General features: G+C 41.1%; 1 protein-coding gene and 1 long non-coding RNA gene across 2 annotated transcripts; one reads left to right on the top strand and one right to left on the bottom strand.

Annotated features, from left to right (window-relative positions):
* The first annotated feature begins 26,688 nt into the window (after positions 1 to 26,688).
* On the top strand, positions 26,689 to 30,331 carry LOC115307676. Its single transcript, XR_003916024.1, has 3 exons — positions 26,689 to 26,809; positions 27,996 to 28,100; positions 30,219 to 30,331. It is a non-coding gene; the product is annotated as an uncharacterized LOC115307676 (long non-coding RNA).
* Positions 30,332 to 64,723: 34,392 nt separating this feature from the next.
* Positions 64,724 to 136,978, bottom strand: ATE1 (arginyltransferase 1). Its single transcript, XM_029962017.1, is given in 12 exon segments — positions 64,724 to 67,863; positions 84,387 to 84,507; positions 110,065 to 110,164; positions 114,407 to 114,588; positions 120,429 to 120,461; positions 128,552 to 128,680; positions 131,542 to 131,756; positions 131,759 to 131,767; positions 134,870 to 135,142; positions 135,903 to 136,006; positions 136,498 to 136,560; positions 136,917 to 136,978. Coding segments are annotated over 12 exon segments (1,470 nt in total). The 3' UTR covers positions 64,724 to 67,684.
* Between the last annotated feature and the right edge of the window lie 385 nt (positions 136,979 to 137,363).

Here is a 137,363-nt window from a genome sequence, read left to right as displayed (position 1 = left end):
GGACCGAGGAGGGGAGGGGCAGGAGGGGAGCAGGGAACCCCCCGCTCCGGCCGCTGCCTCCCCCGGGGAGCGGGGCAGCGCATCCCGCAGGGACCGCGGGGCTGGAGGGGAGCGCGGCTCCCGCAGGGTCTGTCCACTCAGGAGTTTTCCAATGGGTTGGAAAGAAAAGACGGGGAGCGCGGCACGTCCCGCCGGAGTGGTTGAGCCCGGGCTGTGGCACCGACAGTCCGGCGCTGGGCAGCGTCTGCATCCTCACACTAAAATGGTACCAGCTCAACAGCCTTCCCCGAAACCTCTCCTAGAGTGTTTCTGGCTGGCCTGTGGCCGGTTCCAGCTCTGGAGGATGGCTGGATAACGTCCACTCCAAAAATCACCCTCAGGAGCCTCTCAGTCCAAAGCCCAATTCAAACTGCCCTGTGAATTTATCTGACAGTGCACCTTTAATACCTGTCTGTGTGGTGCCCAAACGGGAAAAGTTGTCGAAAAGTTAGGTAAACATCATTTACCTGGACACACAGATTCAGAACGGCATAATACGTGTATTCAAAACTCAATATAGCTTAGCCTGATCCTTGCTTAATAAAACATTTGCTTTAGATACCATCAGCTAAAAGGTTTTGAATATGGAGTCTGCGTAATGCTTGCTGTGTAGAATCAACTTGACAACAAAATCAATAAGTGGTGGTGCCTCAAATTAAATCAGTGTTGATCAATTTAATGTTACTTTCTTTAAGCATAGCTCTACTGTACATTTTATAAATTGTGTGCAATATTGATCAAGGGGATTTTCAAGGACTGTGGCCACACAGCATAATGTAACTCTATTTACACACTCCCAGACACCAAAAACTTGAAAACAAGTTTTCTGTAGAATATGTACTTACCTCCCAGAAAGTATTTTCCCACCAGTACTTCAGGCTTTATGAGGGACAGCAAACAAATTTGTAATTGATTAGAGACACAGGTTTAATATTTTTTTTGTTCCTTAAGCGACAGACATCTGAATGTTCTAATTGAGAAGCTGAGATGTCACAGTCAAGATCCAATTTTCCCAGCTCTGGGCATGTCCATCGCCCATTGAAAACATTGTTAACACATTCTCACATAAATTATTGTCCGGCACAGGAAGCTGCAATACCTTTCCCCATTCATCGATATCTTTGCATACTCTGAAAGAAAAGGAAGCATTCCACTAAAAATGACAAAATCAGAACACCTATTTCCAAGGTCTGGAAGCACTTGTCAGAATTTATTCTTTTTGGGGATGAAAAGATAGCAGTCTATCAATAGCAGCCTTTTCTCTTAAATGAGCCACATTCTCCTAAAGTGGCCCACAACAGCCCAGCTCCTCAATCTGAGAAAAGCAGAAGCATGTTTGGAATTAAAGGGGAGGGGGGGGATCAATTCTGTCATCATATTTAGGCTTCAAGAGATCTCAGTGGGCCCAGGGAGCCTTTCATAGCAGTTAGGCTGCTGAATGAGAGCATAATCTCTTTACAGTTTTTTCCTCCTCCTCTCAAAGTGGCTGGGATCTTTTCTGTGAGCCCTCCTGCACGTGAATGGTGTGGCTAATAAGCCTATTAATGAGGTTCCACAGCAGAGTGTGAATAGGTAAATAAGCCCCAATCTGTTGAGGTTCAGGAGCAAGGGCAGTAAAGCCATCATGAACTAAAGGTGACAGTTTGAACTGAAATAGGAACAACAGCTCCAGGTTTCAAGCGAAAGAATAGACAGACAAGGCACACATTCAGGCTCCTTCTACCCCCTACCGAGTCCTATTTTCTTTCCCATTCTTCCTCCTTTATAAAATGTCTTGAGTAGTCACCCATTTTTTCAAAAGCTCTTGAGACGTCCTTTTTCATCCTGGCAATGATACATCAATAGGGAGGAAGGAAAATGAGGACACCAATGCTCCTTTGCCCCGCAAGTTTCAAAAGCAGGAACAGTGCTGTGTCCCCCCGCATATGGAAGCGGGGGAGGAGAAAGAAAGTTAAATTGAATCTTTCAGCCCTGCCAGCTCTTTGTCGTCGCTGTCAGCTGAACCCTGGTCCTCCCTCCGCACGCAGGCAGGGATACAGTTAATGTTCAACAGGGGCAGGGTACAAGCCAGGGGCTCCAGCTGCAGGGAAGGCACAGCTGGGCTCGGCCAAATCCCCGGCGAGGAGCAGGCAGAGGTGGGGAGATGAATTAGTTTCCTCCCGACATCTCTTTCGTCCGGCAGGGCACGGTGAAGATGTGCCTGACTTCAGGCTGTTCCTGGGCTGGACCCACAAGAGCCCAACTCATCCCTAGAAAGCTCAACTTTTAGGGATGAAGGTAGAAGGTTAAGCAGGTGACAAAGAACTTGTGTTTGCAGAGAGATGAGGTAAGATGGGCCACCAATGCCTCCGAGTAATGTGGGAAAAGTCACCTCAGAAAAAAACACGACACAGAGCTTCTGAACACTCCTCAGTTCTAATCCTTACAGAATCTCTGACATTTCTTTTAAGTGCAGGAGATATCAGTGCAGCCAGGGCTCCACAGGAACTGGCTCTTCCATGGAAACCCAGTGAGGAACAAGCTGCAGCTCCTGCCACATTGCAGACAGATGGCAAGGGAGGCCACGGGTACCACGGGGAAGCAAGTTCTGCAGTACTGATCTATTCTCCAGGTGCAGGACCTGCTAACCTGTCACAGTTCTATCTGGTGAAAATAGGAATATAATAGAAAGCTAAATTAGGGAAAAAAAAAAAAAGAAAGAAAATGAAAAGTCACACATTCAAGTTTTAGAGATCTGTGGGGAGAAACTCTCTAGATTCTAATTCAGCCATGCACATCACTGAGGGTTTACCTTCTCCCTGGAAGACAGTGGGAAGCAACAATTTTCCCCTGTTACTCAAACTGTCGCATCCAAAAATATCTCATCATGATGATGGATAAATTAAAAGCTTGTCCCAAATTTCTTTTTTTTTTTTTTTTTAAAGTTCTTCTAAAACTAAATGCCTAAACCCAAACTCTGCCAGCTAAAATATTTACCTGGTTTCCAAAGTGTTTATGGCTTCCTTTCCTGGCAGCTTTGAACTTTTTTTTAGGGTACCCAAGAAGCAAATCATAGGAACCCACTTCCGAAAATCATTTTCTTTTCAAAGATAGGCAAAGTTGCTCAATATATTTCTCAGTGTCTTAGGAAAAAGTCATTTCATATAAACACAAAACCTTTCTAACATAAAAACTACTGGTGAGAGACTTCCAACACTAGTCCTCACCAGGTATTACTTCAAGGTGCTGCTAAACTGAAAAACTGAGATAAAAGTTAATTTATTTTAATACCAAGAGATCCAACAATAATTATCCATCAAACTGTGAAGCAGATGGGCTATCAAGTTATTTTGCAGCAAAATGTATACAGGAAGGGGGTCTGCAGTTCCTGGCCCGTAAAGGGATGGTTTTACTGGGTGTTTATCAACAAAAAAAACCCTCATTTTGGTTAAGCTAGAGAGAGTGGCAAATTAATTACTTTTGTCTATCAATTTTTTATTTTTCTCTGCATTATGCACAGCAGAATCTTCTAAGAGATACTTCTTCAGGCAGTAAGGCCAAGTAGTTGGGAAAAAAAGGTTATTTTCACTGCTGTTGTGTCAATGTCTTGCAATGGCATTTGAGTGTCAGCACTCCCTTTGGATTGTTATGCCTTGTAGCCATGTAACCTTTCTGCTGCTCCTCTCATTTTGTGGAAATATTTGGTGGGAAATACTGCTGAATATTAAGGAAAATATTCAAAAAAATGTTTGTTGTTTTTATGACACTGATGCAAGATATGTCTAAACGGGAAATGTGGTGTGTTATGAGCAGAGTATTACGCTGGGATCCTGGACATTCAATGCTTTCTGCCCTTCTACACTGGCTTTCCTACACAGTCCTGGGAAAGGCACTTAATTTGTCTGTGTCCAAGCTCTCCAGCTATGAAATGAGAATAATAGATGCTTCCTGTCTCCCAGCCTTTATCCAGTTCATCTATTTAGATGGTAAGCTCCTCATCTCTGACCATGTTTTTATGCATGGCTTAGAACAATAGGACACTGATCTCAGCTGGAACCTCCAGGCACTTCCATAATGCAAATATTGAATACTAAATAACCAAAATAAAAGAAAATCCTCAATTTATTATGTATTCTCTCATAAAGAATTTGTCACACGCTGTCCTGGTAGAGCACCTCTGGCTCTTGGGGAATGGTGTCTTTTCTAAAAGAGTGGAAAGCAGCATGCATTGGAGAAGATCTTTTAACAGCAACCTCAGAGAAGCCATATGAATAAACTCCTTCTCAGTGCCAAGCAGGGCACAGACAGACAGAGCCAGACTTATAAAACTGAGGAGACAAAGGCTGCGAAGACAATTTGTCCTTCTGTTACAGATCTTGGATATATTTTGCTTGTTGGCCCGTGCACCTCTTATTTCTGTTTGCAGTTGATCGATACACGCTGGTTTGTTTTACTGGAGCTCTGTTGTCTAACGAGACCAACTGGTGGTTGTGGCAGCTTCCCCTGCCACAGTTACATCAGATCAGATTCTTCTCTGGTGACACCACAGGGTTCAACAAGGGTGCTCTCACTTTCAGGCACAACCTCGGAGCAGAAGGTGTGAAGTCAGGCTCGCAGCAGGGTTCATGTTACAGCTCAAATCCTGGAAGGAGCAGAAAACTCAACGGCAGGGACCCACAGTGTAGGCATTCTGTTCTTTGATCCAGCCATCCCACACCACTGAATCCCAACAGATCCCTCCTGCTTCCCACATCCTTCGCTGCAGTGCCAAGCTCTGTGTTTCCAGTTCACCCTTTCAGAGGCCCAGCTGCAGACACAAGCAGGCACAGTCACTCTGTAGCAGTTCGAAAAAATAAAAATAAACCTTTTACTTTCCACAACCCTGGGTAATAAAGCCCTAAATGCCTACAACTATTCCCTGCCTCATTCTACTCAACCTTCAAACATCTTTTAAGTCAGTTAATATTCTTTCTTCTCTCCCCTTCCTTTGCACGTAATTTCCCCTTCCTATCTCCTACCACAGTTTTCACAGGAATTTGCTTTTTCCTCTATCTTCCTCTGTGAAAGCCATGTCTTTTATCAGCTCCAGTCCCCACTGTAAGATGACCTCCTCCTCCACTTTGCCAGGTGATTAAGGTACCCACGATTTCACTTGAGAAACTGGATGGCCTTGGAGAGAAGCCAGTGACCTGCCCAAGAAAGTCTCCACATAAACGGAGATGCATCAAGGTTTAACAGCCCTCATTTGTTCACTCTGTAACCAAGTTCACAAGCTGCAGTCCCAAAAACAGGCTGAAAAAGGCAATGGTCAGGCAGATAAAGCCCAAAGGCAAATAGGGATTTGCTATTTTATACAGGCATGGGGAGTTCCTTAAACAAAAGTCATGGGTTTTACCATAGAGAGGTTTCCCAGGTCACCACACAGACTCAGAGTGTCCTTCCCTGCTTACACAAACCCAGAGACACACTTTCCTCCTTCGTTCCTTCCTGTTGCAGGGAAACTTGCTTTGCATGAAATCTAGACTTGCATTACTGAATATTCATATGCATAGCAATGACTATTCATATATGTATAAACATAGAGCGATATTTCAGAGCTTGAAGAGCAGGCCTGCTTTTGATTTAGATAGCCAAGTTGAGGTTGTAAGGATCCATTCCATCTCTGAAGGGATAGCAAAGGTCGTATCAGTGATTGCTGGATGAGAAAAACCCAACAATGATCTTGCTGCTCTTCTGCCAACTGAGCAGAGACACAGATCCTGCCAGAGCCTCCCAGGGCTGGGGAACTCAGTGGGCCAGGAAGTGTTTTGCACTGTGGAGACAAGTAAGGAGGCCAGAAAGTTGATTACAGGGGAGACTTAGTTAAATATTCACTGGGATTCATTATGTGAAAACCACTAGAAAGGAACATGTTTCTACAGGAAGGGTAGGGCTGTTTTATTCTTGCTTCTGTTGTAAAACGCTACTGGTGGCTGTGCACACTGGCTACCGTCCTCTAGTGGGAGGAATACAGCAGGTCTGCATGGATGGGCAGGAATGCTTTCGCTGGTTGGTAATGTTAGTGCCCCTTTAATCTGCCAAAGAGAGCCTTGTAGAGCCAGCAGCACCTGGTTATCTGACCACCTTGCATTTGATGAGCAGGTAATGGGGCCGTTTGAGGCAAGAGGACGGTAATCATCTTGTAAATAAGGTTTGTAAAGTCTCAGAGCTGTTGCTCATTCAGCTGAAGTAATCCCGAGTGCAAAGACTGGGAACAAGCTGCACAAAAGCTTGGAGACTGGGAAAGCTGCACAGTGTTCCCAGCTGAGCCCTGCCATGGATGGGGATGGCTGGGTCCCAGGTCACACATCCCAGCCAGCAGGGATGTGACCAGATGCTGGTGAGGCTGGCACACTGATGTCCCACCTTGCAGCACATGTTCCCTTGGCTGGGAGGAGCACCAGGCACTCAGGGACCTCGCTTGCTGTTGCAGTGCTTCTTGGCCCCAGCCCTCAGCTGTTCGGGAAGATCAGGTCCTAAGAGCATAAACACAGGCTGAAAAAAATCCCCAAACATCCCAGCAGATCCCCCACGATGCTTCCTGTGAGGAAGCAGTGTGTGTGTGGGAGGGCAGGGGTGACCTGCCGTGCTGTCCCCAGTGGTCCTCGCTCTGGGCACAGACAGGCAGCCCTGGCTCCTGGCTGGGGACCCCACAGGACCCTGTCCCACACGTGTCCCCCACAGGGGGCTCACAAGAGATGGCCTCTCCCCACCTTCCCAGGCTGGACAGGTCCCAAAATGTTGCATGTCCTTCGAAAAGGACCCTAACGTGGATCAGTGACAGATGATAAATCTCAAAAATCTCTCAAAAAAGCAGCTTTTTAAATGGGGCTCCAAATATTTACTGTCGTGTTCAGCCTCATGACATGCAAATAAGAGCAACTCAGTGATGCATCTGAAAGCAGCGAACTTCATTTTTGCCACAGAGGAAAGGAAAGAGTAGTAAGGAGTCAGGAACTGGAGAAACACCAATTCCTGGGTTTCAGAAAGTTTTAGCACTAATACCAGTTTTTCATGGCAGGTAAAGGGTAAAATTCTGTGTTGGCCAGCGAGGTAGCTCTGTGCTAAAAACATGCAAGGCAATTTCTCTCCTGTAAATTTTATTCCCTGGAGCTTTACATTCAGCAATCTACTTTCTGATGGGTAAAAAAAAAAAAAGGAATCAGCAGTCCCACCCTACTCAGCGTGTAGCAACAGGCTCCCAGTTAATTCTGGAAAACAGAGAAACTGAAACATTTTAGACAGAAACTACTGTGATTACCAGAGTGCAGCCAAGAGGTGTGGGGGGGGTGGAAAGCAAGTGGTGAAAAATTGAGCTAAAAGCAAAGGAGCTGCATTTGTAATTGTGCTCAACCGGGAAAACATCAGTTACAGATAAGACATAACACAGGGTTTAACGTAACACAGGGTTTAACCCTGTCTCTGCAAACAAACAGGCAGCAGTAACTAGAAGTGATGGGTCTCTCTTCATGCCACGGGATGCCTGGGGGTCAGGAGCAGGGACAAAAGGGAAAAGAAGCTGCAGGAGTAAAGTAAGGAGCTCATAGGGTGCTTCTACTAAAACTGTTGTGAAGCCAAGACATGATGTGGAAATACAAGGTTTCTCTGCACATACCCTGCCTCGAATACCCAGGTTTCTGATGGTTTAAGGGGTAAGGAGCAGACCAAGAGCATTTTCCAGAGGCGTGTGAAAAATGGGATTAACCCCCACCTTCGTCAGGGAATGACTTGCAAAAGATCCCAGAGGAAAATCACACTATGATTCCATCTGCTTAGAGACATCCAGTTGCTTTGTACTTCAGGGAAATCTGATATGTCACATGCCAGATTTAGTACCGAGGCTTCCTGTTTTTGGATGCTGAGAAGATCACCAAGCAGGTCCAGGAGAAAATTCCTCCTTATGCCTTTCATCCAAAATTCTGACAATGTGCCACCCAGCTGGGTGGGACATCTGGGGCTCTTCCCTTAATAGAGAGAATGGTGAGAGAAGGGGATTAACTTCAGCAGTGGGGAAAAAAATCTTCCAAAATCTTTGTGTCCACGTTAGAATCATAGAATGGTTTGAGTTGGAAGGGACCTTTAAAAGTCATCCAGTCCAACTCCCCCTGCTGTGGGCAGGGACACCTTCCACCACACCAGGTTGCTCAGAGACCCATCCAACCCAGCCTTGAACACTTCCAAGGCTGGAGCACCCACAGAGGGTGTTTTACTCCCCTCTCACAGTGAGCAGCCCAGGATCCCCTTGGCTCGTTGGGCTGTGAGTGCCCAGGTCATGCCAGGTCATGCCCAATTTTTCACCCACTTCTCAGGCTGCTGCACAGAGCTCCAGCTCCAAAAAGGGATAAGGCCAAGGGTGTGAGAGCTGCTGGAGAAGAGGCAGCAGCCTCCAGGCCATGCAGACCCCATTTCCCAGGGGGGCTGTGCTGCCTCTCCCTGCCGGATCGGGTGGTCTGCTGGGCTGGGAGCTGAGTCGCGCCAGCAGAGCAGTGAGGAGAAGCAGCCCACAGCTGTTTGCATGATACATATCTTGTGAATAAATAAACCTCATCTCCAGTGCTGCTGCTCTCTAAACATCTACAGAGATGTGCATTCTCTCAAAGCATTCAGAAAATAAACAGAGAAAGTGCTGCTCAGTGAACTCTCTTCTAGCCAAAGCCCAGCACTGGGAAAGTGTCTCCTCTCAGCAGAGTCTCATCAGAATCCAAAATTTCTCTTTTTAATAAATGCTCTGTTTCCATTTTCTGATGCAGAGACACCTCACAGGGCATAGGTTTGGGTTTCCTTAGCCTTATGTATGTTTTTCCACATATACTGGGAGGCAGAAGGAGGTAAAGAATAGTTAAATGCAGCACAATTGAAAATTAGCTCAAAATGCCACAAGCTGCAATTCAGATGGATTACAAGATAACCTCAGTACTTTCAAGAATGTAACAAGAACAGCCTTAAATCAACATAAATACTTGCTCAGCCATTTTCATCTCAGGATTAATGTCAGACTTGTTGGGTTTTTTTTCTCTTGTGGCAGTAAAACCATTTTCCAGCTTTTTTTAGGGAAGGCATTTGTGGTTACTAGAAAGGGGGTGAGAATGGTGATGGATGTGGGACCCTGGGGTAGGGACAGGGGGAGCAGGGTCTGGATGCCCTCTGGAGAATGGGAGTGGAGCTGGGCAGGGAAAAGTTGATGCTGGTGGGTGCCCATGGAGGGTTACAGTGCTCTGATACACCAGGATTTGCCTGAGATTGGAGGGGAGACAGGGAGATGCCTCTTGCCAGCCCTACATTGTCTCTGCCTGCTCAATTGTACCAAAATGCCCCCGTGACCATTTTCAGTGATTTCTTGAAGGTTTTTTTTTAAGCTCTGGTGGACCACGCTCGGAAGACACTGTGATGTGTCCCACACTACATTCCCACTCACACTCAGCAGCACTTTAGCACAAAACAGCCTCAGAAGGCAGCCCTTTTTTCTGGGGTAACTTCTGGAGATTTCTTGATACTCAGGGGAAAAAATCCCCAGAGAGGCACCTGTGGCCTCTGGGATAAATTTCTGCTTTAGGGTCTCCTGCAAGCCGGCCGGGAGACACACCCGTGCTTGCTGGAGTACAGATAAGCTTCCAAGGACTTCAAAGGGATTGCTGAACCAGACTGCAATGAATCTCTGCAGAAATGTAATGCACAGCATGTGTCTGAGGGGATGGAGGAGAGCTGGGGTGGTTTAGATTAGATAGCACTATTTGGCTTTCGAGGGACTCGAGGAAGTGAAAGACACGTAATTGTCTTTTAAAAGGTAATATTTGACTTCAGGTCACCCAGCACTGCAAAGGGGCCTGGAGATAAGCCATGGAAATTATTTCTGTGTGAGGGCTGGGTACCACTTCCATACAGCTAATCTTCCTGAGAGCAGCTTTCCATCCAGAGTGTGCTGGGCTAGGGCTTGGTTACACACACTTGGTTGTGTCCACTTTGTTGGGTGGACCATGTTGCTAGAGAGCACCTCAGGGTCACATCTCCCTTTATGCTTCACAGAATAATTTGGGATGGAAGGGACATTACAGATCATTCTGTTCCAATCCCCTGCCATGGGCAGGGACACCTTCCACCAGCCCAGGTTGCTCCAAGCCTTGTCCAGCCTGGCCTTGGACACTTCCAGGGATGGAGCAGCCACAGCTTCTCTGGGCAACCTGTGCCAGTGTTTCACCACACTCACTGAAAAAAAAACCTCTTCCTTATGTCAAGGAATCCTTTAATCAGAAGACCAGCAGAAGGAAGAGATGTTTGCATGCTAATGACACTTTAAATTAATGTTAGTGCATACAGGAAAAATGCTTCAGACAGTCTGGAACCCTTTTTCTAAGCAGGCAAAAATGTCTGGGCATGGCTTGAGGTCTCATGCCAGTTCTGTTGCTTTCTGTCCTGGTGACACTCCTCTGAGATAGGGCAGTCTCTTACAGTGTTTCCCTGCATCCACCAGGCCAGGCCCTTTACATCTTACAATATCATCCAAAAAAAGGTATAAGCAGCTAGTTGGCAATACCATCTAGTTCCTGACCATTGCAGGCTGCCTCATCTACTGGAAGTTTACTGATGGTCTTTATTCATTGGTTGGTTCCAGCTCTGCTCTGGGAATACAAATGGACAGGATTTTACATGTTTGTCAAGAGATTATGATGTTTTCTCTTTCCTGCTAACAACATATTTTTTCTTTCTGTTTAAAGTCAGTAAAGCCTTCCAAGAGTTAAACTGAAGGATGAGTTCCTTCTCCTGATGGAAGGTACACCCAAATAGCTGGTAACCAGCCTTTATTCGTTCCTCCTGAGGTGAATATTCCCTAATTGATATCAAGACTTATTTTCCGTGCAGAAATGTGCCAGACCATGCCAACAACATGAAAAATCACTGTCAATTTGTCAGCAGAAACATTTGCTCTGGAGTAAGTATGAGCTTGAAGAGCAGAGCCAGAGTCAAGGCTAGGACACTGGAGATTGTTTGTTCCATTAAATAATTTACTGGCCAAACACAGAGCATTTTAAAGTGTGTGTCTGAGGCCAATAAAGAAACATCTGCCCAGCAAAAGTTACCTGCATGTAGTACTGAATTGCAAGCTCTGCAATTCCTCATATAAATCTCGTTGCCTTGCTTGTCCAGAGGGTGTGATTCCCAAATTAACACACAGTCTCCTGGTGAGCTACAATCTTAAAATGCCACCCTGCACATCTCTGCTGATGAAAGCAGAACATAGGAACTTTCCCAGCTGCCAGCTCACAAGCCAGCAGAGCTTTTCAGGTCTGTACCTCATTGCCAGTAAAGGGAACCTCTGTAAGAAAGATTTTTCTGTCTATTTTCAGTAAATACAGGGAGATGAACTCATGCAGTTTTCCCCAAATCCATAAAGTTTTTTTTTGCTTCAGAAATTAAAGTTCTTGTAGGTAAATACATTTGTTTCCCTGAAGTGAGACACTTTTAAAATTAAAGTATGAATTTTTTTGTTCATTCCAACAGTTACTGAGTAATAAGGTTGAAAAAGTAATAAAAATTTGTGATGCTGCATTATACACAATAAAGAATAATTTAGCATTGGGAAAAGGATGGATCCTGGCTTTAGCATGATAACAAATGAAAGATTCATTTTCCAGTATTTTATCCCTTGGACATTATCTGCTTTTCCCAAGACCTTCACATGTAGTAAATTGGTATTTCAGTTCTCCCCTATCCCTGTTCCACTCACAGGTTAAAAAAAACTAGCAACATTTATTATAATGATCTCCTAAAGAATAAGAGAGGGAGTCTGACTGATGTAACTGGGGAGACATGGTCTGAGGACTAATCAAACCAGCTCACTGAATAAATTTAAATGTAAAATCATGGGAAATACTGGAAACACTACATCTATTTCCCCCAAAAGCACTTTCTTGTTTACCTACTAATTCCAGAGTATTAAGAGAAGACTCATTATTCACAGACAACACAATTAAGTTTGGCATTCCCTGTAGACACTCATTCACCACTATCATAGCAACAGAGAAAAGTCAAGTAGACCTCATATATAGGCTTTTATCTTCATTTTCCTTCAAGGCCCTTCTACAGAAAGAGTTGAAATAAGTACAAGGGTTCATGCAAGTCATCAATACTGGATTAATTTAGTAGATCTACACAATGCTGGAAGGGTATGTCGGGTACTCTGGGTTGTGGGGGTTGCTTCTATGGCACTGTGTCAAACAAAGGTCCTCTTCTTACTGGCCTTTTTAATTCCTTCTCATCAAAAACCTGTCACTGACTGGTCAGCACTGACGTGGTAGCAGCCCTGTTAGCTCCTGCCAGCCCAGGTGGCTCCAGGGATGCAGCAAACATTTCCATGCCCATACTCTCCCCAGCTCATCTGCAGCAGATGGTGGAGTCAGGAGCCATCTGGGCAGGTAGCAGTGGCTTGGATGTCACTGCACTTCAGCCACAGCTCTTCTAAAAGGAGGAGGAGGAGAAGGAGCAGTCCCACTCCAGCCAGGGAGGTCTGTGCCCTGCCCAATACAGGGGCTTTTGTAAAACTCCCCTCGATGCCAAGGGGACAGTAGGAAAATGTACTTAATAGCTCAAAGTCACTACCACCATTTTATTTTGCATTCCTTAAATATCTAAGCACATGGATTGTTTTTGCAGGAAAATGAGTAGAAAGAGGGTTGCTGTAGTGTGCAGTTCTTTACTTGGCCTGGGGTATTTCCTGGTGAATTATCCCTTAGCACTGGTATTCTAGCAGGCAAGTAGTAACCAATTCCCCAGGACAACAAAAGGGATCAGGAGGCTCTATAAAAGTGAGCTGATTCCCTTTAGGTCAAGCACATTTAATTGCAGTGAGAAATTATTGAAGGAATAGCTAAAGAAATAATGATCCATCACAGAAGAAACAATTCAGAAAATGTCATTTGTTCTCACTTTTTCCCCCTAACTCCAGATTGAGTTAAGATTTAAAGCACGAAGGTAAGCAGTGGTTTAGTACACCATTCTAAACATTTTATTTCACCCAAGTGGAGACTTGCAGCTTCTAGTCTGAACTCTTGCATCTCCTGGGTCATATACTTGCTCCCAGAACCTCCAGCATCAAGACCATAACTTCTGGTTGAACCAGATGGTTTAGAAAAAAAGAACCCCATCTTAATTTAAGTTTTCAAAGAGAGAATTCGTCATATCCCTAGGCAAATTGTTTCAGATATTAAATTCTCCAGTGGCCAAGAATGCACACCTTATTACAGGTCGGAATTCTTCAGCTTCAGCTTTCAGCCGCAAAACCTCATTATAATTTTGCTTCATTAAGGAGCCCTTTCCCCACACCAGTACCCTTTTGCATTAATGGTTTGTCCACACAGAGCATGGTGGGGTGAGGCACACGCTGTGAGAGATAGACCTGGCATGGAATAGCCAGTAAACTCAGTGTAAATTTACTACGTTTACAGGAGTTTCCTCAGTAACCTAAATTAAGTTGGGTTACCCAATCTTTTTTGTTTAGAACAATTTAACATTTGAAAGAAAATAAAGCCTGGTCATTTGTGCTTCCAGCACACACCAGCTGCAGTGTATGACCGACAGCAGGGACAGCACATCCCAGGTTTGCTGGTGGCCCCAGGCAGGAAAGTGCCTTTGGAGTCACACGTCATCTCTGCTCCAGTATTTCCCTCCCTGATCCCCACCATTCCAGCCAAGAGCAGTTCCCAGGGCCAGACACAGCCCTGAGCATACCCACCACACAGAGAAGTGCTCATGGGGGGCTCATTCCTACCACCAAGTGCTCCTTGTGCTGTCCTTGTTCTTGGAGCTTATCCTCATATGTTTTGTTATTGTCAAACATCATTAAATTTATATATATATATATATGTATGTTATAAAGATTTAAGTCAGATATCAGGAAGAGGCTTTTCACCCAGAGAGTGGTTGGGCACTGAACAGGCTCCCCAGGGCAGTGGTCACAGCACCAAGCCTGAGTTCAAGAAGCATTTGGACAACGCTCTCAGGCACAGGGTGTGACTCTTGGGGTGCCCTGTGCAGGGCCAGGAGTTGGACTCGATGATTCTGATGGGTCCCTTCCGACCTCAGCACATTCTGTGATTCTATGAAATAGCAATACTAACACAAAACTGAAGCACATGCAGGGCTGTGGCTGCTGTTGTCACCACAAGCCCAGAATGCAAGAAGCTTTAGACGTGCAGAGTCACAAACCCGCAGGACACTGCGAGCGGGCTGCTCCTGTGCCTGTCTACACCTCACAGCGCAGGGAATGCTTACTGTCCTTGGCACAGGGGATTTGAAAACAAACAATGCAGTACCTGGTTGTTATTTTCCATAGGAATCTGGAGGCTGAGGCGAGGAGCAGCGAGGGGGAGCAGAGGCACCATTCCGATGGGTGTGGCGCGGTGGCTCCGGCGTGTTGCGGCTTGACAGCTCTCCCTGATGCGTGGGCAGTGTTCGTGCCCAGAGGCTGGCTTGTAACTCCAAGCTGCAGCAGAGCACAAATTTAAATCACTGCCTGCCTCATGAAACACTGTGTAGAGTAGTACAGTGACCAGCACATCGACAGCGCTTCGCTTCACCCTCGCTCCTTGTTCGGGCTGTGAGGCTCAAACCCCCCTCAGTGGGCTGGTGTTCATGGGTGTGCAAGAGCTGGTCACTTGGCTGGGTGCAGGAGGACAGAGGGGAAAGAGCAAATCCTCTGCCCACAGCGCTGCCTGGGAGCAGGCAGTGAGTTTGGAGCTGATGGTTTCTGCTGTGGTCAGTGGTGGTTGCCTGGCAGCTGCTGGGGCAGCACAGTTGGCATCCCCAGAAGGAAGCTCTGCTCCAGAGGAGGGGAGCCTTCCCTGTGCAGAGGACACATTTACAAGGAAATAAGCTGTGCTGGTAAACAGCAGCTGTGTGACAATATACCAGATCTGTACCTTCATGGACAGCAAGGCTGAGCTTTAATCAAAGCAATGAACTACTGGTGATAAACATCCCATTACATGTAATTCTTATAAACCCAGCCATTTTGCAGGAGAGGCGACACATTTTCACACTCAGCCTTTTATTATTAAGATGTGTTTTGGCTCTAAGACAGCTCCAGCTTCAAGAGTTCTGCCTTTTTTTTTTTTTTTTTTGCTTCTTACAAGGGCATGTATTGACAGGACAAGGAGGAATGGCTTCAGACTGACAGAGGGCAGGGTTAGATCAGATATTAGGAAGAAATTATTTACTGTGAGGGTGGGGAGGCCCTGGCACAGGTTGCCCAGAGAAGCTGTGGCTGCCCCATCCCTGGAAGTGTCCAAGGCCAGGTTGGACAGGGCTTGGAGCAACCTGGGACAGTGGAAGGTGCCCCTGTCCATGGCAGGGGTTGGAACAAGATGATCTTTAAGGTCCCTTCCAACCAAAAACATTCTATGATTCTATGACTGGTACATTATAAAAAGTTGTACTTCTTGGCCTTGTCATTACAAAATGAGACTGTTGCTTGCCTGTCAAAGGGTGGAGGACAATTACAGCACTTTTCGGCCACCTCAGGAGACTATAAAATGCAAAAAAATTGCAAAGCTTCACTTCCCTGAATTATCTCCCCATCGACTCCCTCCTTCACCTGTTTCCACACTGCCTTCAGGTTTTTTTAGGCATAGCCTCTGAAATCAACAGTTGGCTATTTTTCTCATACCACAGGAGTACTCACTATGGAAACAATGAATTTGTAGGGCTTCTTTACATTCTTACGGTATTTTGTCCAGCAAAATTATTGAAACACAAATCAAACCCTTGGCCATTTTAGTCCTGGTGACCCACCATCAGCACCTTTCAGTGGGCTGCTCAGTAACTAGCAGGGTACAAGGGCAGAGGGAACTTCTTAGGAAAGCTGGTGGTATCATCTCAAACTGAAGGGATGGCCATCAGCATAGAGGGAATCAAAGAGGAGAGTTCCCAGAAGCTGGATCTTGGAGCTGAATATATGAGATATTCTCATTAATATTCTTGGCACAGGAAATAGAAGCATGTTCATGAATTTTGCTGATAGCCTAAGACCGGGAGAGACTGTCAAATAGAGGAAGGTGGGAATGTCCATTCTGGGAGAAGAGGATCAGAACAGACCAGAATAAAAAAAAGTAGGCTGAATTCACTGGTACAATGAATAGAGTTGTGCAGCTCAGGATTAACAAGGACAACTTATGCCAGGCTTACCAGCTGGCAATGACAGGAGAACTTAGAACACGTGGAAGTTAGCAAGTTTCTACCTACAGAGAGAGATTCTGAAATAATTTTCTATATGGCAGGGAGGGAAAATTCCTACCTAACCTTAGCCTGGATATGCAGAGGAGTACACTAGGTGATGAAGGGAGAGCTGATTATGGGGTTCAGAGCTTTGAATTGCAGCTGCTCAAAAATTCTACAAATCAGGGGGTGATTTTACTAATTAGACCCTTTCTAGGATGACTATCTCCACTACCATTTTTCAGGGTTGCCACTACAGTCAAACTGAACGTCACGTTTCCATATACACATTTATTTGCAAAATATTTATTCAGCAATGTTCAAAGCAGACCTTGCTCCAGACTGAGGCATCTTCCTACCTGACAACAGAGATCTTCCTCACCCTCACCAACCGACTGAAGAGATATTTCTCCACAAACAGATAATTTGGGGCAGCCTTTGATAGCCTTTGTGTATATGAAACACTGTTACACTAAACACATCACATACTTCAGAGGGAAAAGGCAAGATACATCAGTAGCTTCTGAAGTTTCTGCAGTGTGGCTGGATGAAAGTAAAAGCCACCCATAGCAGGGTGAGCAATACAAAGGAAGAACACCAAGAGTAAAGCTGGAGTATGAGTAAAGGCAGGAATATGCTTTAGTACACACTCACTTCTAAGCAAGTTGTTACACTCAGTACACAAAGGCTCTATTTCTCCTCTGGGTAGTAAGATGTTTCCAGCAAAACCTGGGTTAGAAATAGAGATATTTGCAATGCTTTTATTACCATTATAGTTCATCCAAGATGATGTGTCTGGTTTGAAAGTCGCAAAAAAACATATTCTTGTTAAAAATGCTGCCAAAAAGCTAAATGAAAACAGCCCACTGCCGAATCCTGTGTTTGCAGCATTACCAGTGGGTTTTTTCAAGGGTGTTTATATAGACCAAGTTTCATTTAACAAGGCAAAAGCCGGAGCTCTCACATACTCCATTATTTCTCTGCAGGTCCTTCTCACCAGGGTTAAGTCTTTACACTACTTCCAAGCAAAGCAGCCAAGAAAAAGAAGAAACAAATGCTACTACTACTGAGCACAGAGGCCTCCTTTGCAAGAAATGTGATTTACGGAACGAAGTTCCTGGCAGGTCTGCCGCGGGCTGTCACAACGTGTGCCTAAAATCCGAGGCTGAAATACGATCCCAGCTCCTTCCAAGATGCACTGTGGCTTCTAGCAAGTTCTTCTGAAAGCACAAGCAGCCCTTTGCTCGGGAGCTGGGCTTTTCCTGCCTGTTTGCCGTGTCTTAGTCGGGCTTTGCCTCTCTGAGTGCTGTTTGGGGGTGAGGACCCTCCTAATTCCCTACAAAGGTGGTGTTAGCGAGCCCTGCTTTGTTGGAAGTTCTGGAAGCTTTTTCATGTAGTTTGGAGAACTGATGCACTTGGAGAGACACAGCACAGAGCTCATCCTGGCACCCAGGATGAGGCTTTGTGGGTTTACTGCCTTTTAGCTCCCTGCTGCCCACACTTGTGCATCAGACACCTGATTGCTGGGAACTGAACCGTGGTGGAGATATCTTTCCATAATTTCATAAAGTGGCAAGGAAGCAACAGCAGCTTGAGGGCTTTCTGGCCCTTGCTGGCCCTGAACTGTCGATGTGGAAGGTATTTTCACTCCCTTTCTGCAGTCCTTTGGGTGTTCTTTTTTTCCCCTCTATGTGAAGCAAATGCCTTTTCACCGTTAAGCCTTTCCTCAGCTGCATTTCAAACCCAGAAAATATTTGACCTCCAGGGAACATTCCTCCTCATTTTTTTGCTGCTGTCTTCCAAACCAGCAGGACAGCAGCATTTGTACAGCACCCTGGTCTACCTCAGCTGGCAGTAACAGGGACCCCATCACTGTGAGAGCCCCATTCCTCAGACTGCAGGATGACCCAGTCTGTGCCCACAGGTCTCACATCACCTGCAGGGAAGGGAACTGCCCGAGAGTGGAGGTCACCAGCTCCTGATGCACTTCATTAGTGAGGAGTGAAAACACACCAATAACCTCTCTCCTGAGATTTTGGATAAAATCCAGTACATCATTCAAAAAAGGAGTTGCTAATGCACATTATCTGCTCGGGAAACTGATATTTTCTAAGAGCAGGAGCTGACCAACTGACAAAATTTTCTGCACAACAAAAGGACAGACAGAAGGAGTCAAACAGAGCCAGCCTGACCGTTGACTTTGTGTTTGCTTTAGCAGGTTTTGGCCCTGGCCCCACTCGAGCCACAAAGTTTTGAAATCCATGCGTTTCTTCATTCTCATCTTTCAGTTTTACAGAAGACTTTTTTTTCCCCCCACAAACGTCTCTGAGGCCGTGTGGGACGTGGTCCAGTTCCCATTAAGGTCAGTGGGAGTGCTGCCACTGCTTCCCTGTGGGTCTCAGCCCTATCCCATTGTATTACATTTCCAACTGCAATTGGAGACAGCTTATTTCAATTTTTTCCTCTCCTAGTGCCCACAATGGGCAAAGTATTTTCCAAACAGAAAAGAAGGTCCCACTGAATGTCCCTAAATCTCTAGAGATACTGGAAAAATTCTTCTAATTAAATACATTTGACATGCAAGATCACAACTGTTCTCTAATAATTTTTTTAAAGCTTCTCTCTCATGTAGCTTTTCTTTACTGTACAATAGCAGGGATTAAATCCTGATTCTGCTGCAGTTCATGGGAGTTTTTCCAATTAGCTTCATTGGATCCATATTGTCTTCCTTCATCTCCATCTTTAACACTAGTGGACCACTACTGAAACTGTCCTGACAGGAACCAATGATGACACAAGGGTCATTTCATCACTGCCAGTCACACACTTGTTTGACAGATTATCTTAATTAAAATGCACCCCCCCCCAAAAAAAAATCTATAAAAGGAATGGATATACATGCAAAAAACAGAAGCCTTGTGGAAAAACTCATTGCACTCCTGCAGAGGTGAACACAGATTAACAGCTGACAGTAGATATGGCAGGGGCAGTAGCTCTCTGCTCTTGCACAGAGACTAAAAACATCCCACCATCAAAAACTGTTAGGAAGTCCATAGTGAGGATTTAAGAAATGCAACAGTGCCAAGAATCATTTGGAAGGGGGACCATTAGCATAATTCTGTTTACAGAAGACTTCATCCTCTGTTTTGGATGTCCAGGTTAACCTTCAGAAAAAAAAAAAATCAGTAAAGTTTCCCCCAAACAAAACAATAAATAGTAAAATGTTAGTTGCACTGTCTGATGTGAAGTGTTAAGGGAAACTACTACGAACAGCTGCTAACCTTGACTTTTATGGGAAGATTTGGAGACAGACAGCTTAAAGACTTCGTGGGCATTCCAAAGGAGGGATTTCATGAAGGAAACACAAATTCACAGCATTTGTGCATGAAGAGCTTTATCTCCTCTCCATAACGAACTGACTAAGGTGCAGTTTGGAACTATTTGGGACTCAAACTAGTTAGTTAGGAAGATTCAAGCGATAGCTGCCAGCCAGCAGGACAAAAGTGACAGTGGCTAATTTGGGGAAAGGTGTGGATGTGATGTTATTGTGCACACATGACAGTAGCACAGATTAGTTACATCATACAGCAGTGTTTTGTCATCAGCATACTCCTCACCTGGAGTTTTTATTGATTATCCCTATTATTTGGAATATTAGTACTTAGCCTTCAGCAGCCTGGAAGGCCTCCTACTGAGAGGTTGCCTGTGCCTGGAGGATCCCACATCACACCAGTGATGACTTGCTGAGACATTTGTGTTAGAGAGCCTGGCCTAAGTGCCTCATTTAGATCAGAGGAGGGAAGTGGTTAGAAAATAGAATGGGAATAGGATGTTTCAGTGGAAGGGACCTAGAATGATCAGATAATGCAACTGCCCAAAAGAATAAACCCAAAGCAGGTAAGACCCTTTGGATCCCTAACCAGGATGCTCTCCCAGGGGGGATGCTGGGAGGATGCATTTCTGCTCGTCCAGGCATCTTCATGCACTGTTGTGCACAAAAACATTTCTTTTTTACTTCATTTAGAAATGGATCCCACAGATAACTAGACTTTTTGCCTTTGGTCCATCATCATCTTCCCTGCACTGATCTCTGCTGTGGTGGTAGTGCTGCTCCTCCAGCCCTGCTGGTGTGAACACTGCCTGCTTTGCTGGCAAAGGCTGAAGCCCTGAAGCAGGCTGTGACTGGTGGCAGCTCCCTGGCTGCCAGACCAGCCTCTCAAAGTCACCAGCTCTGTGCTGGCCTTGAGTTTACACACACGCTCATGCTGTATTTACCAAGGTCAAGTAAGCTGCACACATTCTTTATTTACCAAAAAAATATCCATGTTTGGGTGGCGTGAACCCAAAGGAGGAACTCTGAAACTGCTTCCTGCTGCTGGAAAAGGGCAGTGCCTGGATGCCTCCCATCACATCAGCCTGGACTGAACTTGTAGCCACTGGGTGAGAATCAGACCATCTCTCCAGCCATTCCAACCCAGCTTGTGGGAAGGAGCCTTGACAGGGCTCCAGCAGAGCCAGCAGTAAAGGTGTGTGATAGAGGCCACCTCTGCACACTGATTTCTGGTCTTACTCATTCCCATTTTTATCAGCCTTTAGGCTGGTTAAGTAATTGATGTGGCCAAAAAAGAAAAGAAAAAAAAATTTGGGCATAGTTAAAGATCCATAAATAATGCCATTAAGTAAAAGGGATCCACAGCTTGCACAGTAATATCTAAAGCAACAGATATCATCAGGGATCCCTGTCTTCTCTCAAGTAACAAGTGATAAAACAAGAGCAAATAGCCTCAGGTTGTGCCAGAGGAGGTTTAGATTGGATATTAGGATAACTTACTTGATTGAAAGGATGGGCAAGCATTGTAACAGGCTGTCCTGGGAAACTGGTGGAGTCACCAACCCTGGGGGGATGTAAAAGACATACAGATGTGGCACCTGGGGACGTGGTTTGATGGTGAACACTTAGAGGTCTTTTCCAACCTTAATGATTCTGTGATTCTCTCCTAGCCCCAACTCAAAAGCCATATTAAGTTCTTGTCAGGGTTTAGGTTTTGCTAATCACCTAGCAAAGGATTTGGAGGGTGTATCAGGTTTCCTCCCTCTTTATCTCCCTTGTCTCTCCTCTGCATATGAATGAATAGGGACTGAAGAAACAAAGGGCAAATGCTCCAGGTGGAGCTCCCCGTGTTTCCCTGCCCCAGCAGCAACCTGCCAAGCCCTCATGGCTGAGCTACAGAAGCCCCAAAAAGATTGAAATAGCTGCCCTGGTCTTGGGGCTCTGCTGTTTTTTGATGCTTCTCTCTTTGCTGATTTCCCAGGATATAAGTGAGAGAGAGAGAGAGAAAGAGAGATCACGTTTCTAGGGTGACATCAGTCCACTCCCATTTTAGGCAGCTGGTGGCTTGTGAGCAACCTCAGTGAAATGCCACTTGCTCCTGGAGCTTGGACAGAGAGCTGGACATGCAGCATCCTTGGTGTGAAGGTGCAAAAGAGAAGCCAAGTTGGGGATCTTTTAGGTAGCACTATACTCCAGTTTGATGTGCTCAGATACACCAGAAAGGATGGCAAGCCATCAGTCAAATAAGACAGACATCTCCAGGGAATCTGAGAGGGAGAAATACACTTTGTCTACTTCTTTAACATTTTTAAGCATGGAGAATATACTTTGAACACAAGGAGTGCTTTTATCTGTAACTATCAGGGCAAGCTGGACAAACACCATTATCCATGACCTGAAAAGCAAACCTGGAGCCCCAGTTCAGCAGAGCTTTTATTATACATAGTTATTGAACACATGTGTAAGCCCCATTTAAACTTATAAAACTTAAAGATGCACTCACATTATTTGTTCAACAAGGATCAGCTCAGGGATGTACTTAGAGTACTTCCAGGGTTCAATCAAGTTGTTCCTCATCTGCCTTCTATTCTCATTAGTTATATACTCACTAAGAAAGTTCTTCACTTTTTCTGCATCTTCTTTTATAGTAAAGGCTCCCCACAACAGCTGTGGACAAGATTCCTCTCCTGTTTGAGGGCATATAATCCTTAGCATGGGCAATATAAACAGGCTCAGCTGCATAAAACAAACTGGATTTTGCTGGTACTTTTCCCATATCTAAGAAAACCTACGCTAGTGGGTTTTTTTTAAACATCAAAAACATTTGGCTGCATAAACAGCCAGAAGTGGTTATATACTTTGTAGGGTTATTGGAAGTTAGAATACTTGCTCATGAACATACTGAATGGATTTTACTGGTTTCCCATAATGGAGCCCAGGCTGGCATTGCTTTAGACATTTGAGTGCAGAAGAAATGTCAAGCATGCACTCATCCCCCTGACTGCAGTTCAAATCAAACAAACTGGGCTAGACAAGCTAATAACAAGCTCTGTTCACTCCAGAAAGGCAGCTATGGAAATATGCCTCATTTTATATGCTATTACATGCATGATCTGAAAAGGCCACTGAAAAAGGAACAAGCACTGTTCTTTCTCTTTTTTTCAAAATGACCAGTTTCAAGCTACTTATTGAACAAAAAAACCCAAACCAACACATTGTACTTTCAGCGTGGATGTGTTCATAATGCAGTTTTCCCTGTCATAAACTATGATTCATGTAACTAGAATTTCCTTACTAATATAAATTGGGAACATATACAGAAACCAATGTTACCAAAACTTGAAAGTAAATTAGAGCTAATTTTTGGGGGTTAACTTATGAAGGCAATAGGACATGTCTTGTTGTTTGAAGCTCTAGTGTCAAAATATAGAACAAGCACAATTTATAGTTTGCTTCTTATATAAAAATTAACATTTAAACTTTAATTTTTTGTAGCTATATTTAAGAGATGGCACGAAGACAGAAGAACACTGTGAGGTCTGGTGCTGCTCTGTCTTCAGGGTGGTTTGCCATTTCCCTTTTTAGAAACCAAAAGCCCCTTTTCAGTTGGCATCTGAACAGCTTTATGGGGTTTCTCAGTGAAGATGGGAGGAAGGCACATTCCCTTCCATATACATCTCTCTGTGCTATAGGAAATCACCTTGAAGCAGTCCTGGCATGGCTGGAGATGCCTCCAGAACTGAACTCCCAAAATCAGCAGCCTGGTGCCTTGAGTGAGTACATACTTACATATGTACCTCTTTCTTTCTAAATTCCTACACCTACATTCTAAATATTTACCCTAGCAAACATTACCCAGCCTATGGATTCCAGCTGCAACCAGCATGTGCCTCCCTCTGCATGGATGGCCTTTCCAAAGGCTCCTGAGTGCCCAAAGCATCAGACTCTGCTTCCCTCCAAAACAGCTTCTTGTCACAGAAACATAAAAGGTCACGGGAGCAGTTTGCAGCCTCTCTCAGCAAAGGGAATAAATGTGCAAACAAAGCCATTAGCAGTTTCCAAAATAAACCCCTATTCCTGGTCGCCAGGACCGCAGAGTGCCACATATGCACTGCACAGAAATGCCTGCTCACGTGTCAGCTGAGCAGCTGGGGAGAGCTGGGAGCCAAAGGAACGCTCTCCCTTCCACCACAGAAATGCCACCTTAATTAATTATTTTGATTCTGTGAGCTTTAAAGCATTAAAGATAAGCACGGGGTGATCAAGAGAAGGGTTTTCACCTATCAGCCGACTTTACTGCTGTCTCCAATTAATACTCACATACAGCAGGTGTCACTTCAAAAAAAAATTAAAAAAAATAATTAAAAAGCTGTCCTGGAGTAGCATATTCCTGAAAGGACACACACACAGAAATTACTGGGGAGCCATCTGTGCCACAAAACTTTCAGCAGAGATGCAGCGGCCAGGAAAAAGTCAACAGCAGTGAAGGCAAACATTCTGAGGTGAGATATGGCAAAAATGTTTGAGTCAGCACTAATAAAGATTTTTCCTGATTATTGCTCTCCTTATCAGGCTGGCAGGGACAATTCACCCCTCTTGCACTTCCCCAGTGCTCCAGGGCAGGCGCCCCTCTCTCCCCTCTGGCATCCCCGTTGGAATCGCTCCCGCTCCCCGAGGCTGTCTCGTTTGTCTGTCGTCTCTCCCAAAGTTTGTTTTCCTGCTGCTATGGTTCTCCCGTTGCTGGTATAAACACCAGCAGAAGTCTCCTGCGTGACTCAGGCTGTTTGCTTTGGTAGGAACTCCTTGTCGCATCTGCAAGACCCAAGCCAGGTCCTCCAAACATCAACCTTCTCAAACCTGGTCTTGCCCTCTCCCTAAAAATTCCACATGGATTTTGTAGCACCAAACCAAAGATTTATCAGGAGACCATCCTCATTGTCTTTCTCAAGTCTCCCACTAAACCTCTTACCTTCAGATTACAGAGCTCCTGGAGCAGAAAACACATCTTCTGGTTTAAAAGGCTCCTGCTATCTTCTGGCCAGAAACAAATAAACAAATCCATGTGAAGCCCGGTTTGAAACAAGCATTCAAACAGCTGAGGAGGAATTAAATAATTGATAGTGACAGGTATTAATGGGGCAAACAAATTTACGGAGGCTGCAATTATACCCAGGTTGTACTTGTTTGAAATGTTAACTGTCTGATGAGACTTAACACCCAGCTAATGAGCTTTTAAAAGTAATTCCCACAAGCCACCACCTTCCTTTGCTCACAGAAGGGAAGCAGAGTGTCTGGCAATTGCCATGGCCATCAATCCAGGACTAGCAGCTAATCCCGTTTTATTACCATCATTAGCCAAATACATCGACCATCCACACAGCAGCTGTCTGCTCTTCCTCTTTCTCCCACTCTTCCTCTCCCTTCCTGCTCTCCAACCTCGGCGTCTCCACATATTAGATAACGCTGTCGGTCCACCCAGGTTACTCTCTCTGAGTGTTCCTTTTCTCCCTGATATCCAGCCCACTGGAAAGGTGTTCAGGTCATGCAGCTGCCTTGTGATCCTGCACGTACACCTCCTCCACCTGGAGCTCCAGGAGCTTCCCTACAGCTCCATGAAGTTCTGAAAATTAAACTCCCTTTCTTGAGGCTGGATGTGGCCAGTCTTCCCCAAAACCAGTTCCTCTGTAGCCAGCAGCTCCTACCTGGGCTCTGCTCAGCCATCCTCACCACTGCTCTTACACTTTGCCCTCTCTGTGAAGACATCATTAAACTCACACAAAAAGGGTCTAAGATCAAAAAGTGTGTATGAAAAAAAATCCTTACAATTTGATATGGCCAAAAAATACGTTTAAAATACGAAAGACTACACACTTTCTTCTTGCTTCTATTAAAGAGTCTGCACTGGGGAGGGGCTGTGGAGATTTGCAACACCTGGGAGGTGAAAATGTGCAAAGACCTACGCTAGGAAACAAAACTGGAGAGAGTAATCCATGAACATTCAGTTTATGTTGTTTCAGAGAGAGGTGAGCAGAGTAAATGAAAACCATTGTTAGAGCCACACGTGAAACACTTTGCAGGCTTTATTTGTTTAACTTCAGGTGGTCCACGGACTTCTTTTTTTTTTTTTTTCCCCGAAAGGCTTTTCATTAAAAAAAGGTGGCTAAAGAGTACTGGAGTTATTTTACCTGCACGGCAAGGAGCAGGCAGCCTTCCTTCAGCCCGCAGAAAGAAACAAAGAACAAACTCACACCTGTGTCTCAAGCCAAAGTAAGTAAACAAATGCAGTGAGTTATGGGACCATTCTCTCAGCTGCCTTTGCTTGTTTGCTCGCCCAGCTCCTTTTCTTCATGGCAAGGGGCCATTTTAAAAAATCCTTTGTCTGCTACTATTTACATTACAAAGTGTGTCACGGAGAGTACAAACCAACATCTTCAAGCCCAGGTGTCCAGTGCTGGGTTTCTGGGTGAGTGCTGTGCAGAGCTATCCAGAGTTCTCAGAGGGAAAACTTTATCAGACCATTTTTTCCTCAGGTGTGAGTTACCTTTCCTCCATTATGAATGCCCCAGGCCAGATACCCAGTTTTTGATCCATTGAAAGCCTGCCCAGACACCTGGTGAACCACCCCAAAAATTTCTGAGTGTATCAATCCCTGCTGGGTCAGCACTGATGATGCTATGCCAGGAATCCTGTGATCCTGCTGCTGCCTGAAAACCAGGAATATCACCTGATGAGAGGAGAAGAGTAATGACTCGGGGGGACAGAAAAATACCATAAAATAACCTTACCAACATCATATGCTAACTTAGCTGATTAAAAGCACTTTATTCCTGCATTCTTCACCTGGCATCAAATGACAGAACCAATAATGTTATCATGTGCCAGCCTGCACAAGCCAAGCCTTGCTAATCTCTCCTCACTCGTTCTCCCCGCGCTGTGCCGCAGTGTGCCGCAGTCCCAAGGAGCTGAATTGCCCCTTTGTTATGTCAGGTACAGTTCCCAGCCCTGGTACAACCCCATTCCTCCTCCCCAGAGTGCCCATTGTCCCTGGTTGTTTACTGCGGGCGCTCTCGCTCTCCGCAGCGCCGGGACATCTGGTGACTGGCAGCACTGGGCATTGCCCCGCTGCCCAGCATCCTCAGCAGGGCAGTGAAACAAAGCCCATCAGTGTCTCTTGGTACACCAGCATCTCAGATGAGCAGGGACAAGACAAATGAGGTTGCTGAAGCAGTGTCTTATCCTTCATTTCCTTCGTGGTATCGCAGCCCTGGATGGGAAACCGCCGTCTCCGTGCAAGAAATTCGGCTGGCTGCATCCTGCACTGGCCTAGTCACAGCACAGAAAGAGATGCTCAGGCAACCCAGGGCCACAGAACAGCTTTGTGCTCTGTTTGCAATATATATTCTCACGTCAAGCCGTGTGATGCAGCGATCCCAGGCCAAAACCATAATTCAAAACAACCGGCTGGGGGGGTTTCAAAGTGAAATGGAGTGGTGGCAAGAGTTTTCAGATACTCAGCACTGGCCTCGGTGCTTGTTGAACCCCAGCTTCACCACAAGGGTCTGTGACAAGAGGCAAAGCACTTTGGAAAGGTCCAGCCAATTTTCCTGCTTGATGGAAAGGGTTTGTGCAGCATTTATTGTCCTCTGTGTAGAGAGGAGGAGACTGAGGAGCAAGGAGAACCGTAGGATGTGGGGTTGTCAGGGAATGGGGGAAAGTAAAACTGAATGAATAAACTGCTGTACTTATTTTAGTTGCATGAGACAACCTTACAGACAGAAAGCCACAGGCATAGCCCTGAGGAGCAGCCAAACAAAACTCATCATGGCAGAGCAGGAGAAAGACATTATTAGGCAGAAAGGAGGAAACAGAGAGATGAAAAAGTTAAAGAACTGGGTCATTTCATCAGCAAGGTGATCCCTTTCCTTAAATTAACTGCATTTATACGGTCTGTAACAGTTTGTAATTATGTTTGTAATTGTTTTATTCCTTATGGGTGGCATGATTGAAAAGCACGTGGGAGTGGCTGAGTCAGATCCATCCCCCTTCCCACGGGAGCAGCAGTGGATGCCTGGTCCTCACAGCTCCTACCAACTTCCTGGGCGCTTTCTCAGCGGCCTTTTTCATCTGAGTCACTGCATTTCATAACTAGTGATGAATTCAGCCTTCGTTCATTTTCTTAGTTAATTTTTAAAAGTGATTTCTAATTCTGTCCCACACAATATCCTGTGGCAATGAGTCCCACCATTAATTTTGTGGTGGACAAAAATACTTTTTCCTTTACTAGTCTTACCTGCTGCTTGATCTTTTTACTGCTTATGTTTGGTTTTATTGTAACAATCAATAACTGTGCTCTAATTACATCTGCCTTATAGACCTGACCAGGTTTCCCTCTCTCCTCCAGATCAGTAGGAGGATTGTTCAGCAGGCAGTTTTGGAGAGAGGATATTTCCTCAAGGAGTAGGCAGCAAGGAAGAAAGCAAAAAAAAAAGGAGACATTAAGACTAAGGTAACGGAAAGACCAAGGCTGTGGGAATTGAAAAGGTGTGAGGCACAGCTTGGGGTTGAGTGATTGATGTGAGGTCTTTAAGCAAAGCCCAGAATGTGATGAGTTTCATTTTCATAAAAAACACTGCAGTCATTATGTGGTGGCCAGAAGGCTGTACAGCACTAAATATTGCTGATGTTGAAGACCTTCTTTTTAAGAGCTTGGATCTTAAAATATCATGTGTGGGCACCAGCAAGCAGTTATTTGTGGTGAGTGGTTACCAACGGACAGAGAGCCCAGCTGCCATAAACATTGCAACTTTATTTTCTTCCTTTGTACTGCTATCCCAGAAATGTGCCAAATAAAACACGTTCCTCCGAACAGACCCACTATTATTTTATGGTCTCGCCATGCTGGGTTAGAAAATTGCAGTGTCATGAAAACATCCTTTAAATAAATAATAAAACACGATATTCCTAAGACAGGGTCTTTCATCTTGAGGGAGCCTGCACAGCCTCACCACCCCCCCAGCCCTTCCACTGCCGGGACAGGTACCAGCCCTCACCAATATCGCTCAGCGCTCCAGGCAGCAAATGTGGAGTGAATAACGTGTGGCATTTAACAAGCAGTGCAAAGGCAAGGAGAAAAATTAAAAAAAAAAAAATAAAAATCCAATTATCCTTACTGGGAAGTGGGCCAAGAGGCTGGAGTGAGAACCTCAGTGGGTCGAGAGCAATCAGGGTCCTGTTGCGACAGCTCCCCGGGGAGGGGGGTGACTCCAGCTCCTCCTTGCTCCAATCAAATTGATGAACGTTATGTTTAACATCATCAACACCCAAATTCTGGAGGTTTTGTGAGTGGTTTTCCTCCCAGCTACTGCCTACGTGGTATCTGACATTGTCCTGGTCCTCCAGAGAGTTCAAACATGAGAAAGGGCACAGCATTACTGAGCTCTGTGAGCTTATAAGTGGCACTTGGGACGTGGTTTAGTGGTGGACTTGGCAGTGGTAAATTTATAGTTGGGCTTAATGATCTTAAAGGTCTTTTCCAACCTAAATGATTCTATGAAATTCAAATTCCACTTGACTTCCATCCTCTTCGTTCATCTGCAAAAAAAGAACTTTTTCCTGTTAACAAACCCATGAAAATACACACTGTGCCTTCTGCATCATGGTTTACATACCACTGTGGGGCTGTTTCTGTAGAAGTAAAATTTTTACCCCTTAGATTTTACAATCTGAATTGCAACAAAGCAAGGTAATGGACGTAAAGGAATGGAAAGAATAAAACAAAACTGCAGGCATAGAAAGAAACATGTGCTTATAACAAATGTACACAACTTTGCCTGACACATTCAAATGAGTCAGCAAAAAAACAGATAGAGAAAACAAATTCAATGCCCAGTTATTTAAAAAAAAAATCTAAATTTTTAGACTGGACACAGCTTTATTCGTGATCCAGACTGAGAAAGGCAGCTGAGAGCAGAGCCTCAGAGCAAAATGCAGCTCCCCTCCAGTGACTTACTGCAAGTGATGTTTTCTTGGCATGGCCTGCCTTCTCTGGGGAATTGTCCAGCCCCTGTCCCTGGTTAGTGTGTTTGGGCATTGGGAACACCCCCAGATAACATTCCCTTCCAGCTGGAAATCTGTCAGATCTCTGAGATCATAGTCCCACAGGGGAGGTGAGAGGACATCCAAACCCTGATGAAGCATCAGTTGCTTCTGTGCAAAGACTTAATTTTTTTCTTAATAAAATAATAGAGAACTTGTGAGGATCACCTATTTCAGAGTACAACCAATCATTTTGCTCCACTGGACTTCATTCTAGGAGTTAAATACATCATTCTGTGAGTGAAGTAGTTTAAATATTATGTGATCCAACAATAAACATAAATTTCAGTGATTACTTCAATTTTAGTGTCCCAGCAAAAATATACCTTCACCTTTCATACTTATTACACACACTTAGGAAAGAAAGGGAAAAAACCATGTTTCTTTTTTCCATTTTACTCACCTTACTTTTTCTCTCAGGTCTGGAGTGACATTTCAGCTAAGGAAGCAGACCAGAGGACCATTTCCCCCATCATTATGCAGAGAACAGAGGCTGCAGTTTTAAAATTTATCTGTTTTTTTGCACCAGTGACAACGAGAACAAGAAGACCATGCCATAAAGCTCCTCCATGCCCTCTTTCCAAATTCTGCTGCAGCAGGAATGCCAGTAAAAATATCAGTTTTCTGTTGGGTTGTGTGTAGCAGTGTTCCCCTGGAAGCAGTGTGGAGGCTCCAGCTGCCCACAGGCACAGCCCCGAGCCATGAATGCTGCATGGGCTGCATACAAAATTCTCCTTACCTTTGGATCTGGAAAATTAAATAAAATAAATATGTTTTAAAGAATTCCCACTAAGTGAATTCTCACTTTGGGAAGTATATGGAATCGGGGCTTTTGTATAACAATAATAACAGCAATAATAGTAATAATAATTGCATTTGGAGCAGTATGTCAGAGGGCTTCTCTTAGGAAAGCAGCCTGAGATTAATGGGAATGATACAGGAAGCACTTACAGATACAGAATGAATGACCAGGAGATAAGGAGGACAGGAATCTGCTTATCCAGGGTTTGTGCAGAGGACCCAGTGCATTTTAATGCCCTGTTCATAACTGGTGGTGGGAAAAGCTAAATACACTCAGACCTTTAATTACCTAACTGTTCTTTTGGATTAGGCAGGCAGCATGCAAGAGGTGGTGTTAATGCTGCAGCAGATGAGATCTGCAGATCCAAGCTCACATCTGATTATAGGTTCAAATCTGTGGGTGCAAAATTAAAGGCTGAATTCCAACCAACTTTTAAAAGTTGCCTTTCAAGTGGTGAAACAAGAGCCTCCACCCATTCCCCAGCTGCCTGTGATTTATCTGGGCTGTAAGCTTGCCCAGCATCATTGGCAGGTAAAGAGGCCCTCAAGCCTGGTATTCAGGACTAGAGAGAGTTAAGGGTACTTTTCCATGTAAAGTGAGTTTGGAAGAGGAATGCCTTGAATTTTGATGATATTGGCCTGGTTCTCAGCTCCAGGGCGGTAATGCAAAGCAGTGCTACTGCATTCCACTTGCCAGGCTGAGGAGCAAGTATGAGCCACAAGTGAGCAGTAAAGGCAAGTGATTAAACAGCAGGGCTGCCCTCCACCTCCCTCCCAAAGGAGGGTGAGGAATGATGCAGCAAATAATATGATGCTTGCAACAGTCAGGCAGAAGCTGAAACGTTTTTAAAAAAAAACTTACAGAGTCTTTTTTTGTTTCTGGTCTGTGAGACTCAGGCAAAAGCTGTTTCCTTCATGTTAGATGAGCTCTGCAGGATCATCTCCATTAGCAGACACTTTCAGTGGTGTACTCCTATCAACCAGCTTTACCAGAACTGGACCAGGACAATACCCACCTATTCTAAACCTAATTTTGAGCTCCTTGCAAGTAGGAGCAGAAAGTAGGATGGTTTTGCAGGACGTTCTGGGAGAGCTGGGCACGGCTGAGAGTTGGCGCAGGAGACACAGCTTCTGGGCAGAAAGCTCTGAGGAGCTTTGCTCAGTGGTGTGCAGAGCTCAGTCTTTCCATTCAGAGGTCCAGGGCTGAACAAAATGCCCAAATCCTCTCTCACCCTGCAGAGAGCCACGTGCTTGTTTTCCTGGGGTGGGGGGAATAACACCAGAGGCACTGGGATGACAATAGTCCCTTCAAGTCTGCAGCTCAGATTTTGTCTCATGGGCAGGGCTGGAGCTGGAGGAAGGTAGAAGCTCTCTCTAATCAAACCCAAGGCTACATTCCAGGTTTTAAAGCACAGGTAAGACCCAGAGGGAAGCCTGCCCCCGTCCCATATAATTTCCTTGTGACTCTCAGCAGTTCTGCTGCTCCACTCCCCTTCCCTGCTGGCACACACACCAGACAAGTGCTGTTTTTCCCAGCTTGTTCACCATGCTGGCACATCAGGGGAAAACAAAACAGATGAAACTATTCATGATGCCAAGGGGAGAGAGACATCTCTCATCTCTCTGCCAGCATCCAGCCATGCAGCTCCAGCTGACTTCTCCCACCAGCAGTCTTTACTGCAGCAAATCCAGCTCTGCTTCATCCCTGTAACCTGGCTCCACTCCATGGGAATATGGCCTCTGCCTTGTTTGCTCTCCCAGGGAGAAACAGAAGTCCCTGCAGTCCCCCCCCAAAGGGGACAGTGGCCTTGGGAATGTCTATTCCATTTGATGACTTCCACTTCTTTACCGAGGACTGTCTGAGGTGCTGCTGAAAACCCCAAGGTAGCTTTTGGCTCCACAGACTTGAAACAGAACAACAAAAACTGAGCTCCATAGACCCAGGACAGTCAATAAGTGCCTTATGTTTGGGGAGCAAAGGACTGGACCATTCACTGTCTTCCTTGTGGAGAGATTCACCTGTTCATCCCAAAAATGCTTTTCAACCCTCTGCCATCACCAAGTAATCCTTCAGAAAAACACAGAACCACAGAGTGGTTTGGGTTGGAAGGGACCTTAAAGATCATCTCTTTCCACCCCCCTACCATGAGCAGGGACACCTTCCACTAGCCCAGGTTGCTCCAAGCCCCGTCCAACCTGGCCTTGGACACTTCCAGGGATGGGGCAGCCACAGCTTCTCTGGGTAACCTGTGCCAGGGCCTCCCCACCCTCACAGAAAATAATTTCTTCCCTATATCCAATGTTAGACTCCTGGAAACACAGAAGTTGGGCTAAGATTCCCCAGCTCTTAGATCTGCAGGTTTATGTGCTTTGAAACCCACTCAACACAATTAGTTCTAGAATCAAAATCTTTCACCTGATGTGAATTTGGAGGCACTGGTAGCCAGGTGAAGGTGAGGTCCAGCATTTGCCACAGGAGGAGTATCTCTAGCAATTATTTCTAGTTTACATAAAGCAGCTTGATGTGATTCAAATTGAAGGAGCCACATGAGCTCACTCAGCTATTTTTATCTCTAAATGATGTATACCAGGAGGATAGATTTTTCCCTTTTCTCTTTCTTCTGTTGACATTACCACTGCAGATTAAGGCAAAGGTCTTTTAGGAACTACCTCCTTTTTGGAACTTGATTCTGATGACTCTTCAGTCCTGAATAGCTTGAGATAGTCACTGGAAAGCCTCATCCTCAAATCCTATATTTTGATAATATTATTCTCTTATGTCAATGCTCCTTCAGTTTTCCGGGTAGACACCTATTCCAGGCTGCCAGCAGGCAGGTTAGGAATGCATCAACAGAGCTGAGGAGGAGAATCACAGAATCACAGAATCTGCCAAGTTAGAAGGGATGAGTGAGGCTGTAGGGAAAAAACCCACACCGTGACAGGAATCAGGAGGAGGAGTGGTCCCTCTGAGTCTTTCATTGGCCATTTCCTTGATACCCATTATGGCTTTGGTGACATGTCTAATTTCAAATCCCGATTTTAATTACATTTAATGACACGTTTCTTTCCTCTGCCCGTTTTCTGCCTGATTACTCAAGATGAGCCGAAGAGCCAAACTTCAAAATTACCTCCAGTTTCCAAACCACCTTTCACACTTGCTGTTAATACCATCAGTATTTTACGTTATTCCCATAGATACATCACCAGGCAAACATACACAGTCCCTGCCCTGCAGAAATTTTGGTACAGGCTTGGGATGTGACGAGGAACAAGCCCTAACAGCACTGGGGCTGGAGAGAGTGAGGTAACGATGTGCAGGCACGTGCACAGCTCGGCTGATTTCTGCTCAGAGATTAAATCATTTTTTGGTTGTTGTTGTTTATTTAATTATTGAACTCAGAAGAATTTCTAGCAATCCTCATGGGATCTGGGACCCATTCGTGTCTATTGCTCATGTCTAAATTAAAAATGGAAAACAGATGGTGGGTTATTAGATGGCTGCAACAGAAGCTGACAATCTGTTCTGTCCCCACGTCGGCAGGGGAGTGAGTGCTACAATATGTGGAATCCAGTCCTAGCTGTGTGTCACAGGTGTTGATCCAGTGTCTCTGCACAGAAATGAAGCAGCCAGATTTATGTCCTCCAGCTCAGCTTCGTGGGCTTGCTCTGAAGGTTACTCACAAAGCAAGAGGAAGAAGATCAAAGGCTTCAGTTAATGTGAATCTTGAAGCTTCACCAAATTGAAAATCCCTCGTTGCAGACAGAATCAAACCCTGCTTTGTCTGTAGGAAATGGAAGTTGAGATAGTTAATGTTTAAAATTCCAATATATTAAAATATTACCAAATCCTTTGTTTTGCTGTAGCTGTGTTATCAGCAGAACCAAAGAGAATGCTGGTGACAAAAGACACAGGCTGAGTGAAGAAATCAGCCTTTCAGGTAGTAAGAAATAAATCAGATTAACACCCAGGGAAGGGCAGCATTGGACAGTGCTTGTGGGAGGAGGTGGATACAACTCGGGTGTGTTTCTGCAGTGAAGGACAAGGAAAGGCTGAGCTACAAGGTTTTTTTTTAATGGGTATGCAGTGTCTCCTTAAACAGCTTAGGGAACAAGATGTAGTGCCAAAATAATTTGTGAAATCATCCAGGTGATAGATAATCAATATTATATGCTCCTGTCAGATACATGTGGTACACACAACTCACCTTGGCAGCATTCATGCCTTGGGCTCCCTTGCAGACCAGTCACTCTTTTTGCAGTCTCCGTGTCCCAAGTTGTCTTGTTGAGCATCTGACATGTGCTTCAGATGTGAGATAAATCCCTACCCAGCACTGCAGGGACACCAATCATTTGGGAAACCTTTCCCAACCTCACCCAACCAGTCAGGAGCATTTTCTGGGCCAAGCAAAAGCGACTCCAGACCCTCAGGGTAATGCTGTCCATTGGGGCTTATTTAGCAGAGACCTTTGGAACAGTGGGAAGGAATTATGATGCTGGTGAGGGTCTTGTGAAGCCAACATTTAGAATTCACCTCTGCCCCACTGAGACACTGCACAAGCTGTTTAATTCTGCTTTTCGGGTCTTCTCTGTGAAATGGGAGCAGTGTGATTCTTCCTCCCAAATGGAGGGAGATGCAACAGCAAGAGCATCACCACACAGCAGATGCTGCACAAGTGGGGACAGTTTGCTATAGAGAAGTGCTTTAAGTTGTAAAGTTCAGTGATCAGAAGATGAAGCCCTTTAAAGCTTTTTTCCTCACTACCCTGTGGCTGATGGGCCATGAGAAGCAGGTGGAGCATCCCACAACCTGGGGCTCTGCTGCTGCTGGAGGTCAAATGTTCATAGATGGTCTTTCTTAGCAAATGGAGGCTGAAATACAGCCTGAAAAGACATTTATTGCAATTCAGGAATCATGAACTTCAGCAGGCACTCCCTGCACTCTCAGCCTATTGAATACCTGCCAAGGAAGGAAACCTGCCATTTCTGTAGCAGCATGCATCTTTTGTTTGCCATGGTATTTTTCAGGGGGAACATTAGATCTGCCTTAGCAAAAAAATTAACATCTGGAGATTCTCAGTTTGGAAATAGCAGGTGATGGGTTTTGGCAAAGGACAAACCCATGACAAAGAATTTAATATAAGACGGGATAGCTCATGGGACCAGGACTTTAAACTTCCAACTGGGGTGTGAAATGGTGCTTACCAATAGTAAATGGTGGAGTATTGCTAAATGTTAATAATCTTTGCATCACACCACCATCTTCCTATTTACATATATATTAAAATGACCACGACTTTCCTGTTTGTATTTCCTCACTGGAAACATCCTGGGAAACAAGATTATTAATGAAAAATTCATAAAATTAAAGAATCATGTGGAAACATTGGAGAGCATTTTTAAAATGTGAGTTCCTGGTTTGCAACCATTCCCATTTTCTCAGGGAATCTGCTTCCAAGAGCTGTGTTTGTGACCTGTGTTGGGTGTTCACAAAAATACACACACTATATCCACAATGATCCATTGCCTGGCAGCAGCCCCCAGAAGCCTGTAGGGATGGGGAGTTTGAAAGTGTAAGATAGCTTTAATATATCCATATCCAGGCACCCTGGGGATTTTTTTTCCTTAACATATTCTTGCACTTCTTGCAATGACGTATTTCATTTGGTGTGGATAACACACATAGCAAATGAAAAATTAAGTTTTGCATTTCTGTTTTATACTTGCTTTGGACAACTAAGAACCCTGGCCTTTATAAGCCACAGATTGTTTGGGACAGCCCAAGAATCAGATCAGGGAAAAGGAAAAGGTGAGAACTACATCTCTCTCTCCCCTTTAACTGGCTTAAGGGAGGAACAAATTAAACTGGGCTAGAAAATTGCTCCTAAGCCTTGAAGACCATGGGGCAAGAGAAGGAACATGTTCTGTCGTCTGAAAAACCAAATTATGTGAAATGCTAAAACCACAGGATTTGTTTACTACAGGAAGCACTTACATTTCCAGACTTGAGAGCGCTTTCTTCACAACCCTGATTAAAATTACTCATCAAAACATTGCACAGAATTAACTTCATTTCATATGGTGAACAATTATGCAGCTTGGGTGGAGTGGAAAATATCCAGTGCGTTATTAGTTGTGTTTAGCAGAGGCATGTGGCAGAATGTCTCCATTTTCCTGTCTTGGAGCTGTGTGCCAGTGCAGACTTTTACCAAGAAAAGCAAAGGTGAGCTGGAAAAGCTCAGACTTTGAAACATCAACACAGGAGTGAGCAGCTGCAAAACAAGGATTTTTTCAAAGATTTTGTTCTTCACATAAACTCACTGCAGAAGCAAACTAGAGAAAATAGGCTGTGTAGTGCATGATGCAAGTAGTTTGTTAGAGGACAAACAGCTAGTTTTTCAACAGCTATCTTGGATGTTACAGAGCTGGGACAGGGTGTAGATGAACCCTTCAGTTCTCAGCTCCTGCCCATGTGATGATGCACTCACATGTGACAACCACATTTGAAAGGAAAACTGGTTTTTTTGACTTTGATTAAGCTGATTAAGGTGTTCTCCTCTAGCACCTTTTCCATGCTTAACAAAGTCACAGGATTAGACTCCTCATGATGCCTTTTAGCATTTTGGTGCTGAAGAAAGCTTGACAGGCTTGCTTAGGGAAGAGAGATATAGAAAATAGAGCAAACTCAGCCATGGCTGGGACCTGAGTTCTGGTGCTGCTTGTTTTAGTAGCACAGCTTGGGCTAGGGCACTATTTTTCAAGTAACACTAATCCAGAGTGGATTAATATTTCACCTAAAGCATAATGGCTTATTGTCATAAATTCATCACAAAATTACTGCAATTATAAGTGAGAAATGCACTCCCAGAAAATAGACTTACTGGGGGGGCACGGGGGGGGGAATATTCACTAGGGCACGCAGCTAAAAGAACCTCATGCTGACAAAGCATGTTAAAGATTTCATGTAGAACTCTTATCATGGCCAGCCTGTGTTTGCACAGCCTTTCAGTCAAATGGGTTTTACCAAAGGATATTTGAACAAGAAAAGAACCCTTGAATCAGGCAGACACCACGGATGAAAGACTCACAATTTTGACAAAGCTCCTACAACGCAAGCTTAAAACAAAAGCATGAAACCCCTCCAGATTTGTAGCCAACTTTATTCCTTTCATAGCTCTGGCTTTCAAATACTTTGTGAAAAAAAAACGTTGTCATAACAATAAAGCGTGAATAGTCAAATCCATGTATTCCCAGTTGTTGTCCCAAGCAAACAAGAAAAACATTTCACACTTCACTATTAATACAATGTCCCTTTGTCCCAACACATGAAAGAGCTATTTAAAACAAATAAATGAAGAGATAGCTACATTTTCGTGGAAGTCTGGAATTTTTTAAAAATATTCAATGTATTTTCACGTTTTTGTTTTGCAACTGAATTTTTTCCACCAGCTCTGACTGGACAATACCACCAGAAAATGCCAGAAGATATATAGAAGGGCAATACATTGTGTGTTTCAGTTGCCTGTCATCAACTGAGAATATATTAAGGTAATTAAGAGCCCTGCTAGTAAACCCTGGGGCCTCTGCCCTCGGGTGGTGAAGACTGGTGCCAATGCATTGACTGAAACATTTGAAGTCCAGAATTTGTCCCAGGGTGCCAATCTGTAAATAGTTATTGATAGGTGGCAGTTGGGCAAAACCAAAGATCCCAGGGCCAACAAGGAGAAAGAGTTTGACTGGTTTCACCAGTGTTACGTTTTTCTTCTTCCTGTAGACATTTGTATACAAGTTTTGGTGTTCATTTCATAAATGCACACTTGTTCTTTTGTCATTAATTGCACTATAGCTAAGCCAAACATTGGAAGGTGGATTAAAAGAAAGGGATTCTGCATTTTTCTCCTACCTCTCCCTTTCTTTTGTGTCTTTGCAAAGTCTATAGCACTTCATACATAGACATAATATAGATCAACTGAGTCACAACCAGTACAGCCAGCTCTGTGTACAGAACCTATCTCAATGCAGGATGTGTACTCTGCTCTGAATGGTGTGTGGTTTGCTGATTTTTAACATCTTAAGTATTCAGATTTTCTCTCAGGCTCCCTCAGAATTTTGTAGTAAAGATGATCTCTGAGTACTGAGAAAAAAAGTCTGCTTGATTTATTCATCATTCTCACTATTTGCTCTCGTGGTCCTTATTATTATTCTCTGCTCTCACACTTTATGCTGCCCAAAGTAGCCAAAAACTACCATTCTGAAACTACATAAGCAGGCAAAGTTCAGTGTTAATAAAAGTTTGGCCTGCCTGTACCAATTCTTCGTTTCTCATCCATTTTTGCTTGCTCAATACAACCATTTCTTCCTGGCATGTTAGTCTTACTTTATTATGTGGTTAATGTCACATTAAGGCTTAGAAGAACCCAGACTTTTATCTTCCCTGTGTTCCTCAATAACATAACAAAACATATAACATATAGCATCACATCACATCATGTAACACAACATCACATCACATAATATAACATAACACTTGAGGGGGCCTACAACAAAGCTGGGGATGGGCTTTAGGCAAAGACACATATTCATAGGATGAGGGGAATGGCTTCAAACTGACAGAGGGTTGATTTATATTAGAGATTAGGAAGAAGTTTTGCACAATGAGGGTGGTGAGGCCCTGGCACAGGTTGCCCAGAGAAGCTGTGGCTGCCCCATCCCTGGAAGTGTCCAAGGCCAGGTTGGATGGGGCTTGGAGCAACCTGGGCTGGTGGAAGGTGTCCCTGCCCATGGCTGGGGGTGGGAGTGGGTGACCTTTGAAAGGTCCCTTCCTGCCCAAACCATTTTAGGATTCCATGTTAAAATAACTCCATGAAGCAGTGGGGCTTATGCTACAAGCATGATGCTCCTTCCAGAAGCCAGCAGCAGCTGGAGGCTACAGCTTTTGGGGTCATAAGACTTTATTATTATTCAACACAGATTTCCCCCCACACCAATTCCAAACACCATTCTACTTTCCCATAACATTCAGCTTTCCAGAGCTGCCTTAGGAGACTGACATTTGCATTGGAAAAAGCATAGGCTGGATTTTGAGCCTAGAGCCTGGGGTCTGAGCCAGGGGACTCTGCAGGATGCAAAGTACAGGTGAAATGCCTGTGAAAGCTCAGGTGTGCCCAGGTGGAGGAGCTTAGTGCGAACATCCCTGTAGCTGGAATGATCTGGCACTTTCTGCCCTGCTTGTGGCAGGTCTAAGGGCTTTTCTGTTTCTCCTATTTGAGACAGAAAGAGTGTGAATTCCTAATTGTCTCCCCCTGCCCCTCAATAAGCTGTTTATAGGATTACAGGCTCTTCCTCCAGACCCAGTATCATGGGCTCCTGCCTGGGCTGAAGCAAGTGGCAGGGATGGGTTAGCAGCAGACGTGCCTCTATGTGTTAATTAAGCCTCAGCTCAGGGTGAGGTGGAGCAGCAGCCACCAGAGCCCTAGCACCCCACAGCCCCGGCCCCCAGACAGGCAGTGGTGAAAGCCCAGCTCTCAATGAAGACACTGGGAGCTCTTAAGACATCTTTTGAAAGAGATTAAACAGCCCCCACGTTGGATTAGAAAGATGATGCCTGACACATTTAGTTTCCGTTACCTTTTGTGGGCACAGACCTGTCCCAAACAGTGCATTATGATGCAAATCTCCCTGAATCCCCCCCGGGATTTCACAGAATCCATAAGACCTTCACAGCAGGAAACTCTATTCTTACTCCCTCTGCACACATCCTGCATAAGCTGTGCCTAAGGGCCATCTAGAGGATGCTGAGCTACCAGAAAGCAAAGGGGTCAGGGGTTTGTGGTGAGAAAAAGAGGAACTTTAATCTTGGGATGCCAGTAAGTGGGGATGAGCAAAAGGGCCTCAGCATTCCTCGGATTTTCCCTACTGAAGTATGTTGTGGAGTAAATTAGAAAAATTCCCAGGCTGGATTGTGTGATTAGGAAAAACCATTTGCTGCCAGAGGAATCACTTCATCTAAAAGTGACAAAGAATAGATAAGACTGAGCAAAATAGCCCGTTAAAATACTGCAATGAAGTTCCATTCAGTGAAAATATTTTAATACGCTTCTTTTCTCCAGTGCAAAGAAAAAGAGGGCTCCGGTGATATTTCCAAGAGAAATATGTATTTAATAGCTCTCATACACTTCCTTGAAGGAAAGTGCTCAAAAATATGAGCCCACTTTTTAAAAGAGGGGCAGGGGAAAGAAATAATCCCGCGAATCATTTATCTCGCATGTGCTGCGGGGAAGGAACAATTTCTGCCCTCAGCTCATGACCGCAGAGTTATTTTGAGGGAGGTCTGCTATTCAAGCCATGCCGTTCTCTTATTTTTACTGGCACTGGGGAAGCAGGAGGTTGTGTGTGGAAAGGGAAAAGGCTTTTTTGCCTCTGCTGGAAGTGCCAGCGCAGCTCGGCCGGCGGAGCAGAGGCGAGTCCGCCACGCAGGCTCCAGTCCCCGCTCCCACCCAGCCAGACCAAAACCCAGGCTTGGCCCGAGAAGCTGATCAAACTCCATTTTCTTCAACAAATAAATGAAGAAAAAAAAAAACCAAACCAACCCAAAAAGTCAACCAGCTGGCTGAATCCCAGTTCACCCCCAGCCCCTTCAACCCTTTCCCCCCCAAGCCCCCATCGCTAGAGGAAGCCCAAGCCCGATGGCAGATGCTCAATAGCTTTGCTGCTGGACGTGCCAAAGCAAACAGGGGGAACTTTCAGAGCCCTCCCCACAAGCTTTGCAAACAGAAACAGGTCTTTCTACACACCTAAAATGTTTAAAAATAAAAGGCTTGCTTTTCAGAGTTTCTACTATTCTCTCTTGCCCTCGATTCAGCTTCACACTCCAAGAGGCTCTGGCAGGCAGAAATGTTAGTTTAGCTGTCGCACCCCACAAAAAAAAAAAAAAAAGAAAAAAAAAAGGCAGAATGGTTCATTTTCTCCACTCAAGATGCAGAGAGACTTTGCCACAGACAAAGCTTCAAAAGTAAAGGAGTGGAGAATGCTTTATTCAAGTACTCACATTTATTCAAGTATTCACATTTATTCACCGCCATTAATTGAATTCAATGAGAAGGAGAGAAGTTCATTTTTTAGTGCAAACCTTTCAAAGCCTAGGCCAAATCTGACAGGACAAAACAATCACAGATTTCAGTAGCTTTGTAAGGGACTCTCAGTGCATCTTCATTCCAGTTTATTGATCCTACTCCTTCAGTACACCTTTGTATGCCCATTCTGTCTTCCTCCGTGGCCACTTGGATTTGGAGGCTCTTAATCTACTGAAACCTCAAATAATATGAACAAAATTTAGGTGCAGTCTACAAGATAAGCAAATCTCTTAGATAAGCTGAGGTTTGCATGCTAAGAAACAAAACATGCTGCTTCTCATGCTTCTTGGCTGCCTTTAATAGGATGCAAATCAAAAATAAAAAGGTAGGAGGCAGAGAATTGAAGGTATTTCTTCTGAGCCAAAGAGAGACCAGAGGACAGAAGACATCCATTACTGTATCCATAACCTCATGATCTAGACCACTGCTGGAAGGAGGTTTAACCACTGCAGTTAGTTATACTGCCTTACCATGCCATCACAAAGTTCATGAAGTTTCCTTGATAATAAAGCATCATGCATTCATTTTATAATTGTTGGTAGCATAGGTCCTGTGTAAAGGTTTCCCTTTGATGTGTGTTTTTTTCTGGGTGACTGATCTTTGTGAATAACTCTTCAGTAACGTTGCCCTCCAAATGGGGATTTTGTTTTTTAAGCCATAGTACGTTGCAAATTAACCCAGGGGAGTTCACAAGGGGCTTACGGGAGGTGTCAAAAAGAGAGCTTGTATTGTATCTGGGTTGATTTATGACCATCTTTAAGACTCCACCTTGGCTGCACTTTGCTCAGGGAAACCTGCTGGAGCAGGGAATCAGATGAGGATTTTAGCAGAAACCAAAAAATGCAGGGTTGAAGATCTAACCTCGTTTGGTACATTTTACTCCCTGCAAAATCAAATAACACACTGTGCATATGTGGGGGCTCATTTTACTTGTAATTGACTTGCAGGTACAGCAACACCATCTGGGACTGATAGAGAGTAGGTAGCTTTGGGGGATAGCAAATCTTGCACAAAGCAGACACTGCCAAAAGACACAAGAATTGGTATTTCATCCCCTTGAAGTGCTCAGTAGGATGGGCAAATTACCCACATGACAGTAATACCCGAACCCTAAGTCACTTTTTCCATCAATATCCACAAGACCTTTCCAAAAGAAATCAAAATAATCATCCATCTGTGGATGATGAAAGACCGTCCAGCAAACCAAAAGCAGAGGAGGGTGGAGGACTCAGAAAGTGGATCCTAATTCCCTGTGAAAGTCAACAACACCACATCTCCCTTCCCACATTCAATTGAATCAGGAAATTTTTTTTTTTTCCTATAAAATGTTTCATACTGACAGACTTGATATGGGAGTCTCCTCTCCTGAGGAGTCCAGTGCTGTGCTGGCAATCCGTGCTCCGAGGCATTGTGGAGCTGTGCCAGGAGAGAGCAGAAGAGAGAGGTAAAATGAACAATGCCTTCCTGGGAGAAAGTCCAAGATTTGTTTCTTACCTTGGCCAAAAGGCAGGAAGAAAACTTGCTGTTACCCAGGTGGGCAGTTCTCTGGGGAAATGGGACTTCTGCTTTTGGAGTGGAACAAATGGAACAAAAATAAGGATACCACAATGTTCAACATGAATTCCAGTCTGTTTGTTCAGTGATACACATAAGTGCTGGTCAGTTCATAAAGTTTACTGTTTTCTCTTAAAAATAATACACTGACATCCATCTGAGTCCTATTTTAATTTTTTAAATCCAACAACATAGTTGGGAGAACAAAGGGTATTTTCATGGTCCAAGTACTGGGCAAACTCTCCCAGCCCAGTGGTTTAAGGAAGAATTTATTTCTTTTCTCTAACTATATCCTCATAGAATATACCTACAGAAGCTCAAATTGGAGGGAAATGTTGCACAGTCTTTCTCTTGGAAAGGCACATTTGCTTTCTGCCATGGGGTTCCTATAAGGCACCGTGGACAAAAGGAATACAAAGAAAGCTTTAGTCCAAATGGACTCTCAAGTTCACAAAATATGTCATATGCACATTACTATTTTAGGGTACTTTTAAATTTAAAAAAAAAATAATAAAATACCCTGTGGGAAAAGCTGGCAGCATGTCAGCACCACAGAAACCTAATTTTAACTCCAATGAATACAACTATTTACAAGGCCCCCTTTCTGCAGAGGAAAAGCCCTGCCATTGCTGGCAGTTTTGATGTGATATGAACACATATTTCTAAGACATTCAAACGGACTGGCTTAACAAAATACTCTGTTTTTACTCATGCATCTTTAATGTTCAAACTGTTCTTGGCAGCTCCCAGTCAGGAGCACTGTCATTCAAAAGAAGAGAATGACAGACATTAATATGGAAACATTCAGGCTTTTAACTGAGCTGGAACAATAATTATGCCATCCAATTTTGTTTTGAAGAGTATTGACCTTGGTCTCCACAAGCAGACGAGATCCAAAAGACAAAAATATGCAGAGCATCAAAACCCTCATTGGAAACTAAAAATATCATCTCAGGGGCTGTGTGGGGGGATTCATGGTATGACACAACAGTGAATCAAGGCTTTACTATGGGAAACAGTAATGTTCTGAAAACACTGTGCTGACACATGGAGGAAACAGCCTCGGAGAGGGGAATTCAGCGTGGCCCAACCTGCACAGAGCTTTCCCTGAATATAAATAAATTATAGGAACATATGCTCCCTGCACCACTCCCAGGTGCTGGAAGTGCAAGGAACAATAATGAAAACCGAGGCTAGCAGGGAAAAATCTGTTGTCAAACACCACGCTCGGGGAGCCAGGAGGGGGAACAGCTTTTAATGAAACGGGTCATGATGGTTTGAGAGGAGCCGACAGCAACAGGGGATGGTGGAGCTGATGTCTCCAAGTCTTCTCAGCCATGGGTAGAAGTGAGGGTTGTAACCCCTTGCAGACAGTGAAATTGTGGTTTATTACACCTATAAAAGCATGCAGGTTTTTTTTCTGAGACAGTAAACAGGTGGTTGTCTTGTGCTCAGAAGCAAAAGGGAACAGATTCCTTAGTGTAGATATTAGATACTGATAATATGATAAATTATAAAGTATCTGTGTGAGTGTTTGGCCAGTTAGGGTTGTATCCCTGTGAAGTACAACCTTCTGCAGTGGCATTCACTGTCCATCATGCTCTCCTTCTCAAGAGGAGGAGGAGGAGGAGGGAGAAGGGGTAGGAGGACCCAACATTCAAAAGTAGCAACGAAAAAAATTTTTAAAAACCCCAGATAGATCACTGAAATTTTACTTTGATCATCCTTTTTATGAAGATGATCTCCAGCTACACTTGCCTGTTCACACAGTCCAGTGGGGTGATATCTCATCTCACCCCCTGCTTGTCTGCAATCCAGCCCTCAATGACAGCTAGTGGGTTTTTTAGCTGGTGCCAAGGAGAAAAAAAAGGCTTTCCACTACCCTGAATTGGGCATTTGCAAACATCCTGCTATGTTTGTGTCCCTAGTGACCGACAGTCACTTTACAAACCATGGGGATAAATCCACAAGGTAAACCAAATGGAATTTTCCCTCTGCATGTGCATATGCTACTGCATATGTGTGTGTACTTATACTAATGCAACAGAAATCTCTGTCAAAATCTGAATTATGTTTCCAAGTTGCAGCCCACATTAATTTTTCAGGATTTGGAAACAGGCACTAGTCTTGTCTAGACTAGACTATCGTAATTCTCTGACAAATGGCATTTTTTCCAGCTGCCTAAACAGCCTTCACAAAAGTCCTGTCTCCTCGTGCCTTCCTCCATCCGGGAGAAACTTGAAAACACTTCTGTCTCTCTCCATTTTCTTCGCTTTTAATCTCCTAATTTATAGACAGACACTTGAAATTGCCACACATACATGTACAAGAAAATCCCCAGAAGCCCTAATATCTTTGTGCCTGGGCTTAACCTGCAGCACACAAACAGCAGCATCTCCCTGAAGGATGCTATTCATGCACTTCCCATGATTAAGGATTTCCAGGATCAAAGCCTGAAGATGCAGCTTGTGCACAGGCTGTTTTTTATCCACACACCCCCAAAAATTTAGGAACTGTTAGTCAGAGAGGCTGTAGCAGCAGTGCTGTTGTGGCAAGGCAAGGCGGGGTGAGAAGAACCATGGAATCAAAAAATCAAGGGAGATGGGACACAGGTCAAGACTGAGTCTTACTTGGGCTGGCCTTAAATTTTTGGGAGCCCCAGCCATGACATGGTGCAAATTACCACTTTTTGCATCTACTCAGCTACCCCTGCTCTTTGCCAGTTCCCTGGAGAGCTGGTGGCATCCACCAGGCAAAGCATTTCCGAGGCATCCTGGAAAGGCTTTGGATGCAGGATGTGAGCAGAAGTCGATTTTCATGTCTGGAAGTCTCTCTGGAAAGGTTTCAAGTCACTGCCAATTTTTTCCCCAGACTGTCCTATCTAGGCAACCTCTAGGGAGTTTGAATAATTTCTTCATCACTGAGTAATCCAAACACATTCTTTACCTTGATGTGCAGCTCCAGTGAAGTCTTCCTTAAATTCCCAGTTTCCTTTGAAGGCATATCTCTATCATCAGCTTAGAAAGTTTCCTGACTCCTGTATGAGACAACAAACTTTTTAAACCAGCACTTCTAGCTGAGATCTCCATTGCAGCCAAGCTGAAAGGGAAAGTCTTTGCAAACACCCCGGGAGCTTCCCATACTGTAGGAATGCAGTCACCCTTATTTTATTGGAATTTGTATTACAAAACCCCTACCAGTGACACACAAAACAGAGCTTTATCTTCCACTAGGTGTGTAAAACAGGCACAAAAGAAATCCAGGCAGAAAGGGGTGAAGAGGGAGAAGCAGCATAGAATTTTGGGAGTTTGAATTTTCAGGGTAGGTGGAATTAAGTGCCTTTTGGTGAAAAAAATTAGGTTTATTTGTCTGTAAGATGTCTGTTGTACTTAACAACCCTACAGCAACCTGAAAGCTAGTGTTTCACAAAAATCCCAGTTCTTGACATAGTTTGGATTTGACCTGATTTCTTCATCAAATAATTCTTTACAACTAACAAATAGCTCAAGCTGCAGGAGGTGGACAGAAGCTATATTTTTAAGGCAAGGGCATCCAGTACCTTTCAAAAAAAAAAACCCTACTAAAGCACTATTTAAGTTGTAACTAATACCGTGCAGAGCATCATAGAATGGTTTGGTTGGAAGGGACCTTAAAGATCCCTCAGTTTTCCAGGGATGGAAGGGCACAAGCCCTGCCAGTTGTCAGAGGCAGCTGTGTATCTGTCTTTTTTTCTGCTAAAAAGCACCGTGCTCCAGGAGATGGAATATTCTGCAGACATTCACAGATGGAGGTGCACAGAAAAAAAAATAAAAAAGGTGCTTTAACACCTGCCCGTCTGTGCCAGTTTCTTTTTTTCCCCTTGGCTCCTCTGGCTTGTGTTTGGACACTTCCATTCTCCTCCTGGCACACATCCCGAGATAGGCAGTTGGGCTTTTTTCTAGGGAGGAGGATGGTAATTGGGGGACATTCCGCTTTTGATGTGCAGGGCAATTAAATCCTCCATGAATAGAGGGGAAAATGAGCCATTCGGTGTCACTTGAAAGCGGGGATGTGTAGTGCCATTCCTAGGCACCCGTGTGAAATACAGAGGGGCAGAAGGGCAGCCCCGAGCCCTTTATGCGGCAGCCAGAGCCGCCCGCAGATGCAACGGCACAACAGCCCATTCAGAGGGGAGGCTATACAATAGGTCATGAGAAAAACCTGTTGCTCCTGATTAAGTTTGCAAATACTGTATCTGCGGGGATTCAGAGACCTCGTGAAAAGTCCCAACTGGAATTGGGATGAGCGGCGATTCCGCACCGCCATCGGGTCTTATTCACCCAGCATTCACCCAGCAGCTCACCCAGCAGCTCTCTTACTCCTTTGAAAGCATTGTTGAATTACCATTTTGACAGGTTTTGGCTTCCTTTTAAAGTAGCAGTTAAGAATACACCCTGGAACAATGGGTTTGATTAATTAAAAGAACACGTTCACCCTAATACTCACATTTTTGCATCCGATCTTATGAACATTTCCAAGAAGGAAACAAACTGCTTGGGGTTCATTCTACCTTCAAAAAAGCTAATACAAAGGTTTAGGGGAATGTTAGCAAATCCTGATACTTTCTTAAGGGCCACAGAAATGTTTGCAAAGTGGCATTGAAGGAAGATGTAGAGGAAACTTCCACGTTAAATAGCAAGGAAAATGGGAGGAAAATGCATAGGATTGTTAGCCAGTTTCTACAGTGTGTTCAAGGCTTCTCAAGCCATGAGTAGTGTGGCTTGATCCCATGGCAGATGAGGCCTTATGTAGGAAGTCAAACTATGAAAGTCAGCATTATGCCACCTACAAAGACAAAGAGGCCAAATTCAGGCTTGGGGTAAGCACAGTCTTTGGAAGGAAAAACAAGACAGGTGAGGAGTTTTCTGATTTGAATCTGATTAGAAAAAGAAAAAAAGAAAGAAAAAAATGGAAGGAAAATATTTCAAGTGTCTGACTGATTCAGGAGTGCAAACCCCATTTCTTTCCAACCACTGGGTGCTTTCACAAATCCTGCTCTGAACCATCAGGACTGCAGAGTGTAAGATCAGATTCATACTCAGACATGCATAGTTCCTGCTACCCAGGTACACAGAGTTAAGTGAACCTGCATGTGGAGTAGGATGCCATGAAACACCTGATGCTGTAGCTCTCCTTTCTACAACACTCCTCTAACAAAGTCAGTTCTCACTGAATGACTTGTGCAGGGTCTAGCTAACTTTATTTTTTTTTAAAGCTGCTTCCATCTGCGGCTGTTGGCCTTTAAAAAGCACCTGAATCCATTTACAAAGCACAACAGAAAATCAGACTGTGACCATCACCTCACTGCAGTGAAAGCATCCTCATGATCAGCTGTTGGGCAGGAGCAGAAGACAATCAACTGCATAAAAATACCTCTGGGAATCAGCTTCACAGCCCTGTAAGTGTTAAGAAACTCATGAGGGTCATTTTAAAGCGATGACTTTGGGACACAACAGTTGTGAAGGGTAAGGAAAGCCAGGCTAAGGTGGGAAATGACAGAGCTGGAGCCCATCCTGCTGCTCTCCCAGTGGAATGCTGCTCACTGAGGGCCCATGGAAACCCAGGCAGCCAGGGCAGAGTCAAGGGTGCCAAGCTCATGAGGTGCCTTTAAGTCAACACTGAGCAAAACTGTTTATACAGAAAGAGGCAATTCACTCAGAAGGGGGAAAAAAAAAGGTATTTGTTCAATTCTATAAGGATTCCAGAGTCTGGGCTTTTAAAGGTGCATTAGCACTCCTATATGAACAAGTGTTTAGTTTTCCTGTCTACCTCATTTTCTTCATCATTGAAGATCCCCAGGGCCTTATCTAGATCCAAGTGGGTTTATACTTTAACTTTCAACATACCATTTTAAAGCAGAGTGTTAAGAAGCCTCTCCTGCTCTCCACTCCTCATACAGCAGACCCAGGACCACGAAGAAATGCATGTCTATAACTGTGAAAAAAGATTGCTTCAGAAAGACAACTTGCCTATGAATTAGAATAAAATCCCATGTTGCATTTTGCTACAATAATCCACAATTCTTTAATGGCCCCTTGGGAAAAGGACCATTTTCTTTGAAGTGTTGTTTTTCCAATGCAGCCCAGGTTGTTTCAGTCAAAAATAATCAAGTGCTATTTTCCAAAGCAGCTGCAATGCAAACTTTATGTTATGACTGTCATTCAGGAGCAGCACAACCTAAATCAAAATGAATGCAATCAGACTACTTGATTCATATGCTATTGCATATGAAATTGCATATTGCACATGAAATGTAACATTCAAAAATTTCATGTACATACCATGGTATTCAAGTACAGTACATTGTCTATTAAAACAGTGCCCAGAAAAAGCACTGCAAACCCAGTATTTGGTAACATATTCTCCTCATTTCATATTTCCTTCCTTCCCTTAAATCATTCATGAGTGTTTCAATGTTCAATAAACAGAAAATACAGATTACAAAACCCACTTGCTATTTTGCATAATATTTAATCCATCAATCTGTTTAAAAACAGCAGGGAAAAAAAAAATTCCTTATGACCTCATTTTCTACATCCAAAGTGACAAGATTGTTGGCCTATGCACTACAACCTACCTAAATTTTTCCTCTCAAGTGTTGCCAAGGAGGTATTCATACTTTTCCAAAAGAGCACATCTCGGGCCTCTGGCTGTAAGGCTTCATGCAGTGGTTAAATAAAATTAGAAATCCAGCCTAAAAGAAATCAAACATGTCACAGACATCTAGACATGATATTCCATTACAGATATTCCATTGCAGAAATTACTTGGAAATGCTACAGTTTGATGCTATGGTTTCCTTCATTTAATTTAAAATTACCTCAAGAATGTTAATCATCTCACAGCAGTAAATCCCCCTGTGTGCCAAGCATTTCCCAGAAAACCTAGAACTCTTTGTTCCCACTGATTGGGATCTCCAGGGGATTAGGTGGTCTGCCCATAGAAAGGCAAAGGAGGGAGAATAATTCAAACCAGTCTTTGAAGATCACAGTGTCTGGTAATCCATGGTAACCACTGGCTTGAGTGGGAATCAACAGCAAGGATTCACCTGGGCCATAATTTAGGCTGGGTTACCTGAATACAGGTATTGTAGTTACTGACTCAAAGTATCACCTGAGAGCTACAGCTGAGCCTGCAACCCTCAGGGTGCTGCACAAACCTCTAGTAAGGCAGAGTCCCTGCCCTTCAGGGGGGTCAACCAACTCCTGGTACAACAGAGAGTTGACCACAGTGGTCATGGAGCAACCAACCTCCTCAGCTGCTGCTCGTGGTAAGCCTGGCTGGAGCAGGACATCTCACAGGACTGCTGCAGTAGGACATCTGCCTGGATTCATGGAGCAAGACATCCCTCAGGACTGATGGGGCAGGACATCTCCCTGGATTCATGGAGCAGGACATCCCTCAGGACTGATGGAGCAGGACATCTCACTGTACTTCGGTGTACAATCAGCCCCTACCCATCAGCTGAGGTACTGCAGCTCATTCCACACATACTTTTAGCCCACAGCAAAGGCAAAGTCATAAGAATTGGCAAGACACTCTCCCACTGCAGAACTGCGCCGTTTCTGCAGGTCAGGAGCAGACACGAGGCTTGTTCTCAAATCTCTGCTGACACAGGGAAATTGGATTGTGTACTGGAGCCCTGGTTCTCATGTGAGCCAGCATGGATGGGCTGTGAGCACAGACTTCTCTCACACACATCTGTCACACATCTGGGGGGTCACAGACACACAAGGATAGCAAAGGCTCCAACTACTGCATCTCACATAGGAAAACAAGTTTGGACTCAGCCATGTGTGGACTCAGGCTGCCAAGTAACTTGAGTTTCCAGAGTAAAAACACTTGTGCAAGTAATGGAAGCAAGAACTGAGTCTGACTCCAGAGCTTACCAGGAGGGAAATAAAGAGGAGAAAAGGAAAGTAAAATTTCTTTCTATTGCATGAGGGAAAAGAGACGAGAAGTGGATGATGTGCCACTGCCAGGATTAATGGGCTCTAGGACACCTAATAAAAGTGTTCAGGGACTTCTGCAATCTCAGAAAGAAAGAGGTTGTGGAGAGATATCACTCTTTTCACACATCCTACAGAAAAAAACAGGGAGAAAAAGAAGGGAAACATACTTGCAGTGCAGAGCAAAACACTCTGGGCTCTGTGTTTAATTAGGAATACAAACCAGTTTGCCAAATAGGGATGGGAGCATTTCTAGGACACAGAAATAAACTTTCTTCAACAGAAGATATTTTCAAGAGAAACTGTTCTGGGCTTACAGAAATGCCTCCAGACTGCAGTGGCAGCTGGGGAACACAGGAGTGAATGATGACAGACATTACTGGAGAGCCCAGTGGTGAGTTGGGATAGAGGTTTTGTGGGATGGAAGGAGATGGAGCATGAATATCATATTCCAGTAGAAATAGTATTTTCAAAGTTAGAGAAAAGGATGCCCAGCATACAGAGTCTGGTGAAGGACTGTCAGAGCCGTTTTTTAGAATGAATCACAGAATGGTTTGGGTTGGAAGTGACCTTAAAGCCCATTTAGTTCCAACTCCCCTGCCATGGGCAGGGACACCTTCCACTATCCCAGATTGCTCAGACCCCAGTCCAGCCTGGCCTTGAGCACTTCCAGGGATGGGGCAGCCACAGCTTCTCTGGGATACCCAACAATACCCTCACAGGGAAGAATTTCTTCTCAATATCCCATCTAACCCTGCCCTCTGTCATTTTAATGCAGTCTCCTCTTGTCCTGTCCTGACTTCATAATGTCCTTGGGCATTTCTCCAGGCCCTTGTCCCAAGTCCCTCTCCAGCTCTCCTGGAGCCCCTTCAGGCACTGGAAGGGGCTCTCAGGTCTCCCCAGAGCCTTCCCTTCTCCAGGTGAACACCCCCAGCTCTCCCAGCCTGCCTCCAGAGCAGAGCTGCTCCAGCCCTCAGAGTATCATTTCCTGGTAAAAGCAGCCCTGAAGAGACAGGTAACTGTGCTGAGGAGAGCAGGAATGGCAGAACTGAGCAGACACAAGGACCCTTCGGGTGCCTGCCCTGGAGATGACTCACAGTGAATTCCCTGGCACGCTTGGAAGGGGCAGCAATCCCGTTCCAGGTGAACAGCACTAAAGAGCAGCCACAGGGCAGAGCAAATGCAACCACAGACTGTGCTGGGGGGGAGGAAAGCAGGGGGGAAGCCCCAGTGAGGAGAGGCAGGCTGGTCCCAGGTGGGATCATGAAGAAAACACGTGGGATGCAGCCAAAGTAAACAGGAGACAGATCTCAGGCTGTGGCAGCAGAGGAGGAAGACATGGATGTGCTCAGGGAGCTGTTTCCAGAGGCTGGGAGAGCAGGGAGAGTGTGCCATGCAAACAGCCTTGCAGAGCCAGAGCCTGGCCACCTATTTCCATATCTGCACATCTCAGAGGGAGGGTCCAGGCAACCCAACAGAACAGTAAACCCATTCATTTTCTGGAACTGGCCAAAATTCATCAAGTGCCATAAGAGGCACGAGGAGGGAGCAGCTGTACATACAAGGCCAGGTTTTATTTGAGGGGATTTTACAGCAAGCTCAGTAGCTGAAAGAGCTGACACCACGATGCAGAGGCACCATTCCAACCTGAGGGAAAATCAGAGGATTTATCTGCTGGTCAAGCATTAAGAGGCAGAGAGTAGGTGTGCAGAGGGTACCACGACTGACAGGAGGATGAGTCTGGGCAGCTTTAAAAAATCCATCCCAGGGAAAAACCTGTTTGTTTGGATGGAGCCTATTCATCCACTGGTGACTCCAGGCAGTGGCATATGGTAACAAGCCAAATGGCAGTGAAACATGAGTCACAGGAGACAGGGATGAACTCAAAGAAAACCAGTCAAGGCTAACCAAAGGATGGCATGAGTGACAGGAGAGAAAGACTCAGCCCAGATGGCACAAAAGGAAGAAGCTGTAAGACACAGGGGCAGCTGCAGCTCCACAGAGCAGAGCCACAGGAGCAAGACCCACCCAGCAAACTGGACAGCCCAGCCCTGGATCAGTAGCCAGTGCTCCAGGAGAGGATAAAACACAAAGTTACTTTCAATCCACTTACAAAAAGTCACTCTTACAACAGTTAAAGCAAGTGCATCTCCTCCTTGGCTCCAAAGTTCTGGGAGTGGAAATAGTAATTAGCAAAATAGACTATGTTTATATCTACATAACTGTGATATTTTACAAAGAAAATGTCAAGAAAAATACAAGTGGTGAGAAATACACACTGTCTAAACCCCACCTATAGCATGTGGCCACCTAACATTTCTGCAAATACCTTTAATTGCACCTAATGCCTTAAAAAAGGCCTCACACTTGTTGTGTGTTGTGGCTGTGCCTCCCCTATAAAGAGACATAAACCTCACCAGTTTCCAGCTATTCAGCAGAAAAGGCTAAACTGGCTTGTGTTCATTCCTCCCGACCTCACAGGGAGAATAAATACATTGAACATCAAGAGGAGTCCAGGTATTACTCTAAGCAGACTCTATATAATTGCTAAAAATAGATGCTATGGAAAATCCCTGTGCTTTAAGCCACTGCAGCTTTGGGCCAAATTCCAGAGGCTGTCACAACTGACAATGTGCACATTTGTTAAGCAGCAGCACAGGCCACATCTAGTTGATTGGGGACTTCATAATGTATGTTTTACTAATGAATTTTATGCTAGCTTTGCCAGATCAGCAAGTTTATTTGGGCACATTCATGCAGATTGTACATCAACTTGGAGCAGAAAGAAAATCCTTCAACTTTCCAGCGCTGTGGAATAAAGGGGATGTGTTCTCCCAGTCAAGGAGCACATTTGGCACACTGAACAAGGGTCTTGAGGGCTTTGAGGAGGGTCTACCACAGCATGGTTAGAATCCTCTGCATTTTGAAATGGACTCTTTGAGGGAGTAAATATTTTTCCCGTTATATTTCCTTTGCAATTTGTGGGGTGAAACGGGGTAAATAATAGAAAAATCATTTTTGCTCACAAGAAAATGTGTTTGGAGCCCAATATTGTGTTATGCCCATTAAGGATGTTGGAGAGGGAGGGTTCCTGCTGCCCTTTTCCCAGGCTGAGCTCTGGCTCAGGTCCTGGGGCTGTGGAGCCGCAGGCAGGGCTGATGCTGGTGTTGCCTCTCCCATTCCTGCCCATCACTGTCCTCCTCTTCCTCGGACCTTCCAGCTGTGACTGCAGGAGGTAAGTCCTCAAACACAGGATAACAGGTGATTGTGTCACTAAGGCTGCTTCTTACTGGTGCTCCCCTTAAAACTGGCCAACGAACCTGCCCCTTTGGCTGCTTCCCATCTTTATCCCCTTCCAAATGTATCTCTCCCTCTCCTGGATACCTGATTGCTGCAGCCCTGCATTAAGCAAACCAGGGAAGCCCATTGCTCATCTTACCTGTGTTAGGGACAGGAAAATCCAGTAGTACCTGGGTGAGCAAGGCTGAGAGGAGCAGGTACCTGCATTTACAGCTTTGCTCCATCCTCTCTTAGGGCTGTAAGAACTTAGCCAAGGGAGAAAATACAAGTATTATTAGGATGGGAGAGGAATCAGCATTTCCAAGTGAAAACTTGTTCTGTAGGCACAGTGCAAGCAGGGAAGAAAATCTCATTTCATACAATCTGTCACTCTGATTAAGTCTTAGCTTTCCACGTTTCCACCCTCTGTGCTTCTCCATCCCTCTCTCTCTCCCCAACCCGCCCAGTCCCCTCTCACAATTCCCAGACTGCGCCTTGAACAACAATGCCCCATCTGAAAGGCTATTATGCAGATCCATGAATACATAATTCAAAAATCCGAGCTGCCACGACAGTTGCCCTTAACTTTTTTAACCCCGCCGTGGGGCCGGGTGGCGACGTTGGGCTGCGGCGGCCGGCGGCAGGAATATGACACACGCAGGTTTTCCCACAGCCTTTCGCCCCTTCTCCAGGCTAATCCCATTGAGAGCATTGATGCCTGGAGCACAATGCAGGGATTCCCCGCCGTGGGCCCGGGGACTGGCCGAAGCTCAGCCACCCCGTGCCAGGGGGATGCCCTGCCACGGCTGGGATCTGGGCTTTTGGGGTGAGGAGGGGTAGCAGGAACCTCTTTGCAGGGGATCCAAGTCTGCCTGTAGGAGGTGGAGCCACTGCGTGAGTCTGAACGTGAGAAACATTCATTTATTCATTATATATTATTATATTATTCATATTATATTATGTATTATTCATGTATTCATTTATTGCACCACTGTTCCAGTGGCACAGCGAGCAAAACTGTGATGCAAAAACTGCTGCTGTAAAATAAAATACCAAGAAATCCCTATTGAGTAAATATCCCAGTACTCTTAGTGGTTTGTTTCTGCCTGCTGGCTGCCTCTTGCCTTTTTAGGCTAATTTTGGAGAACACCAAGAAACGGGGCTTTGTAACCATCATCTGCACACCTCCAAACCAAGAGCAGCTCTTGCAGTTTAAAGGGTAACTGTGTGTATTTTGTCTTTGTAACCCACAGACTGACCCACAGCACTCTGTCACTTGAAATCTGGCTCTGCACAATATGCCACCCTGTTACCTTGCCCTACAGCCCAAATGCACCCTCAGTGTCTGTAAAACAGCCTCTTTAATTTAGGCCACGAAGGACAATTTCTGATTGATGCCAGGCCAGTTCAGTGTTCTCAGTACTTTGCAGGGGTTTCCCAGGCAGCAAAGAACAGTCACCCTAAAGGTAATTCTGGCATTTAAATTAAACCACAGCAACTGTGAGCCTTTTTGCCTACTTCCAGACAACTGTAGCCACAGCCAGTACAGTGACTCCTTGGTGCCCTGAAAAGATCCCCGACAAGAGAATGAGATAACCAACTCTTTAGCCAGTGGATTAATAGATAGTGAAAAGCTCGTCTCCAAAATTCAGCACAGGCATTTCTAATGGTCTACAGACAAGTGAATGATGGCCTGATTTTTATTAAGTCTCACACAAAGGTGAATTAGTGTCCTTCGCTATGGCAACGGCAATAAAAGGATATAGAATGACTCCGAAAGGTCCTGGCTGCTGGGGAAATTGGTTGGCATTCTGCAAGCCTATTCAACCAGGAAAGGGTTTCATTATGTGCACTTCCCCCAGGTTGGTGGGTGCCATCACGTGCTCCCCTCCAGCCCACAGCCAGGGATGGGACAAGAGGAGAGCAGGAAATAGAGAGCTCATCCAGACCCCTCAAATGGGGTGGAAACCATCCTGCTGAAAGGAGGGAGAAGGACATGGTTAATAATTGCTACCCACTGAAAGTGTTGGGAAAGAAAAACAGCAGGTCAGAGCCAGCTTGAGGCTTCCCACCAGCTCAGGAAAAGAGGAAGCTCTGCTTCATCAGTGAACTGCACACCCAGAGCTACAAGATACCTGGTGTTGGCACTAACAACAGGATTTACAGGAGTTTTTGCCAGCCAAAAAGCCACACACTCTGCCTGGGTCCTACAGCTGTAGGGCTGGTTTCTCTCTGCATGGACCTCATGAAGATTCAGTGCCCTTTTCCATTGATTGCTCTCATCTCCTACAGATCCCACTACCCAGAGATTTGGTTAATGACACCAAAAATGCCTGGAAAAAAAGGACATTCTCATTTATACTCCGAAGGGAAAAAATGGAATAAACCACAAGAGAATGAGACTGGTTAATGTTATGTTTCTGGGGCAAGTTCCTGTCCTCTGTTTTTATCTGAAGGACCTTGCAGCTGTGTGGTAAAATACGGTCTTCCTTCACTTTCAGTTCAAAAATACCATTAAGTTGCCATAAGAACAGGAGCCTTGAAGTCTTGCATAAACCCATCAAGCACTTTAGTCCTCCTGATTCCAACTGTGTTCCTCATCTGCCCCCACAATCTTCATGGGGATATTTCAATTTTCACCTTATCTGTCATTTCCTTGATAGAGCAACTGCTTGGTGGGCTTTCACCCCCCTGCAGTGCCCATTGCCCATTCATAGAATCATTTAGGTTAGAAAAGCCCTATAAGAACACCAAGTCCAACCATTAATCCAGCACTGCAAAGGTCACTAATAAACCATGTCCCCAAGTGCCATGTCTACATGGCTTTTAAATCTCTCCAGGGATGGTGACTCAACCACTTCCCTGGGCAGCTTCTTCCAATGCCTGACCATTCTTTCAGTGAAGAAATGTTTCCTAATCTCCAATCTAAACCTGCTACAGATTGAGGCCGTTTTCTCTTGTTCTATCTCTTGTTACCTGTGAGAAGAAACCAAATCCCACCCAGATCCTCCCTCCTGTCAGAGAGCCAGAAGGTCCCCCCTGAGCCTCCTTTCCTCCAGGCTGAGCCTCCCCAGCTCTCTCAGCTGCTCCTGGTGCTCCAGACCCTTCCCCAGCACTGTTCACTTCCCTGGACATGCTCCAGCCCCTCAATGTCCTTGTCTGAGGATGTCAGAGTTCCTGGTGGGGCTGATTAAATATCTCTTTTTTTTTACAGGAGGAGGAATGGTGCCTTTGCAGGATTAAGTGGCTCAGCACATTGCTCTTGTCAGGCTTTGCCTGAACACAGCAAAATGGAGCATCAGGGCAGCTCTGGCTCTGAGGAGCCTTCACTGCCAAAGGGAACCACAAACTGCTTTGTCAGAGCAAAAATCAGCAGCGAGGAGTGTTTAAAGGAGGGGGAAGAGACTGCCAGGAGTGCTTGAGGTCACAGCCTGAGAGCCCTAATCAATAAAAATAAACGGTAATCTTCCCCCAAGGAAATGTTCTGTATCTTTCAATCTCATTTCTCCTGGAGTTGATAGAAGCAGAGGGGAAAGGCATTGACTTTTTGTTGCTTTTTATCTACTCAAATGCACTGTGTACTGACTGCCTTAGCTCTGACTCCACTGTTGTCTTACCTTACTTGAAATTCTTCCAGACAGTTTGATAAATGATTTGTCAAATGGTCCAGCATCACTTGTTCCTTCCACAGCCCCATCAATAGAACATGCTCTTAAAGTACAGATCCCCCAAACACCAGGGGGAAAAACCCTTTCAGGACAGCAGCTGCACACTGCATATGTGCTGTGTTTATGGAAAGAGTAAACATGAAAAACAGACACATTTGGTTTTAATTCATTTTGACTGACCCAAGGAGTCCTCCCCAGAGATAATACTCAGGTCAGCCCATAAATTTTCAAATAAGTGTGCATGATTTTCTCTGCACGTCCTCTATTAAACAAGCCAGAAAAATGTGTGGGGAAGGATCTCTGAGCAGACACCCAGCACAGACACTGACACAGAACTGGTGTATTTGTGGGCTAATTCACCAGAGAGGCCCCTCACTGTACCAGCACACGCCACAGCACAGCTCAACAGCCCGTGTAAAACCTGCTCCTGTAGACAGAAGTACCTCATGTCACCAGAGGCAAGAGTCAGAGGCTCAGACACAACACACTGAATAATATCTTGCCCTGCAAAGAGCCTCCCTGAAGCCAACAGATGAAATCATGGGCTCGGATATCATTCAACACCCCTATCACAATGTGATCCACGATTACAGCTCCTGGGAAACTGTTCCCACCTCTTCCCTCCACCCAGTTTTTGTTGAAGGGACGTTGTCAGAGAAGATCAAGTCTTCATTTTTCTCTTAGTTCTTCATAGCAACACAAAGCTGGAAAATTCTGCAGCAGCCGCCAAAACACGGCCCTTTTGATTATCACCAAAATGCTGTAATGTTTTACGTCCTCTGCTGCAAGGCTGGACCACACTGTGGTGTCCTGGCTCTCCTGGAGTCCACCTCATCAAAACATTCCTCGTGGGCTTAGCCTTAAGCATCTGTTTATGTGCTCTGCTGAACCCAAGCCCTGCAATGCAACTGCTCCTTTTGTTGACAACAGTGACGATTTCAGTGTTATTTTAAGTGGCCCCCAATTCAAATCTCTTACATGACTTTGAGATTTGAAAGTCCTGAATTAACTTTCAACAGAGATGTAGCTGGAAGCACAGGAGGACAGTCCTGATGATCACCAATTTATCTTAATTCTCCAAATTCAAGCCAACTGCTCTCAATAATATTCCACTGAGGAGGTGATATCGATGAAACTCAGCCAAATACAAGAGCAAAATCCCTTTTTTCAATTAGATTTTTTTTTTTTAACATCTCCAAAACAGAGTTCCACCATGCAACAACATCTTGAATTAATTGAGCTATGGGCAATCCTTGTTCTTTTTGTGTACTATGAAATGTAGGAAACACAGATGCTGCCTGTTTAAACTGTCAAACAAGTTTCCTGATGGTAGCTATCGTGTCTGCTACAGACTTGTTGGTTTAACAAATGTTGTGGATGCAAAGTTGGAACATGTGTGTAAAATATTCCAAGCTATAAACATCAGAATCATTAGAAATTTGGTAAAGGTTTTTACCAGCATCGTGAGAAGAACTGTAACTGCTCTGGTCATTTTTCCATTTTCTGTTCCAAATACAACCACACTTCCTGTGAAAAACCTCATCACCCAAAACAAGAGACCCTTACATAAAACTTCAGGCAACTAAGCAAATAGTTGGCACATAAAAAGTCTTCAATTTTTCTTAGTTCAAGTTAACAACAAAAACAACACTGCAGGTAATTTATGGCCTTTCTTACTACTACAATCCTTGAAAAATAGGAGGATCAACTCAGCAAGAACACTGTGAAACCTCAGATAATGCACCTAATGGCCAGATACCATCTTTCCACACACACTTCTATAGGTAGAATTGTTGGGAAGGACGTCAGGCGTGAGATCTTTAGGGACCAGACACACCAAAGGGACCTGTGCAGGTGTGCAGGAGGAAAAAGGGACAAAGCCATGGGTGAAAACTTCCAGAAAAGAGGCAAAATCACAAGATAGATGGTTATTCTACTGAGCTCCTGATGTCAGAGGTGACACAATTCACCTGAGCTTATAAATTCACATTATACCCCAACTTCCACCTTCTTTGAGGGACAAGTGTTTACAGCTTGGTCATGGTACAAAGTTATGTTTTGATCCAGAGGACATTTACTTCCAGCAAAAATAAGATGAACAGACAATTATTAGTTGTATTTATAGTACCACCAGAAGGTCTATGAGATTGTAAACCTGATTTTGCTTACTTTAAAATACACTAATGAATAATGACATAGAGAGATTCGAAAAGAATCCCAGATGCTGGCTGGAAGAGGAACTGGGAAACCACTTTCTTCTTGTGTCAGAGTCAACTTCTTACTAAATATCCAACCATTAATGTCAGAATTGAACTTTTTATTAAATATCCAACTATTACTACACATCATTCCCAAATCTTTGTTCGTGAAGCCTAGCCATGAGACTACACATCACTGGTGGCTGCAGGACTTCTAATGAGGACAGACTGCTGGCTTTTAAAGCTATCATGTAATTTCTGCTTGATGCAGACTGAAAAAAAATTAATATTCTTATTGGAGCCCATTCAGAAGAGCACTCAGGCTCAGTGAAGGCCAGACATGGGTGTGTTTGATTTCCCTGACCTTACTTTTGAGAAAAGTGGAGTCACTGCTTGATAAGTCCAGAAGGGGGGAAACCATTCCCACTGGGCTGCCTGGATTTTAGTCACTTCCCTGGCCACACTCAGCGAGAGCAGTTCAGTGAAGGGATGTTTTGAGACTGTCAAAGCACTTTCAAGTACCAGCAAATTGAAAAACAAGGTGCCCACGGGGGGAGTCGTGACATTGTGAGGCCACAGCCCTGAGGCATTTTGGATCGATGTACAGTGAGCTGCTCACAGGGCTTAATGAAACAATTACAGCCCTCCCGTTGATTGCCTTTGTTTTCCCCCACGGATCAATAGATTAGCCACTGTAAATGTCAATGTGTTCCTTCTCTCCTAGGTCACTCTGCAAGGGAATGATGAACAACAGGCTAAACATGCTTTGGAACTGCTGCTACAGATAAATGTCTCAGTTTCTAAGGACTCTAAAGAACTGAAAGATGCTCATATGGGCAAAAGAAAATCTGAGGACACGACAACAACAACAAAGAAACACAAAGGAAATGCGAATGGAAAAGCAGCTGTTAAAAAGCATCAAAATCTTCAGTGCATTAAATGGGAGGTATATTTTGACAACTTCTCTTTTTTGGATTGAGTGGGCTTTTCGTTAGGAGAGTCCTGTCTTTTCAGGAATGTCCATTTTTAATTTTAGCAAGTCTCGTTTTTCTGTTTAATTGTTCTGCTTTTTCCCCACTGTGTAAACAGTAACTATTTTTTATTTTACAATACAAAGCGATAAATGAAAAGTACAGGTTTAATATATTAAAAGCTGACCAAAAGAAGCTACAGAAGCTCCAATTTCATTATACAGCACTGGGTTCCTAGAATATCACTATGCATGAACACAGGAGGCTTGAGAGGATCACCTGAGGCAGGTATTGATGTGAAGTGAAGGGTGACAGTAAGGACACAGGGAGCTGCATCCAAGGCCAGGCTGGATGGGGCTTTGAGCAACCTGGTCTAATGGCAGGTGTCCCTTCCCAGGGAAAGGAGTTATTCCTCCCTTTACTACAGCCAGCTTAGGATAGAGTACAAGACATCTGGGATTTTATGGAGTACAAGAATTTCAGGGCTGAGAATAATCTCAGCTCTAGGACACATGCAGCAGCTGTTGCAGCAAACCCTCTTCAAGTTTCTGGACATTGTAATAATGAATTTGTATGAAAAATAATAAATAACTTCAAATTGGGAACTTAAAATTGGGGTTTTTTTTTTTCAACTGATCTATTTTTGCTTTCATCTTGAGCAACAGAAACTAATATATTCACAAAGCAAATGGGCTGCAATGGCCTTAGCAATAAAGTGTTGCAGTCTCCTGACCTCTTAGTTACTAGAAACCTTATTTCAAGAAACATCATTTTATGCCCTGCATAGGTGAGAAAGAAATCCTGATAGAAAAATAAGGTAAAGAATGAAAGAGGGATAAAGAGAAAGCAGAAAAATGATGCACACTTGACTTTTTTTAGCTTTCACAGTCAATGCACTACAAAACTCACCAAGACATCTCTTGGCAATCAAGAGACTTATTTTCTGGGGGACATATGTGAACTGAGCATTGGTTTTTCTAAATAAAATCCTGTGTTTGACTTAAAAGTCAGCTGGCTTTGAAAAGAAAGGACTTTAGCTGATTTTTAACAAATTTGTGCTTCATTCAACTGACACAGCACAGAGCTTTGTCAACCCCCCCACCCCGACAATATTTACTTTTTCTAATATACCACAATTAAGAGCAGAGTAAAAAATTAAACTCAGAATGAGACGTTAATAAAAGAGACCCAGAAGATCTGGATACTCAGACAAGAGGTAACATTAGTGCTACAGTGACCTGCACAGGCTGGAAATGCCATCTGGTGGCTGCAGGTTCAGAGCAGTTCAGGGGAGAAAAATTAAGTTTGCTGGTATAGTAAAGGTTGGTTCTTCACCATATTTTACTGAATTGTGGAAGATAAACAGCAAACGGGGTTCTGTGTTACACAGAAAAATCAGTTAGGATAGTGACAATTACTATTTTGAAAAAGCAACATTTATTTGCTGATGAAAACCACTGAAATTATTATTATTTTGATTACTGGAGCAGCTGGCACTAGGGCACCACACTAAAAAAGTAGGCCAATGGGACAATACTTAAGAAAGCTCAATAAAATATCTTAAAAACATGACTTTAAGGAAAGGTACTTGGGATTGGTGAGTTTAGAAAAGACGCAGCAGGGTGACTTGGCAACAACCTCCACAAAGGTCTGGTGCTGTTGCAAAGAGGAACCTCAGTGATGGCTCTTCATATTCAGGGCCAAACAAAAGGATGAAGACACTGAGTTATAAAAACTTCCAGTATTTCAATATTTCCTGCACGAAACCAGTCCATGGAGCTTCACTAGAGATGAATGCATTCCCTCTGAGGGATGCTGGGTGTGTTCTTGCTCAGCTCCAGCTTGGAGGAGACAGGGGAGAAACAGCAAATAGTTTTTGAAATTCCCACCCAGCCCATGCTTTTCTGCTCCTGTGTAGACAACAAATGAGAATTTCAACAGAATTCATGTGATTTCATGCCTTAACTCGAGCTTTTTGCCATCACTGCAGTACATTGCCCTTAGTTTATTTTTATATTCTACAATGCCCCATTGATTCCTCCTGGACAATGACAATCAGATGTCACAGACAAAGGGAAATGAATGAAATCTGACACATTTATTTTAAAGCCCGCAGCAGACTAAATTATAAATAAATCCTGCTTTTTCTGCAGCACAAAGGTTGCAGACTGACTGTCCCCGTGGACTCTGCTCTCTTCTCACTACTTAACAGACTTTCCAACACTTTCTTTTGTCCTGATAGCAATCTCTCAGCAGGACTTTTGGCAGACACATGTATTATGTGTCAAAACTGAAGTGGAAATAACTGATGGGAATAGTTATAATAAGGAAATGAATAAACATCAAAACAGTAAAATATAACCATGAAGAACAGAGCCAGAAAGCTTCTGAGCTGCTGCCTGTCTGAGATGATCAGTAAGAGCCACTGTTTTCAGAGTTCAGAGAGTTTTGTATTAATATAGATAGCATTAATATATGCAGTACTTTGGTTTGTATGTTAATTTAATCCATTTACATTCCTGTTTAATAGTTAGAAAACAAAGCTCTACAAAGCTCTCAGAAGATGAGCTTTAAATGTGCTATAAATGCACATAGTAGATTAATTTATAGAATACTGTTAACTTAGGAATCCAGTAACCACAACCAACACCTGGACACTAAATTTAGTGTGAGTTACTGTTGTACATCAGCTCCTGTAAATGGCCTTTTGGCTCATACAACATATTTTAACACCATCCATTATCTTTGCACTTAAACAGTTCTGTTCCCAACAGTTCTGTTTAGTAAGTGCTTGTGTACTCAGAGACTTAGTCACTGTGCTTTTCACCAAAACCTCATCTAAAATAAGCTTTTTATACCCCACCTAGCTGGTACACTCAGTGGATTAACAGCTGTGGCTAACACAGATGGGTAACACAGTGTATAAATGCTGTTATTTATGATATTTGTCTTCCACAGTGTACTTTTATTTACCCAGGGAGACTAATCTCTGTCTCATAACTAAAGGCTATTTACCTGTTAATTCTCCTCTGACCAGTGCCTCCCTCTGTCACTCAGGGTCATCACCAGCCCTTCCTTGGTGTTCTTTCTGTGGCACCTTCCTCAGATGATGCAGAATCCCAATGGAGGAACACGGATCACTGCCCTGGCCTCCTCAGGACAGCCACACTCAGGGCTTGGAAACTCTCCAAAACTTTAACTTAAAAAACCCAAATCATTTGGCAAGTGGAAACACAATCTGGCCTTTTTTTTTTTTATACTCAGTATGTGGGATCATATGCAAGAGGTTCTGTTTTGAACATGATTTTGAACACTGATTTTGAAGGTATTCCTTCCAATCACTCTTTGATGGGCTCCTCGATTCTGTTGTTCACTGGACACTTGGTCAACCTCCAGGATAATGAATTCCCAACAAACGATTACAGAAGATTACACACTCAGAGCTGTTCTTTCTTGTAATAATTCACAGAGACTGGCAATAACTTTATTTTCTACACTTGCAAGTCACACAGGCCTTGCTGAAAAGCGATTCCAAACTCAACATGCGGGTTCTTTTGCATTTACCAAAATGTGTTGATGCTGGAAATGAGTAAGCTCCCCCTTTATTTCCAATTAAAACAAAAAATGGTATTTTTTAACACTGGTCACAACTCTGCATTTTCTTACCACCATTTAACGCTCATTTATCAACAGAAGATAGAACAAGGCAACCTTACGTTGGGGATAACTCTTGCCAACCAGCTACACCAAAAAACCTCCTATAAAATAGTTTGTACTAAATTAAACATCTCTAAATTCAATAATTGTCCATGACAACATCCTCAATAAAACTGTAATGGTGGTGAATTTTCAGCTCCACTGAAGTCACTGGCAAAATTTACAGAACTTCATCCTCAGCCTCCATCCCCCTTCTAAAACAGGGCTAGAGGTATCAGTCCTTAAAAACACTGCACCAGTTTCCTTCTAAAATAACACTAAAGTGAGTCAGATCTCAGCAAACTACAGGTGAACTCAATGTTGGAGTTAATCTCAACACTGACTTTTTTTAAAATATAGATACATATTAGGGTTGGGTGAGAGTCAGAAGCTCAGTTTGTCGTGGTGCTGCAGTTCCAGTGGAGTCACGAAGTGAAAGCACCATTTCAGAATTCACAGAAAAATGGTCATTTACCTGGAGTGGTCACGCTAAGGACAACTTCAAGCCGTGCTCAATTTTCAGTTTTACACTTATCTATCTCACTTTTCTTTAACTGCAGTCCTTAAAAGCTCCCCAAGAGAAACAGAGCATCAGATCAAAGTGTGATACAAGGCATATCAGGAACAAATACGGGCACAAAAAGATGGAGCTCTCCAGGGACTCTCAGTAGGGACATTAGGTGTGCTCCCTTGAAATCTAAGAGAAACTTCTCCAGGAGCTCAGTGAGGCCATCATTAAATGGTTTGGATAATCTTTTAAGATTTTGCAAGTCCTACAGGAATTTCTCAGTGCCTCTGAACTGATTTTTTATCATATAAAAAGGTTTTCTCATTCATTTTTCTTGCAAGCCATATGGGCATCACCACTTTTCAACACATGGTGTAGGCAGAAAATGTTACACTATTTGACAAGTCACTGAGTGGCAAAAGGATTTTCTCCACAGAAAGGAATTCTTCATAATAATCTTCATGAGTAATAGGTTTAGATAAGACATGGACAAACTGGATGGTACAGAAACTTCTCAGTATCAGGCAACAGATAAACACATACCTGATATGATGCTGAGAGGAATGACCAGTTTTGTTGCAGACTGGCAGTAGATCAATACTATACACTCCAATTAATAAAAAATAAAATTCCTTTTTAAAGTTACTGTCGAAGCTGTGCTCTATACCAATAATATTACAGTGATTAAACAGATACAGGGGGAAAAAGTTAAATCTGCAATGCACTTGATTCCCCAGATTCTTGTGTCTTTTCCATGTAAAAATTAATGATTAATAAAATTGCCTAAGTGTTTAAAATTCAATCAAGGCCATGAATGATAGGAGATGTAACTCTCAGGGAGTAAAACAGAATTTGGTTCCTTTCTGGGGGAAAACCACCCATATATCCTTCAATAAGAATCTTTGTTCAAAGGTTAACAGGAAACTTCAGGTTGATTTAAGGTAAATGTCAGCTCCTGTTATCCCAGAAGATAAGAAACACAAATGCATTGGTAACATTATCATGTTGTAATACATTACTGAATTATACAAGTGTTATTTCCCCAAATTCCTACAACCTGTATGACTTGATAGGGACACAGACAACGTTCTATATGAGATAATAAAGTGCTTTCATAAAGGATCACAACTTCCTGTGTTTATGACAGAAGTATTTACCCAAATGTTATTAAAGATGTTAACCCGTGAACTGCTGCACTATAAACAGAACAGTCAGTAAAAACACAGGAATAGGATAATTAAGACTTCCCATACAGTTCTGCAGAAAAAAAAAATTGCAACAAAACCCAGCAGTGGTACCTCATGTCACTTTTTTTGTTTTGTTTAGCATAGTTCTGAAATGTGCACTGAGAGCTACAGGATAAACCTCCCAAGCTCTATTTCACATTAGTGATGTGCATTAAAATACCCACTCTCTTTAGACAAAGGATAAGGCTTATACCAAAAAACACTGTGCCACTTGGCTGCATATCTTTGGTATATTTATAGTGCAACTGGTCTGCTTCTTCTCTGAAGGGGAAGTTTTTCCAAAGCTCTTCTCCCCTTCCACTGAGAACCTACCATGAACTCCTACACTCACTAGGACCTCAGACACCAACCTACTGCTTGGAACAAATGAAGAATGTGCAGTGAAAAGAATTTCTTCCTGTTTTCTTCTTCTTTTTTTTTTTTTTAAACACACTACTGAAATAAAATTAAACCATGCCAGATTCCACATCAGAAAGTAACAGCACGTTTCAATCCTCTTGCAAGGTTTCAGGAGCGTACAAATGCGAGCATAAATTTCACGGCAATTTTTAACGACAGATATCCAAGGTGCTACTTGGGAACATTTGTAATTTAATTCCTGTTAATCTAGATTTAGTCAACTTGTGTCTCTACCAGAAAAAAAAAAAAAAAAAAGACACCTGTTTTTCATTTTGCTTACTTAGAATAATTAATAATGCATAGAAAGGCTAGAACTACTTAATTAAAATATATTGCAAGCATGTTTTTCTAAACTTATATTGCTAAAGCCTTGCTGTATTGTAAGATTTATTGGAGTTGGCCTCTATACACAGTACCATGTACTCACATAAGCCTGGATATATACCTGTATTTCAGACTGCTATTTGAGTGGGCACACCAACACACAGCTATAGTACACATCACCCAGTGGCAGTGCAATCAAACGTAGCGCCATTGAAATGCCATTTAATGATTCCTCAACTTCTGAACAGCAACATTCTTTCTGAACAGGTCTGTCCAACCAAACTTGCATATTGCTGAACGTTGGCTTCGTCGCTTGGCCCCTTCCTCCTCTTCTTGTACACGCTGTAAGGCATCACTGTCCTCTTGTGAAGCACCCTCACCCTGCCCAGCTCCTTCAGGCGACCTTCATCCACTGCAAAGGGAGCCAGAGAGCACAAAAATTAGTTATGTGATCTTAATTTATGCCACTAACTCCGGAATGCATAATGAAAACTGCATGGAAGTAAGGAGACTAATCTGCAGATGAAAAGCAGAGCTGAGCTACAGAGCACTCTCCTTGAATCGTGGCTGAAAACAGAACCTGTGTTTGTGGTGTGTGAAAAAATAAACCATGCATCACACACTTCCAGTGGTGATATACAGCATTTCTGAAATGCCCCCACTGCTGTATTTAAACGTTCACATTCATTTAATGCTCGCTGGAGCCCACTGCCAGAAGTGAAACTCTACCTGGCAAAGACCTGCCAACAGAACTGACCAGAAGAGACTTGCCATCACTGCAGCCCTTGCCAAATCCACCAGCAAACTGGGAAAAGTGGATTAAAACCAGCGACCTCCAGGCTGTTTGCCTTAGGTAAGCATCAGGCAATAAACTGCCTTCCCAGGTCAAACTCTCTGTCCCTCCAGCCCCAGTCTTTTTCCCCCCTCATTTATACTGGTTTCTGGGTTTCTCTAGCACACTGAGCTTACATGCCCTTATTTCAAGTCCATCCCAAGCTCTGTGGACTGACAGAGCTGTGCAAGCACTAACTGTGTGGGTTAGTGACACAATTCCTCTTCAAAGGAATTACTCTTCAAAGATACACACATCATAGTGGAATCTTGTCAACCTCATATACAGATCCCTCGTGACTTAATTTATCCAGAGTCTAACACATAAGAGCATCATTGAACAAGTTAAAACTTCCTTCAATTAATGCAATTGATGCTCATGCTGCTGAACAATAATAATAATAATAATAACAACAATAATAATAATGTTATATAGCAGCTTTGTGTCACAAAAATTGACTCTGCAGTGCTAGAAAACTCTTCACAGAAAGTCAGAGAGTATGCCACACATCTGAGGCCACTGCAGGATGAATTAATAAAATTATTACAAAATATACTGGTAAAAGAAATCTTGGACTTCTCAGAGCATCAGGTTTAAAAAGCCAGCAATGGAAGAGTCAACTTAAACACAGAATCTGAAACACGAGTTTGAGAATAGAACGATGTAAATTAGAGTAGCAACGGGGAAGAGATGCTTACTAGGATGTCAGTATTTGGGGACACAAACTGTGCAAAGACTCCCTTTTGGGCCTTCTTTATGCTCTCAATTTGTGCTTCTTTATGCTTTAAGACAAAGGAGGTCACAAAATGCTTTTCTTTGCAAGGTATTCTGAAGAACCTGCCCTCATTTTCCACAGAAATGGCTTATAAACTGTTTTCTGCTGATTGCCCAAAATTTAGTATGTGAAACTTAATGAAGGCTGCTTTAGCAAGTTTAGAATGACTTCATTACTTTTATCTGTGTTTTGATTCCTAACATGAAAGCACAATGTGTTTCTTAAGATTTAACCAGGAAAACATGGTTTGAAGGAAGAAAATTTGAGAAGTACTTGCTAAGATTGTGCTCTGCACTAATTACTCTTGGCAATTGCTTTAGATAAACACCAAGTCAAAAAACACTTTATAGCTTTCTCTCCTGCTTTGAAATCCATTAGGTTTTTGATGTGTGGCCAACACCTTCCTGATATCCCAACAGGTTGGTTTTACTACCAGCCCTTCTGCCTCTTGTGTTACATCCCCCTCCTTCCTGAAAGTTCACCAAGGAAAAATTTGCAAGTTTATCTTCTGCAGGTGACACAAGTGTAAAGTTATTTTAACTCCTTAAATTGGAAAGTCTATGTTTGCTGCACCTCTAGGCTGACTGTAAGTTTGTGAGATGGAGAGTCCTGAGATGGATTTAGGCCAAGCCCAGCCTTTCACAGCTTCGTGCCAAAAGCACTTTCAAAACTGTTCACTGCTCCCTGTTTGATACTCATTGATCTCAAACAGTCCCAAAGCCTGATGCTCTGGATGAGTTCATCTTTTGGCTTGCAGTGCTCCTGGCCCCAGATTTGATTTCTTTGAGTAACTAAAGCTACTGTACCTTCGGTCTCACTGCGGCCTTCCTGGCTCAGCTGCACTCTGGTCCTGCTGCTCAGCATTTACACCCTTTACTCCACTTTTACTCATCACCTCCTTGCAACCACTCTGGCTCCAGCTCTACAGCCACATGGAACTGCTGGAATGACCAAGCAAGTTTGGTTCTAGGAAATTTAAGCACCACAGCCAAGTGCTCTCTGGGGAGAAGTCGGGCTTGCCAAACCCTGCTGTAGATCAGCCCTTTCTTGGACAGGTTTACAACACAACCCTCAGGCAGGAGAAGGCTCTCCCAGAGCAATCCAGAAAACACCAATATCTTGAAAAAAAAAAAAATCACTGTAATATACTTCACACATGTTTTCAGCTTAACACAGTAAGTTCTGCGCATAAACTACATATAGAGAGACTCGGTGATGAGTTTATCATCAGGAAAAGTTTAAAGAAAGACATGGTCTTACAAATTCATGTCTGACTGACTGTATTTGTATTGGTTCTACACATTAAAGTTCATTCCAGATCCTTGAAAGGCAGCAAAATAACAGTCCAAATGTCTACAATGATTACCTGTTCTTCCATAGACTCCCCCTAAATAATAGATTTAATAATAAAAATAACCTTCTGCAAAAGTACTTAAATAGATATAATTTAAACTCCATCTGAAAAAGAAACCTTTTACCGAGATCCTAAGTATGAGTAAAATAATCTTAGGTACATAATTAAGCTTTTAGAGAAGGTAAATAGGAACTTGTGTCACCATCATAACAAATCTGTAAGTCAAGATTCAGCCACCTTTCAGTTGCTGCCACTCTGGGAGCAACACCTTAGGAATTCAGGAGAGTATTCCCTTTATACACAATTTAAACATAAGCACAATAAATTTAATATAATTGAATGGAAAATAAGAGCAGACTGAGCTCTGGCACAGTTCAATAAAGAAATTACTCTCCCAATAAGAAAAATTAAATATCTGCTCCTGTTGAGTGGCACATAATAAAATCTGCTTTATATTTAAGAAGATGCCAACTGAATTCTAACAGGCCTTCCCTGTGTGGCTGATGCTGGGATACAGGAGTAATCCCAATTCAAATGCTTAATTAAATAAAATTTCTTTTTGAAAAGAAGAAAAAACATCTCTATCAGTAAGTATTATTTCCAAGCTTTACTAAAGAAATTTTAATTAGTGACTTCAATTTCTAGGAAGACACTGTCATCAGATAGTGTAACAACATGTTAGGGCAACTTTAATCATTACTGTAATTACTGAATGCAGTATTGTTACCACTAAAAAGGTTTTTTTCAAAAGCCTGTTTTTTCCTTCTCCCTCTTTCTCGTTTTTTACCTTCTGAGCTGTTGATTTATTGTATTCTACACAAGAGATGCTGTCACTTGGTATATGAAACATACAGGGCTTTATCCCTTTAATTCAGTTATATCTATCAATAGCCTGTATGGTAGATACACAAAATGCAGAGAAATCAATTCTGTAGATTGAAAATATCTGTAATTTTAGGAAACTGGGCAACTGCAGCTGCAAACTGTCTTTACAAAAATATTATCCTGTAAGTCTCAGAGCTAAAAATACAGGTGAATTCTTGTTGAATAAATTACCTGTCACTTCTTTCTCTTCTCCCCTATACTCCTAAAGCAGCAAATTATTTATATTGCAGTCATCTACTGAAATTTGAATATAGGAGAGATTTCACATATAATTCAACCTTGCAAGCGTGACCCAATAAAGACCTCAAAGAGGTGTTAGAATTTTTTGTTCCCAGCCCCATATACCACTGTTCCATGGAATTCACACATGGAGGATTTCCTTTCTAAAAAAACAAAGCATAGCAGATATGTTTCTAAGTACCAGTAAAAAACAGAGTAAAAAGCAGCAGTGATCCAAAGTCCCTTTATGCAACGGGTTGTCTCTGCAGACACTGATTTGAGTTCTTGACCCAGCTCACACATCACCTTCATCAAAAGCACAGGCAGCACCACTGAGCAACACACTCAAAGTACCAGCAGTGGGTTTTCAAAGGCAGCCCCAGCCTGCAATCAGCCCCAAAAATGCTTTTACACCCAAGGGACGAGGAGGAATGTGAGGAGCAGGAAGCCTGACGTGGTCCTGTACAATCCAGTTCTTATTTCTTTGCACAACCCAAATCAACTCCCTCCTCAAACTACAAGCTCCCTCCTGAAACCAAAACATGCTGATACGCATTCCTGCTGAAATGCCAGTGTGAAATAAGGAGGAATGATTTTACCTTCTTTATTCACTGTTCAGCAGTGCTCTTTTATAGAGAAATTCAGAATTCCACGTTCGGAATCCTCGCGGCCAGGAGTCGATCAGCGTTTTTTCTAACGTTATTTTGGGAAGCTGATCTCCGAAGATTTTTATTGTTCACAAGTGCATTAATCTTTCTTATTACTACCTAGCATAAGCTGAGGTGAAAAGCAGCTCCAACGTGGTCAGGGAGCCAGGGAAGGACGGGCAAAGCTGGACAACCGAGACTCGGAGAGCGGAGCTGAAGCTTGGCCCAGGCTGGGAGCCAACACCACGCTGCAAAACCCATGATGGCTCAGAGGGTTTTGCAGCAAACTATTGCTAAACCAGCTCTTTGGTGCTGGCTGAGTTGGGCCAAGCTGGTTTTGATCAGCAGTGATGTGGAAAGGCAGCCACAGTGTTCTCTCTAGAGCCAGGTGTGACGCCGAGCCAATGGCACCTATTCCCTCATCCCCCTTGGATATCCTCATCAAAAATATGATATTTTTTAATTTGTCAGGGGTATTGTGTAAAAATGCAAGCAAGCTAACATTTTTTTAAAGTCCTTTTTTCCATTTACAGGAAAACAAGTGAAGAAATGATTATAAACAAGCGACAAATTTATTGACATTCTTATTTTTTAAATAGGAAAAAGGACAACTGCCAAATTCCAAAACACCCCACATTAGTCACAGGACCATATTTCTTACATTTTCTGCACAGAATGGATTCAGAATTAGTAATTCAAAAAAGAAATGTGGCAGTCCCACTAAACTCTGAAATGATGCTGTTTCTGATCATAAGTTTCAGTTTCCTGAAATGCTCCTTCAGCTCCTGGAATAGTGAAAGTATTTGGCCATGGTCAGTTTGTCCTTCAGCATCCATGCTACACAGAGAACCTGGATATTTTTTTCCCCCCTTAGCAGGATGAAACAGGGAAAGAAGGAAAGGAAAAGGCAAAGAACAAGTCCCAATTCAAAAATTCAAATATTTAAAACTGTGCCATTGACTGAAACCCATGATTCACTTTGAAAGTAGACTTTGAAAGAAACTCTCATGTAAATAACTCACTTTATAAATTAGTTTTCATTTTAATTAAAAATGGAATCTCAGAAAAAATTATTTTTACCTCTAAGCATGAAACCCACAGAACAAAAAGCACAAAAATAAACAGCTGATAACTGTATTTTTCAGACTGACAGCCCAAAGGGTGTGCTGGGTTTTTGGTTTTGTTTCAAGTTGTTCTTGGTTTTTAATTGTCAGTTTTGAAGCACTTAGGACCTACGTGTTTTTTAAAGATGAACAGAATGTTCACATTGTATAAATGAAAAAAAAAGAAAAGGTTTAAAATTCAATTTACAGGAAGTTTAAAAGTTTCATGATAGCCAAACTTTCAAACTAGGTGTAAAAATGATCAAAAGAAGCACCATCCCTTGCTGGTTATGCTACAGTGATGTTAATTTATTTGAGAAACATGACAGCCTTGTCCAACTTTTTTTAAAGAAAAGCTACATCTGGTTTACATGACCTGATCAATGATCAATGATTTTAAAACAAAGAAACTGTAAAAGGAAGAAACAAATTAACTTTTCAAATTTTATAACTGAAATATAGGAGATATTAATTGATAAAAATAGAAAATTATTCCACTGCAGTCAGAAGCCAAATACGTCTGACCTTTGAATTTAAGCTCATTTCTTACTCAATTTAAAGCATCATTACTTTTTGTTCACCAGCAAAGTATAGGATGTCATCCTCAAAAACTAAAGAGACAATAAGCAATACCCAATAACAGTCGTATTTATATAAAACAATGGTTGAAGTGTGCTTTTTCTCATATTTCTTCTTCCACACTGGACTCATACATTAAGGAATATTAAAGACCTCTATGCCTTGGGGTATAAAAATACTAACTCAAACCAAAGTAAGAGTACAGTTAAAATGAAGCATAAACAACGACACACAAAAATTCAATGAAAAGAATTCTTAATTAAAACCAGAAAGCACAAGTCACAAAGGAAGTACAGTAAAACGCTCAGGATATTCTCAATCAGCCAAATCTTTGCAGTTACTCTAACAAGAACAAAAAAAAAAAAAAAAGGGGGGGAGCTTCTGAAAGCACTGTTGAAAAAGAGAATGTTTGTAAGTGGAAAAAAGCACCTTATCAGAACATTATCGATGATCCTTAAAACGTGAAGACAGAGAAATTACAGTTTTACATGTATAACTTACAGGGATCCTTAAAATGGGTAAGGATAGGAGGTTGGAACAAGGGGAAATCCTAGAGACATCTTCCAAACAAAACTTTTGGGCTTGGTGCCTGAAATCATACAACTGCTTTATGATTTGCAATTCAATCCCGAGAAGGGAGCAGCCTAATCACCCCCCAGAACACTCTGAGAGCCCTCACCCCGCTGGGCCACGAGGAAACAATCACTCATTGTGTTGTGACTCTTATTATTCCAGTAGTAAACATGAATAGGGGCCAATGGAAAACATTTCCTGTGAATGCAGCAATGCAGAGCAGCTCTTGGTTTCAGCTGTAAGCAAAAGCTTCTGGCTTACCTGCAGACAAGTCTTTGACTAAGCTGCCCAACACTAAAATCCAACTATGTCCTGCTGATCTGGACACATTGGAAAGAATGTGTCCACAAAACACAACCCAAGAACTGCACATAAAATAACATATATATAAAATTCCCAGTTTATTTATGAGGAGCTCTCATATAATACAATTATTCTATACCTCGATTTATTATCCTGAAGAAAAAGGTGCCTGAAAAATAGCTACTGAAGGGCAAGATTTAAAGCACAGATCACAGAATGTTTAGGTTGGTAAAGCCCTCTAAGACCATCAAGTCCAACCATTCCCCAGCACTGCCAAGGCCACCACTAACCCCTGTCCCCAAGTGCCACATCCACACAGCTTTTAAATCCCTCAGGGATAAGAACTCTACCACTGCCCTGGGCAACTGTGCCAGGGCTGGACAACCCTTTCAGTGAAGAAACCTCTCCCAATATCCAACCTAAATCTCCCTTGGCATAACTTGAGGCCACTTCCTCTTGTCCTATCAAGGACTGATATGATATTTCTCCAAGGGCTTGCTTTTTAGGGATGCAGTATAAAAATCCCCCTAGTACTACCTGGGAAAATGTTAGTTAAATGAGACTGAACAGTTTCCCATCTGAAAACAGCATCCAGTGCCTCCAAAGTCATGACACTAAGAAATTAAAAAAAAAAAAAGGAGCATAATCCAGCTGATGGCAAGTTGACAAAGATAACTATTTCACTTTTAGATGCTCTTCCAGAGGACAAAATGAACTAGTCACTTCCTTTGAAGTTGTATCTCTAACACTATTCTTGATGACTTCAGATACGAGAAATGAGAATGTGAACTGCCAATGAAGAATATTAAATGCATACCCAGCACACTTTGGTAGCTTTTTTTTTTTTTTAGTTCTGTCTTTCCTGTTCTAACTCTACTTTTTGGTTATCTAATCAACTGTCAGCTATGCCTTCAGTTTAAATGCACCCTGCAGACAAGGGCCAGAGGCAGAACCACAGCAGGCACAATGTTTTCAATGCATGAGCTCTGGGAGATGCTATTCCAGGGCATGTTCTCCCTAAACCAGGTGTCCTGACTCAGCAGCCTGCAAGAGGTAGTTCTGCAGATCAGAACTAGCTAAGTCCAAGTTTTACCAGCTCATTCACGACCAAACTAATTCCTGATGGATTCTGCAGGCTTTTCTAATCCAACAGGCACTTGGAACCAGCACATGAAAGCAACTCGAGGTCACTTTTAGCAGGGAATGAAAACTGCACATGTGTCTTTACAGAGACTTTAGCAAGCTACTTGTCATCAAGAACATAATCCAAAGTGGCTCAGTTAATGGTAGGAGAGACACAGTAAACATGCTATAAAATCTGTGAATTAAAGGTTGAGAATACTAATGCATCTTAAATAGAAAAGGTTAGGGATGGGGATGATGGTGGGGATGACAGGACAAGGGGGAATGGCTTTAAAGGGAAGGAGAGTTGGATGTAGATTAGATGTTAGGAATAAATTCTTCCCTGTGAGGGTGGAGAGGCCCTGGCACAGGTTGCCCAGAGAAGCTGTGGCTGCCCCATCCCTGGAAATGTTCAAGGCCAGGGTAGGGGGCTTGGAGCAACCTGGGCTAGTGGAAGGTGTCCCTGCCCAGAGGGTTAGAACCAGCTGAGCTTTAAGTTCCCTTCCAACCCAAACCATTCTGTGATTCCATGAAAAGAAAACACAAAAATCAAATTTAGAGAGTTATGCCTTAAGGAGTTAGAGCTCCAAAAAAATGGGAAGGAAAAGCTGAAAAAAAAAGAGTTAAATACTACTTATTAAAATACTTGAACTGTATAGAAGTGAAAATGGCAGAAAGCAACAAGAGGATCTTTCAAAAAGAAGGGCAAAGTCCTCGTTAAGACTGATATGTGGGGAGGAAAAAAACCAGAGACGAGAGTCAAGCTGAGAATTACAAATGCAAACATTTCCACGAAATAGGAAAAACTGAAGCAATTGGCAGTAGCTTATCAGCTAAATAAATCAGATTTACAGCAATCAATTTACTGGCTAAATTAATTAAAACATGGAATCAGTTATGTTCCATGTGAAAAGCTGGGATGATGTCACCAGGGCAGAGAGGGAACATGTTTGGAGGCACCGTGGATTGTTCCAGAAGGTCTGACCCTGGCAGAGGTGGCTGAGCCAGGGCTCAGCACATGCCTGTGGTGTCCCTTCCACAGCTGCTCTGTGCCTGGGCCTAATTACAGCTTTCAACTTTTATCACATTTTGAAACTAATCCCATATGCTGGTTGTCCTCAGCATGGAATAAATCTGCATCATCTCTCTGCTTGTCCCACATTATTTGGTTTTTAATTTCTGCCCTTGTGCTTCTAACGCCTTCTGCGTGTGGAAAATGGTTCCTCCAGGATTTGGCAGTCCTTGCCCTTCCCCACATTCCCTTGAATCTTCAGCAACTCATAAGTTCATTTCTGGTCTAGCTGAGCATAAAGCCACCTAAGATTCGTCTCTTCAATGTCACGAGAAGTAAAGTATGCCTGGACATCTTTCTTTTTCAAGCAAAGCCCTCAAAAAAATTTAATTTCAAAATACCTCTGCTCGTTACACAATCTCTACGATGGTAATTTTGGATTAAAACATATTTTTGAGGATTTTGCAGTCCAAGCCAAAGGTTTCATGAATCACAGCGGAACTAAGTGGTGCTGCTTGAGGGGCACTGGTTTACTCTGCCACATACATGTCAGCAGCAGATATATTCAGAATATCAATAAATACAAATTTTTAAATCCCAAATATTTATTAAGGTTTGCAATTTCTGACCCACATAACAATTCGTGCCCTGCCAGTTGCTAAGGATCCACAAATTAAGTGACTAACATTGCCTTTTTGTTACAGAAGCACTGCAATATTTGAGCATATTTTTGCATATAAGGCTAAGACCCCATGCCAGTCATTGCATTGTAATACAGATATACTAAAAAGTGAGGGAAAAATCTGCCTGGCTACACCTTATTGGCATTATCTTCATTGTTTTAACATCTTGGACGCTCAAGGATCACACTGGATTTAGAAATATGCATTCTGACGGCTCTAAGTGTTCATAAACTTAATTAGAAACAGATACAAACTTGTAAGATGTGTCTGTTCTAGAGGTGCTGCTGGAAAGAATTGATATGTCTGTCTTTTTCTTGGTTATAGCATTCAAATTTATTACCCATAGCTCTGATAATAGTGGAAAGTCAGTTCTTTAGGAGAGTTTAGTTCGTGGTCTATCAGAGTTTATTTAAACTCTTTCCCAACTCTCCAAAGTACACAACACTATCTTAAAAAATATTATAAACAGCAGTTGTTCTAGAGAAAACCAGCAATTTCTCCCAAATCAGATGATTGCACAGTTCTAAACAATTGGTTTAATGTTTTCCATCTGGGATGGTTTTGTGACCACATTTTCATCGTCTCAAGAACCTCAGTGCATTTACCCTTGTAAACATTAATCTGCATCACACTACCCTTATAAACATTAACATATACTGGCTTTTGCATTAATCCCTCTGCCTGGATCCAGAGATGCAACACTACATGGACTTTGCCAGGGATCTGAACTATCAGACGTGACCAAATGGCAACCACAGTTCACTTTCAGGATACAAATATGTGATCGTGGCTTCTCTGCTGAGAGAGAGAGGAGGGATAAGACCAGTATCATGCTAATACACTATATTTTTAAATACACTGTGAAATTAAACAGCCTCTGCACTTGATAGGGGGGAAAAAAAGTCAAAATACTCGTGTTCACGCACACAATAAATGTAAAACATGTCTGAAATACTTTTAATAGCAGTGTCTAAATTGTATATAAAATCAAATGTTTTGAAAGACACAACACTAGAAATGATAGTTATCAAAATAGTTGTGACAGATTATTTTTCTACTGAAAGCATTATGCACAAACCCATATATTTAAAATAAACATAGTTTTGTATAACAAGCCTGCAGATTTCTGGGTAAGGATTTTAAGTTTTATTTACTGGAACTAATAACCCTCAGTTTCTTGCAAGAAGCATTAAGATGCATTATTAGCAACTGCTAATAAGAGGATTCAGTTGTTGCTAAATACTGGGAATGTTGTTTGCCTTTCACTACTCTAGCTCACTATGAGCAGCAGAATAGACAAATACACAGATATATTTCTGAAGAGAGTTTTTTTCAGCTTGTATTCTCATAAATTTTAAAAACCCGGTAAAAACTTGCAACAAAAGTTACAAGGTTACTACAGAAAGAGATTGAAAATCTTAAATAATTTTCTTTAGTTTGGTAACTCAAAATTAGTGATCTGCTATCAACTCTGTCCATTAGGGATTACACTGAATGGAGTTTTTTACAGTGATTCTTGTGAGCCTGAAGTGAGGATTTTCTGACCTCTGCACAGTTTTGTGTTGTGTCCCAGGGCTCCAGCACCGACTGTTGGACTCATACTCCTGGGAATGAAAGTTCAGGCACTGATTTTAGTGCTCTTTTCCTTTTGGGTTTTGTTTTTCTCCAATGGTTAAGACTTGTATGTGAACATGAGGCAATTTGAAAGGCTTTTTAGATTTCAGCATCTGCCCTTCATGCAGACACAGTTCCTGGGTGGCTGGGCAGGCCGATCACTGGAAAGCACAGAAAAGACAAATCATCTTCTCTTGATTCCAATGCCTACCATAATTTTGGCTCAGACCAGCTGGGAACTGGTCAACTCAAGCCTAAATTCTCCTAAGGACTTCCACTCTGCTGGAAGAAACAAGGTCTTTATTGCTGTGTGAAAGTGGCAGATGCAAAGTCTGGTCTGCAGCAAGAGCAAGGGGTGGAAGGAAGGTGGTTGCTGAATCCTTTAGCATTGTCATCTCTTCAGGTTTCCACATCCAGTTTCTTTCTACATAGTGTATCCAAATAACAGCCTCTCTTATTCATCTCTACGAATATCTACCTAGATGTTCAAGTTTGAATCCTATTGTTACTTATTTCAACAGTTTGTTCTTGCCAAGTCCTTCTTCGCACTGTTCTAATTACATGAACTACTGCAGAATTTTCTTCCCCGTCTTTCCATGCATGTCTCTGCCAGCTACCTGTACCCTGATCACATCAGAGAACATCACTTCTAAGGCTTCCCACTCTTTATTTCCCTCCATCTTCATTCCCAGCACCTGCAGGCAGCAATGTATGTTCTACCTCTGACTGTGGGATCTGAGATCCCAGACGAGTTTATCTGTTTTGTGTCTCCCCATATTCTTCATTCCTCCTACACCTCTCACACTACAAAAGATTTCTCCATAAACTCTGGAAGACAACTGAAGTACTTCCTTACAGCCCTCCTTGAAACTCTCCTTCACTGTGATGTTTACAAAAAGTTCAGTTTAGTCTATTAATAGACTATAATTTAGTCTACTACTACAATTCACCAGGCAACCCAGAAGTGCTTCTCTGTTTCTTTATCCCACCCTTTTGCCTCCATCAAGGTTTCTGTTAACCACACTCTCTGGAGCAAAGATTGTCTTGTCTCTAAGAACACACAAAGCAAAGACAGAGGAGCCTATGTTATGGCTTTGTTATGTGTAATTTTTCAACGCTGGAGAAAATACTTTCATTTTAATTAATGTATTCCATTCGATTCCGTTTTGATTTCAGTCTATTATTAGATAGACAGGAAGTTGAGCAGATGTGTATTAGCTTACCAAATTTATCAACTTCAGCAGACAAATCATTCAAGGCAGAAAAAGCCTTGAAGTCCTTTTGATCTGCAGCACTCACAGCCCTGCTCACACAGCTTCTGCAGATGCAGGAGTGTGGGAAGCAGCTTCCACTGCTGACATTGCTGTGGATCATTCCTAGAAATTCACATCAAGCTTCTTCACTTGGGTAACAGTCCCCTGTTCACCCTGGCTGGCACTATGTCCATCCCACATTCTATGACACAGTCACATAACTATGAAGGCTTTGAAGTACTTTTAGATTGGGATTGTATCTGTCCTCATCTGACAGCCTTTACAGTCCAGTGCTGATGGGAAGAGAGATTTGAAGTTTCCCACTAATTTAATTACCATCTCAAAAGTAGATTTTAATAAAGATTTTACTTCATGAAGACATTTTTCACAGGTTTCTCTCAGGAGCAACCAACTGAAAATCTCCACAGATGTTAGAAAGCGAAAAGACACGTCACTGGGTTAATCTCAGAAAAATGGGAAGTGGAAGGATAAAAATATTGCCAGGATACCAAGCAAACTACTTATAATTCTTTCCATACTGCCTTTGTCCCATGGGCAAAGCAGCTGGTGAAAGTACCAGTGAAGTAAAACCCCGAGGACCAGTTTTGAGAGGAGGAAGTTAATGGGTATGGCACACAGATCATGCCCAGGAATATTTCAGCAGCTGCTATCGTGTGACTGAATTTTGCTCCTCAGTTTGATGTCTTGTCAAAGTCCCTGTCAAGTACTTATCTGCAGAGCAACCTTTTAATTAACTTCTTTTTTCTTCAGCATATCTCCATCTGTACTTACAGCTAATGGCCTGTTAAATGAAGTTCAGCACTATCTCAATTTCCAGAATGCATCACTATCCAAACCCTCTGTTAGTGCCCCATCTCACTAACTACTTATTTAGTTGTAAGTAAATGACTGATGACTAGTTAATAATAAACATATCAGAATCCTAATAAGCCTCTCTCTTTTATAAGATGATGCCAGGTCTTCTGAATTTTTCAAACTGAACAGACAATAAAAATGAAAAATCTGTTCTGAGGCATGAGTAATTCAGGCAAAACTTGTGATTTATAAAAGCAAAAATACTTGACAAACATGACCTACCATCCATGAATGCTGTCTGAATGTTGCTATGCACAATGTTTTCAGAGGTAACTGATGTTTTTCAGTGCATGTTAGGAAATGCACACCCCAGCAGTTTATTTAAGTATCTAATTCGAGTGTTTGCTGGTACAAAACCTCATTGCTGTCTCTGTATGATTGGTGTGTTTTGAGGTTAAGTAGGGATAGTAAAGTGTTACTAACTGAGATACTTCCTTAGACTTATTTGTCTTGTATAAAGAGTTAAGGACTTTGTTTAGTTTGTCTGTCCTCTTTTCATTCTCCAACTGTTGATAAAAGTATGAGACGGCAGAGAAGAAGGAAATGGCAAACAATACACTCTAAAAACCATCTGAAAATGCTACAGCTTCACACAACCACACAATAAAAAACAAGAAAAAATCCTCCACAAAGATTAATTAATATTTTCTTGTGCTTTAGAAAAGAAAAGGCTACTTTTTCTGAGCATCTTTTTCTTTTTTTTGCCAGAAAAGTAAAAATAAATCTGATTAGAGGAAGGAGTTCTGCAACGTAATGTGCATGAATACTCAAAGATCCTTTTCATATTACAGAGGTTTGAGAGGTCAGAGCACATAACATTCTCTCCTGAAACTGCAGCTGGTAAATTTATGAGGTAAATTTCTTAATTTTTTTTAAAGGGAGGGAAAACACATTCAGAAATTGCTGAAAAATATGAAGAAACTAGTATGAGGTAATGCCTAAGAAATTTTGACATTACAGACAATATTAGAAGATGACCATTTCCAGCAACTGTTTTATTGCCCCAGACAGCAATGCAAGCTGCACTGTTTCTCCCACTCCTTTACTGGATCTGGTTGTTAATTATCTGGTTATATCAGTTTCTACATCCCATTCCTGATAAATCATGACCTGCTTCACCACACTCATGGACAGTATGACAGAGAGTTGATTCAAGAGGAATAAAGCACACCATCATTCCTATTGGTCTCTTTAAAATTCACTGTAACTTCATTAAACTCATATTGCTGACTATTGTAAAGAATTAAGAAAGGAACTGATTTCATTGTTGAGAAATGGCTTCCTTGGAGCAAGCAACTACTTAAACCTCAAATGACTTCAAGCTCACAGCAGGCTCTGTGCACTTCAACGTGGAGCTATGTTTTAATTTCCTTAAACCACAGGACACAAGTCACAGCTCCAGTAGTGTCTGGAGTGAGATATTCTGTGCTGATAATGATGCAAAGCTTTATATCCCGTGGTTTCCAAACACGTGGTGTGCCACAGGGATTTCACACAGTCGAGGAGATGATGCCCCTCTGCCTGCATGGGGTTAACACCTTCAAAGGCAGCAGTTTAGCACTCTCTGCTTTCTGAATACCAAGAGAATCCTGAACACCACTGGCCTCCAAAGCCACTCCCTTCTTCCTCCTGCCTTTGTAATTTCTTTCCAGTTTCCTCTCCCCAATCTAAGGATGGTTCTGGTTGACCAAGACATGATCATGTGCTGCTCATTTCAATCTTTTACACATTGAGAATTTCCCTGGGGGATAAATACTCTTTTCAATGAGCATCCAAATGTGCTCCCCAGTCTGTTTCCCACCACATCACATGGCTACATCCACAATCCCTAAAGAACATTCTCTATTTGCACAGAACCCTTCAGGTAATTCTGCTACTAAAACTTTAAATCATAATCTATAGCTAGAAATCTATTTGAACTTTGCTATTGTAGTTCTTCTAATTATTATTAGTGTTCCAGTTGAGCAACCAGGTAACAAGCACAGGATGTGCAAGGAACTCAACAGCACTTCCAGAACTTCACAGTCCTGATTAAGCAGCCTATTCAAATTCCTTTGATTTATCTACATCCTGCCCTTCCAGGATTTAACAGTTAACTGTCTAGGGAAGGAAAATCCTACTAAACTAGACTAAAAAGTAAAAAGATAAAAAAAAAAAAAAAGGAAAGAGAGTAAAAGAAAAAAGTAAAAAGAAAGAAGCAACTGTTGAAGACTACTCAGAGACAGGTAAATCTGTATTTTGGTGCTTAGAAACAGACCATGGTGTTACATACTCTTGAGCTGAGTAACACCACACATCTCTAATACCACAGCCACATTCAATTGTTATTCACAGGAGAAAGGGGATATTCAGCAATTTCCAATTAATAACTAAAGTTAAGTTGGTTCCCTTTCCCCACAAGCACCACTTCAATCATTCTCTAACACAGCTCCCCTGGGACCTGCCATCGGCCCAGAGAGTCAGTAACTAAAGCAAATACATGTATTTTTTCCATGTGATTGCATTGTTTTACAGTAGCATTTCTGTATTATGTCCTGGTCAGTAACATTTTCAACCATTCTATAGTGGCAAATCACTAAGCACCTATTTTACAGAGTGTATAAACCTATCTACTTCAAGATGTTTAAGGTGCTTCTGCTGTTGGTTGTATTTTTCACACGCACTGACAGATTGTTAAAATAAATCTGCCACTTTGTTTCTTAACAAAAGCACTTGATGCCTTTAAGCTTCTCCAGCCCTTTCACTTTCCTGTATTGATTCCAATTTCCTTCCTTTATGCATCCCTCCGACTGGAATGTGAAGAACAATTAACTGATTGGTTTTGTTCATGCCCAGAATAGCAAATATAATTACCTGAAAGGTAGCAATATGTGTTAATTTTGAACTATGTATAGTGTCTAAACCAGGATGTATTTCAAATTTGCATTGCTTACTTTATGTTACAAACCAAAACTCCCCATTTGCTACGTTTTGCTGCGGGAGTTGTGAATTTTACGCTTCTTCTGTTTTACAGATCACATTTCCATAATGCTGCAGCAGCAGATGCTACTGATACATCATAAAAAGACAGATATTTTACAGGCCTGTCATTCCTGGTAAACTCACCTGCTTTTCCATCCTGGTTGAACCGAGAGTACTTGGAGTTCTCAAGCAGGGGCAGACACTGCTCGATCGGCATCCAGACGTAGGTCTCTGGACACAGCAGGTCAGAGGGCCTGTACTGACCCTGGAAAAGAGAAAAGAAGGGGAAAACCAAAAAAGAGAGCAGTCATACCCAGCTGCACAAGAACACTCTGGCCACAGCTTCACAGATTTTCCAAAGAACGAGGAATAATTTTAATCTAATCTACACCAAATGAGTGTGCAGCGAAATCACAGGCTTTTAGTCATTTCAGCACCATCTCAGGAATACAAACCTAACCTTGGCACTTGATGAAAATGTAAAATTAACATCACACGCTTCCACGACATCAAAGATGGACTAGAGGAGTTTTGGCTTTGCTTACTGAAACTCTGTATTTAAGTTATCCTCTAGAGTTCTGCTGAGCTGGTGCCAACACTAAAAAACTCAGCACCTCCAAAGGCAGCTCATCTCAAGTGTTGGTAATTCTAGCAAATAATGGAGACCAAAAAAAAAAAATATCTAATAGAAAAAAACCCCACTTAACAGTAAGCAGGACGCTTTTATTGCATTAGTGATGGAGCATTTCGTTCATTGCTACTTAAACAGTAACACTTTAATTCATGGAGTTTTTCCTGGATTAGTTTACAGGTAATGATTAGTGAAATTCTACCATTTTTTGTTGATTTATTAAAAAGATATTCTTTGCAGACATTCCCAGAAACTAAACAGACATAACTATTTTCCCTTTAGCTACACAGAAAATCACCACCTCAGCAACAATAACTTCCTCTAATCAGATCTTCATTTGATTTAAAATAAGATTATTCAGTGGCCTATAACTTCAGTCAAAAATCTATCTTGGAGCCATTACTCATTCAACCCATACCCTCTCAACATCCACAGCCATATGGTGGCAATATCAAATGAAATTTTAAATTGCAAATTCCTTACATGTATCAGCTTGAAAACCACCCATACAGCAAACAGAATGAAAAGTTGAAGGACCTCAATTAGAAGTTAAAAGATTGGGTGTTATCAGGAGTGATACTGAAGTTCAGGCCACTAGGAGTTGTTCATACCAGTTACAGTAAATAGGTAATTAAGATTATCATCTTGAGATGAAGTTCCGTTTTTTTCCAGTTTCCATTATGAAAAAAGCAAAGTACCCTTGAATGAAGCTGAGCAATATTTGGGAAGGGACACACATAATTATCCTGACTACAGCCTGGAGAAAAAGATATTCCTTCAGGGACACTCTTATGGAGCAACACCCCATTTTGGAGAATCAGAAGAAACAATTGCAGGTTTGCAGAGATCCCCAATTCTTTTCACACTCTTACTGTTTGACTCTTCATAATATTTACAGGAAAAATAACTTTTTTTAATATATTTCCCACCAACTGTAAACTGTTGAGTAGAAAATACAAGAATTATCTCTGATAAAAACAGTCAAACTGCCCACATGAAAAAACATAAAAATAGGCAAGCTTCCTGCTGAACCTTGTCAAATATCTAATACACCTTTCTGAAATGGTGTGTGTGACTGATTTTCTCATTTGAGGCACATTCAGGACTGACTGGTGACTACCAGTGTTGGGTTTAGATTTTTTTTAATTAAAGGCAAATTTTTATATTAAATTAAAACAATATTCTTCCAAGCCCATGCAAAAGTTTAAACCTCAAGGCCTTAGAAAATCCTCTAAAGCCAGAGAATGGAAATGACATTATTAAATAAACCACTTTGAAATGTTACGCTCTGTAAACAGAAATAATTGAATGGTATGTGAAGGTAGTGCTTAAAGAACACTTTTAGCCACCACTACTCAGATGAAACAATTTAAGGACTTGGGGGAAAAAACATGCCTTTTCAGTCATATTTTAAAAAAAACAGAATATAAACTACTTCTTGATTTAAAGACACTTTCTCAAGTGGCCCAGAAGGCAGAAATAGCCAAGGAATCATTTTTCAGAGCACAGAAAATACAAGGTGGCAAATTAGTCTTTCCCAGTAGCAGGGGCATACTCATGGCTATATGTAAAGACAGCCCAGCCACTTAGTTTTCCTAGGAAATACTGCTCCCACATCTTGAGATTTATCACCTTTGTGAATCCCACACATGAAAATTGTATCACTATGCAGCCATATTCTAAATTTCCCAATTAATTCTATAACGTCATAGTCTGGCATAAATAGGATATATAAAATTAACTGCATTGCAGCATTAGTGGTTTGGTTATAATTATTAAAAAAAAAAAGGCTTCTTCAGTACTGAGCAACACAGGAACAGGAAAAATTGATTATCCAAGCCATCACTGCAGGTTCAGTATTTATTTTTGGGCACCAAAATACCCTACTTAGGAAAGAAAAGGAAGAAATAGTTCTGAGGTGGCTTCCTTTAGAAGTTTTCTTCCCCCAAAACTTAGGATCTTACTAATAAACTTCCCTGAAGGCACAGGAGGCTGTGGGGATGACACACTGCTGACCTGGGACACACAATGGAATTAGAGGTAAAAATGAAAGGAGCCACTGATGCTCTTTGATATCCTCCCTTCCTAAAAGTGTTTACAAACATACCTGAAGGAAGACAGTGCTCCTGAAAAGGCATTTCATTTACACTGATGGTTGAACCCACATCCCATGACTCATTCCACAGAGGAAGTGGGAACATGGGACCTATCGAGGGGAGTTTTCTAATGAACAGCATTTGCACTGTGTCTGTATTGACAGAATTAAACAGGGAAGCCACAGAATCTGCTAAATCAAATGAAATAATGTCTAAGAGCTTTTACCTCCCCATCACCACCCTTTCCATAAGCACTTACTCTCAATTTACTTACTTTCTTCCAAATATTTAAAACCTCAATATGAAAACAAACCACCGTGAATCCAACTCATATTTTTTCCCCTCTGTCCCCTTATTCCTGGACTGTGAAAACATCTAAACTTAAGAACCCAGACAGATTCTACCTCTTGTCCAGGAGCATCTGCACTTCAAGAAAAATGTTCAAATTTCATTACTCACTCTAAAATGATTACATCATCTAAAAAAATTGCCTCTAAGCATACTATTTATACTCCTTATTCTATATATTGCTGATTTGCAGTGTACAACAACATAAATCCAAACCAGAAAGGGGATCTCCCAAAGGGAAGTGCTGCAGAGGGATTTATCACAGCAGAACTTAATCAGATTTGCAAAACTGCTTTTGAAAACCATTTCTCTCTGACTTCAGATTAAATCAGCATTCATTTCAGAAGTAATTCTGTCTATGGTACAAGTTCACAACTGAAAACATTTTGCTTTCTTTTATCTCACTGTATAAAAGCTCTTGCACAGTAGCACTGTTTAAGCTGTCCAGACAATCCTGGGAATATTTAACTACAAGACTTTCAACAAAAAGTATCATCTTACAGACCATCCCTAAGCACTTGTCTCAGGTTTCAGCTTCTCAAATCCAACACCACCTGCTGATGAAATGCACTCTGTCAATATACAACAACTGCACATATTTCTTTCTCTGCATCTACATTTTGTCCAGAAACAAAAAAAAATGTGCTTTTTTGAAATGTTTTTGGAAACAAACCCCATATATTTATCTAAAATTTTATTTTTTTTGGTGCTGTTTAGAATTTTTATGGACACCAGAAACATCCTTCTTGAGACAGAACCTTTTGAACCATTGTAAGATAAAAGCCACTGCAGGTCATACTCATGTCCATGGTACAGTCAAATATCCCATCTCTGACAACCATGAGTAGAAAACAACCAGTAAAGACTAAAATGTCAGGATGAGCCTTTAGTGTTACTCTGCCAATCCACTCCTGACTTCCAACAGTTTGCAGTACAGGTCCTTCTAGAAACAGGTAATTTCAGTAATAATGGATTTTGCCATTGCATAATCCTAAACAATTGCTTTGATTTACTTCCATCTGCGAGCTAGAGCTTGTTCCTGCCTCTGAGACAGAAATACAGTGAACAATTTTTGCCTTATCCCCCTGTCACTCATGATTTTACAAATACAGTACCGTGTAAACTGGATGAGGGTTTGGTTGGATACTGGAAGAAATTCTTCCCTGGGAGGGTGATGAGAACCTGGCACAGGTTGCCCAGAGAAGCTGTGGTTGCCCCAGGATCCCTGGAAGTGTCCAAGGCCAGGTTGGACGGGGCTTGGAGCAACCTGGGCTAGTGGAAGGTGTCCCTGCCCATGGCAGGGGTGGAACTGGAGGGTCTTTAAGGTCCTTTCCAACCCAAATCATTCTGTGATTCCATGATACCTCCATCAGCCTGAAGGGACCTATATTCTTTACTGCACTATTAGATAAGGTATTCTACACCTTTAACCATCTTATTCAACCTGTCCTTTATCCAGTTCTGCTTTTTCTTCTTCGAATCAGGGAAAGAGGATCCCAGGACAAAACCATACAAACTGCATCGCTCAAGGAGCAGGACAGCACCAGGTACAACAAAGATACAAAGAAACCCAAAAGATAAATACCTGACTAATCTATCAAATGGCTTGATTAAAAAGCAATACTGAAAATCAGTATGGCTAAGAAATTCCTGAGTACATGGTTTCTTCTACCAAGTCAACTCACTGCAATATAAATGTGACTGCTTGTTTAACAAAAAAATACCTCCAAGATCTTTTATTTTCACTAATTTTTGGGGCATTTTTCCTCTTATTTTATATAAGAGCCTTCAAGGTGCTTTCTCTTATACAATTAGGCATGCTGCATTTTAATTGGAAGCTTCTGGAAATAAATTTTACAGTGAGGCTGCCAAACCTAAATTAATACTTCACACCGTGATGTTTTTTGTTTTACAGTTTCCAAATTAGAATCGGCCAGAACTTCTCTGAACTTTTGTTCCACAGGAAGGGCAAAGGTTTTAATGAGACTTCAGTCTGGAGATTACTTTTTAAATATTTTGTAAAATCTGAGGGATTTGGTAAGCACTTGAGATGAAAAACACCAGCAGAGTTTGTTTTTGCAGTCTAAGTACAATTTAAAATGTAAAACTAGCAAGAAAGACAATAGTCTCAGAAATGAAGAAGGTCAAGCACCAGTAGCACTGAAAAAACAAAATAGGAAGGTCAAACACACATTTAATTCTTTTATCAGGTACAGCTTACATCTGTATTCTATTTTTCCACAATAAAGGCATTGATCTTTTATTAAAAGTGAATTAAGACTGCCTTCATCTCCATTTCTAGCCAGATGCTTAAAAAGAAGCGTTCTGGCTACACAAACAAAGCAACCCCAAATCATCCCCCGCGACCCGAGCGGGCGAGGCGGCACCGCCCATGGAAGAGCACGACAGACCACGGGGTGATTAAATTCAGCCCTTCCACTGAAAGACAACCCCGCTGGAATCCCAGCAGCAAAGCACTACAGCAGACCCTTGCTCCCTGATTTCATTACACAAACAGGAATAGGCTTTATGGATCCCCAGGAGAGCCCTTTGGCAGTAACTCGAACCGCTGTGTTCGCGAAGGCGGAGGTCGGCGGTGCCCGCGCTGAGCTGGGCACCTCAATCTCTCTGTGCTGCCAACTGTCCACGGCCACTCATGTGGGATCCACCTGTGGAAGGCCTAAAAGACTTCAGAAAAGAAACCAAAAAAACCTCTCCCCTCCCCAAACTACCTACACAAAGTCACTCCCATCTCGCGGTCGCTGTTTTAAAAACCCTTTCAAACAAACAAAAACCCCTTTAAGTAATAGACATAAAGCAAGCAGCTCTATTTATCCATGAGAGATGGCTGGAGACTTCGAATTTATCGTCAGAAAATATTCAGCACACAAGAAAGTCGGGACCAAAGAGGAGTTACATCATTAGGTAACTCAGTGAATAAGTGACACCATGGCTTTCACCACAGGCTCCACCCCGTGTGAACAGGCTGCCTGGTACTCCAGTGCCAGCATCAAACAAGTTGATTTTATCCAAACTGCAAACTCTGATTTAATTACACACTCCACATTTTTAGGACCCCAGGGGTGCATTTTTGAGAGCTCAGCCATCTTTCTGTTTTATTAAAGAATAATGAGTTGTAATCCTTAAAAGATGTTACAAATAACAACCACAATTCATTTCGTAGCTCACAGAACTCAAACTGCTTTAGAGAAATCCATGAAGGGTTAGTCTTTGCTCTTCAAAAAGCTGTGCTGATTCTCACCCTTTTCATTACATCATCAGAGGCACAAAACCATTGCAATGGGAATTTTACAGGCAGCCAGGGAGCTCTAAGGTGCTCCCCAAGGCACCTCAAACAGGGAAAGTCAGAGCAAACACCCACCTTCTCCTATATTCCTTGGTTTCCCACAAAGTGAAATGTAAATATAATTTGAAATTGTATTTCCAACAGAAGTACAGAATCATAGAATGGTTTGGGTTGGAAGGCTTCTTCAAGATCATCTAGTTCCAACCCTTATTTGGGGCAGTTTACAATTTTTGGTATTTTCTTTCTCAATGTGCCTCATGGATCTTTAAACTGACTGATCAAAGCAAATTTGTATATAATTTGCCAACTTTCACCTCTTTTCTGTTTATTTCCCAGTTCCACGTAGAGTATTAACAGAAACAACTAATCATAAACTGTTTCCAAAGCAAAAATACTTCTGACACTTGGTTTTAGATGTCATACAACTCGTAGAAAACAAATAATTTCCTACAATTATTGACTCTATAGTCATACTTAGCTGTTCAATGAACATAGGTGAAAAAAAGTGTTTCAGAAGGTTTCCATAGTGTCCTTCAGGTAAATAAAATATTTCAGGTAAGTGTAAAACAGATTAAGATAATGAGTAAAAGTCAAGAAGGAAGGTAGCCGAGTTTCATGTTCAATATCCCTACAACTATCATGCAATTATTTGGCCATTAACTGCCTACATGCTCTTAGCCCACCACAGAAACAGAATTAAATTCAGTTTATTTTAAATTTCACTGAGATTTAAGGTAAATCTCAGCACTTTATTTGTCTATGGTGCTCTGCAAAGAAGAACTTCCAAAGAAACACTTCCCTCTCCCCTCAAAACACCTTCAGAAACTATTACTATTTCTTTGTTTTGTCAACACATGCTAATCCTAGCAATGTCCTGGATTGTTTGGATTCTGCTATTTTCATAACTTAGTGTACACCCTAAATAGTTGCTTTCACCTTGTCCTCTTTCACAGCAATTATCTGAAATATTGAGCACTTTCTAGCTTGTTTTTGACACTGTCAAACAGCCAACATGGGCTGGGAGACAAAAAATTGCTTTCCATTGAGAGCAAATGGGAACATCTGGGACAGGTTTGCCTTTTTTTCCTTTCCCCTCTAGTCTCTAACTCTGTCCAGCTCTTATCAGCTTGGGATGCAACTGTCCAGAGCTAAAGATAAGACACAGCTCTGGGCATCCTCTGACAACTATTTCAGGCATTGCTCTCTCTCCTCCAAGACTTCTTGCCAAGGGATTGTTCTTTCTCATCTATAAAAAGCAATAAGTGAGAGTTTTCCATTACTTGTTCTAAGCAACTAAAGCTACTCTCTCTTTCTAAAGCCACCATATCAAAGCCACTAAATCTGGAATAAAGCCAGTGATTAGGCTTGCACAAAAGAGGAAAGAAAAAAATCTGTATTTTCAGGAATTACATCATAAAAACTATACTTTTATAATCTCCTTGATGATTAGATACCCACACTATTTAAATGAATACTTATGAAAAGATAATCTACAGAATAACCTTTGAGTGGGCAGTTATCAGTATTTTATGTTCCTATTCTTTGCATTTTGAAATCTACTCAAGCAATGAGTGTCCAGTGCAGAGAAACATTTCTGAACTGGGACACAGGACATTAAATAGCTGTGCCTGTTCCCATTCTCTCCCTCTTACTCATTTTTCTCTAAGAAAGATGGATAGACACACACAGACAAGTTCAACATTTACGATTTTTAGATTTTAGTAGCATTCACTGTGTAGATTAAACTTTTAATCTTGGATTAAATTTGCCTCATTTAAGGTGTTTCACACAACTAACACTACAAACATTACAAAATGGTCCCTTCATGCACCAATAAGGTGCATTATTTACCCTGAAACTGCTATTGTCCCCTGGGTTCCAGACTTTGGATGACGGGAACAGCAAATTTATGGATTCTGAACAGCCCTAAGTCAGCTGACTGTTTATCCAAAGCTGAAATAATAATGTCCAAATGACAGACAAGTATGAAATCAACTCCTGAAAGTGAGAAACAAAGAGAAATATTACAAGTATGGAGCTACTCAAAAGTAGTTTACATAAAATTAGTGTCACTTTTTAAGCATGTTTTTAAGTACTTTTACATACTATTGATGTATCTATTTTGTCTTCTTTATATTCCCCAAGGTTCCTTTCCCTTTTTTAGTACTATTTCTATTTTTGTTTATATCTGCTAATCTGTGCTGTACACAATGGTATTTTATTAAAATAGATTATTGAAACTAATTTTAGCTTTCTATGTTGTTACATAAACTTTGTGTTTGATGTACAAAAATAAGAGTAAGTAAGTACCATGAGATGGTACTTACAGGAAAACTCTACTGGCTGAAATTCCTAGCTGGAATTCCAGAGACTGCCACCAAGAACATCAAAACATTGCATAGCTTCAAATATTGCCATTTTATCTAAGTCATTAATATTTAGTATCAGTGATACTAAACTGGCAGAACAGAGACATCGACACAAGACTGAGATTCCAAAGAACATTTCTAATTCAAGTATATTTGTGCACATCTAGAGACTGAGTTTCCCTATGAATTCAAAGAGCTTTGTGTTCAGAACATTTCACAGGGAAAATTCTTCTGTGACTTCAAATCAAATACCTAAAATCAGCTAACATTTACTGGAAATGGCCATTAAAAATTCAGTTGAGAACAAGCTAATTAAAGATGGTACCACCCAGATATTCTTCTGAAGGTGGAAGTTGGGATACACCTTGTCCATAGAGAAGCTACTTAAAAATGCTAAAAAAAGTAGCACAGTTTGAGAAAACTTGAGTAGAAAACAATAAGAAGAGTTATAAACTTCTACATTTGAGCATTATTTGCTTCCCTGAATTTTAGTCAACTTTTTCAACAACTTGATATTTTTTCAAGTATATTACAGAAGAAAATGTAATATGCATTGTCTTTTTACTGCAAAAAAAAAAATCAAAGAGTTTGGAGGAATAAAAATCCTATGATTACTGAAATGGAACTTGTTTACTTTGAATCTGCAGCAGAAATTCTTAAGGAGACCCCAGCATTAACTTGAGACTAAAAAAAAAACTATGGCCCAAAGATAAAACCCAAGTAGGGGCCTCAAGAGGAATGTTTCATTAGAGACACACCAACTCTTGTTGACTTAGGTCTATCTCAAAAGGAGTTTATTTTGGCAGCTGCAAGAAGCAAAAGGAGAAAAAAAAAAAAAAAAAGAGAAAAAGAATTGAGTATTTCAATCGTGTGGATCCCATATCTTTCTCTTGAAGGGCTGCCATAAACTGACAATATTTTTTGAGTTCATTAAATTAAATGTATGAAATTAAGTATTAAAGTTTATTTTCTCATATTTAACATAAAGTGAAGTAATTACTGGGAAAAATATGCCCAACCTAATAGATCATAGACACGCTTTGCATGCACAAAATTGTCACACTGATATCAAATAGCTTAAACATTCATTAATACTTCCCTAGCTGGAGTCATATCTAAAAGAACAGCATTCCTCTGTAGCTTACAGACATATTCCACAGGAAAGCTAAATGAATTCCCTGTCAAAGAGGTTTCTACCATGTAGTTATCAAAGTAAAAACACTACACACCATCTTTATCTAACAGACAAACACAAATTGATAGAATTTTAATGAAAGTGAGTATGTTTTAATGTTTTCTTTTCTGTACAACTGCACAGGGAACCAAAAAACTTAAATTCACCACAACTAGAGTACCAGCACAACAGAAATGGGTGTGAGGGCAGGGTGCATAATTTTTTATTTTTATTTTATAAAAACATTGATGCTGGTTATGATGTACCAAACAGTAAACCAATGTTTTTAATCTTCTGTGATAATTACAAGAAATTACTTTGTCAAACCTGCTACTCTTACTCACATGACTGACTTCAACTCCAGTCTGGTTTTTCTCACCTTTTTAACACAACAACTCTACAAGACAACACAAAAGGAAAGGAGGTAAATTCTATATATTTACTTTTCAGGTATCATGAAGCCTCCAATTTCCTCTTTCTATCCATGCACACACACGTGTTGCTCTTGCAACTTAATCCAACTGCACATTCTCGGCTTCTGGACTGAGCACCAAGGGGGCACATGGAAACCTGTGTTTCTTCCTGCCCCTCAATTTCCCTGGATTTCTAAGGTTTTGGGCAATTCTTTGCCATTATGTTGACCTTCAGAACTCCCCAGCACAGTTCTGTGGTTACTTCCAAGTCCATTTTCCCAGGCAGCCACCAGCTCTCACCAGTGCCCAAGCTCTTCCCACCTCTCCTGGTGTCTCTCCAATGACTCTCAGCAGTTTTCCCTGGAGCTCCACAGTTTCCAAAACCCAACCCTTCATCCCACTCAACCCCTCAGGAGCCCCCAAACACTCAGAGCCCCTTGTTCTGCTCAGCCTTATGGGTCAGGTCCCTCTGTGGCTGCCCAGACCCATCCCACCACTGTACCAGACTTCCCCAAAGTCCTGCTCCAGCCTCTGGTTTCACAAAACTCAGCCAAAACCACACAGAACTTGCCAAAAATCCACGCAGACTAGACTCTGAGGGCAAGAAAGTGAGACCTACCCAAGGAAGTCTGGGCTGGTGGGAGCCTTACACTGAATAAATAATTTCATATTTCACCTTCATGCCCCAGCTACCGACTCAGCCTGTGGAATATTTCAAGACATAATAAATACCAGACTAATTGACAGCCTTGCAAATTGTGCAACGCTGATATTCACAAGTTGAAATATACTCCTAATTAAGAATTCAGATGTGTGATGTTGGCTTTAGATTAAGATATGCTATGTGGGATTTTCAAAAGCATTTATAGGATTTAGGCCACTAAATCATGTTGAAAAGCGATGTCACTTCAAAAATTGCCCCTCCAGCTTTTTTCATTTCTATTTGCTTTCATACATCTAAGAGCAAGAAATAATATTCTGAAATCTATAATTCAGAACAGTACAAGATTTTTAACTTTAAGGCTTTCTATCAATATATAGTACACTAGACAAGGGTTTTTTTAAAGTCCAACAATAATAAAACTAGTACAAGCCAAATAATTTACTTTTAGTCATTTATCAAAGAAATATCCATAGCCTATTACTGAAGAAACAACCTCAACAACAGTGGCACATACATATAAATAGGTGTTAACAGTAATTTTAGGATAGAAAACTGCAGGACAAAGGGGAGACAACAGCAAAGTTTATCAGTAAAAACAATTTTGCAGGCTTTTGAATAAATAATATTGTGAAATTCAAGTTAATGTATCCCTAACACACACGAAAAGATATTATTCAGACTAGAAATCTGAAGGAGACAATAAGGCAATGATAAATCTCAGTCTCTAAGGGTCTAAGGTTTACATTACCAGGCTAAGTCACCTCTGCCAAAAAATCTAAACCTACTTGTCTCCCTTACATCTGCAGATTAAAAACTGAATAAATAAATAAAAAGGCTCACATTACCACAGTGTTCCAAGCATGTGTTAGAACTTAAACCTTAACAGCAAGTAAAGCAAGAGCTATCAGTACAAAAGATCAACAAGGATCTGCACAAGAATTCTGGGCCATCGAAACACGTGGGCTTGGAAAGAACTTTCTTCTATTGTCCTCAGAAATGTTTGTTTTCATAGTAAGCTTTCATTCATGAAATAAGCATTCTAATTTTAGGTCCGTTTTGTTTGTCAAGTGTTTGTTAAACAAGCCTGCTTTGTTTTCTGGGAGAGGAGAATTTGCAAACAAAGCCCCTCTGTGCTCTCCGAGGAGTCCGTTCTCAGCGGGAGAGCATCCGACCCCACCTTGGGAGCAGCTTGGCCTGTGGGGCTCACAAACCACGAGGTTGAACCCAAGCCCTCACTGAGGAGACAAAGCCCTCACTGCAAAAACAGTGAAGAGATGGTAAGTGGTCTCCCAAAACAGAAATGTGCAAAGTGAGGCAGCACCACGTTCACCCCACATCCCACACAAATATCCCCTGGGAGAGCCAACAGCCCCAGTGCTGCAAGAAGAAGAATCTGAACTGCCACCAAAAGCCCTACCAGCTTTCCATCATCTTGGAATCATAGAACCATGGAATGGTTTGGGTGGGAAGGGACCTTAAAGATCATCCAGTTCCAGTCTCCCAGCCATGGGCAGGGACACCTCCCACTAGCCCAGGTTGCTCCAAGCCCCGTCCAACCTGGCCTTGGACACTTCCAGGGATGGGGCAGCCACAGCTTCTCTGGGCAACCTGTGCCAGGGCCTGACCACCCTCATAGGGTGAACGAATTCTCTCTCCTTAATTATAAACAAAATATTAAACTTACAATACTGAAATTCTTGTCAAGTAAGTTCATTTTTATCACACAAAGCTGAACAAAATGAAATTACAGTGGGAAACTTTGTGGCAGTCATTCTGCATGCAGCTTTGCATCTAGTAGCTCTGTCCAAGTGCCCAACATCATCCTCCATGGTCGGTCAGAACATATTCACTATTCTGCTTTCATCTGAATTACTGCCATTTCAAGGTACACAAGTGTCTACTTGCATGTTTAGGAAAACAGGCTGTTTAACATTATTTATCCCCAAAGCCTTTGAGCTGAAACATCAACACTTCAGTTTTCTCTTAATGCCAGATGTTTGTAAGCTTTTCTTTATAATCACCTTCACATTAAAGCTTGAAGGCAAATGGGCTGGAATCAGTAACTATACTACATGCTAGATTAAGTCCTGATCTTACCAAAACCTGGTAATTCAAGGGTGTATTAAACATACACCCAAATAGAGGATTAGGGGAGTATTAAAATTACAACTGCACTTATAAAAGTCAAGCACTTTGTTGACATTCTAACATTTTACAGTCCTCGCTTTCAGAGTTAAAATAATTAAAAATTGCCCAGGCAATCACCTTGGTTTATTAGAAAATCAATAAAGCTCCACCCTGCACTCATGTGCATGGATATCTTGACATGTGAAAGCAGCTTTATGCACTTCCATGCCTCTTTAACACACTTTTAGAATAGAGGACAAAGTATTATAAACACCTGCATGCTTAGCATGACATGCCAACAAAGACTGACACAGTACAAGTTTAAATGACAAAAACTTTAGTAAGTTTGAGTCAAAGTAAGTTTAATACAGATCTACACATCTAAAGAACAGTGGCCAAAAATGTTTCTGCCTCCTGTCCAGCCCTGGTGGCACTTGAGGTTGTTCCAATGTGCAGCAGCACAGCTGGAACTGGGAGGTTACTGGGAGGTTACTGGGAGAACGAGGCTTGGCAGAAGCCTGGCACGTTCCAACTCCACCACCACCCCCTGCAGATCTGGCCAAAAACCCAGAAAAAGTTCATAAATCTCAGGGAAGGAACAATATCTGGAGTTTTAAGAGCCTCTCGGGAGAAAGTTCACACTTATTCTTCTTTGGTTTTGTTTTAAAGACAAAACCACCAGAGAGGCAAAAAGATGAAAGAAAGCTCACTTTACACAGAATTTAGTCTGCAGTGTACTAGATTTTAGATATTTCCATAAGAGTTTACAGCTTTTCCAACTCAATACTATTGTCTTGAGGAATATCAGTATATTTTTTCTCCAACTTCTTCCCACATCAGAAGTAAAGCAGGTAAATGAACTCTCATTTAAAACTGCATCAGAAGGTAGGGCTGTCATTGCAGGCATTTAAGGACTAACAAGTCATCAATGTGATCAAGAAGGCATTTAAAGTTCAGTTTCTTTATACTCTTCCACTGATAGAAAATCATTTTGTGCTTATAAATCCATTAAACCATCATCAACAATAAACAGCAAATAAATATACAGTTCTGAAAAAGAAACCAATTTATCTGCTGCCATAAAGTTTCACTCAGGGCTTTCAAATTGAGCTCTACTGGGAGCACACAAACATTTATGAGAAACACATAAAATACCATCTTGCAATAATTTCGGCTGTGCAGGTGCTGCCCTTTGGGTCCTTTCTCAGTGCCACACCCAGTTTTTAGAAGGAATTGTGGTGGAGAAGCCCCAAAGCTTCTCCCTGTGGAGAGCTTCTCCCCCTGATCTTCCTGCACAGCAGCCTCAGGTTGCCCAAACTGAGAAGCAGGGGCAGAACTTGGGACGGGCTCTCTGGCACTACATTTTATTCAGATCCTTCACTGAAATAAATGAAATAAATGGAGGATGCAGAGAGGATCAATAATAATACCTCTCCACCTTCCTCCCTTCCCCCTGAAGATAATTAAAAGCAGTTAATAGCAAGCCACACAATGCCAACTGGTAAAAACTAAAACAGAAAGAATGTATTAAAAAAAATTAAATCACAGAATGTATCATGGATCAACCATACTGATCATACCAGCATTAAGCAGCCCTTGAGAACAGTAGCCTTAATAGCTTAAATAAATAAATAAAATCGATAGATCAGTGGAACAAAAAGCTCATCTTGTCTTCTGTCCATTCATAGAACAACAGCCCATTTTTTTGTTGGGATGAACAGAGAATTTGGGTCCTATGTACTTTTGCTCCACGATCCCACCCTTCTTCAATTAATTGACAATGGAGTCATTTTCATACCCTTTTTTTGTGTCATTCCAGCTCAGTGTTACTTCTGAAAACATTTTTATTCCGAACAAGAAAAGGGGAGGGAGCAAACAGTATCATATGCTACGAAAAAAGATGGTCTACTCCCTTGAAATTTTTCTAGTGAGAATCCCCAAATTATCCGACACATCTAACACAGCAAATAACTACTCTGAACAGTTTCAGTCATTCCTTTCAGAACAGTTCAGTTATTCAGATGAAAACAACTAAACCAAATAAAGTTTTTGGCAGTGGTTAAGTCTCCCAGGACAAGCAGAAACCTCGGGGCAGTGTCTGGAAACAGCGAGGGAGGTTGTTTTTTTTCTAACTTCACACTCAGAAGACAACAATTCACCAAGGTCCCAGGTCTCCACCGTAAGGTAACCTTAGAAAGCCTTTGGGAAATGATTTTATTAGATTAAGAAAAAGCTTTAAAGAAGCTGTAACAAAAATATTTTGCTCCTCCACTGACCCTCCCGCTCGGGGCCCTGCTCTGAGCAACCTCTGGGAGCTGCAGTGCCCTCCTGACAGTCTGTGAAAACACAGCACCACCCCAGAGCCTGCCAGGCCCCACAAACCTCAACTACTGTCTCTAGTCCGGATTAAAGAGCAGAAATTCAGTTTTAAATTAATTGCATCTGAATAACGGTGGTGGCTACCACAGGATAACGTGAAATAAGCTCCTCCCATACCAGGGAATGTGTGAAAACATGATTAACTACCATCCTCTGCAACTCAGTGCTATTACACCCTTGCTCTGGGGTTTTATTCTTCATTTATGCCTTTCTTTGAGCTGTCGCTTCCAGTATTTACTACAGTACTATAAATAATAATTTATTACAATAAGGAACATAAAACTCATCCATAAGCACTGTAAGGAACAACCATAAAGCCCTCTATGTTTTGTCAACTCATTTAATGCAATATTCTTTCCTGAAAGAAAGAAAAATGAAACTTTTAACACAGATTTAGCTAAAGCAGAATGGGCAGCAGAAAAATTGGAGAGCCTACACACATGTGCTTTCATAGTCACGTAGTTACAAACCTTGACACTAAAAATAACTCAGCCCACATCCCAATTTAGGCCATTCTGAAAACTTTGTAGTTGCACAATTCCCATTTTTTTCTCCTTTCCCCCCTTCCTCCTTGCCTCCAGAGCTTACCATCTTCCTTAGCACAATGAAGGCAGTAACTCATGTGACACAGACAAGTGTTAGAAGCTGATCTCAGCATCTGAGGGCCTAATTTTAGCCACCATTCTCTAAGACAGAAATACATCAGTTGATAAAAATCTTCTAGACTGCTTAAAAAAAAAAAAAAAAGACAAAAAGCTTAAAAAAAATTACAAAAAGTTTAAAAAAAAGTGACAAAAGGTTTAAAAAAAAAGTGATGAAAAGCTTAAAAAAATGACAAAAAAACAAAAAAATGAGACTTTAAGAAAAGAAGGAATTGAGGGGTATTTTTGCTGGAGGGTTGGTTGGGATTTTTAGCAAGAATCAGAGAAGCTCATGAAGACATATGTTGATAGCCATCAGGTTCAAAAAAAAAAGGGGTGTTGCAAACAAACCCCACAAACACAATAACCATAAAAGAAATTATAATATTTATTATTCTTTAGGAAGAAGAGTTCAGAGCAGACATTAAGAAAAAGAATTTCAATGGGAAGACCACTAAAGCACAAGAATATATAAGTATACAACTGACACCCAGAGATGTGGCTTTTGACACACATGTCCAGCAGGTCTGAAAGGTTAACACAAATAGAGTTGAACCTGTGCTGCAGAAAAGGGATGAAGTGCATAATGTGTGATTCCACTTTTCCCTCCTGGCTCCAAATCACTCACTTCTACAGAATTCTGGGTCTCCTTCCCATCCAAACACTGATGCTGAACTTTTTGCATACTAGACTGTGAGAAGCACTGTGTTTAATATAAAGATTGAGGATAAATAAGAGAACTTTTTGCTCATTAATTATACTTTTACTTGGAGACTCAGTGCAGTTGGCAGCTAAACAAACTCAGACAAAGAAAATAATCGTTCAAAGTAATGAATTGTCATCTAGATTAAACGTAACACTTCAGAGAAATGTACTGTGATACCCCTAAAATTAATGAGGTCTTAGCTAAACCAGGCCTCATTAAAGTATCTCCCATTAAATCTTTCCTGGAAAATTGGAGAAAAAACCATCTCCTGCAGATTAAGTGGCCTGTCAGCCAGCTCCTACTGTAAAGACCACAAGTGAAAAACGGCAGAGCCAGGAAAAGCAGGAGCTCCAGGCTTTCAGACCAAATAAATTCCACTTGACAATATTGCCTAATTAGAGCTAATATCATCAGCAAAACTGCAAAAATAAGAGCAGTTGGATCTGAAGTTAAACGAGAGATCCAACAGTCCAAGTGTTGCCACCTTCAATAAATGTGGTGCACTGATAAAAGTAACCAGTGTTTCAATGACTTCAGTGACACATTTGAAGTGCTGATTTTTCTCTAGGACTTTAATATTTTGCCCTGAAAACTGGCCTGGCTGTGGACAACTTCACACAGGGACTATGATAGGAAAAGTGAAGAGCATCTTCATAAATAGTGCTGTGGACGTCCATCTCTCCATATTCAAATTCACTCACTTTTGGGAATGTCCCATAAACAGAGACAAAATTCAGAAGTAAAGGGTGTTAAGTAGTGTTTGAAGATCATCCAAAATTATTAAATCAACAAAAAATGAAGTGAAGCTGACAAAGCAGCACACTTAATTCCATGCATTCTTACACTTGCTAGCAAGGACTAATGGATTTATAGACCCGTAACTGGAAAATTCTGAAATGGGAATTGTGATCTCATTCCTCAGACGAAGCAGAAAAACTAAAGGCACGTGAATTGTGAGGTGTATTATTCCCCCTCACAAAAATAATAATAAAAAAATCCAAGAAAACCAACCAAACAAAGCCCACACCTCTTTTGTCTCTGTATTTCACAATTTACAGTTCTCTCTTTAATTGCTAATGGTTACTATGGAGTCCCCAAATGAGCCTTCAAATAAGATTTAGAGTAAGTCAGCAATAAGCAGTGAATTTAAGACTATGCAGAGTCATGAATTAGACATGATAAATTTCTACCAGCTACTATCATTCAGAAGATGGTTTGCCTGAGGTTTATTAACATGACCCTGAATAAATCTTTTTAGCAGCTCCTTTTGACAGAGGCAGTCAGGTTGTCTCTAGTAACTCAGAAAACATCCACCAGTACAGAACTTGCCAACAATTTAACAAACCACATCTCTTACTATTGGGCTTTAATGAAAATGAGGTAAGATTTTAGTTGGCTAAAGTCTTACACAAATTAGCAAATAATTTTAGACATAGTAACATTTATGTCTCCAGTATAGAGAAGAAAAGTTTACTCAACTCAACAAAACCAAAGTTTACTCAACTTGAAGACATTTGTTTTGCAATCAAAGACCAAGTTCCAGGTATACAGAGGAAACTGTAGAAAGGACATTCCTCATATACAAATTCACTCTGAAAATTACTTTCAGACACAATTCCTTCAATATTTGTACAACATACACTCCAAAATTTCTGCTTTGGGACACATGTTTATTTTCTCAAGGGGCAGTAATGAGATTTGTTCACTTCAGCAGTAGAACAAAGTCTTCTGCCCTAATACAAGTCTATAAATAATACAATCAGGTATAAATATGATTATTATTTTCACTTCATTTCTGCTAGACTTCAAATAAACAACGGAAAGAAATCCAGATTTCCAATATCAGAAAAATAAAACCCCAGGGACAGGTTCACTTTTCTCCCTAAGGAGTTCTAAATGACAAGTCAAAAAAAAAAAGTCACCATTCAAAATATTTTAGCAGGAAAAATAAAGTTAAGCAAAAAGACATGGCTGGGATCTGTGTTTGCTTCTAGCAGAAAAACGGGATTGCAATTGGTTTTTAGCCCTGCAAGTGCTGTGTGAAATTTGGCACAGCTTCAACACTTGCACTGAGGAAAAAGTGTAATAATTTACCAATCACACACAGTAAAAGCCAATAGCTTAGGAAAAAAATAAAGTGATTGAGTAATTGCATTCACTATGCTTACCTGCTATGAATACAACATGGAAACTGCAATTCTGCTCTAGATAATTACATTTTCACTGGAAATCCCCTGTTAATGTTCAGTTATGGCAGGAGCATCTCCTTATTTCTGCTTGTTGATGCTCATAATAATGTAATTTTCACAACCTGTCTCTAGATGTCTTTAAGAAAAAAGAAACCTAGAAAGTATCCTCAAACACTTTGCAGGAAGCTGCCAAAAGTCAAAAAGAAAAGCTTTTAAATACTTATCACTAGCATTACATCAAGAACATCTATAATTTTTCCCCGTGGTGTTTTTATTCTGCCCCACATTCTCAGAGTTCTTTATTCCAACATGTTAAGTTCCATTTATTTAGTGTGGGCTTCCAGATAAGGAGAGGTGAAAGGAGAAAGGTTTTATGGAAGGAAAGAAACAAAAGGGAAAAAAAAGGTAAAAAAAGAAGAGGGGAGCATTAAGCTGAAAGGACACTGGAATCCTGACTATAGCACCTGACTTCTCAGATCCAAAAACCAGACATCCAATGTTCCAGTCAAAACACAGTTGATAAAATACATGTAGAGAGATAAGGACTTTTTGCATTAGTCATACTTTGAAGGAGTATTAAAGCAGCTTGATTTTCAGAAGCATTTAACACATACACTGAATCAATCATCCAAAATCCTCTTGGAAGTCTTGGCTGCTTCTAAAGACTTCTCAAAATCCCTTTGGGTTTTAATGCCTGAAGCCCAATATAATTCAGAGTAGGCTTTTTCTCCTTAGACACCAACCCAAACCATTAGAAGGAACACACTGGGTAAGGTCAGAGCTCTGAAGAAATCTATGTTCAATTTTAGCTGCTGAAGCTCATGTAGGGGAGTATCCCAACCAGTAGGGAAGTGCAGTGAGGAAATGGAAGGAAGGAAGGAAGGAGGGAGAGAGTTAAAAGTGATGTCAACAAGACAAAACCAGGGATTATCCCCCCCTACTTGTACAATTTATAATTTTCAGGGCTTTATTATTATATGTTTTTGTCTATATTATTTGCTGTTTCTTTTCAACAGTCTTGCCAAAAAAAGCAAAACCACTGTGTTGTCACAACTTTTATTGCTTTCTTAGAGTAGATAATGGTTTTACAATGCAGATATTTCATTTCTTTATTATTAAATGGTATTGCAAACAACAACCTGGCAATCTGTAACAACTACTGGCTTTTCAGGATGTTTGGCTGACTATTTATGACCTGTTTATTAAAAAGAAAAACAAAACAAATTGTTTTGTACTAATTGGAATGCAGATTTATTCCTGTGAACTGACAACATTAATCCTGGAAAAGCCACTAGCTCACGTGCTAACAGACTTGAGCAGAGCATCTCCAGTCCTCCAAACTACTCCCAGCTCATAATATTTTCCCATTATCAAGCTAAATAGTAATACCAGTGAGAAAAGGAGGCTGACAGCTGGTAGCAACTTCAATAATACTGAATAAATAGCCCATGCACAGAGGTGTAAAAGTACCAGGACTCTGTGTGGAATTGGTGACACATGAAGCAAAGCTGTTTGCTGCTCCATGGCAGAACCACGACAGTGTGTGCTCACCCCTCCCAAAATCCCACAGGATCACTGTGAGTCACATCATTAAGGCTCCTTCCCTCACCCATTTCAGCTTGCACAGCAAATCCCAGCTTATTGGAAAGGTTAACTAAATTCCACAGGCAGATATGAGGAGAGGGTCTGGACAAGCAGGGATGAGCCAGACCTCTGCAGATCCTGTGGATGTCCAGGCTACCACTGGACCCATTGTGCTGCTGCAGGAGGAGTGATGCTGAAATTCCTGAAAGCAGCCAAAGAAATTGGCTCTCAAGTGCCATAAAATTCCAGGGGCACCGCTCAGGACCACAGTCAGTCCGAGGTATTTAGTTTAAGAATGATTAATCACAGTTGAATCAGCCTTTTGTTTCTTTTTTGACATCTCAGGGCCCTTTCTAGTATTCCATCTATCTGAAGTCTGGCCATGACTTGATACTGAAGGAGACTGTTTGAAATAATTCCATTTACTTTGGCCTGCATACAAGTCTGGATAAAGGCTTCAGTCAAAACACCTCTTCACATCATAGAATGGTCTTAAAATGGCACACAGAGATAACACAGCAAGAAGACATTAAATCTGTTGTGCACTTCAAAGTACACTGAGAGTTATTTACCAGCATCAGTGCAGTGGCTTCAGGGAAAGCAGATTATTGACCAAAATAAGTATTGACACAAGCTCCAACTGCAGTATTTATGTGCAAATATTGACACAGAAGAAACCTCACAAAGCCCAGGACTAAGGAAACTCACCTAGAAAATGTCACCAACAAATCCTTCCCAACACAAAAACTTAAGAGGAGAAAATTATTTAAACGTCAACAGGGGCCCAAAAGCAAATACAGCAGCAACTACACCAGAAACAAACCCAACACCTGTTTAGGGTCACCCACCATGAGACTCAAAATCAGCAAAGGACTGCAATGGAAAGAACAGAAAGGATCTCAAAGAGTTCAGTAGTGACTGGAAAATGTGAACTCTTAACACAGAGCCATAGAGTAAAATTTTTGACTTGAAAGATGCAAGATAAAGCAGAATATTAGTAGAGGAAAAAAATCCAAGGTCATCTCAAACATCTCTCTGATATGGCTGCTTGCTAAAGGTGCTTCTTTTAATTCTGTAATTCTATAAATATGATTGTAAAAAAGTGTCTTTAAGTGAAAAACATTAACAAGTACACATATAGGACTTAACCCTGAGACCAACCTCATCTGAAAGGAAAATACTTTCTTAAAATTTGATCACACACTCTAAAATGCATTAAGAAAAAGACTTTGCATCTTATGACTCCTGGAAAATTTTCCAGGAGACTATTTTCCAATGTAAGACCCACCACATCTAACAGAGTCTGAGAAGGTTTACCACAAGGTCATGAATTCCTTCAGAGAACCATTTTAATGTTGCATTACCCCAACCTACCCAGAAAAAAATGGAACAAAGCCATTGCTTCAGGTTTTTCCTAGGATTTTTCCATATTAAGAGTCAACAGGACTACAGAAATCCTTTTGTCTCAATTTAATGTAGATTTTACCAGTTTATAAATATTAACCCATACACAAGAAGAAATCTGAGAGAAGCTGGGAACTAAAAAATAGTCTAAATGTCACAATATATTCCCTTGTCCCATCTTAAAGTGATTTCCCTGGGACTCCACTGTTTCAAAATCCCGTTGCAATCCATGCCAAGGCTGCTTGGGGACAAAAGGAATGGGAACAGTGAGTCAAAAGGAAGCTTTATTTTTAAAAACCTCTGTAATTATGTCTGATCCATGGGTTACATGACACTCTAACCATTCATCTTCCTGCCTGATAATGCAGAATTCTTCAACTCTGTTACTGAGCCACAGGAATCCTGACTTGGGATTGGCTTCCAGGACACTCAGGCCTCCAATCTTCCATTGGATTACACAGTATTCATGCCACAAATTGTACCATTTGTGGAAAGATAATCCTTCAGATGAGAAGGTCACACACTAATCTCCACATATTCTCTGCCAGTTTAGCCTCTGACCTGTTCAGTTGTAGCTAAAAATATTCAGCAGCTGCCAAATTTTATACCACAATATTATAACAAATTAAAAATTAAAATGATGCCATTGTTATACCAAACACCAGACACTGCTATGTATGATCAGATATTACCAATGATTTAAAAAACAATGTCTGACTACTACTTTACATACCCCAAAAAGTCAGAATCCAGAAGAGATGTCTACAGCTTGCATTGCAAGAGGGTACCCCTGCAGAGCAAGGCTTTAAGGATTGCTGCTGGACATCCACAGCTCCAGTCCTGTGCATTCCAAACCAAAATGTCCAGCCATGCCCTCATGTGCACAACATTAAAACATCAGTCTTACATTGTAAGAGGAATACAACAGCTCATGGAACAGATTCCCAATTACTCCAAACACATCCTGTACAGCAGACTGAGTTTTACTCCATGCAAAGGGGAACACTTCCAACCTCCTTAAATCAACATCCTGAAGTCCCTGTTCCTTATGCATCCCAATTCATCCCTCTTTAACCAGCAGGAAGAGACTCAGCTGTTTGGTAAAAACCAGTAGCCAAGCCCAGGCACCTTTGCTAGAAGTTGTCTAGTACTGCATGGCCATCAAAAATCAAATGCAAGTGTCAGCTCAGGCATTTCCAATGATCACTCTCACTAGGAGAAGGAAAATTTTCAAAGATTTCCCGAATTCCATGACTCCACTGTAATAAATTTTGTATAATTTTATACTGCTTGTATAGAGAAGTGACACTGTGCTGAGCCTCCCTTTCTAAAAATTCTAAGATAAGATTTGCAAAGAAAATTACAAGCAAAGGATAAAACCCCAGTGGGGTTCGCTTTCCAGCTCCTTCTTTTTTTTCCCCCCTTTATTTAATTTCCTTACCTGCCATCAGTTTAACAACAGTTGCCTACAGCCTCTCATTCTTTCCATTTTATTACCATTTAGGGAAGGGAGCCTCTAACATCTCTATTAAACTGTAATAAAGCAAAGTCTCCAGCATGTAATGCCTCTAAGTCAAGCAGGCATTACTGAAATTACTTAATCTGCAAAGTCAGTACTTGCCCACCCTACTTTACCATTCCCAATCACTTCCCAAGAGCAGTGGCATTATCCAGACACATTTCAGAGCTTAGCTTTAGAATTTGTTTTCGGTGTATTATTTCAGTGAGGGTAAAGTGGAACCACGCAGAATTAACGTCAACTTGATTTTCAGTCACGTTCCTTTTGGCTACTTCTAAAGCAAATACACCCAGGAAAAGAAATATAAAATGGAATTGCAATTAATTTATTAAATTATTGCTCTGCCAATACATTATGTGCGTCTCTGTGTGTTCTAATTATCTGAGAGCAGGCTTTCTTCTTCTCCCCCCACAGCCCCTGCCCCAGCTTGAACTACCCAAGCACAACGACATGTGCAGGTTTCTGGGAGACTAAAATGCACATTCTACCCAATCACAGTCATATCAGGTAGTCATTAAGTCTAAGCAAGGGAAGAAAAAGAGCTTTTGTGGGGGAAACAAAAAGTAAAATACTCCCACAATAATCTATTCCGTTTCCAATACTTAAGAATGAAATCCAGAAGCATTGTGGGAATCTTATATTCCTGATGGAATCATTTCCAAATACCAGCACTGGCCCAACAGAACAGATACCACATTAGGATAAATAATACCAATGTATAGTGGCTCTTGAGTTTAGCAATTAAAATTTGTATTTAAATAGTTTGCTGGCTACTTTATTACATTTATTTAATCCACGTATACAAAGTTCATGTTTTTAATAAAACACTACAAGCAGCTGAACCCAAAGTTTCTTAACCATGACATCTTTCAGAACTGGAACACTTTTTGCCATTATAGCCAGATTTGTTTCTTTTCCTAAGTGCCCTGGCAAACCAAAGGCATTCTTTTTACAAGTCCTGAACCCTGCAGGTTGTAGAACAGACAAAAGATGTTAAATTGCAGCGTCTCAACATGGACAACTCATCCCAAACTTTTAAAATACCTCCAAAGAGTAGAGAAAGTAATCAGAACCTGTGGTTCAAGCTGGTGATGTGACAGCAAGATGATTTCAATGGCAGAGGCGGCGCTTTCCAACTCATTTCCAACCCATTTGCTTCCCTCAAACTTAATATTCTCTTTGTTTGGCCAGCAGATGTACATGATAAATTCAAACTGGCAAAAGGGACACACACACACAGACAAACATCTTCTAAAAAAAATCTGAGGGAGGGATTTGTTATTTGTTATTTTCAGAAGACTGAATCCTTGTGGTCACCTGGAGTGTAGACCATAAAAAAAGCTGAAATGGTTTTTCCTTCACAACCCTCACTTTTAGTGAGCCTCACAATTTTTTGGGTATTTGCAAACTAGCTGAAAATATTACAGACTTCTAGCACACTTTGAGGGAAAAAAAAGGGAATGAAAACACTGCACCTCTTACTCTAGATTTTGTGAGCTTTTTATCTTTTCACATTATTAACAGATATAAACGTGCAAATGTTCAGGAAATTGCTATCAATGTTCAGTACTTGGAATTGTATCATAATAATATTCAAAAGCAATGATACAGTTCCAGAGAAAAGATCTAAGACAGAGAGGAAAGACACTCTTAAGCACTCAGGTCTAAACTGAGCTGAAGCCAACAGGGTTTTACAAAGGAGGGTTGGTGACAGAGTGGTCACCCTCAACATCCTGGGGGTTCTCCTGGTCCCCTCCTCAAAAATCTGCTACCTGGCTCAAAACTGCTGCTCCTTAAACTTCTCACTGATCTCAGGGGTAGAGAAGTCCCCCATCTTTAAAAAAAAAACAAGGAGGAAAAGCCCAAGCACAGCCAAGACCACGAAGGCATCTTATCACTGCCTCTGGTCACCGAGCAACAGCTCCATAAATATGCAAACCCAAAAAAGGGAGAATTGCAGTCTACTGGAAGAGATACTGTAAACACAAGATAACCAGGTAAGCCAATGACAAACCATTATCTGACACTCTTGAAAAGTTCTCCATGTGAACTGCTCTTAAGCCAAGCTGGAACAAACAGCACACGCAGCTAAATTAAAAAAAAAAAATAAAAATCCTAAGCCAAGTTAAATAGTAACCAACATTCACATTTAACCATATAAAGCCTACATTAAAATCCAAAAGGACACTAACAAAATATTATATTACTGTGAGCACTGTCAAAAGCTTTGAATAATAGTACACTAAGGAAATATGTAAAAACACACTTTACCTTGTACCTCATTTTGGGGCACGAATGAATGTAGAAACCCATATAATAAAAACAGAGATCAGGAGCTTTTTCATGAAGTTGCCTAGTAAAAGCAATTTCTCTGTGAAAGGAAAGAAAAGACTAATTACATTTGAATACGATTCTTACAGTTATTTTACCTCTTCATAGTGAAATATTTTACAGCTACCTGGCTCTTGATCTATTTAAAAGGACTAGACCTCTAAAATGTAAAATATGAAGATCATGAACTCCAAACTAATGTTTTAAAAAACCCCCACACATAATAAACTGAAAATTAATACTTAAAAACCAACCAAACAAATCACCAAAATGCACAACACCACGTCAGGCTTAAAAATACTTTCATTTTTGTGCCTTGTCCTGCCAACTGCCAGACTTGAAATTTAAATAAAAGTGATTAAGAGCCTCTTTTAACAGCTTTCTTATTAATATTCATGTATACTGGAATTCTACAGAAATCTGGTCCATCTATTGCACAGACTGGCTAACCTGGCTCAGGAAATCAGAGTACTTTTAAAAAAATAAGCTTCAAGGACAAGCCTCTTGTTTGTTCCATCATTTGTGTTCCAACAATTTGCATGTAAAACCATCCATTTTTATGCAACAAAAGGTATTTTTCACCCATCCCATGAGTCTTGGTACAATTTTCTCCTTCATTTTGAAAGAAAAGTGTCAGTGTACTCCAAAATAAGTTTGCTTTTTATTTCACTGGCACAAGGAAAGCAGCACTATTACAAAGGCTCAGTCAGTGCTTCCTCTATAAGGACCATTTTTACAGCATTTCTAACTTTGCAGATCGTTTTTGTAACCAATTTGGTAAAACATGGATGTTGGTTCTTGCTTTCAGTGACAAAGGAATAAGATGCTCATTGCAGGGGAGTTGGAGCAGATGAACTTTAAAAGGTCCCTTCCAACACAAACCCCTCTATGATCCAAGATATGAGTACATGCATATAGGAAGCATACACAAATACTGGAGATTCTTTATCATTTAATGTTAAATTAGTAATAAAGATGTTTAAATGTACTGAAAATTTAACATTTCAGTTGTGTGTAGTTTGCTGAGACCTGTTCAAAAACAAGGGTCTGTCTAGAAACTGAAGCTATTCCATATCTTAAAACCCAGGCAAATACAACAGATTCCAGAAGTGAGATTTATACCTCTAAAAAAAGTACAAAGATGCACTTCCTATACATAATCTTCACAAGCCAGAGCATGAAATTAAACCACCTTACTGTTTTCATGCAGGTTATCCTGGATCTAATTAAACAAACACCTTCCTGCAATTCAAAAGCTGGAATACTGCAGGGGAAAAACATTATTGTTGAATTTCAAAATCCCTTAAAGGCTCTTTCCAATTGAACTATACTATAAGATCTAATAAAAGGACTCAAGGTTGAACAGAAAGTGAGACAGACTCCAATGTAATGAGGTAAAAAATTGGGCTGCAGCAGCAAATCTTAGCATGGGCAGCAGTGCTTCATGCAACCAAATTAGTGCCTCTGATAGTAAAGGGAGCTTGAACTACTGCCAGTGCCTTCACATTCCTGCAGTCTCCAGTGATGTGCTGTAGGCAAGGACCTTGAACTCCAGTTTGTCCTCTGTCCTCCATTTATCTACCCAGCCAACCCCACTCCAGGCACAGTTTTACTGGGAGGATGCTGTAACATCCTTTTCTTTCTGCTTTCCAGGAGTGTGTGCTGTGATCCAGGGCAGGAGAGTCCTCTGACTCCATCATTCCACACCAGGAACAGCAAGGATGTGTCACTGGATGGCACCACACCACCTGCACACCTTCTGCCTAAATCTTCCCCAAAGAAAAGGGACCATGGACTTGTAACTATCTTTTTGCAAACCTTTCATTTATGGTCCTCTCTATATCTATAAGGAGTTAAAATGGCACAAGAGGAGTCAGGTAGTGAGAAAAACATCCATCCCATCAATACAAAATTCAGATTTAGTATTTCAGTGCTACACAGCCCAATTCCAAAAGAAGAGAGATTATGAATACTATGATTGTCTACTGTTCATGATCTTAAGTAGCAGGGGGAAGGTTTAACTTTCAGATCATATGAACAGGAGTCACTCAGTATTTCTGGATGTTTGTTTTTTTTTTTCCTTTGGTAAGACTGGTATTTCCAAGCAGCTTCTTCCCCCCTCATTCTTTAACACATGCCTACATATTTCAAATGATCCTCAAATCCCATCCTTTCTACGACTCAGCAGCAAAAATTCTCCAAGTGGCATGAAGTGGAAGTGACAGCACTGCAAGGCAGTTTAAACCTCCTCAGAGTAAAATTGGCAACAGCTTTGATGGTATCAGATTCCCCTGCAACTTCCTCAATCCTCCCTAACTCAACTTTTTTTTTTCCTCCCTCTTTGAAAGAAGAACAAGGTTGGCTCCCTCTAAGACTGTTGGGAACTCGTTTTTATTGCCTTAAATGCCACACAATTTATAAGCTGCTTTTTCACAACTTGAGCCATGGTGCACTGACACAGCTTTAAATTTATTATAGAGAAAATTTAAAATCATTTTGAGAATTCATAAGCACGGATTATGTCAGTCTATTATTACATAAAGTAATGTGATATGTACAAATACTAAAAAAAACAGCTCTTAGGAAGACTTAGTGTTTTATGTTATATGTTCAGCTTGCAAGGAAAAAATAGTCTGATTTCAAGTATCTAACGTATGTAATAAAATATTTCTAAAAATCTAACAGAAAACAGATCAATTCCAAGTCATAGGAGTTCCAATGTTTTTCTACATTTGTTAATTCTGATTAATTCTATAAAATCACCAGTGCCACTGAAAGCCTCAGAAAAATGGCACTTCAGACCCTTTTAGCTGCAGACCACTGGAGAAGCTACAGCAGCAGCTTCATTAATGCTCCCAATGACTTTGAAGTTGGCCCTGATTTGTGCTGGAACTGCAGCAGATGACACCCAGAGGTCCCTCCTGACATGATTCTACAGTTTCTCCTTCATATAAAGATTATTCAGAAATCACAAAATTCACACCAAGGGAGAATTGAAAAAAATAGAGATTTTGATTAGGTTCTCTTGATTTCCTAAGAATCTAACAAATTCAGATTAGACTTTTGAGAGATTAAATTGCACACGGTTTATTAGTTATAAAAAGCAAAAGTTTATGAAGTAACTGTGATACAAAGTTTCCTAAAAATAGTGTTTGGGCTTTATGTAGTTCCAGTCATGCCATTTACCCACCCTGTTGGGTAATACTAAAAACTAGCTGAGAAGCTCCACCTACAGAGGAGATGCCTCTCAAAAGGATGCCTTGGAGAAAGAAGAAAGCTGGACCTCACAACTCCTGTGCTTCTTTTGCACCTGAAGGAGCTCAGTGCAAACCTCAACAGGCAAAAAGAACTTGTGCTGCAGCTTCTCAAACTCAAACTTGAAATTAGATGTGTCTGCCATGAGGTTCAAACCCAGTTTGCTTCACCAGAACCTCCCTGGGAACACCACGTGTCTGTGACCAACTCACTTCATGTAAATAGAGAAGCAAAAAGGTAAGGAAAAAAAATGAGATGCACAAGTATTTCCACTCACTAAAGGTTTTTTTTTCCCCTTATAATAATAATGGAATCATAAAATTGCTTATGAAAGAAAAAGAGTAACTTGCAATTTCACATACAAGTCTAGTTCACAGTGAAAAGCATTACCCACTATTCCTACTGTTTTGCAAGGCTGTTGATAATTAATGTAAGGCTTTAAAATTCATAGGATTACTCTCTCCATCAGCCTTTCTAAAGGCAAAGATAATGAGATTAACATACCTGAAAAATATACTTAGTGCTAGTACAGCGGGAGACTACTAATTCAGAAGACAATGTTTTTTAGGTACTCTGTTATTTATGATCTCAATGTGCATAAAACTATAAAAGTGATTAATTTCATTTGCTGACTGGGCTAAGACAAAGGTCAAAGGAAAAATTATTTCTACTCAAACAAAAAAGGGGCTTTTCCTGCTGAAACCAAGCAATACTAAATTATTTTCAGGGGCAATAAAACCTAGGTATTTCGTTTCTGAGTGTTTCCTTAATCTGTAAAAGTATTCAGCTAACAAGAAAGATACATCCCTAGTCATGATGACAATTAAAAATTTATTTGGAATGTGACCAACCACAGAGAATTTAAAAAAAAAAACCCCAACAAACAAACAAAAACAATCAACCAGAAATACTTTGTTAGGTATAGTGTTACCAGTATATGTTCAGACTGAAAATAAAAGCACAAGTTTAGAGACAAGTATCAATTCTTACTATTCCATCCAACCAGATAATGAAAATGTCCTCTTACCGTAATGCAGAGTAGACTCCCAAGGATAAGAAAGAAAAGTCTGGGTCGTAGTACAGGTAGACAGAGGACACACAGTAGGGCAGGATATCAATTACACCAACAGCAATTATCTTCCCATCCAGCCAGTACTGCTGGTGGAAAGATCCATAGCCACATTCCGGCCCATTTGGGGCATGCTCTGCCTAAGCAAAAACAGGAGAGGGATGTCACTGTCTGACACAATTCCAGCATGAAAGCGATTTTAGAAAGAATTTTAACACACAACTCAGTGCTGTGAAAATTTTCTCTGGCCTTCCGTGTTTAGGAAAAGAAAGAATTTGAAAAGCAGGGAAAACAATGTTATTTCACTGGATCATTTGTGACTTTGCTGTATTTGTAATGGGTAAACCCCACATATCACACATCCCAAACACAAATATGAAACAGCCATTGAGCATTTATGGGACTGACATGATCAAACCAGGAGATTCATCAAGTTATTAATGCATTATGACATGCAAGCAAATTCTGCAGACACCCTTTAATGTGACCAGCCTACTGTCCAACAAGAGGCAAAGCCCAAGGGCAGAAAGGTGAATGCCATGTCCCTGTGCCAGCCCTTCCCAAGGACCATTCTCCTTCTCTCCTCTATGCCCCCAGGCACTGGCAGCTCTTTGGCCACAGAGCTTCTCACAGTGGCCATTAAATTTACTTCAGGGGAGTATTTCATAAAAAGAAGTGAACAGTTAATTCTTTATGTAACACGGTTTACTCTCTCTATAACTGATGAAATACTTTTTATCTAAGAACCTGAAACTGTGTTGCAACAAAAATGTGTGGAACTACTTCTTTGTCAGCCCACATCAGAGTATCTGCTGCAAAAACACCAAGGAACTGGCTATTGTTGTGTGCTGTGGTTCTGGATGTGAACTTTGCCTCTGGATGGGGTAAAGCACCCCGAGCCAGAAACTCATGCTTCGAGTTAAGAAGAAAATGATCTCCTAATTTAAACTGTATTACACAACCAACTTTGGCATTCCATTTTCTCCCACGTCAAGTTTACTTTAATCCCGAATTCCACTGTGCTCAACTTAATTATCCATCTAGTCATGTTTTCCACTGCATTGCCAGGTCTTCAGAAAGCTGCTTCTCACTCAATAAATCCGACAATATTGCCTGCTATTACCAACTGTTTTGCATTACAACAACAGAAGGTGGGTTTAATCAAGTATTTTGATACAGTAGCACAGGCTGAAGAGATGATGGGCAGGAGAAATTACTCTAATTGGTAGCACATGTGTCAAAAGAAATCAACCACGTGAGCAAAAAATCATTCCAAGTGACTCACCCAACCAGTAAGTCCCAAAACAAAGGCCACATAACAAAATGTTTGCATTTTTATATAGTTATATAGCACAAAACTAGATGTGGAGCTAGGAATACTCTAAAAGCGAAATGGTTAAACATTTGAGAGCTCCATCTGCAGTACAGGAGGATATTAAAGTCAGATATAGCACATTACACTGGGTTTCCCCCTGTTCAGGTAAAGCCTACTTATCCAACAATTAAGGTTTCATTCTGTATCCTCAACTTTTCAGCAGAGCCAAATGAAATCACGTGGTCAGTGGTCCAACTTTTAAGCAGGGACACAGTCAAGTAAGAAATGTTGTCTAAGGATTTCCCAGCACAGGTCAGGTTCTTTTCTCAGCTATCAGGGTGCAGCCAGTGACAGAAAATGAAACATCTCCTCAAAGCCATGGGGAAATGGGATTGGTAATAAAACACAGACTTGCCTAAAGAAGTTTCAGTTAAAACAGATTTTCTTTCTTTGCCAAAAATTCATCATATAGGATTTAATGGATGTTACAACAGATAGTCTCTTAGCCAGCATGGAAAAGATTTTCACCCAAAGCAAAGTCTTCTGAAGTTAAACAAATGTTGTGCCTGTGTGTGACCCCAAACCTCCAAAGAGCATCACATGGAACTGGAACTCTGCAAACTGAAGTTAAAAACTTCTGGTCAAGTACAACCTACAGTTATTTCACTAATGCAATTACAGTAAAATGTCATGAACATAAAAGGGTCTATGCTCTGTAACAAACATAATGAGCCCAGCACTGATCTCAGGCAGAATGTTCTGGGATCCCCATTACATTAAGCAAATAACGTTTTAAAAAGAGTAAGACTTTCCTCCTCCTTCAAAAGTTCTCATACAATGTAATCCTTTGTAATGCTTGTCAGGATTACGTTTTCTCCCATTTCTCAATGGCTCCTTTAGCTTGATTTCCTAAGTACCATCCAGGCAATTTGACCTGAAACAGGTCTAGAATATGAAACGTTTTCCTGAAGCAGGTTATAACCATTCCCTACTACTGACAGCTCCACTGGGACCATGTTTGTCAAGGGTGATGTAACATATACCACTGACATCAGGTGAGCAACACCCAGCAGAAGGGGCTTACCTTATCTAACTAAAATTATGCCTTAGCCTGGAAACAATCCAGAGGGACCCATTTATTTAAAATTAACAGTTTATACTCATATTTCAATACAATGAATTATTACAATCTGATTATATTGAGGAAAAAAAGAAAAAAAAAAACTAAATCCACGACAAACCCTCATAATTTTCTCTCCAGTGTTTAGACTGTAATGCAGAGAAAAATACAATATATTCCATTACACGTTAATTTTACTTGTTTTCATATTCTGCTAGCTAATGATTCCATGAACACATTTGACTGCTCATATTTTAAAACACATTATTAAAATTTAAATATTTAATAGAACTGGTATTATATATTGCCCAATTAGTACATCTCAATGTAATAACTGCTTATAATTGAACTTCAATGATGGTGAGAGTGCTCAATTATCTTCAAGGCACATTGGTCATTCTTTAATTTTAAGAGGTGTTTTACTTATAATTACCAAAAATAGGGCCTGCCCATACACTCCATGATTATTTTTCTCTGGAAGGTTTCACGAAATTTCATATTTTGAACTTTTCCATTTTACCCTCCCTGTGGATGGAGGGAGGAGGAGGTTATGAAGTCCATGCTATCCCTTACTCAGAGAAAAAAATAAAAAAAAAGGCAGGAAACTCTTGACTCCCACACTCCAGTGGAAATTATTTGCCGAATAAGCAAAGTGATTAATTCCAGCAGTTCCTTTCCCAATGGTACACACACACAACCCACCATATGGCAGATTTCTATCCCTTGGCTAGCAAGGTATTATTCCCTTTTCAGTACCCTGCCCTCCTTTCATTAGGGATTATGGAGATGCTGTGAAAGCAGCTGACAAACACAGGCTGAGGCAGCAGAGAGGCAGCACTGCAGGTCTGTGTTAAGGAAAGCCAGCAATGCACCCTCTCTCAGGAAAAAAAGGCCAAAAGCATCCTGGGCAATGAGGAACACAGGAAATCCCATCTGAACAGAAGGACAGAGGTTTTAACTCAGAAGATGGGCAAATAATGGCACTGGTGGAGTCTCCATCCTTGGAGATGTTCAAAACCCACAGTCCTGGACAACCTCCTGCTCTTGTCTGCTCGAGCAGGGGGCTGGACTAGGTGATCTCAACAAGTCCCTTCCAACCTGAACAGCTCTGTGATTTCAGATCAAAACAAAGTAAATCAAGTCACAGCATCGAAATATGACATTCCTTACAGAGGTAACTTCTGTACCTGACTGGAAAAGTCTGGAATTTGAGCTACACTCACAGTAAGCTTAAAATCCTAAAAGGATTAGTGAAGCTGTGAGGGCACAAAGGACTTCAGTTGCAAGAGACTTTGAGCATCACTCTACAAACATCGTGGAGATGATGGAAAAAAAAGCAACTTGCCAAAATCTCTACATGAAATGTGTTTTGATTTAGTCCCGAGCCATGTATCAAATATAAGTAAAATATGACATCCTACAGAAGGTGATCCTGGGATTTACAGACCTGTAACGGTGTCATTTATTATTAGATCAGTGAGAATTAAGTATCAAATCAATAAACAAAATAATGCAAAGCAGAAGCTGATGTGCTTTTGAAGAGCAAAGACTGAGATTCACAAACATCTTTCAGCTCTTTAGAATTCAAAAGCCTCTTCATATGTATAACAGGAAACAAAGTGAGAACAAATGATCATTTGCACAACAGAAAACAGATCCCTTTCCATTGTGCTGGATCCACAGTTCTCCAGACTCGTAGGTGAATCACTCAAGACTGAAGGATGTTGCAGCAAAACAAGATCATTCTTGAAAAGTATCTGGGACAGTTAAAAAAGAACCGAGGGTAAACAGCTTCAGAAAGATCCCATAATACTGATTTACCAAAAGTTCATAAATCCACAGAGCATAAATACATGTAGGAAAAAATATTGCTGTAGACACACCCAAAACAATGGGTATAAATTACCAGCTCTTTCAAAAAGATTATTTTGACAGGAGCATTATGAAATCGACAATTTAATGCTTAACATCAGTCAAGATGAAAAAAAAGATTAAAGAGCAATTAGAGAGTAATTTGAAAACAAAACAAAATCATCCTCTGCCTGCAGAATGCCACAGCACATCCAAGGGCTGAGGCTCATTCCAACTGCTGTCTCAAGATGACATGGAAGAATTTGAGGAGACCAAGCACTGAGATGATTATTAGTGATGATGACACTGGCCCAGAGCATCCCCCTAATTCTCTGAGCACTAAAAACTAGGAATCACTTCGAGCAGCCCAGATTTTCCTTGTGCCCTTCTCCCCCTGACAACAACAGGGTACCAGGGTAAGGGTTTTGGGTGAGTCCTGCAGGCCATTCTGTGCTGAACCATGACCACCGTTCCTCTCCCAACCAGACTGTATTTGCATATGTGAAGTGGTAAAATGGCAAATGTTTAAAAGTAGCCTCTAAAACAAAAGCATGAATAAAATAACATTCAAACTTCTCTTTACAAGACCCTATTTACTGCTAGAAAACTGCCTAGTTTTCTGCTACTATGCACTGTATCATTTTTTTGAAAGCATTCATTTTTTATGCCAGAGCCCCTAGCCAAAACAGAAACCAAACTGAATAATAAATTGAGAAAACAAAAAAGACAGGAAGAGTTTGGGTGTTCATACTATTTGCAGCTAATAATAACATTAAAAATTCAAAACCCGACAAATCGAAAACATGTAAGGTTTAAATTCTATTTTAAATTATTTTTTCTCAAAAGAGTAAACAGACTTACACACTGCTAGATTTGCTTGTGGCAACTGTTTGAGAATAAAGAATTTCAAGAATCCCGTGGCCTCTGATATATAACCCCTTTTATTTAACTTCATCTAATTGAAGACATCTGCAGTGGTGCCACACAAAATTTAATTCAAGCTTCGAAATGTCAATAAAAAGTGTCTGTAAGAAACAATATCAGTACAAACCTGGCAGGGCAGTGTGCATCAACATCTACATAGCCACACAAAATTAAGAATATAATGGCAGTCTGCTGCCTGAGTTGACGAGGTGATAAAAGCCCTTTTCCTATAAAGTCTAATGAGCTCTATTACTCTTCAGCTTTCAGGAATGTAAAGGCCAGTGGACTGAGCAGAGCAAAGCAACAAACTCTGCACACATGGATTCATTCAAAGTGCCACAGATCAAATTACCAGTGTAATTACTATAACCTGACAATTTCATTACAGTCACGAGGCCCTTCGCTCTTCAACACTAACAAGAAAGACAGTGCAAGAAACCCACAGCAGTTTGCTTACTTGAAATCAAAGAACAGCATCTCTCCTCAACTTTTACCTCAGGCTGGAGTCAAATACAAGTTTGGCAAGTTATACATACTTTTCTTTTCATAGAAATAAATCAAAACCCAGCAAAGACACAGCGCTTTCTGCTTCTGCCTTCCAATGCAGTGCTGTGAAATTCAGTGGTAGCTTATTACCCAGCAGCACAGTAGTATCTTCCTTACCAGTTGGTGATGATAGAAATTCTGTGCCACCCACCTATGCCAGAATGGTTGGCTGACTACAGAGAGTGCAGGAGAAAAAACACACTAATTTCAGAACAAATACCTACCTCCAGAGGAGAATCACACAGGAATCGTGTGAACTGCAGCGAGGTGGATTCATCAGGAATATGTGCCCAAGAAGACAGTTCAAATATGCAAAGCAGAAGAACAAAGAAAACTATTAGCACTACTATAAGATACATTAATAGTCAAATACACTCTTTAAAAACCGTATCTTTGAAAAGCACCATCAGATTTTAAATTAAATTTCCATAAACAAACTCTCACATTCTGTTTAGAAGTACAAATAGATATAAGGATTAACTATCCAAAGCACTTCCTTCCCTATGAAATAGAAGATGGTTTTTAAATATGTGATGTGAGAGAATTATCACCTTGTAATACAGGTCTGTTTCTGGTGTCCTTTATTTTAAATTACACATTACCCTTCTCTCTGACTCCCTGCAACAGAGTCTTTTCCCATTGATTCCATTGGCACCTGCCCCACCACTGTTATGAGGGCCAGGGCCCTCCTAATTCTTAAAATAAATTAAGTCACTTTACATTCAAAATCAAAAGCAAGCCCATTTTAAGCCTAGAGAAGAGGAAGGGAAAAGATTTTAAAAAAAGAAAAAAAATCAACCTCCTGAAAGTGCATTTCAAACCTAGATTTTTTACTCAGTAGAAAATTATGTGCTGTAGATAATCAAAAAGGTAATATTTTAATGATCTGGGGCTTGTCCAAGGTTTTAAGAGTAATAAAATATAACATTTATTCACTACCATTTACTTATTTGATACAAATACTTCCTTATTAATAGATTCCACATTAAACATGTTACAAAGTTCTAGTATGTATTTAACTCCAAAACATTCCCTTGTTAAATAACAAGTATGTGTTACACAGTTTAATTCCCCCTCTGGTATCAGCTGGGTGATTTAATAAGTCAGCAGTTCACAAACTGCAAAGTAATAGTAAACAGGAATGTTTAATTAAAAATTTGATAAAGAGAATATATAGAGACACCTACAAAAACCTGCCTGTTGTTAAGAATTCTATTAAGTTCTGGGATTAATTAATTAAAGGGGAATACAAAACAAAAAAAAAAAGGGGTGATTGCTTGTCAGTTATCCCATTTTACCCAGGGAAGGGGCAGAGAGGAAGGCAGGCAATAATAAAAAGTACCAATAGTGTCAGTTGCTGACTTAGAACAGAGTTCCACATACAGCCTAAGGAAGTGAAACTTTCTCTTTTCTTCAGAAAGTGCTACAAAGCAGATTTTAGAAATAAAAACAAGCCTCTGGTAGACACTGATGTTGATCTGCAAACGTTAACTGGCCCACTGCAGCTCGAACTGCAGACAACCTTAACCTCTAGGGCTGTGTCCCTAACCAAGTGCATCTGGGGAGGCTAAAAGAGTCAGGACTTGGCAGAAGTCACTTTTCAAACCTTTCCCCCTCAAACACAGCAGCAGATCTCTGGATGAACAATAAACCTTAGGACATAGACCTTATGGAATAACACTGAATTTCATACAGTGCTGGTGCAGGCAGGAGACTGTGCACTACCTATAAAGGTAATTAAAAATTTCAATTTTTGAGCCATTTTCCTGTAATAAAAGAGCAGAGAGTTACAAATTCCTACACTCTGAGTGCATCAGTCCCTACAGTCGATGCTTTTACAAAGTGCAGGTTTCAGAAAAAAGAAACCATGTGTTACTAATTTTCATGTCAGAAGACCCCCAATAGTTCTTGATCTGTAACTTTAGCTTTATAGTGCAAGTTAAACCCTATGGTGAGAAAACTGTGCCCACAACACTTTCCAGATAGTTTTATCAATTCTCCAGGCCCTGCTGTCCAATCCCTTGGCTTTGAGGGTGAGGGGGGACTTTTTAAGTGCACCTAAGCATAACTTCCCCTTGCTGGGGAGTATATCCTGTTACAGCTGTACTGCTGGCTTGGAGAAAATTCCAACTGCACTTGAATTTGGATCACAATCTTAAGGGGGAAAAAAAAACATTGCAAGTCTTGTTATATATTATTAAATATTATTAAACAGTTTTCTTAATCAAATCCTCAAAAAAATTCAGAGGACACTGAATCTTCCTTAGATGTCAATTAAGAAACACCAAAACCCCCAACAATTTATTGGTGTGGGTTTATTAATTTTCTTTTTAAGGAAGAATTTAAATCACACATAGAGCTGGAGAGTATAATAAATATTTTATATCCACTGATCTCTGTTGTTATCTTCCCTTACTCTCCTCTCCCACCCCCAAATCCACAGCACTTAAATCATAACTCAGGAATATACTTAGTCTATACACTTATTTAAAAAAGAAGAAAACATAAGATTCAGTTTCTAAATGAACAAACTCACTGCAAGATTATTCTGAATACAATTAAAAATTATTCAATAAACCATGAAAGAAATACAGCCAAAAGCTGATGTTGCATGTAAAATAACTCAATATGTCACATAAGCACAATTAAAATTCCTTTCACAAAGTCATGTTTTTCTAATTTTAATTTCCAACTGATTTACATAAACTTGAGCCTTTTAAAAGCTTTATAATATATCCGAAATCCACAACATTTTTACTTTGCTGCAAACTAATTACAGCTGCCAGAAAGAATCAGCACAACAACAGGGAATAAGTTTAAACAGAATTAATAAAACTAAGAGATGAACACATCACTGAGAATTAAATCAAAGGGAGAAAAAAGGCAGAAAAATAAATGGAGAGTTGGGTTCAACCCAAAGCTACTTGCTGGAGTAAAAGCACATGCACAGCTTTAAAAAGTGGTAATAAAACCAGAGTGTTAACACCTGCTTCCTTTTACAAATGTGGGAAGATATTCAGGTGCTAAACTGGAATGGGTTTCACCTGGTGGCTCAGAGACTTTCTGCAAGTGAAGGTCTGTGATGTCACACAAGGACATCGTGGCCTTCTCAGGAAAACACAGCTTTCAGGGGTCATCAGGCACTGTAAAACTGTCTTCAGTGCAAAGACATCACAGAAAAAAAATTATCACACAAAAAAAATCTATCATTTTCCCTTTGACAGTATAAAGAGTTTGCTCATATTTGCAATTCATTGTCAAGGAAAACTGAGTATTTGCCCTTTTTCTTGGGGAACAGAAGGGTGAGGAATGGATATGGGATTTGGGCCTTTCTTCTTTTTGATTTTTGGTCGTGGTTTTCTCTGCTTTATTTTTCATAAATGTACCAAGCTCATAACAACAATAAAAAATAACAATGACAAGTCATGCAAGCTACAGATCCAGGGCATCACCTGCACGTGTGGTAGGCAAATTCATTCCCTCTTCCCCTCCCTAATTCCAAGGACAACACAGTGCTTCCCCCAACTCTAAGGGGCCAAATGAATGTCCTGGACCCAGTAACAGAAAAGAGCCCTGAAACTTGGCATTCTTCCTAGAGGGATACTGGCACCCTCCCAGGAGTTCTTCCTCCACAAGCAGTGCAATCTTTTAGATCTGCAGGGAAACACAGAGCTAGAATTGGGGTTTTCTGCTCTAGAAGCTTCTTCCCAGGTCCAATGTTATTCCTGTTTTATCCAGCTTCTTTTGGCTTCATGCAAACCAGATTAGAATCAGTATTAACCATAAATCTGTGCAGTGAAAAAAGTAAAAATAAGTCAAAGTTTCAGTAAGGGTTGCTAACAACCCCCTCCCAAGGAAAAAAATGACAAAAAAACAAACAACAAAAGGAAGCTATTTAGGAAAATAGATTGAAATTGAGCTGGACAATTACGAAAGTTCTCAAACTTTCTGTAAAAATCAGGAAAATGGGACAGAAAGTAGCATCTTTACAAGAAAAGATGGTGCCAAACCACCCCTGAACTGGGCAATATAGTGGAGCTCAGTCAGCAGAGGAATCAGACTTATCCTGGGACTGGCTCTATTTAGCATTTTCAACAACTGCCTACAAAAATACAGGAATGCTAAAAACCACAGTTTCAGAGAGACAAACAGACCTGAATGTGAAGAAAGAGCCTTCAAAACATTGTACTTAAGGAAAGAGGGGATCTAAAGACTAAATGCATGTCTCAAATGTAGGTTTCATTACAAGAATAGCACTAAGGAAAGAGAAAAAATTGCTGATGGGACAGAAATTACATTTCAGACTAACGATCTCAATTCCCTTATGGAATGACAAAAGTCACTGTGGCTTTGTGTGCTCAGAAGAAATTTACTCTCAATATAGTGGAGATCTATCAGTCTTACAGTAAAGATTACTTAATTTTATATGGATTTGCATAGAAAACTCAGTGGCTAAATCAGGAAGAACAACATAAACTGTGATGCAAAAAGAATCTGAACTGAAATGATATGACTGTGGACAAATAAATTCACTGTCTGGGTGCCTAAATTCTTCAGCTCTTTTAGGCATTTCAAGTTATAATCCATGACAGAAGGTATCAGGCTGATATAGAAATACTCGTTCTAAATTTTTAAATCAGTGTTACCAGAGACCTGAAGTGCAAGTTTATCACAGTGAGATGTTCTGCCAAGGCTGCCAGCAAGCCAAATAATAAAAGAACTCGTTCAAGAGCATGATAAAAATGTATGGCTGTTGAGGGAAGCTACAGAAGGTTAAAAATAACCACGAAGGCTATTGATTTTTTTAAGCACTGTCTCACTAAAAAACAAAAGAGGAAACTAGGTTAGAGAGACCTGAAAGTTTGCAACTGGCTGCTGATACCAATTTGGAAGTGATCAGAACATGCTCCTTGGTATTTCCCAGACTACTCCCTCAGTCTTCTATATTAGTTCAAGTGGATTCCTGGGAGGCAATTAAAAAAAAGCCTCGGACAGAAAAAACCCGCCGTACGTATTTCGGTAATTTTTTGCACCTTTTCAAACAGTGTCTCTTTTGTGTGCAGCGAAATTCTTTTCTTCCAAGACAAATATTTAGTTAAGCACAAAGCAAAGAGAGTGTCCAGCTACTTTTCACAGAGGGGAACAGACAGATATTATTTTTCTACAAGTTTGTCATTACGAAACGCTCGTGAAAAGTTCAATACCACGCTTGTTTCAGGAGGTCTAAACAGCAATAAACTGCTCACTCTTGCTCTTTCTGGAAACTACTGCATAATTTTTATGATCTTTTATGAAAATGTTTTCTAACTTGTGTAGCTGCCACATAGCTTGTTTCAGCTACACTTCAGCAGTGTCTCTTAAAGACAAAGACTGCAGTAAAAAGACTTAAAGATTAAAAATCACCTTAATTAACTAGGTGTGTTGTATCAGTGTTTTACACCACACAGATCAATCATTAAGGTCACTAGAGAAGAGGCAGGAACAGAAAAAATGCTTAATTCCAAATTTTTACATGGCAATATATAATATGTAAAACTCAGTCTGGAATGACAGGCACTGGTTTTTTGTTTAGCACAGTAACTGAATACAGTTAAAGAACTAAAGCAGCTAGGAGTTTATATATATATATATATGTGTGTGTGTTTGTGTATAAAATACACTGACTGCCTCTATAACTGACTTCAAGAAGCATTTTAAAAAAGACAACCTTGGCTCAGAAACGTGATGCTTCTGGTGAGATGATACTTCATGAAGAAGAACTGCTGGAGATTCCCACTATTCTACCCAAACTATCCATTGATTACTTCACTGGGATCAAAACATTTCCTTCTTGGGATGAAAAGGCCAAGAAAAAAATGTTTTGACTGCATTCATTTCACCTCAAATCTTTGCCTCCAGACCTCCACAGCTCCACACCTGTATCCATCATTTAAATATCAAGAAATAAATCCTGACATTTCATATAAAACACAAAAGAGATGCAGGTGGCAAAATGTCCTGAAACATCTACCTATCTAACTCCACATGCTTTATAAATCATCCTGAAGCTGGGGTGGACCTGGATCATCTTCCAGGTGACTTGTGTTGTGCAAGGTCCTCCCTGCATTTCCTACCCAGAAACAGGTATTTTTGCTGCTGAGGAAGAATTAAAATATTTGCAGATAAGACTTTAGGTAAGAAGGCAAACCACTACTAAGATTCCCTTAATCCAATGGTCTCTTCCAAAGAGCCAGTCTATGCCCCTTGGGATTATATAAAATACATAACAAGTTCATTCTTCCTAGTCTCAGATCATTCTTCTATACATTAATCTACACATTTTCTCCCAGAAATACAACCAAATGCTACTTAAAGTCCTGGGAACAGGACGTGACAACTGTCACTTTGGACCTGAGATAAAAGGCCATACACAGCACTTCATAAAGGCCCAGAAGAAATGCAAAGAATGGGACAAACATTAAAACAGGTTCTTTTCATGAATATTTTCGTAGCTCTTCCAAAAATGAGCAGTTCAGGAACTTGACTAATTCAAGAGTAGCCTTGGATAAATTTCTCCAGTAGGCAGGGATACACCTATTTTCCACAATTTACCTCGTTCAGAAGCTATTTATACCTTACCACTTCACAATCTGCTGAGGTTTCCCCTAATTCTTCTCATTTTTCCACCAACTATTTTAAGATAAGAATACACATATCCCTAAAGCAGCAGATGACCATGCACTTACATTGCAGCTTAATAAAGTTCTGTGCTCCCACAGGGAAAAACTGAAAAATCCATTCTTCCACAGCACTCCTTAAGAGCAAGTATTATGAAGAAACTTCTAATTAGAAAATTGTTTGCTGTGTTTTTCCTCAGGACACCAATTCAATTCAACAAAAACACGCTGGCATAAATATTTTAAAGTGCCAGCAACTCTGTGTAATATCAGTACTTCACTCCACTCCAAAGCACAGAGACAACCAGATCAGATTTGAAGCTGAATTTCTGCAGCAAGTGGCCAGAGGTTTTTGAGAGGGGTGAGAAGATTTCCAGGTAAGTTTAATTTATACCAGACAAATTAAGAAAAAAATGGGATAATGTAGGGAAACACCTATGGCAAGTAACAAGGAAAAAGGGGATAAAAATCCATTACACTGTTAGGAATGAACAGAAATCCATCCCCTTCTTCTTCGACAGCAATTCCCATGACAGACTTTACACCTTAAGGTGGTGGAAACCTGACTGTCCTTAATACACCTTTACAGGCTGAAATACTTCCATCATAGCAGAAAAATCAAGTCCCTAATCAGACCAGGTAATGCCTGGTACAAATCTAGTAAATAGCTCAATCTACCTTGGCATGTGTCCCATTTTCACATTATTATAATTAAACCCATTTATGTCAGTAATTATAAAAAGGGCACAGAGTACTACTTATTGTTATGAGACCTATTATTTTACAAAACAAAGTGAAATGGATTTTATGGCTTTCCAGAGTAGCATTACAGACATCTCACAAAAAAAAAGCTCTCCTTACACTGTCTTGAACTAAAGCCAAAAATTATTATGGGTTTTACTATTCTACCTGGAAAACAGCCACAGTTTGTGAGGTATCACTCCCAAGAACAGAAAAGCCTGGCTAGAGAGCTGACCAATATTAAAGCTCTACATCTGCAGTAGATAGAAAATAGATAGAAATGACAGCTCTGAGGTTGCAATTTCATTAACTCTGCTAATGAAGAAGTTGTGCCACCTTCCAGAGAAATGGAGAACTGCTGCTTGTTTGGAACCCCAGGAGTATTTTTAATTATTTTTTTAATTTATTAGATTAGGATTAGCCTCCTGTAAACACCATTTTAAGAGCAGGGTGCACCCATATGCAGTGTACTCTCAATCAATATCTGGAGGAGACATTTTTGCACTATTCCTACTGCAAAGGTTAGTTCCAGTTGAGCACTGTGCTTAGCAATGCAATGGGAATCAAAGTGAGATTTTTGAAACCTCCACCTGTTAAATTAAGCAAGACCACAAAAAATTAAGGAGAAACGTAGAAAAGGTACCAAATAACTTTAAAGCAGAAGATGATTTTGTCATCAAAAAACCAATTTGATACCATCATCTTGTTTCCAGTGGAACTCTCAGTCCCCAACCTCTTTACAAATCACGTTTAATCCCTCCCTCTTCAGCTCAGTGAGCCCTGGGCTGAAGCCTGCAACAGAACCTTACTGAAAACCTCAGTGCTTTCCCTCCCAAATGGAAATAGCAGTATTTTAATATTTAAAATCACCCTCAGAGACACCATTTCCCACCATTTAACTGTGCATTTTAAAAAGATGCTTTCAGAAAGGTGCATGCAGTGAACTGTACCTCATTCTCCCCACAGTCAGAAGGTGTGTCCTTGTGTACAGACATCTGATACTTGGCAAATAAAGTGGCAGATTGGTTGAAGGATGATTTGAACTGGGGGTCCTCAAAGGAGACAGGTACTAACCTCACCTTCAGAGCAAGGGAAATACAAGCATTCTATTTTGAGTGCATATCATCAGATAATCTGCTTCTGAAGGTAAGGCTAGTGGAAGATCTCCTCCTATCCACTTCAAAGCCTCTGAAGTCAGTTTTCTATTTTAAAACCTCCTAGAGGAGAAAGTCTGACAACTAACACCAAACTTAAACTGACTGCTGACACTTTCATTAAACAATAAAAGCTGTGTAACACTAGAACACTCCAAAGCAGGAGTCTATTCAATCTATTTTTATTGACCTAGTATCTAACAAATCAACTACAAATTTTAGTTTCATTGTACAGTCTCAAGGACTTTTAAAATGTACTATTTTTAATGGCACATCACTCATTTCTCTCGTTCAGCAATAACATATTCTGGCTACATATACTTTTTTTTCCTTATACTATCAGAGAGGTAACATGTCTGACAGTTCACTCTTACACTCCACCTGGTCATTACAAGAAGCAGTAAAAATGTGTAATTTAGATGGAGTGCACAGATCACTTTTTGAAAGGCTTAAATTGAAAGTGAAGAGAATTATTCAACTCCTGTGAACCTTAAACCAACAATTTGTGTGACAAACTTTTGCTCACATGTTGGCCCTGGTCACGTTAGTTCCTCCTTATGGAAGCATTTAAACCAAAGCCAACAAGACCAGTTATCAGGCTGAGTGCCCAGCTGGATTTAGTTCTTATGAGATTTGTGTTTATAAGGCCCAAAATATCTCTCTCCCAGAGCCTCATCCTCTCCATCTCTTACCCAACAGCATCCCCATGGAACATCCATAACTTTTCAGTCTGCAACTAAGACCAAATATCTGTGGCTCTCACAGAGAGATATAAGAAGTGTTTGCACTTTCAGGATGTTGATTTTCTTTGATACAGTATTTTAAATGCTCCTGAATATATACAATGGATATAAAATCCACATTTGTTTCTCCGAGAAACAAGACACATGAAATGGAGGGGAAGCTTTGCATAGAATTAATTTGGCCTTCTGACCTGATTTATGGTTGGTTTATCAGGTGGGTCCTTGTGAATAACCATCTGGTAACGTTTATAGACCTGGTAAGACTCCTGAAATGTGGCTTTGAACTGTGAACTTGGTGGAGATGATCTCACCACCCTCACCTTCAGAAGAAGTTAAACACATTTATTATTACAATACATGCAGTAACTATACACTTACACATAATGCAAACATCACAACAGAGACACATTTTAACCTCCTGCACAAGGGCCATCACAATTCAGATAATATTAGCCAACAGCCTGCTAATTCTTCTGCTCAATTTAGGCTGCTGAAGGCTTTTATACTTACACTGAATAACACAGAAGGTTTTCAAACTGCAAATTAAGGTAACTAAAATGCCTCTACAAGAAATACACAAACACTTTTCAGGAAATAACACCAACAGATCAACATTTTAAAGAGATTTCCTGTACTACTTAGAATATCCACTTGTAGTTTCATACTACACTAAGAAACACTTGAAAGACTTGGAAGACTCAGCTCTGTGCTCCTCATCTAAAGACTGTTTTTATGGCAATAATCCCAAGGGGATTTCTTTATATTTTTGAAATTGAAAGCAGAAGATGAAGCAGTGTTTCCATGCTCAATTACGAGTTAACTGTAATAAGTAGTTATCAGTCTTCCCATCATCACCCTCAAACACACAAAAATAATTTTAGAAATTCTTTATAAATTAAAAATTCTCCTAAGTAAAAACAATTTCCCCCTAAGCAGAAGAATGCTGTTACATGAGCAGCAGCCCATGTCTTCTCAAATATATTTAAAGTCATATTAATTTCAAAAGTCGTGTAATTTTCGGAATGGTCCTATTTTCACAAATAGTTAGTTGGTTCTGATCTATGAAAAAACCAACACAACAAAACAGCACACTTGACAGCCACAGGAAGGAGCAAAGACAAACTGGGAAAACTGCTGGATTTTTCCTGCTTCTTATAAATGAAGGTGTTCAGATAAAACCATCGTGCTTCTTTTATACAACTCATGAGAAAATGGGGAAGAGTTAATGAGATGGATCAACTTCATGGCTTCTAGTCATGTAAATATTTTCATTTCCAGTACCACCACTGAAAATGATCAGGAAAATACTCATATTCAGATTAAGTTTTCCAGCTTACAGGAAAAATAAAAAGAAAAATGTTTTTTTATGATTAACAAATGTTAGAAGGTCCAGAAGCCTTCCAGATTGCTGTCTCTAATAGATGCAGTGGCAAGCAGTATATTAAGCAAATTTTTCTACCATCACTTCTACAGCTTTCAAAGACATCAACACGCCTCAAAGACGTGCATAAAGAGCAGCTATCTTGGTATCTGTTTAATTTGATGAAGTTACTGCTCTCTTGTCAGGTTTCATTAGCATAGATACTTTAAGTATTTATATGCTCCAGAACCAAATGTTGAATTTCTCTCATCATTCCACACTTGGTTAATTCAAAGTCTTTCATTTTCAAGTCACGCTGTATGAAATCAATTTGCAAGTTATTTTGGTCACTGCACTGGTTTCTGCTAGAAACGACTGCACAGTGCAAGAGTACCCTCCTGTGGCTACAAAGAGCTCAGCTGCATTTTACACATATATATATATATATTATAAAATATATTATATATATATAATATATATATAATGTTTTTTACATATATATATATATACACAATTATATAAAATTATATATATATATATAAAAATAATGCAGTACCACATATATTTCAAGATTTAAACTACAACTACTCCATAAGGTCAAAGGTACAGACCTAAGCACTTGAAAAACTCCTTAACCAGACTTTTCCTTCATTTGCCTCCCACAACAGTGAACAAGACATTACCTCTAATTTGTGTCGTGCATCATCAGGTAAAGACACAAGAACAAAGTCTTCAATGGTTTTAGGTTGGTTTGTTTTAGGTTTAGAGTTTTGCAAGAGGAAAGCTTGATCTCCCCCTGGAAGCTGAGAGCCTTCTAAGGTGCACTTCTGGTTCTGGAGGAGTTTCTGTAGTTTCCTCTCTTTCCGAATGTCCTTTGCTTTTCGACACAGTGGCTTTCAGCCCCTTTCCCTGCAAGGGCACAGGCAAAGAGTTAAACACCACATTTAACAACAAGCAAGCAGTTCTGATGCAATCACTGAAAAGAGATGGCTAAAATCACCACTGAATTGCACCTGTGGCCTTTTACATTTCCAACTCCCAACACCTGATGCCAAGCTAATGCAACGATTCTGCTGCAGCTATTTAATGCAGCACTTTAATCTGGGATCACCTTGACCACGATTCCACCCCAAAGCCAAGAATATATTTAAAAACTTGAAACACTGAAAGGACAAAAACACAACCTTGCAACCAAACTCAGAGAACTGTTCTACCACATTTGAAGCCAGAGTGGCTACAGGACAAAGTCCTGTAGAAGACACACACCCCAAAAAAAAAAGGATTTCTTTTTTGTCACCTGGAATCTGTGGGAACTGTGCAGAAATGCTGCCAGTGCCAGTGCCATCAGTGCCACTGACATTAGTGCTACATCTATGCTTAAAATTATATTCAGATTCTCTGTTTTAATTAATCCATTCACTTCTGTCAGTCTGTCTTGAACAGATCAACCATTTGTAACATTCTATTTGTGAAAAGGTATTTACTAAAAAGAGAAGTCAAACCAATTTCCCATCCTGACCCATTTGCTCTCTAGTACTACAAGAACTTCAGTTTTAAATCAACACAAATCCAGAGACATGTACAAATAAAAATTTGAGTGGTCCAAATTCCTCAATGAAGGGGTCCGATTAGATTTATAATTAGGACACTAATGTAAGATAAAAAGTCAAGACAGAAGAATGGCAGTATTAGAAAAAATTATATATAATTTTCTTCAATCAAAAAAAAGGTTGGTCCCCATGCTACCCTCTAAAGGCACTTAAAGGATGGCAGATGAGCTGGAAGCCAAAAAAGACCCATATTAAAGACTTTAAAAAGTGAGGAAGAGTGGGGAAAACTACTTTAATATAGGGAAATACAGTCATATATCTTGCACAGAATCCAAATGGTAACAAATATTATTACAAACTGCTGAAGAAATCTTTTATACCATTATATTTCTCCCCAAATCCATTGATTTGCAAAAGACAGGCTGGCAACTTTTGGGAGACTTCAAAATGAAACTACCCTGAATGGTAAGGTGGTTTCATTTGAAGCATTGGGAAGAAGACACATTTCCAATTTATAATTTCTTATACATTAATATTTATAAGAAGCAAAAAACAAGCCAAACTCAGACTTAACTATGGCTTATCCCACTTCACTCTTCTGAAGGCCTGGACATTACGTGGAAATTGTTTTTTCCAGAACTCTTAAGAAAACATAAATCTTTCCTTCATCCTCCTCCCCACCAGTAACTTTTTAGCCAAAACTGTCGTATTTCCTGTTCTCTACCCACTTCAGACCTTCCTATGGACAATGGGAACAGTGGGATCCTTCTGCAAACTGGAAATGGTGAGAGCACTGATATTTTGAAAGCTCACTGGTGTGTTCAGAGTCACTGCACCTGGAAAGACCTGTAGCCCTCAGATCCGCTGCCTGAAGCATCTTTCTTTCCCAAACATCATGGAAATTGGAAAAATACTTTATACTGGGATAATTTTAAGTACTGGCAATGCTGTATTCTTTTTAACATGCCTACCATCCAGAATTTACAGACTTTCTGAGTGTACTCCTGGGGCAAGTTAGTGGGAAGCTCTTTGTGGCTCATCCAGAAGAGTTCCAGTTCTGGTTTCCCCACGACAGCTGAAACGTTCACAGCACCTCAGGGACTTGGAAAAGGAGCTGTTATCCCTTTGGCCTCAGACATCCTACAATGGCACTGGCAGATTTCATGATTGAGGTTTGTTTCCTCCACACAGCTAAAATTATTCACCAGAAAAGGACAAACAGGAGGGAATTAGGGATACTATGTGACCTGTCCTCAGGCAAACGAGTCACAGGAAGAGTTTATTTAAAACAGTCATGATACATTTGAAGAACGAGCACTTCATCTGTATCGGGATCTGTTTCGTGTCTCATATCTTCTACAAGCTGGAAGTTAGCAAGAAAAACTTCTTAAAACAATAAATGTGCATACACAGACATAAGCAAACCTTCTTTTCTATCTGAAACTGTGCAGAAACAGACCATTATTCCTACAGGACAATGACCTGTTTTGTTTATAAAGCAATAAAAATGCAATTAAACAATCTTATTGCGGGCTAAGTCTGCATTTTCCAAGATAAAAACTAAACATCTTTCTATCTGGAAAATTTTAAACTGGATTTGACCTGTAACACCATCTGCTCTAAAAAATTAAATAAGCTTTCTGATGCATTTATTATTCACTTTATATTTCCTTTAAAGCCTCCAGAAAGAACCACACTAATGAATATATCTCCTCTGTACAAGTAAGCCCCTTTTTTCTGCAACACATTACAATATTACAAGATTTCTTATCTGCATTTTCCGTGTTTAAAGTTTGACCCGAGGTTATTCTAAGACTCACTGAATACCTCAGCTCACCTTTTTCATAGCACTGGCAGGTTTACACTTCTAATCTTTACCCAAGTCTGCCACCTGCTGTCAGTGGCCACTTGGTTTGCTTCCAAAATGAAGTTTACACAGGTTGAAGTTTTTCATTTATTACTTAAGAAATTAGAGGTGAGGATAAGAAGATAAATACAACTTTTTATTCTAACAAATAAATCAATAAGATAAATTACAATAAAAGAAGCTTGACTGAGTGATAACTTCAATATTGAAGAGAGTTACCATACTATTAAAATCAGCATTATATTAAAAATTTTTAGTGTTATATTAAAATGCCTCGAAGATTCCATGGACTTTCCCATAAAACTGTAGATAGGAATAAGCATTTGTTTACTTCAGTTTTTGGCACATGAGAGCTGTAGCAATGTGTAAATGCAACAGAAGTAAAATGAGAGAGATTGCTTTACTTCTCGTATGTACTTACTGCATCTCCTTACAGAAATGTAAAATTAAGTTCACTGCAAGACAAAAAGGAGAAATTCCTACATAGTTTCCAATCCTTTTATTGATTGATTTACTAGGCAAGATAAAAGAAGGACTTCAACAAGATGTGAAATCATGGCAGTATACTCCAATGACTACCAGAAATGTGATTACCTGGCTTAGGTGGTGCATGAACAACTTTAGCCGAGTGTGATGGTTCTCCAGGGACTGGTGTGTCCTTGGCTGCACAGATCTGGAGAGAATCCGACTCCACCTTCTGCACATTCACCTCTTCTTTTGTTTCCCCCGAGTCCTTATCTTCATTCTGCACACTCTCAGTGTGATCCACACCCAAGGGAGTCAGTTCAGACTGACTGACCTGAGACTCACTTTTGTATGGAAAATCACAGGCGACCGCATCCTCTATGTGGGAATCCATCGGCTCCTCTGCAGACAATCAGAACAGGACTGAATTTCTCTCTGTGCAACCACAGCTCACAGTTTGCACAACTACAATTAATACTAAAGTAACTGATTTCCAATTTTACAAGTGTTTTCCAACACATAAAGTATTTGCAAGAGTCTGAAAACAAAGTTTCCTTTACGACCCCGAATTATGAACACCAACTCATTTTTGGGAACGGTTTTATTCTCTCCACTAAAACAGGACAGTCAACTGATCTCAGGCCATAGCTGCAATCAAACAACAAAAAAGAGCCAAAAAAACCCCTAGCATACCACACACACACAAAAAAAGGCAAATTATAATGGTTCAGAACCAACACAAGTTCCACCACAACGGAAAAAATAGCTCGGTTTGGTGCTGAATAAATGAGGTGTGACTGTTCAATCACCAGGAAAAAACCTCTTTGTTTGTTCTTCCTTTTCTCTGCCACCAACCACTCTGCTTGATCCTCTCCAGATTGCCAGTTTTATGGCAGAAGTAAAAACAGAGTCTAATCCTCTACAGCTCCCAGCTAGAAAGTAGGAATTGGCCCAGGAAAATAAGCTGGTCTATGGAAAAAGCAAGGAAACATCTTCTTCATTAGCACAAGTCACCTGCACGACTTGGTCTTTGGGCTTCTGAAGTGCTCTTGATTCAAAACCCACTGCAAAGACACAACCCATCCAGGGGTCTGTACACAAAAGGTATTTAATCCTCCTCCCAAACATCAGCTCTGGATTTCGAACACTACGAGTTCCTTACCTTCGCTCGCTACTTTGGAAACATCTCCTTTGGAAAGAAATTTCAGCATTTTCTTCAGAACCTTCTTGTGAGATTTGGAGGCCTGAAAATGCAACGCCTGGCACCTAAAAAAATTAAAAATTATGAACACTTCTTTTTTGAAAGTTTAAAAAAATGTTAAGGAGCCGCTTAAAAAAAATTACACTGCATATGTAATTTCTATTTATCTCTGAAGTTCCTCTATATTAAGTGATCAAATATTTTATCAAAATTTTTGATTTAATGAAATTTATGTTGTCTTGTACTGCATAACATCAGTCCTCATGGCATGTTTTGTGTGTTTATCACTATAATCACTAAAATGTGTGTGTAATCCCCTCTTATTTGGGCTACTAAGGCAGTGTCTGTGGGTTACAGACAAGGTTCTTTAGAGGAAAATATCCTAGAGCTGCTGATGTCCTTATGCACAAACCCAACAGTACATACTTACTATTCCAAGTATCACTAAAAGTAGATAAACTTTCCAAGTATGATGTATTTCAAGCCATAAACAGAAATGGTGGAACAAATTTGAAGTGGTCAAATGCCTTACACAACTGTATTTTGAGCTTCTTACCTTATTGTGTATTGAGGACAACATGTTTGATTCATGATAGGTTTGTAGACATATTTTCCACTCCTGAAAATAGTAATAAATATGAACTGATTTTTGGTTGTTTATATCAAAACATAAATGGAAGAAGAACCTTTCTTATTAAAATCATATCAAACTATTACATGATGAGTAACAAAAGTCGAGAAGCAAATTCTTCAGCTCTTTGCTGCTACACTACATCGTTATCCTTCCAAAATCATTAAATCTTTTCCTGTTTGACAGTGTGATGTTACAAAGAGTCCCAGAGTACTGGACAAATAGTTTTATTTCAATTACTAATGGAAACTAGCTAACTATTTTCAGAGATCTAAATTTTAAATGTGGATTCTAAGCTGTATCTAAACTGACAACAGGGCTTTGTATTTTCTTTCTCAATTTACCTTCGCCATCCTCTGTCTATGAGATCCTGGTAATCTTGAACTGTCATCGAATGTGCCCACATACCTGAAATAAATAACACAGCAACACTTGACCGACCACATCTGGGCTTTAAATGCAAGTTCTGTGGAACTGGCCGGAGTAGCTCTGCTATTGAGACAGGCTGGGAGAGTTGGGGCTGGGAGAGAAGGCACCAGGGAGACCTTAGAGCCCCTTCCAGTGCCTAAAAGGGCTCCAAGAGAGCTGGAGAGGGACTTGGGACAAGGGATGGAGTGACAGGACAAGGGGTAACGGCTTCCCAGTGCCAGAGGGCAGGGTTAGATGGGATATTGGGAAGGAATTCTTAGCGGTGAGGGTGGTGAGGCCCTGGCACAGGTTGCCCAGAGAAGCTGTGGCTGCCCCATCCCTGGAAGTGTCCAAGGCCAGGCTGGACGGGGCTTGGAGCAACC

Source organism: Manacus vitellinus, unplaced genomic scaffold, assembly GCF_001715985.3.
Source record: "Manacus vitellinus isolate BGI_N305 unplaced genomic scaffold, ASM171598v3 scaffold_40_pilon, whole genome shotgun sequence".
Lineage (NCBI taxonomy): Eukaryota > Metazoa > Chordata > Aves > Passeriformes > Pipridae > Manacus > Manacus vitellinus.
Note: the sequence above shows the minus strand (reverse complement) of the source record. Positions and strands in the feature narration are given on the sequence as shown.